The 126,175-nt window shown below is 38.5% G+C and overlaps 2 protein-coding genes across 2 annotated transcripts; one reads left to right on the top strand and one right to left on the bottom strand.

The window, feature by feature from the left end:
* The first annotated feature begins 35,400 nt into the window (after positions 1 to 35,400).
* RNF17 (ring finger protein 17) lies at positions 35,401 to 83,136 on the top strand. The gene is made up of 37 exons (XM_034072974.1): positions 35,401 to 35,450; positions 36,075 to 36,166; positions 36,873 to 36,931; positions 37,638 to 37,693; positions 39,521 to 39,611; positions 41,840 to 41,920; positions 43,284 to 43,384; positions 44,160 to 44,331; positions 45,680 to 45,756; positions 46,593 to 46,667; positions 47,778 to 48,052; positions 49,207 to 49,284; positions 51,793 to 51,951; positions 52,547 to 52,736; positions 53,296 to 53,461; positions 54,779 to 54,969; positions 55,944 to 56,086; positions 56,556 to 56,705; positions 57,401 to 57,516; positions 59,581 to 59,701; positions 60,359 to 60,476; positions 63,427 to 63,648; positions 64,589 to 64,739; positions 65,743 to 65,861; positions 66,639 to 66,729; positions 67,432 to 67,547; positions 68,178 to 68,485; positions 69,681 to 69,844; positions 70,636 to 70,755; positions 71,855 to 71,935; positions 72,675 to 72,800; positions 77,289 to 77,396; positions 79,372 to 79,528; positions 80,594 to 80,729; positions 81,498 to 81,687; positions 82,065 to 82,166; positions 82,496 to 83,136. The coding sequence occupies exons 1-36, from the start codon at positions 35,401 to 35,403 to the stop codon at positions 82,161 to 82,163; spliced, it is 4,749 nt and encodes a 1,582-aa protein (XP_033928865.1). The 3' UTR covers positions 82,164 to 82,166; positions 82,496 to 83,136.
* Positions 83,137 to 84,491: 1,355 nt separating this feature from the next.
* CPAP (centrosome assembly and centriole elongation protein) lies at positions 84,492 to 100,770 on the bottom strand. The gene is made up of 17 exons (XM_031049616.2): positions 100,739 to 100,770; positions 99,153 to 99,654; positions 97,974 to 98,097; positions 96,909 to 97,205; positions 95,617 to 95,764; positions 93,973 to 94,078; positions 92,038 to 93,658; positions 90,426 to 90,558; positions 89,457 to 89,622; positions 88,181 to 88,420; positions 87,467 to 87,566; positions 86,809 to 86,906; positions 86,055 to 86,153; positions 85,803 to 85,943; positions 85,606 to 85,690; positions 85,355 to 85,475; positions 84,492 to 84,774 (listed from the first exon to the last, which is right to left on the bottom strand). The coding sequence occupies exons 2-17, from the start codon at positions 99,570 to 99,572 to the stop codon at positions 84,582 to 84,584; spliced, it is 4,092 nt and encodes a 1,363-aa protein (XP_030905476.2). The 5' UTR covers positions 99,573 to 99,654; positions 100,739 to 100,770; the 3' UTR covers positions 84,492 to 84,581.
* Between the last annotated feature and the right edge of the window lie 25,405 nt (positions 100,771 to 126,175).

Below are 126,175 nucleotides of genomic sequence, written 5' to 3' on the forward strand. Positions count from 1 at the left end.
CACAACCTTTCTGGGCAATGTGTTCCAGCCCCTCACCACCCTCATAGTAAAGAATTTTTTTCCTAATATCTAATCTAAGTCTACCCTCTTACTGCTTAAAGCCGTTACCCCTTGTCCTGTCTCTACATGCCCTTGTCAAAAGTCCCTCTCCAGATTTCTTGTAGGCCTCTAGGCACTGGAAACTGCTCCACGGTTTCCCCTCAGCCTTCTCTTCTCCAGGCTGAACAAGCCCAACTCTCTCAGTCTCCATAGCAGAGGTGCTGCAGCCCCCTGAGCATCTTTGTGGAACTCCTCCAGGATCACTCCAACAGCTCCATGTCTCTCCTCTGTTAGGGGCCTCAGAGCTGAACTCAGAACTGCAGGTAGAGTCTTACCAGAGCTGAGTAGAGTCAGAGAATTACCTCCCTCGACCTGCCGGTCACACTCCTTTTGATTCAGTCCAGGGCATGGTTGGTTTCTGGGCTGCGAGCACACACTGAAGTGAGCTCATGCTGAGCTTCTCGTCAGCCAGCACCCCAAGTCCTTCTCCTCAGGGCTGCTCTCAATCTATTCTCTGCCCAGCCTGTAGTTGTGCCTGGGACTGCCCCAGCCCAGGTGCAGGACTTTGCACTTGGCCTTCTTGAACTTCATGAGACTGCCATCAGCACACCTCTCCAGAGTGTCAAGATGCCTCTGGACGGCATACCTTCCCTCCAGTGTGTTGACTGCACTGCACAGCTTGGAGCTGTCATTACTAGTGAAGAAAAGAATAACACTCTGTTATCACACTAATTTTCAATGGTTTTAAAACACACGCTTTCTTCAAACCAGAGACTATACCCTATACAGTAAACTTAATGATTTCGAAACAGCCCACAGAAACCTTATGAGCAATTTAATTTTTCAATAAGTTTTACAGATATGACTTTAATTGTAAATTAATGAGCTTTAAGTAAGCGCAGCATGGATATAATCAACCCTCTTCAGAGTTCCTTGGTCGCTGTATGGAGAAGATTTAATCTCAGCACCCATAGCTAAGCAATATAAACTCTTCTATTGAGTGGCAAGATGTACATAGTGGTTCACAGTGGTTTATAATTACAGAGATTAGCATCTCATAGTCATGGATACCACAGTTTCTCTTAAAAGGAAGATCCTCTTACCCATAAAAGGGACCAGAAAAAATGAGTGAAGCCTGCAGTTGTTGAGCACTCATTGGGAAACACCATACCACTAGAAGAGTCAATCACTCCAGCAACAGCAAGTTTTTTCAAGAAGACCCATCTATTGGCTTTCACTCCACAGTGCTCTCTTTAAGGTCCCAGAAAATCATGGCAGAACACAACTGTCCTTATTTCTTTTGTAGATGATGAAGTCAGTTACCTGGACCCACTTAGCATTACATTTTAATCTGTGATTCCTTGGGGTTTATGGTACAAATTTCTTCTGATTATCTGAATTTGGAGGTTCCTGTACTTTCTGGAAAGGTACTCTTAAAATTTAAACAAACTCTCAAATGAGTCAAGAGTGAGTTATTCCTGTTATACCTGGTCATGAATCACTCTACAGTCCCACTTTGGGTTTTAGAACAACTCTTCCATTCAGTTGCTAAACAAAGGAGGTGAAGCAGATGGTAGACTACAAATCAGATGGTAGAAATACAAAAATAGCAAGATGCAGAAATGTTTTCATTGGGATCATGGAGGAAGCTTATGTCTCCCAGTCCAAGAACTAAGTCAGAATGCTCTAGTCTACTACTGCCAAAACTCCTCAGTTGGATGAGTGGGACTGCAGATTCTCTTGGCACCCTGTGTTTAGGTGAATGCTCAGATTCGCCCAGTCCAAGAGCCCAGCATCTTCCTAAAACCTATTTCAGGCCAGATATTAGGCCACTCATACTATCATTTCTACTTAAGTTTAAAGCCTAGTAGAAAGAGTTGCAACTCTGTAAGGTTGCAGATGTGCAACTTTCTCAAGTATGTGAGAGCCTGAAAAGGAGGTAAGTCTTGCCCCAGCTTCTAAACAAGACCCTCAAACTAGGCCAAGTTTTTCATGTAGAAGTGAAAGCAGTAAAGCATCCATCTTGTTCCAAAGCTAGAGAATGTCCATCAGAAAGCTCCATAAAGCTCATGGAAAGTCACTTGCCAATTTCAGTGAGATTTGGATCAGACTTTTATTGCATTACTTACAGCTCTGGAATCCACAGGTATAAAGAAGCCCTGCACACAAATCCTTAAAAAGGAAATAGGAAGGGAACACCCTGTGATTTCTCATTCCAATTACACATTTTGAAGCTAACACAAATAGTCAAAATAAATATGTGCTTTCACAGCTGCTCATAATAGTTTAAACATATAAAGCATGAATTATGAGTTATTTTTTTACTTCAGAACTGCATCATAACTTTTACCCCCATATGCATTTGCTCAGTGCCTGCTAAAATAATTTGCCAAGAATAGGAGTGCATTGCCATCTGCTAACAGCCAAATAAGACCAGAGCAAGATTTACCTACTTTAAAAAAGAAAAAATACTTGTCCTCATATTGCCATTAATTTCTCCCCATCCTCTGTCTTGATATGACCTGTTTTTAGGTTCTGAATGAATCCTGAGGTCATTAATAACAGGAAGAGTAATAACTTAGGCAAGAATCGCTGAAGTCAGAGAGGAAGAACATGAAGTGGACAATGAAGTCTGACTCCTTATAACTACATCATTGTGTTTACATTGTCTTATTTACAGTTTCAGTACATTTTATAACCTGCGAATTATAAATAATGTGGGTCTCAGTGTTCCTCCTTTTTCCTTTCAGAAGTGATTCTGTAACCTAACAGTTCTCATTCCCACAAACCATTTCTTCATATCATGTGAGCATTTAGGATGACTCTTCTTATCAGTTGTTGCCCACTTCAGAGAACCTTTGAGTATTCTATTTATACATATATATGAGCCCAGAGAAGGATGATAACGGGACTGAAGCACCTCACATATGAAGACAGGCTAAAAAAGTTGGGGCTGTTTAGCCTGGAGCAGGCAAGGCTGCATGGAGACCTCATAGCAGCGTTCCAGTATCTGAAGGAGGGCTATAGGGATGCTGGGAAGGGACTCTTCATTAGGGACTGTAGTGATAGGACAAGGGGTAATGGGTTAAAACTTCAACCGTGGAAGTTTAGATTGGATATAAGGAAGGAATTCTTTATTGTTAGCATGGTGAGACACTGGAATGTGTTGCCCAGGGAAACTGTGAATGCTCCATCCCTGGCAGTGTTCAAGGCCAGGTTGGAGAGAGCTTTGAGCAAAATGATCTAGGGTGAGGCGTCCCTGCCCACAGCAGGGGGGTTGGAACTAGATGATCTTAAGGTCCTTTCCAACCCTAACCATTCTATAGTTCTATAGTTCTACATTATATAGCTGACTCTGAGAAAGGAAAGCTGTAGCCTTTCCATCTTTGTCAAAGTTGATAAGACAGTGGCTCTGCAGTTACTTCTCCAGCATTTTTAACAAGGTTACAGCGTGGAGCTACACTAGCAATGGAACCTTTCTTTTTCATAGTGGGAACCTACTCACCCCTCGTGAGCAGCATCCCAACTGTTCTGAGTACTTCTGATTTAATAGTCCTTTTAGTGAGAAAATATGAGGTATGTCCTTTCCAACCCTAACTATTCTATAATTCTCCAACAAGCTGTGCAGCCCAAGATCACAGAATCACAGAATCCCAAAGATCAACTAGTCCAACCCCCCTGCAAAAGCAGGGTAACCTAGAGTACCTCACACAGGAACTTGTCCAGGTGGGCCTTGAATATCTCCAACGTAGGAGACCCCACAACCTCCCTGGGCAACCTGTTCCAGTGCTCTGTCACTCTCACAGTAAAGAATTTCTTCCTGATGTTAACGTGGAACCTCCTATGCTCCAGTTTACACCCATTGCCCCTTGTCCTATCACTGGATATCACTGAAAAAAGCCTAGCTCCATCATCCTCACACCCACCCTTTACATATTTGTAAACACTGATGAGGTCACCCCTCAGTCTCCTCTTCTCCAAGCTAAAGAGACCCAGCTCCCTCAGCCTCTCCTCATAAGGGAGATGTTCCACTCCCTTAATCATCTTTGTGGCTCTGTGCTGGACTCTTTCAAGCAATTCCCTGTCCTTCTTGGACTGAGGGGCCCAGAACTGGACGCAATACTCCAGATGGGGCCTCACAATCAGATTCCTTCAGGGAATAAGATATCTCTGTACTTGTCAGCTAAGTAAAGGAAACAGGAAAGGTCTGCATTGTGTTTTGGTGAAGAAGAGACAGATAAAGTGGGAACAAAGCCAGACTCCTAGGTATACAGCTGAGATAACGTATCTCCAAAACCCCCAAAGCAGCAAAGATGCATCTCCTTGGGGCTGAAATTAAATACGTCAACTTCTGCCTCTTGCAAAGGCATGAAGAATTTTATCAAAGGCAAATATATCTTATAAGCAGATACCACATTAGTACAATTATGTATGACAATTACTGTTCCTACAAATTGATAATATATTACATTTTAATAAAGCCATATGACAGGTATCCTCTACTTATCTCTCACATCCACTTTTTTTCCATAGAGAGGAGGCAGAAAATTTTCCCAATATAGTTTAAAAAATTGGAGGGGGAAGAGGATTTCTTTTAATTTCCTTCACTGTAGCTCAAATATCAGAGCTCACTGTCACTCATCTGAGACAATCTGGGAACCAGTCCACTCAAAACCAATCTGCTTTTTCTCTTTGCAAAAGATGTACAATTTGGATTGGCTTGTCTCACTAACTGTAAATTTTGCAAGTGATAAATTTAGAGTCTGGGAAGTTTCATAAATTTTATTTCTAATGTATATTTCTAGAAATTTATTTCTAGTGTATATAATATTCATATATTTTCTTCATTTAAATTATTTCATCTGTGATCCAGAATAAATGGAATACTGCCAGAGGTCTGAAAAGTGAGGGATAGGGAACAAAGAGTTTTCCCACATCTTTCCATTTTGGTCTTTTAAATTTAACATACTCTTTTCAACTGCTGGGCTTGCAGCAAAAGCTTATAAGCAATGAACAGGTGCCTCAGCCTTTCATACCAGATCAGCCAGTTCAGTATCATGTCGTTAATGGCCCATACAAAAGGAAAGCCTGAAATGCTAGTACTGCCTGAAGAATAGGAAGACACTTTGCTACGTACTTTACATGATGCATCAGGATATGTTCATGCTGTTTTCAGTAACATTATTATGTCCAGTATTCCTCTTAGCTGAAAGAAAGAATTACAAGCACAGAATTTCAAATGCTCCTAATAATTTTGTACCCCATATTTTGGAAGTCATCTGGATGACCTTAGTGAAGAACAAGATTCTCAAAAGCTAAAGAACAGGGGATGTGTACAATTGTGTGTCTAAAACAGTAGAAGTGATTGGAGTCTGGTTGGTACAGGGATTAATTTGAATCATAGTTTCTTTGCCAGAGGGTGTGTAGTCCAAGTAGGCATTTGGGTACAAAGTCTTAGAGACACAAGCCTTGTACTGTCATTTTGAACAGGTGTCAGACTTTTGTTAAGCTCTGAATGGGGATCTGAACGGGCATTAGACTGCAATTTCATGTATCATTATTTCTTTATTAATAGAGACTGAGATCAATCCACATCCTGAGGTTGCTAGACCAACAGATCTGGGATTCTTGGATGCAGACGTCACAGAAACATATTGGTAAATTCAAGGTTTCTAACTCTTTCTTTAAAAAGATCATTGACTAACTCAGCTGATTTTAGTGTTGTTCTTAGCTTGACCTCTTGTAAATGAGAAAAGAATTAAATCCAGACAGTTCCACAAACAGCAGTTCTTGTGATGATAGCTGCAATGTTTCATCAGAATTCAGGTAAGTAGAGAGAAACAGTCAAATAACTGGAACTGAAACATGGTAAGGAATAAAAGCATCATAAATTTTCAAATGTCGTAAGAGCAAAAAATATGTTAGAGACCCAGTGGAGACAATAAAAGGTGAAGTTACAACAGAAAGTCTCAGAAAAAAAGAAGCCATAGCAGAAGAACCAAATCTATTTTCTAACTGCATTTTCTGGGACAGGCAGGGAGTGGGAGGATAGGCTGGTACCCATCAGAACACTTTTTGCGGTAAGCACATGGAAGATCTGTCTCAACTCGAAGTGTCAGCAGAAGTAGTTGTGGAGCAAAAAAAACCAAAGTAGCAGTAACAACTGAATGGGAAAAGATGGTAGGAAATCATGATTTCTAAAGGTACTCTCAATGATAAAATAGCCAAACCACTAAATCCCCTAAAACTGCCTCATGACCAGAAAAACAGCAAGTTTTTACAAAGGCTTTCAAAAGAGGTTTGAGAAGCTACAAGCAAATAATCTCAACCTCTACCCTGGGGAAACTGGTAGCAACTCTTCTAAGGCATATAATTGACAGATACAAAATGGGGAAGATCAACACAGACTACACAGATGTCAAGCATCACAAAACTACTGGAATGATTTGATTATACTTCTAATAAACATGTGGACAAAGAAGATGCATTTGATATAATCTAATTCCATTTCCAAAGCACATCTGGCAGGGCTTACTGTGGGACACTCTTAAAGAAGCAAACTAAAGTGGAAAAGAGGAAAGGTCCTCATATGGCTACATGGCTAGAAAACAAAGAGTAAAAATATTTACTCAGTTTTCATGTTGTGGGAGGTCATTATGAATCTCTGCTTAGGGCCACACTCTTCACCATATCTATAAAGAGATAGATAATATGCATAAGTTGTCAATTTTTGCTAACAATACCAAGCTGTGTAAGGTATTAGAGTTGCCAGCTGACTGCAGGAATGCAGAAGAGTCTTATCACTAATTGAAAGAGAAAATGACAGATTAAGTTTGGTAGAGGCAAGTCTAAAATAATACAAAGGAGGAAAATCATAATTGCATGCTTATAATTGACAATTGCCACTCAGGAATGAGGCCTTGGGGTAATTCCATGAAATAACTTTATAACATTGTATGAAATGCATTATTTTGAAAGTACTGGAAGACAGAAAAGTATCACAAGTCACTGCAGAGGCAACTACATTTTCAAATACATCTTCAATAAATGGGAAATTGTTACTCCTCCATACCAAAATGGTAGGAAATAGCATCAGTAAATGCTGCTCATTTCTTACATTTTTATCTAAGTAGCTGCTGTTGACCACTCTTAGGGTTAGCAGGGCTTCATGAGCCTACTATGATCAAAAGAATATGATTTTATTCTTTCATATCTTACAGTTTCTATGTCAAAGAAAATTTGTTCTTCCTACTATTGTAACATAGTACTTCAAATCCAGTAAGCAGGGTAACAGGAACATTTCCAGTCCTATCTCACCACTTCCAGACTGGTAAGATAGTGATTTTAGTCTTATCACAAATCCTTTCAACCTAACAGAGCTTTTTGTGTATATACAAGATAGAACAAGTGTAATAGTAAAATTTAGAAAAGAAGATGCATGATACTATTTAGTTTTATGCCAAATCACATTTGCTCCTGAAAGTACAGTTTCTCACTGTTTTGGGGTTTTTTTCTTACTGTCTAATTCCTAAGAGACATTTTTATGGTTAATATAGCTGATGTCATTTCCCAGAGGTTGTGTCACTGCACTTTCCAATCCCTCTGCGTGGTAAAAAATTTTGTAAGAATTATGTACACCCATTCTGAAACTGCAATCTTAAATTAAGCAAAGTTCCCTTTTGAATAAATGGGAATGGCCCTTCTTCAAATAAAGACAGATGCCTGTACATGCAAGTGGAGGAAGAACTCTAAATGCTTTAGAAAAAAATGAAGTAAGAGCAAGTGTTCTTCAGCACACTATGTACCAGAGTTGCAATCAGACCATTGTATCCATTCAGTCTCCTGGGAAATAGTATATTATATTATGCCACAAATAATCAGATGGTTTCATTCTGAACAGTGTGATTTCTCCTAAATACAGTTAGAATGTTTAATAATGAACTGCATGATTTTCTTTTGTTTCTCTCTAATGCAAAACAGTACCTTAATTTGACACTTTGGGATGACACAAGTAAATCTTCACCAAAAGATGCAAGAATATGAGATGACTAAATACATTTCCTCTTTACCACAAAACAAGCGCACAAAATTCTGATTCATATAGATTCATTGGACAGGGTGCTAACACAAGATGCTCCAAATACTGTAGGCTCGATGTTTCAGAGAACCATAAGGACAGAGAGGACCACAAGAGTACCACAGAGGTACTGCAGAGGTAAGAGCTTTCAGATTATTTCAGGTGAAGCAATTGACTTTCTCTAGGGAATAGGGAGTCTGCCTGCAGGATTAATGAGTATTCCAGCTTGTATTTCCTTAACACTTCAGGAAGACTTCATGCAAGATGTACCAAAGAACCAGCAGGTGCTACATACTTATTAGAAGGTTTCTGTTGAGAAATGCTATTTCCTGAAAGTTGCACTGGAGAGGAAACTGGTTTATGTTCTTACAGTCATGCTAGGGAGAAGTGAAATATGTTTAATGACAGAAGGAAAGTGTGGGTACCAGTAGTAAGTATATAAAAAATTTAAATGGCCAGCTGGCTTCCTTGATTTCATTATCTTCTCTTTTAGACACATCTGTCAAGTCCCATTGCAAATGCTGCTCATGGAGGGAAGGCTGCCACCCTCCATATCAGACCCTTCAGGATCCTCACACAGACTTCATTAAACACAAATATGACCAAAAAGCTGCTTGCCAAAATACAAACAAAGGAGAGTCTACCCTGGCACCTCAGCCAAATGGCAGAAAAATGAAGGCTAGCACCCTATAAACCCAAAACTTCAACATGAAACAGCATTCCCATACCCTGAGACTGGGCTGGTTCCCAGCTGCTACCATTGCCCAGGCACTACCTGCAAGATGCAAGTCCCAAAGCCTTCTTGGGACCCCAGCTGGCTTTGGAGGTACAAAGTCTTTGGTTTGGAGGGACTTTTTTTATTCAATTATAAATCTGATTAGGTGCCCCCCAAAAACTTAATAGTTCTATTTCCCTCAAGAACAACATGGCAGGAGTAATGTGACTTCCCATCTCTTTAAGGTGTTGATCTGAAGAACACCCAGGACAGGTTTTTTCTCTACCTTCAACACAGGAACCCAAGTGTAATGTAAACGGACCCCTGATTTAGCACTGTTACCAGCAATGAAATGAGGTGGACTGACTCTGGCAGTCCTGATTCCTGCACTGTCCATCCCCAATAATGACTCATGGTAGTCCAGGGCACACCATTCTGGATTCCTACTGAGTACTCACACACCACAACAGGAGGTGACAGGTCACACACTATGACCTCAAAACAAGCTAGGTGGGTAAACGTGGGGCTATGCACTATCCTTCAGCAGCATGTGGAAATGTAATTCAGGTAGCAGAAGAGGTGATACGGATGCAGCAATGGGCAGGCATAAGAACTGGGCTCAGAGGGAGACAGTTCCTCTGGCTCTTCCTGGTATGCTATTGGCATACCTGTACATGTACATGGGGTGAGGCTGATGCTGGTGCCTCTTTGCAATGCCGTAGCTGGCTGGGACAACTTTTGGTATCTGATGAGCAAGGGACAAAAGACTACACACTCACTAGTTGCAACTATATACAACGGAAGCTGAAAGAGCAAGCTACTACATCTAAATACACATAGTTTTTAGGCTATCTGAACACTCTGGGGCCATTCTGGGTTCCAACCTCACTAGTCACTAGGCAGATCTGGGCCATACGGCAACTCCATCTCAGATATCCCACTATGGTATCAGAACAAGGGGATGTGCCATACATACATACTGGATGAATACACACATATACACAAAATGAAGGGCAAGTCTGGGTGTTTTGGATCTGGTGTTCAAAGTAAACAGCTCACAATGTTTCTAAGTACACTCCCAGCTCAAGGCACTGGGATGGATGCTCAGGGAATAGAACAATAGGAGCACATAACTGATGTGGTTAGTGGAAAACAGACCTGTTATCATTTTACTCATTTTCCTTTCAACAGTTTGATTTTTTAAAAAATACAGATCTTGAGCAATCTTACTTCTCTATTACAGGTAATTGAAACATGAAGCTGAAGTAATAGGTGTTACTTGGAGAAACTCAGAGCAGATTCCTCACCATCTGAAATCCCTTGTGCAGTTCTTTGTTCTTTACTTTGGACCTTTTGCCTCATTACAGATTGCATTTCAGTCTTTAGAGGGTTGACGGGTAATACATATTTTAAATAAGCGTCCATGCAACATTTATTTCATTAAAACATACTTCATATGCCACAGTGGCAATATATTGACAGTATCTAAATGAATTTAAAAAATAATAATTACATCTTTCCACATTGTAAACAAATAGATCACTATCAACACCCCCAGCCTCAGTTAATTACTCAACCCCCTCTTGAACTTAAATTCAGTCTAAAACTAATCTCTTCCAAGAAACATATGAGTGACTGTAAAGTCTTGTACTATTAAAGAGTCAACAAAATAAGTCTGCAGTGAAATAAGAAATGACTGTGAGACCAGAGAACTCCCTACCAAGGATCTGTGATCCACATTTCAAAAACAGCATCAAATATCTTTTAATGAAAGCAGTGTGGCTGAGTTCATCCTTCTTACATGTTTATATAGTTGGAATAAATGGCCTCTTCGATACTTTACAGATTAATATTTACTTTCTTAGGCTATTTCTACAATACTAGTGGGATTTACAGTGCCTCTTGTGTGGTCTCATTTTCATCTCTTTGAGGGAAAATTGTGTATGATGATCACAGAATGTGTTTCATTCATTTACTGCCTTATATTTTGGATCCTTCTCAAACATTGCATGGCCTAATGCTCCCCTCCAGGTTAACTCAGCCAGGGACGGGTCCTGTTGTACACAGCATATACAGTACTAATATACCATTAATGCTTCTAAGTCCTGCCTAAATGCATGCTGTCTCCCACATTCCTATAGGAGCACATTTTACCTTTTTCCGGGTAGGCACACCAGCACTGTTCCAAGCAGCAGAGTGGCTTCTCTGCTACATGAAGAGTCAATATTCTGCTTCTTGTTGGGAGGATCCAGTACAAATTAGCAGATCATTGGCAGAACACTTCAATGAAAATTAATTAATTCATGTCCTGCTTGAAGTGGACTTTGTTGCCAGTGATTTCTAAAACTGGACACCACCCTAGAAAGCACTCTGTAAGGCATAACCCTTCATCATCACAGAAAACTGCATAGCCCTAATAAGTATATCCTATCTGTATTAGACTTCAGCACTGTGGCCTCTCAGACAACACACCAGATAGAAAGGGTCTATCATCATCTTGAAAAGCATATTAATCTTTACTTGGATATTGATGAGGTTGTACAGGTTTGATGTATATAATTCCAGTCCATGCCTCCAAGATAAATGTGTGTGAAGCAGTTCAGTCATTAAGAAGAGATGATTAAAGATACACATTCTATCTGCCTCACACCCATCATACCAACCCCATTCCTTACGCTTTATTAATGAGTTCACCATTGGAAAGTCCATTATCAATGTTCTTATTATGCAAAGGTCACAGACTGCATTAGCATTTGCAATACAGCATTTTTTTCTAGAGATTGTACAAATCTGTCACTTGCCAGACAAGCTACCATATAAAGAACCCATCATCTTTCTCACATTCACTCCTGCCTAGGCTCAGAGCAGAATCTATCACAAGTCAACAGTTTCATGAGCATCAAGTCAGTATTATCCATATTGCTCACATCTCTTCTGTGACTCCAGCTTTCTACAAAACATCTGCCTACGGAGATCTGAAAAGCAGCACAGTTGAAAGTATCTAACTGCCAGCATGTCTCAACAAGTTTCTGTATGTTTGTTTTCAGGATGTGATTTTGTGCCTGCCACTAAGTTCTCAAATAAATGTCAGCACTGTTCCCAAAGAAGCAGAAACCTTACTCAGAAGACAAATGGGGAAGGAAAACACACCAGCCTTTTTTTTTCTTTTTTCTTGTTTTTTATAGTTATCAGTCTTTACAGAACTCTCTGGTCAAAGGATGATGACATTCAGATGTTGATAATGAACATGACATTTTCACAGTTACATTATCTTCTTTAAATGTCAGAATGGAGTACTCCAGTCACAATACATCAGTGCACTCAGAGGGGATGCAGTGTTACATTCCCTCACATCAGTTTTACACCAGTTTGACTACACTTCTACTAACAGAATTGTAAAATAATTTAAAAAAAAAGTAAAAAGAGGAATACAGCAGAGAGATGGAGAGAATAATGTTTTCTGAATTTCTGTGGGGAACATTTCCCTAAGTAAGGTATCTTGGACATTGTAACAGCTGTAAAGATGATTACATTTTAGGAAGTCAACTCAGCCATTCCCTAATACTTCAGACAGTACAATCACAGTGGCTTCTCTCAGGTGTAAACTAAAACTGATACTTTCCCTGGTGTTTGATACCTCTGTAAATGACCCTGAAAATTTGAACTAGACTTGCAGAAGGACACTTACAAACTGGTAAGCAGAAAATCAAAATAGCAAACCAAAAAGAAAGAATCAACCCCCAAATATTGATATATACACTTCAGCACAATCAGTCCAGAAACTTTAGCCTTTTTGCTACAAATACTTGGTTGAGAGCATTTGACAGATACGGGCACACGAACAGTTAGAAGAGCTATACTGCTTAGACCATCTGCCATATTACTTTTTAGTACACAAGCAAAACCTCTCAGTGAAGCTAACACAATCCCCGGCTGCATAACTCTGTCTTTAGCACATTATTAGATTCAGAACCTGTAGTTCTTAAATTTTACATCTCTGCTTGATTTCTCCCATACTCTCATAACAATGTTCATGCCCTTATAATGGTGTTTTTCCTTTAAGTACCTTTTCAAAGGTATTAAAAAGTTTATACCTTACAGTGCATTAACAAGCACTATGCTGCAGAAGTAGTGACATGGTAATCATTTGGTGCATAGCAAATTTTTTGTCTTGTCCTCATGTCACACAGACAAAGGTTCAGAAAGCTGTTCAAATGAGAGTGGCACATCCAGATACAGCTTTGTTATTGAAGAATTAAAAGCATGGTCTATGCAGTTTCTCTAACAGAAGGTAAACACAGAGTTTGACCAGTTTCTATGTACACAGCAGAGAAATTCCTGAAAGCAGATGGATCTTTAAGCTAGCAGAGGAAAGACATGAAATTCAATATGTAGATATGGAAACTGAAGACTGGCCTAAAAAAGGTGGAAATAGTTCGCAAGGAATTTAACCATCTTCTTACAAATGTGATGAAGTTTCTTTAATTTACAGTCTTTGAAGCAAAACTAGATGCAGTTCTGAAGGATATTAATACTCATGACAACAGCTAGCACAAAAAACAGTGAAGAATGGTAAGAGTTATTTTTTCATAAATAGCTTCTTTAATTCAGCATATGTTTAAATCATGGCTACTATAACTAGAAACAAAATTTGCAAGACAAAAATTATTGCAAAACATTAAAAAAACACAGTATTATGGTTAAATATGTTGACTAGAACATGGTTGGGACAGTCTGACTTCCAGTTGACTGCTCTCCCAAACCCCGTGGCTTCTCATCATTTAAAGAAAATCACACATTTCAAGTGTATGTCCCCTACACAGCTTCTCAAACCTGTTTTCTCTGTTGATGCTGTTTCCAACAAAATGTAAATAGTCACATCTACAAAGAAGAAGCAAGAAGAAAATGTCAATTTTCAGATGAGGCAATGGATAAAATAAGAAGAGGAAAAAATACAACTAAGTTAATCCTGGTCTGATACAAAACCTCAACTATACAGTGGCTGGACACAGCTCAGCAGGATGCACAAACGTTAAAGTTCAGGCCCACTTAGATCTCACCACCAGAAAAATAAGAACTGTAGGCAGTAACTTTTTGCTTCTTTATTTCTCCTTGCTTCCATCATTTCTCTTGTACAATGAGCATGATCAGTTCACATTAGTTCTGCTTGGAACAAATGGCAGTTCTGACAGATGATGCCATTATATTAGCATGATATCAAGATGTAAGCATTACCTGTTCTTTACCTTGTATAATATCAGAATCTTTGACTTTAAATTTATTTTTAAAATTAGGTTACTGATATCTGCAATTCAATATAGAGTGATGAATAAAGAAACAAAAATACAAAGAACGGATAGAGTGCAATATTTGTAAAAATACTTTCATAAATAATTTTATAACAGCCATTTAGATCTTAATGGTATTATTTTGAAGCATTTGGATCACTGACAGGTATGCATCCTCATAGAGTTCTAGCATCCTTTTCAAAAACCCCTTCTTCATTACTTGTTGGCAAAAAGAAGAGACAGGAACATACAATGCCTTCCAAGCACAGATTTCTAAACATTTTAAAAATGGATGATCTGGGGAATTACAGACCAGTCAGTCTCACCTCTGTGCCTGGCAAAATCTGGGAGCAGATTCTCCTGGAAGGCATGCTGGGGCACATGAAAAACAACACAAGGTGCTTGGTGACAGCCAGCATGGCTTCACTAGGGGAAGATCCTGCCTGACCAATTTGGTGGCCTTCTATGACAGGGCTACAGAAGTGATGGATAGGGGTGGAGCAGTTGACATCATCTACCTGGACTTGTGCAAAGCATTTGACACTATCCCACACAACATCCTTGTCTCTAAATTGGAGAGACATCAATTTGCAAGGTGGACCACTCGGTGGATAAAGAACTGGCTGGATGGTCGCACTCAAAGAGTTGTGGTCAATGGTTCAATGTCCGGCTGGAGCCTAGTAACGAGTGGTGTCCCTCAGGGATCGGTGTTGGGATTGGTCTTGTTTAATATCTTTGTTGCTGACATGGGCAGTGGGATTGAGTGTGCCCTCAGCAAGTCTGACGATGACACCAAGCTGTGTGGTTACATTGATATGCTGGAGGGAAGGAATGCCGTCCAGAGGGACCTTGACACGCTTGTGAGGTGGGCTGATGCCAACCTTATGAAGTTTACCCATGCCAAGTGCAAGGTCCTACACCTGGGTTGGAGCAATCCCAGGCACAGCTACAGGCTGGGCAGAGAAGAGACTCAGAGCAGCCCTGCAGAGAAGGACTTGGGGGTGTTGGTCAATGAGAAAATGAACATGAGCCAGCAGTGTGCACTCACAGCCCAGAAAGCCAACTGTATCCTGGGCTGCATCAAAAGAAGCATGACCAGCAGGGTGAAGGAGGTGATCCTTCCCCTCTACTCTGCTCTCATGAGACCTCACTTGGAGTATTGTGTGCAGTTCTGGTGTCTTCAACAAAAGAAGGACATGGAACTGTTAGAACAAGTCCAGAGGAGGGCCACGAGGATGATCAGGGGACTGGAGCACCTCCCATATGAAGACAGGCTGAGAAAGTTGGGGCTGTTCAGCCTGGAGAAGAGAAGGCTGCGTGGAGACCTCGTAGCCGCCTTCCAGTATCTGAAGGCAGCCTGCAGGGATGATGGTGAGGGACTATTCATTAGGGATTGTAGTGATAGGACAAGGGGTAATGGGTTGAAACTTAAACAGCAGAGGTTTAGATTGGATATAAGGAAGAAATTCTTTACTGTTATGGTGGTGAGGTACTGGAATGGGTTGCCCAGCAAAGTTGTGAATGCTCCATCCCTGGCAGTGTTCAAGGCCAGGTTGGAGAGAGCTTTGAGCAAAATGATCTAGGGTGAGGCGTCCCTGCCTACAGCAGGGGGGTTGGAACTAGATGATCTTAAGGTCCTTTCCAACCCTAATTATTCTATGATTCTATGAAGAAAATAGCTCTGCATAAAGATTATTTTTTCCTCATGTCTTTTCTATATTCCACACTGTTTATATCTCTCATAATTTTTAAGGCATCTTCTCCAGCACCCTGCACTGTTTCTCATACCAAATGGCAAAACTGCAGATCCAGTCTAGTGTTTGATCACTGCACGGCTAACAGTGAGCTCTTACTAACGTGGCCACCTATCATTGCTTAGCTTTGCACAGTTGCATATGCACTCAGGAACACTCATTTACACTGTCATCATCGTGACTATTAACTCTCAACCAGCTCATTATCAAATTTATCATTTAGATGCAAGATTTTGTTCTAAATTCTTAAGTGTATGGGGAATGCTTTCAAAATGTAACTTGATATTAAGGTCCTTTCCAACCCTAACTATTCTATGATTCTATGTTACATATTAAGATTGCAAGAGTAGTGAGAACACAGACAGCAGCCCACTGAGAAGGCTGCTATAAGATCTCTAAGTAAACACACGATTTCAGGGCTCTTCACAAATCTCCTGGGGCCAGCTATTGTTAAAGTGCTGGAGGCAAATCCCCTGCTGGCTTACAGAGAGGCAATTTTATTTCAACAGAAGAACAGAATCTCTTCCCAGTGGATTGTCTTCACCACAGCCTTTATCTGACAATATTTTGTTTATCTGTGCATTTGTGCATATTTTTCTAAAGGACAGTTATTAGCTCCTAAGTGACTCTGGTAGACACAAAGTTTCAAAAGCTTTTTCACCTTCACACGGTAAAAAGTATGCTACTCAATTCGGAGTTAATTTCTTTATGCTTCCACAGTTATTACTTAATGTTGCCTGCCTGACATTACATGGATTTATACTGAATCTTCTGTTTATTTACTTTTCTTCCCTGTCTCTCAGCCCTGTGTTCATTTTTTACCATGAATAAAACAGTTTCACATGAGCTATGTAAGATGACAAAAGATAGACATCATAGAGAATAAAATATAAGAAATCACTTAGAAGAACAAGAAAAATTCATTCAAAACTTTCTGGCAATAACAGCGGTCTTGTCCTTCTCAGTCCGTCCTTGCATGCTTGATGTTGACACAGGAAAGATAATTTTTTTCTTTTTTATAAAATGAAAAAAACATGTAAATTATTAGAATAGTTTATATTCGATTTTGCTAGCTGCTGTATTTTATATATACATATATATATATGAGAGAATGTATTTATAAAAACCCATCTCCCTGTGCATTGGTTCCTTTTCCTGCAATGAGTTAAGTGCTGCAAGCCCTCTGCCACAGTATCACAGCAATATAACAGTTAAACTAACTCCCAGAGGAATGGCTGTCAAAGGGGCAATTGGTCAGAAGCTTCTGACTTTTGTTTCTTCACAAAGATATAGTGGAATGCCTTCTTTTCATAGCTTTTGGTGAGTTTGGTTGGTTGGGGTTTTCAATAAATCTATTAAAGACAAAAACAGTGAATTAAGTCTCAGTGCCGGTCCTTCGTAAAATATTCTACCTCCCAGTTAGCTTAAAAAGTCTTCCCTTCACAAGGGTCTTTTCCAGGCCTTGTTCACAGTAGTACTCTTAGGGTATGCAGTACACCATCTTGAACTACAAGCGCCTACTGCGTATCTCCTATGCAAGCCCTATCAGCTCTGACAGCAGGTGCTAGCATGTTGTTGGACCTGTGCGTGCACTCCCCTGCTCTCTAGCACAGCAGGCCATCCTTCATGCTCAGTCCAAGCAGCCGATCTCCCACATGGAAGGCTGTGATGGTAGAGATGCTGAGAGATGCTTTCTGACCTTTTCTATATAGACACAGCAGGATAGTTACTCCAGCCCTCCCATGTCCCGCATGCTGGAAATATCCATCTGCTTGAATTATATCACACATGGGAAAGCTGTGCTGCCTGCACACTCTTCATCTTTCTAATTTACAGCTCAGCAGACCCACAAAGAGGCAGGGGGAGCACAAAGGGGTGGGGAGGTAATGCTCTGATGTTGGGTTGCCATTTCTGTGTCTGGTTCTGGTGGTTGTGCATGTACCTCACTCCCTTCCCAGTGCAATGCAGAGAAAGACTTGCACAGGAAATATTCCTAATCCCAGTTCCTCTAATTCTGTAGTTTATGATAGTTAAACCTTTTTCCCCAAAGCTGCCTCTATGGACATTTTATTTTCATGAGTGGCCTGTATTAACGTTGAAGTGCAGTCTTTGAAACGTATGCTCCATCTTATTCTAGAGTAACCTTCTCACACAGACAGGCAGACAGGCCCTTCAGCCTTTATTTCTATTGGCCTCAAGGCAAGTAGAACCAGAAGATTCACATTTCGTATTCTTTGAGGAAATCTTTAAGAATAGTCCTCTAAGATTGTAAATCAATATATGAATTAGATGGTGGTGTTGAAGTATAAACATATTCCATTAGTCTTTGCACTGTATTATTTTAAATTCATATGGCTTTACAGAAAGGCTTTCAAATGTGTGAGATGGCACAATCTAAATGCTTACATAGCCACAGATACAAGTATATAAAAATTTCTAGATACCTACATATCACCTTTTTTTACACGTTAGCCTCTGTCATGGTTACAGGGACCCTTACAAGCATGAAACAACTTCGTCCAACATTATCTGCCTCAGTACACAGTCATAAATCCTCCTCTGCTGGACTACCTGCTTTAAACTGGGTAAAAGTCAACTAGAATCTATATTATAAGACAGTTATATTGGTGGTTCAGATAGGGTAGGCACTGGAGTGCAAACAGCTCTGTTAGAAGCTGAAAGTTGCACCACGGAGGAGCATGTTACAAAAACAGGACAGAAACCTTTCAAAGACATGAAAGCGAAAGCAAGAGCAGAGAGAGAAAAGTGAACAAAATACAGCAGCCTAGAGAGGACCAGATTTCCTAGCAAATTCTTAGTGATTTTGTAAACAAGAGGCACTAAATAAATCATAAGTACCTAAGTGTTTAAATTCCACAGAAAGTCATGTTCTCCCTTCAATCCCCATGCAACCTACCTAACGATGTTAATGTCTAAGAGTGCTCTGGGATATTCATTCACCTGATTTTATAGTTCAGGCCACATGAATTATGTTATGCCTAATCAAACTGTGACATTCATTATCACAACACACCAGAGAAATTCTATGCATAAATAGCTTTAAAGTAATTAAACAGATTTATGAGAAGATCTATCAATACGTATTGAACATGATTAATATTTAACCTATTGACTCCAGAAGCTAGGACAAATCAGAAGGAGCAATCTGTACCTCTACTGTTTTTGTATGCATTGACTATTCATCACTACCTGAATCTCAGGTTCACTAAGGTTGGAAGAGACCTCTGAAGACCATCTGTTCCAACACCTCTACACAAAGCAGGATCACTTAGAACAGGATGTCCACAGCTAGGTTTTTAATATCTTCAAGGAGGCCTCTACAGCCTCTCTGGGCAAACTTTTCTAATGTTTGATCACCTTTACACTAGGAAAACTTTTTCTTATTTTCAAACAGAACTCACCATTTTTCCATTTGTGCAGATTGTCTCTTGTCCTGTCACTGGGTACCCCTGAGAAGCCTTTGGCTTCACCTTCTTTGCTCCCTCCCATCAGGTATCTATAAGGACTGATAAGGACTGCTGAGTCCTCTCCAGGATACAGAGTCCCAGCTCTATAAGCCTCTCCTCATATGGAACATGCTTCAAGCCCTTAATCATCTCCATGGCCTTTTGTGGACTTGTTCCAGTATGTCTCACTCTCCTTGCCTCCCCACCCTGTGTTTCCAATTCACTGCAGCAATCCTTCCATGTTTCTGTGAACACAGTAAGACTGTAATCCTGCAGCTACATACAGATGTGCAACTCCTCCTGTTTGGTCCCCATGCAGGATGCTCCAGCATACAGGAACTCCAGGTAGCTGTTTAGTCATGCTGATTTAGTGGCTTAGTGCAATCTTTGGTCTGATCCTGTAAAGCTGCTGTCTTGCCCAACCTCCCCCTAGTTTTATTGCTGAGCATGACACCACATGGTATGGAACATTCCTTGGGACAGTTGGAATCAGCTGTCCCAGCTGTGACCCCTCTCAAGGTCAAGGAGGCACTCCACCAGCCCACTGCTGGTGAAGTGGGGTGAGTAGAAGAATAGGCCTTGACTCTGTAAGCACTGCTCAGCAGTAACTAAAACATCCCTGTGTTATCAACACTGTTTTCAGGACAAATTCAAAACACAGACCCTTAATAGATACTGTGAAGAAATTTAACTCTATCCCAGCCAAAACTAGTACTTTTTCAAGGTCAATATTGTAGGTAGTTACCATAAAATCACAGGAAATAGGTAGAGAAGGAACAGTGTAAGGTCATGGCCCAACACCTTACTCTAAGCCAGCGTAAAATACCGTTCCTGAGAGATTTTATTATCTCACTAAGTGTTTATCTCTTCTTAATATTTGAGTGCTTTTCTGTAATATTTAACCTAATCAGTCTTTGATTCCTTTGTTCAGCTAAAGCCCCCAGAAAGAACTTCTGTGCTTTCTCCAGTGAACATGAAGGGCCAGTGTATTGGCCTCTTCCTTTCTAATATCTTTCATATATTCCAAGGCAACCTACTGTTATTCACATTCCCTTAATTTTATTTTCATCAGCTGTGCTTTCATCTGTCCTGGCAAGTCTGGCTGCTGGTCCTGGGACTCAATCCAGCCAGTCCACCTTTTTCTTGATGTGCTTCCTCAAAACTGGCATAGATAAAACAGTGAAGCCTGCCAAACAGAAAATGTACACAAGTATCTTTCAGATGTCACTTGCCTTGTTTACAATAACATGCCATTATGGACTCCCATTTACTTTGTGACTACATAATTCCAAAATCCTTTCATAGAACATACACAGATCCAGTTTACATTTTAGTAGAGGACATCCACAAAGCAACATCTGATGGAAGAAACTGGCACTAATGGTCTTGGGACACAAACTTCTCTTCCAACAACATCTGAAAAACGCTGACATTCAGAGAACTGATAGGTTAGAATTCACAGAGAAGATATGGCAAAGGCAGGACAGAATTACAGAATCACAGAATCCCAAGGGTTGGAAGGGATCTCGAAAGATCATCTAGTCCAATCCCCCTGCAAGAGCAGGGAAACCTAGAGTACATCACACAGGAACTTGTCCAGGCGGGCCTTGAATATCTACAATGTATGTGCTATTTGTACACAGTAAAGCATTTGTCTTTTTCATAAACCTAGAGCATCATTAAGCAACCAATTCTAAAGGCTCTTGCTTTTCTTTGAAATTAATTTAACTGTATTACCTTGCATGAATATAGTGTATATAACACCTATTATCTTCTGTGGTATTGCTGAAGATAAAGTCTGCAAGAGGCACCCCTGTAAATAAAACCTGTATGTCCTCGCGTGTTTGTCACAAATTAGTGCAAACAACTTCTCATTACACATAACCTGCTTTTTGCATGACTTCTTACTGATGAGGCAGTTCCTCTGTTTCTTCAAAGACAGAATGTGTTCAATCATTCTATTTCCTCTGACACAAATACAGACTACTTCAGGCTAAGAGCAATGTGAATCGCAAACCCTGTATCACTCACTCAGTATTATGCAGGGACCACATAGCTTCCCAAACGGAAGAAGCCAAAAGGGCTCCTTTGATACAAAAGTGGGTTCACACTAAAAGAAAATGCATGGAAGTGGCACTTCTTACTTCAAGGGCTTCAAGCACAGTAGCTGACAAGAATCAAGAATGTACAACATATCTTGACTTTTGTTTAAAAAGGTTTTCAAGTTGTTTTTTTTATTAAGGGGATTCGGTTTATGAGACCAGAGAGCAGGATAAATATTTAAAAGTATAGATACATATAAAGCTCCATAGGAGCTGTCAAAAGCTGCTGTTCCCACATGCATACGGGCATAGAAATTGTTTTATGAAAGTATGAATGTTGCTGTCTTCTACCAGCCTTCTGGAAAAACTTCTGAAAACCATTTTTAACACAGTAGATTAATTACATTAAATTAGGTCACCTTGTCTTTTAGTGATCATTTTCATTTCCTCCTTTGATGCAGCTTGTAATTCAAACTTTCCTTCTGAGCAGAAGCTCAGATGAGTATTAGCATTCTTTTCAGAGCAAGGATGAAAGAAATAAATAAGGGGAATATTGGCTACACTTTAATTCTGAAGGGAATTACAAATATTACAAAGCCACTATACTGTTAAGGCTGGAACTGAGTAGTTCTGCTACTCCTAATGATTAGGTAGGTGACCAAGGTTAAGATGCTCACAAATTCAGGTGCTTTTGGAGGGAAGACCTTCTATGAAATTAGGTCCTCCATTCCCTCTAGTTTACTCTTTCCAGTAAGAGCTATTACAGACTGCCAAAGTCGTACTATTCATTATCAGCCACCTGCAGATTTCTCTGTTGTGAACAAAAGAAAGAACAAAAAAAAAACCAGGAAAACCTAATTTTAAAGCGTTACAGTTGATACTTTTTCCTAGTAAGAGGACAGCAATATCCATCAGTCTCTAAATCCCCTTGTTTACTGAATCACTAGACTTTATGTAATGTTGTTTTCCTCCCTGAAATGCATCTGCCAGTGATATGAAATGATCATATTGTAATATCCTAAATGTTTTCATCGTGTGTAATTATTTATTTTCATGCCATTCTGAAATCCTAGGCAGATTGCCGACTTGAGGATCATGTTTTCCCCCACAAACACTTCACAGACAGGAGACAAAAGCCTAAGAAGGATCAGAAATAGAAATGTTTACATAACCTGCCACTTGAATCATCAGAAAGCAAATGCTATATCTTATTAGAAAAACACAAACAAGTTTTTCTTATCAATGGCTTTTTACTTGTTTGCTATAAACCTTTATTAATGAATTACAGAAATAATTACAAACAGAAATTACAATAAAACAGAGGAAAAAAAGAAAGAAAAATAAGTAAAAGCCAAGCTGACTGAACAAATCTTTGCAAAACCTGGCAAAAGGCTAATTTCAGGTAAGGTTATTAATTTAATTGAATGCCTATAGAACTGCAGTTATATCAATTAAATTTATGGCAATTTGCAAATAAATTCACAACGTAGGCCCTAGTTTTTAAACTGGATGGAGAAAAACCAGTAAGTAATAGCATCATCATCCTTTCTATTTTCTTCTTTTTTTTACACAAGATATTATGTGACTCTTTAAAAAAAAAAAAAAAGTTAGTAAATTCTCATACCAGAACAACAATTCAGAAGTTTGCCATCAGAGTGGATAAAAGTACATTACTTCAGGTGAAACCTTTTCTTTTTTCCCTAGGGACTGAGATGTCAGGCACACTTGGAACTTCTGCACACTTCTTCAGTTTGTAAGTCTTGTAGGAAGCAACTGCATTTTGGTCTTCTCTCAGTCATGCTTGAAAGCATTAATAAATCCCAAACCCAGTAAATGTGCATGTACAGAATGCAGAAGCACTTGTATAGGTTGAAGAGAAAACCTTTCCATACACCTTATTAGATAGCAGAATCATTTGGGTGGAATTAATCTCAGCGAAAGGTTGTACTGTAGCTGTCCTGAGCTCAGCTACTCCAAGGTCCCTCTATGTTCAGTAGAGAAAAATAAGCAATTGTAAGTGTGATTCATTTGGTTTGCTTTAAACATCTCCTTGAGAATGTAAAGACTGGTATTCTAAAAGTGCCTGTTCCTCTTCACTAATTACAAGAGGGTGGTTAGATGAATCATGTCCAGGTTGCAATGATCTAGGAATCCACATGCTTATAAACTGACCCTTGAGGTGACATAGCAAATGCCTATTATGGCTGCATACACAATCACAGCTCTTTATCACAAATTGCTGAGACCTGGTATTCTCCATTTCTCTGTGTCCCATGTCATATATGTCAGCTTATTCACACATAATGGTTAGGCAAGTCAGGTTATTCACAAGTAGGGCTAAACAAGGGCTGAAACTGCACTTACAGAGTGTGTACAGGGAACCAGTCCCATCTGTAAAATATTATTCTGCACAGTCATTTCTGTTCAGAATTCTTCTGGCCCTGGTTTTCTTTAGAGGGTGCCAGGTAGGTGACAGAAGGGAGAAGAATAAGTTAGTCAGGCATAACGTGTTTTAAAAGCTTTTCTTGTGATGTCTTTGGGACTCTTGAAGGAAGAATCCAGTGAAGCCATAAAGCTGCTGTGCTATCTCCATTTCTACCCAGCCTCACTGAGATAACTGTTATAAGATAGTGCAACAGAGCTTAACAGTATTCTGTATAAGCTTGGTACTCCTTTTAAAGCTGACCTTTTAATACTAGAGGAAATCTCGAAAACACAATACTTTTGTAAGCCTCAAGAATTACTAGAACTTAAAGGCTCTTGCCAGTCCTAAGAACTTCTACATCAGCAGAAAACAAAAACCAAGGTAAATAAAACCTTGCAAAGACTGAGGTAAAATTTTCAGCAGTTTATTTTGTGCAGGGATGAATACACTTTCATCAAGCTTTCTTTCCTTAAGTCCTTCATTTCCACCTACACTTTCACAAACACCATAGCTTTTCTACATTCTCAAGTCCACATTCAGAAGCTGCTGAAGCAACCTGTAGTATTTAATGACATTCCTCAACTGCAATCTCTATACAGAATCCCATTAGAGATGGATGCTTTTTGAAAGCATTAAAAGCACTTGGGAAAAATAAACAAAACCACTACCAAACAAAAACACACACACCCCGCATACACTTTAAAACTAATTTTTAGGCTCTTTCCTGGACTCATTAGTAACTCCAAGTTGATTTGGGTTTCTAAACGTGTGACCAGGACTCCTGGACTTACAGCCTGCTCGGAAAGACTGAAAACTGGCCACGGATGAACTGATTGACTTTGCCTGGAATGTGACTGAACTCCCCTTTGTAAACACATGGAAATAAACTCTGAGAAATTTCTAGCATTTTTGATTCTACCCTAGTATTTTCCAATATTCTAATTATGAAGTCTGCTTGAAAAATTTGGATTTGTTTTCCTCCTTGTTCCAGCCACTGCTCTATCGCTCCAATCTGGCTGTCTATATTGCTCAGTTCAGAAGAAGAGGTTTCACATTTTCCATTTAAAACTCCATTGATTCCTGGAATATATGCGATTTAAAAGGAAGAGCTTCCACACATTATTTCAGCTTGACAAGTGTTACAGAAGAAACAGGGAAAGCAACATGGAGAGAAAATCCAGCAAAGTCTTTCCTTCCCTGCAGACAAACACACACAGGAAAATTGAGTTATTTTGTCCCTTAATATATGTCATCAATTTTCATTACATATTCTCTGAAATGCTACAAACTTGAGACACATTGTTAAATATTCACAAACAAGCTCTTGATTGAATTAAATAAGGTGCCAGAATGCAGATCATAGGAAATGCAAGCCTGTGCTTTAACTGCTCTTCATGATTGCCCATTGCATTCCATCAGCAAGCTGTCAGCCTTTATTGAAAGGAATGTATCTTCATGTGAAAGAATGTTTTTCCTATTCCCAACTCAAACAGTGCCATCTTAGGGACTGTAGTGACAGGACAAGGGGTAACAGGTTAAAACTTAAACAGGGGAGGTTTAGACTGGACATAAGGAAGAGATTCTTTACTGTAAGGGTTTTTGAGGTACTGGAATGGGTTGTCCAGGGAAGTTGTGAATGCTCCATCACTGGCAGTGTTCAAGGTCAGGCTGGATGAAGCCTTGTGTGGCATGCTTTAGTGTGAGGTGTCCCTGACCATGGCAGGGGGATTGGAATTAAATGATCTTCAGGTCCTTTCCAACCCTAACTATTCTATGATTCTATGATCTTTGTTGAAGGTAATGTACAAGCCAAATGTAGACTGGGATGTTTACCCAGCCAGGAACACACTAAAACTCAAAATATATTTTGGGGATGCTATCAAATAGACGATGTGTAAATACTTTGTCATTGGTATTATAAATGGATTTAAACCACGCATTAAACAGCTAATGACACACCTGAAATAAGCATATGCATGCAAAATTTGTCTTGTACATATACTGGATCATCTTGTGCCACAGTTTAATTTAGTTCTCAAAAAAGAGAGGCACTATATCACAATATTACTCTACAGTATTAATTTTGTATTAGATCTTTATTAGATTCTTGGGGTCAGAATCTATTAGCATGGAAATAAAAGCAGAAATACACTGGTCCACACCCAGAGACGATTTGAGAAAAGTGGCTTATCTCTTACTGTGGCCATAAGTGGATGTTTTGGGCAAACATATAAATAGGCCAGTGTGGAATGGTACTTCCCTTAGTAGACTCCCTTGCTGTGACCACTGAGAGACTAACAGAGCTGCAACAGACGATCTGTGCATCACCCTTTTTAGCAGTTCTTCTGGTCTAATTTATGGACCATAAAACAGACTAATCATATTTTAAAGTTTTACATTACAAATTACATATTTTGTATTCCTGTAGGAAGTAATTTTTATTGTTAAATTATGGATTGTATTCAAAAGTACTTCTCGCTTTATTTAAGTCTGTCATTTTATAATTTCATTAGGTGCCTTCTGGTTCTTACGTTACTTACAAGCAACTTAGTCTATCCACATTCTTATAGAAAACTGTATCTCTACTCTGTTCTTCAGCAACGTGCTAAGATTATTAGTCCATCTAAGCCTTTTCCTCTGGAAATCTCTGCATATTTTTAATTATTCACAGTGCTTTTATCTCTGGCTTCAAATGCAAACAACAAGAGTGTACAGTCCTGTATCTGAGCTTGAGTAAATTTTCCTTATATGCTATTATCAGTTTCAGTTTTAGGCTCAGCATTATATGGATGTGCTTAAAAATAGCCTTTTCACCAACAGAAGTTATTAACCACGTATTTCAATTATTATTCTAGGAAAAAGTCAGAAAGATGGGTAAGAGCATGAAAGATGAAGCAGCCAGCTATATCAACCAAGGTAAACAAAAAGACTTTCTGCCCATGATATTTTCTTGTATTTTGAAAGGAAGCAAAACTCAAACTACAGATCTTTTTTGGGATTCAACAAAAGTTCTGGGTATATTAATTCCCATATGCTGTATACACAGAAACAACACTTTACACTTTCTCAAATAACAGATGTGCACCCAAAAAAATGAACAATACAAAGATCACTACTGGGAACAGTAGGTGCAAGAGGCATTCAACCACAGCTTTCTCTGAGAACACAAATACTGTGTTTCATGAATTTTTAGTACTAAACCTTGTGTGGAGTGTGAAAGATTTCAAATTAAAATACTTTCAGTCCTGAGAATGTGCCCCACTGGTTTTGCAGTCTCTTTAAATTCAGATTCTCCATTTGTCATTGATTCCATTCCCTTTTCTTTACGCATGAATAACAAAAAAAAAAAAACCAAGACATAGAGTGCCTTCTAGGAAAATAAGTATATTTCCTAAAATAGGCAGAATTACTTTGATAGTAAATACAATGCCAGGAATTGGAATGGGTGTGCCATAGGGTGGTAATCCTGTTCTTTTTAACCATCACTTTTATTGGTAAAGCAACAGAATTCAGAACCAATGGTATGTGATATTTCTCATGGGTATAATAGCTCTCCAACTCCTCTTTCCACAGTTTTGGACAAAACACCACAAAACAACCAAAACAGACAAGGCAAATTGATTACCTACTAACTAAAAAGCTCAAGGTCATACAAAGATTTAGTGAAGGATTATGGCTCTAAACTGTCATCAATTTCAATATCCCAGCTCATAACCATCAGTACATTGGATTCAGTTAGTTCAGACAGCAATACATGAAGACAACTGCAAGCCTCAGTGTGCACTGTAAAGTTTACAAGGGAGTCTGGTTGCCCAGGTTACCACATGTTCACTCTCTTGCAAAAAAGCTCCATAAAACATAGCTGGAGTTGTCCTTTCTATGCATAAGCAGAAATATTTCAGTCAAAACTACATGCAGCTTTTGCAGCACACTGTATTATGCTATCTTCTACAAAGTTATATTCCACAGACTATAATCTCATCTAGTTTCTGAAGGCAGTGGCACAGAGAGCCATTCTGTTTTTTCTCATGGAGAGGCTGTAGGAATTCTGGACTATACAACTACGCACGTATGCAGCTGAAATATTTCTTCCAGAAATCACTGCTTAGCAGTTGTCAGTGTTGGGTTCACATGTTAACCAAATATGGCTATTCCTTAGGCTCCAATAAAATGTCCTGAAGGCTCCATGTACTGCTTGTATTTTTGAAGCTGTGGCTTAGTTTCACCTAACTAATAAAGGATGAGCTTAAACTTACATTATATGACAGGATAAAAACAAACAAAAAGCCCACTCACCAGCATGCTCCTCTCAGCTATATGTTTAGACCCTAAAAACCTAGCCTTTTTTTCACTCTATTGTACTAACTAAACAATAATTCAAGCTCTAAAACTTTGGACTAGAGAGAATGTTTCATGAAATATTTCAGGTGTATTTTTTTGCTGTGAAGCCAAGTTTCTTAAAGATTTTTGAGAAAGAGAAAGCTTTGTTTGCCAAGAGACAGATTTTCATGTTCAGTGAGCCCAACAGTAGCTGATTTGCAACATGCATTTTGGAAAGATTCTAATATCTTTACATCTCCATACACAGATATATATTTGAAGGTTCCCCCAAACCTACTTCAGTGCGAACACAGGGCCTTCAGCCAGACCCCGCAAGATATTGCAATCTCTCTCTTTAGTAATTATTTATGCATTAGGGCCTTGCTACAGACATACTGAGTTTCAACGGTTGAAAACTGAATTCTGAAGATTAACAAGTCTTTGTTTCCATATATCCCTATTTATACTATGTGGTCGAGGTGCACTGTAGATTATCAATTATAAATTAAAATTGGGAAAACATGCTTAGCCTCGCTACTGGCTGGACCTAGGAAGATGAAACTGCAACAGCCTTACCTCTGTCAGGCACCCAAATTCAGCAGCTGAGCACAACTGGCAAAGCTAACTCATAATCCAACCTCTGGCTGTTGTTTCCGTACATGGTAAAAAAAGATGGGACTTAAACAAAAAGTATTCTGTCATGATCACAGTAAACAGCTTTTAAGAGAAATTTTAAAGGGTGAAAGCTTGATTCAAGCATTAAAGATGTCTTACAAAAATCACATCTTAAAAGCTTTTATATCTCTGAATTTTCAGGTAATATTTTTACATTAATATACCTGAAGACAGACTCAGAAAATTTCTTACACTGTGCTTCAGAAAGAAAAAAAATCTGTACAGAAAAGAAAGCAGTGTGAGTTCAGCATCGATATCACAAAAGTACCTACAACCAAACTATCCACCATTACATTTACAGATAGTTTACTGGTGTTAGCCAAAAGGGTGGATGAGAAAAAATTATCTGCCATAGTTTGCAATTAATTTCATTCATAGAAAATTAAAAAAATAATAGTTATTGAATAAAAGACCCAATAACCACTACTATGAGGACATGCCCATGTAAGAACAACCACTGACTGCATTATTAAATGCAAGGATCCAAGGCTCTCTGTATGAATTAGGGAACTAAATGGTTACCCAACAGGAATCTATAGAACCAGCTCACCATATAGCTCAAGAAAAAGTAATGGTAATGTAAAAGAAAGGTGAACACACACCTGGGACCAGAAAAATACACAACCTTCCTTTTCAGCAACAGCACAGCTTTAAATCAACCTTAACTGGTCATAAAAAGTCATTTTGCCTCCGTCTTCACTGGCAAATGCTCTGACCACACCACCCAAGTCTTGGAAGGCAGACGCAGGGACTGTGAGAATGAAGATCTTAGGCGCAGTGTAGAAGAGGATCTGGTTCAAGACCATATTAAGTCCATGGGACCTGATGAAATCCATCCGCGGGTCCTGAAGGAGCTGGCAAATGAAGTTGCAAAGCCACTGGCCATCATATTTGAAAAATATTGGCAGACAGGTGAAGTTCCTGATGACTGGAAAAAGGGAAATATAACCCCCATTTTCTAGAAGGGGAAAATGGATGACCCAGGGAATTACAGACAAGTCAGTCTCACCTCTGTGCCTGGCAAAATCTTGGAGCAGATTCTCCTGGAAAGCATGCTAGGGCACATGAAAAACAACAAGGTGCTTGGTGACAGCCAGCATGGCTCCACTAAGGAGAAATCCTGCCTGACCAATTTGGTGGCCTTCTATGATGGGGCTACAAAAGTGATGGATAGGGGTGGAGCAGTTGACATCATCTACCTGGACTTGTGCAAAGCGTTCGACACTGTCCCACATGACACCTTTGTCTCTAAATTGGAGAGACATCAATTTGCAAGGTGGACCACGTGGTGGATAAAGAACTGGCTGGATGGTTGCATGCAAAGAGTTATGGTCAATGGCTCAATGTCCAGCTGGAGACCAGTAAAGAGTGGTGTCCCTCAGGGATCGGTGTTGGGACCAGTCTTGTTCAACATCTTTGTCAGCAACATGGACAGTGGGATTGAGTGTGCCCTCAGCAAGTTTGCCAATGACACCAAGCTGTGTTTTTTGGCTGGTACACTGGAGGGAAGGAATGCCATTCAGATGGACCTTGACATGCTTGTGAGGTGAGCTGATGCCAAGCTTATGAAGTTTACCCATGCCAACTGCAAGGTCCTACAGCTGAGTCAGAGCAATTCCAGGCACACCTACAGGGTGGACAGAGGAGAGATTCAGAGTAGCCCTGCAGGGAAGGATGATCGGGGGACTGGAGCACCTCCCATATAAAGACAGGCTGAGAAAGTTGGGGCTGTTCAGCCTGGAGAAGAGAAGGCTGCGTGGAGACCTCATAGCAGCCTTCCAGTATCTGAAGGGGGCCTACAGGGATGCTGGGGAGGGACTATTCATTAGGGACTGTAGTGACAGGACAAGGGGTAATGGATTAAAATTTAAACAGGGGAAGTTTACATGGGATATAAGGAAGAAATTCTTTACTGTTAGGGTGGTGAGGCACTGGAATGGCTTGCCCAGGGAGGTGGTGAATGCTCCATCACTGGCAGTGTTGAAGACCAGGTTGGATGAAGCCTTGGGTGATATGGTTTAGTGTGAGGTGTCCCTGCCCATGGCAGGGGGGTTGGAACTAGATGATCTTGAGGTCCTTTCCAACCCTACCTATTCTATGATTCTATGATTTTAGGCACAGTGATAAAAGCAAGGTGTTAACTGAAGATGAGTAAACAGTAACTTTTCCTTGAATGGCTATTGTCAGATACTACAGTTGCAAACATTAACTGTTCCCAATAATAAACTTCACTGAAGAAAACAGCAACTGTAGCGTTAAAGCACAAATTATGCACAATGGGAACTATCATGTTACTCAATCACTAACATGTACATCCTGGTTAATAAAAAACCTGACAATCTTGAAAAATTTAATCCATTTCATAGTATAAGCAATCTAAAACAGGAATACTTCAGAATGATGATTCTAAATATTATGAGCCAAAATCTGTGGGTGAGGAATTGCGATGAAGTGCAACATTTCCCTCAGGTATCAATGTCTCAGACCACCACGACATTCTGAAATTACTTTTCTAACATGTAAACTTTAAAAACCAGATAATTCAATTTGTAATACTATGTAATTAGTGTTTCATTCATTGACTCATACATCCAATACACCTGCATATCCTCCATCTACAAACTTTCCTGAATAATTGCATTTTATTCTGTCTGCAGCAGTGTGCCTCCAAACACACATGTAGTTCCTCACATCTATTTTTCTACTTATCATGAAATCACATAGCCATAATAAAGGAAAAAAAAAATACAATAGCAATTACATATCAAACAACCAAGGTACATACACATTTGCAGAATCTAGCACCTAAATGAAAACAAACAGGCAAACAAACAAAGAAATGCTGGCCATTTTTAGTGCATTTAGTCATTACATTTTTGAAAGCAGAAATTCGTGCTAAGAAAGGGTAAAGATACAAACAATGTGACAGAAGGATGCATTTGAAGAAGTAACAACTTGCTGGAAACATGACCAAAACAATATATATGTTTTCAAGCTGCATATGATTACGATTTTTAAATCCAACTACACTGTTCACACCAAAGAAAACCGCCTGTTCAGTATCATCTTTCTAATACAGCGACTTCCCACCACAGACAAAACTAGTGTGCTGCTGAGATCCCGCCTGGGTAAGAAGATGACGAGGGAGCGCACCCAGGATTAACCCACGCTGCCATCTTGTGGCTACCCGCACTAGAAACACTTTCACATCGCCTGCATTTTAAATACTACAGTAATGCCCTCTGAACTCTAAAGGTATAGACAGAAGGTGTTTCTTCTCTCTTGAAAATTACTGTTATATTTTCAGAAGTAATACCCAAGTTTCCAGTTTTATCTTCAGATTTTCGGAGTGGTATGAGCTCAAAAATGAAGGGGTGCAGTATAGGTTCATTGTTTCACATAGAAACTGACAGAGCTATAAACAAACTGCAGGATATGTTGCATAAGTATGCATAAGTATGCATAAGTTGCATGCCTTTCTAAAGGCATGTGCAGAATGTGCAGCTATTATTTTTATCAATTTTTGACAAATTCAGAAGCAGAAAATTATAACACTTGTAAATTGTGGACTTATTAAATGGAACTGAAGTTGAAATATAAGGATAAGCTGTCTTAAAACAAACAAACAAAAAAAGCTAATCAGGCCTAATTAGGCTCCTCATCAAAGAGCTAGTTAGGCTACTTTTTAGACAATCCTGTACACTACTGGTTTAAAACTGCATTCAGACTTTTAACAAAGTCAATAATCTCTATCATTTCCCTTTCTCTGCTACATCCACAAAAAGTCTGCCATCACCCACTTCACATTTGACCCCTCAGCTGTTATCCACTATACTCTTAAGTTATATTCATGAGTTAATTTTTAAGTGGGAATTAACACAGTGTCCTGGGTTCAGCAGTAGCAGTCATTTTTCTCCTTCTTAGTAGCTGGTGCAGTGCTGTGGTTTTGACTTTAGGCCTAGGAACAGCACTGATAACACCGATGTTTTTAGTTGTTGCTATGTCATGCTTACTCTGACCAAGGACTTTGTGAGTCTCATGCTCTGACAGGGAGGAGGAGAAGCTGGAAGGAAGCAGAAACAGGACACCTGACCCAAACCAGCCAAAGAGGTGTTCCATACCACAGCATGTCATGCCCAGGATGTAGAACTCAGGGCAGTTTCCCAGGAGGGCTAGATCACTGCTGGGGTCAGGCTGGGTATCGGTTGGTGGGTGGTGCGTGGTTGTATTCTCTTCCCTTGTTATCTCCCTTATCATTATTATTACTGGTGGTAGCAACAGTGTTTTGTGTTATACCTTACTTACTGGACTGCTCTTATCTCAACCCATGGGAGTTACATTCTCTCGATTCTCCTCCCCATCAGGGGGGAGTGAGACAGAGACTGCGTGGTTCTGATTTACGGGTGGGCTTAAACCATGACACACAGAATACAGAAGATAAAGACAGAATTCTAGGTATACAAGCTTTTTCTTGCCTTTGAAATAGAGCAAGCAATTTTAAAAGCTAAATACAAGCTGAGAAAACTGAGATTTTAACTTCATTGCAAAAACTGGAGAATCTGAGAGAAAAGACAACTGATATTTACAGAACCAAAGAGGGTTTAGCTCTTACGGGACAGAGAGACAGACTTTTTGCCTGTGAAGCATGGGCTAGCTGAAGATGGGGCCATAATATAATCACATGCCATAGAACCAATATCTAACTATAAATTTTCATGTCAAGGAGAAATAAGAATTTCAGGTCCCAGCCCTCTCTTTTGATAGTATTTTGTAGGACTTATTTGTAGTTTATTTCTGAAAAACACATTACTGGTAACAGGAAGTTATACTGTACATGTTTCCTGCAAACTTTCTGTAGACAAACCATGCCAAAGAGAACCAGAAGGGGTCCAAACCACAGCTGTAAAACTTGACAACTCATCTCCGCAAGGATTTTATACAAAGTAGAGTCTTATCAGGTCCTGGTTAATAGTGAGGGCTTCTGAGGGAAAGTATTTACAAGGCATTTGAGGATATCTTCTGGGAAGTTATCCCCTTCACAAGTCATGCTCATTCAAGTGTAGATAAAAGAAAACCAATGCAAGCTTGCCTGATTTGGGTGTTCTACTAAAAAGCGAGTAACCTAGCTCCACAGAATCAGCTAACTTTTGAGTTCTACTGCTCCTTTCTTTCACACTTTCTTTCTCATCACTCCTGAAATCCTTCTTCTGACCTTTTAGCAGACAGGACTGTAGGCTTCTCCTTTGGCACTTTCCTCAACAGATACTGCTTCCCTTGGTCACACCCCTGACATACCCCCTATTATTAAGAAAAACTGGAGTAGTTTGTGTGACCTTCCAACCTCTGCCTTGTTACCCAAGTCAAAACCCCAGCCTCAAACACACTTAGTATGTGTAAAAGTAAAATGAAGGATGGAACCTAGTTTTACTGGGTGAACAGTGCGAAAATATGAACCACCTAGGTTTTGTTAGCGAAATTGCCTCTTGGAAAGTTGGCCTCCTTCATGATTTGTCAAGTGTCTAGGAGTTGGAGGGGAAAGCCAGTCTACACTCAATTTTAAAACATAACTGTATTTTACCAGAGCAGATTTAAGTAAATCTGGAAAATATCGTGCTACATTTATGACAGCCAAAGCAAAAGTGGTAAAACACTGCAAAAACATCTCTTGTTCTGAAAGTAATGAGAGTGCACGTAGACTAGAAGTAACCCCAGAGCATGGACTTAATTGCTTCTATGCCAAGAAAGCCTGATCTCCAGAGTGGGGCCCTGGCCGCGCGGCAGAGTGGTGTGAGCGGATGGGCCCGCGCAGCTCCTCACCGGCCCCACAGCCCCACCACGACTCAAAACGCCAAAATGGAGACAAACACAACGTGCGAGCGCCACAGCACCCACCAACCTCACTCTGTCGCCCCTCTGTGATTGGCTGCGATGAGAAGCAGGCTGGGCGAGGCGCTCGGTGATTGGTGGGTGGGGTGGGTATTTTGGCTGCCTGAGGGGTTTTAGAAGCTCTTGGTGGTGGGTTGTGTCTTTACTGCGCGTCTCCAGTGGTCACGGTATGTCTCTGGTCCCGCCGGTGCAGCGGCCATTTCGTGGCACCTGTACAGGCAGTGCTGCACCGGGCACTGGCTGGGAGGAAAGAAGACTCCTCCTACAGAGTAATTAAAGAAAAAACTCACCGTAGAGCAGGTTGTTAGGAAAGGGGGGGGGGGGGGGCGTCAGTGTACATGGTGGATCACAAACAGAGTGTAAGCCTGCTGTACTGAGATACTGCAGAAATAAAGAAATAATCATGCTGAGGTACAATCAGGAAGGAGGCCTGAGGACCAGTAGTGTTGTCTCCTCCTGTGTCTGGCAGTGGTAAGGTTTAGGGGTAGTGAAGTGAAGCAGCCGGGTAGTGCAGAACAGGCCAATGTTTCGTTGTGTTAGATCGTATTTTCATGGAAAAAAAACACCTTTATGTGTTTTATTTATTTGTTGGGTTTTTTTTTTTAATTCGAGTGTTTAGTGTTGATTCAGGTTTTGAAATGTGTATCTCTTAGAAAACTTGTCACTTTTTTTAAAGCCACATACCATTGTGAGTAAAAGGAAAGAATTCTTGATGGCTTATAGTAATGAAGAACTTCCTAGAAGAAAAATGGAAGCTGTAAGGTATGTGAAGATGGGATTACTGTAGTGGCTTTAATATTTTGAAGCTCTGACAGTATAATTATCAAGAAATACTATTGAAGAAATGTAGAAAATAATGGTTATATTCTGCAGTGTTACAGTTGAATCCATTTTTTTGTATTATGTGTGGGTGTAAAATGTGATTTGTGGAAAGTTCTAGCACTTGGAGTAGGTTCAGAGAAGAGCCATTTTAAATGCATCTTTCAAATACTGAGTTACTAGGCTACCACTATAGCGTACTGATTTGTATGTATATAAGTAAGTAAATCACTGTTGATTTACTTAATATACTTTTAGTTTATGGGAGAATGAATGTCATTAAAACTGTTTAACAGTTTATTAATGCTGGTTCTAGTTACCTTAAATGGTGCATGTCTAAAAGCTCTAGTACCACCTTCATGGATGATGAATTCGGCATCATAGGAGTAAGCCACTTTTCCAGATAAGAGGGTAACACTTTTTTTATATGCATTTAATTAACTGCACCTTCTTCAGAATGTCACTTGGTAAAAAGTAAGCAGATGTAGTTCTAAGAGAGTTGAAAGTCAGAATTTATGTTTGGTTGATATCCCTAAGGATCCTAAACTTTTACTTCCATTTCTGAAGGCAACGTCTTAAGATACTAGAAGAGGATTTAAAAGAACCAAACTGGAAAAGCAGGGATTTCTGTCATGTGTCAAAAGCTATGAGTGTGAAAGGTAAAGCTTTTTGATCTTCTTTCTAACAACTTTGTGGTGTGCAGTGTTAACTATTAATTCATATTTTATATGGTCTATTTAAGACAACAGATGGGCTGCCAGATTTGATTAATGCATTGCTTATTTACTACATTTCCTTAGTAAGAACTGGCAATACCTTTTTGTTTTGCTGTTATCGACAAAGCTACTGAAAAGTTTGGTTTTAAAAGAAGCCTCATTTTTCTGGGATTTTCTGTTTGAGTAGCTTTTTTTCTGAGAGTTGCAAAATCTTGGTCAGTATATAAAACTTACGGATGCTTTACAAAACACTTCTTTTTTCCCCTCTACTATAGATACAGATTTTGAATGTATGTTTTCTTTTGCCATTTTGCCTCCCCTTTCATGCATTTATCATGTCCTGAATGTAGAAGCAATGTAATATAGCTAATCATGCAGATAGTACAGTAAATATTAAATGCAAGTAAGTGGGGGTTTGTTGTTTTTTTTTTTTTTAAATTTTAAGATAACTACCGTATCTGTTTATCTGGAATTATATTTCTAGCTTTAAAAATCTGTCATTACAAAAGTTGATGTACAAATTCCTGTTGACTTGATGGATACTGTCTTGCAGAGTACTCTGGTTGTCATTCCAGTTTGTCTTATTGGTTAAGGTGCCTTGCAGTTAGCAGTGTTGATAGTCAGGTGTTTCTTATGCTTGTTTTTACAGCCTTGCATGATTATGTGAAGGATGAAGACACCATTTTTTTTGGCCTTTCTTCTGCAGAAGTAAGTTGATTTAAAGTTTTCTGTTTGGTAGTCAGTGTGGTAATCTGAAATGGTGGTGTTACAGGACCTTTTACGTTTTTATTGAAAGTGATTAAAGCAAGATCAGGTCCTATGTGAGTTAAGAGCCTGCACTTCATAACCACCTGCTCCCCAGCAAGTCTTTGCTAGCACTAATCATTACGCAGTGTACTATATAGAGCGCGTCTGATGCTTGAGGTATGGTTTTAGGAAGGTTTATTTTTATAGTCCTCATTAATGCCTCGTGTTGCCAGTTTCATTCCACCTTCATTTGCACAAAATGTGCAATAAAGTAACTGGTGCATATGCAAGTTAGAGAAAACCCTCTTTCTCTGTTAGCTCCCAAATAAAAGGACTTAAAAGATTTAAAACAACAAAAAAGCTAGCTTCACTTTGCACAATATTTTTTATCTTATATTTCAAAAAGGAAATCAGCATTCCTTTTACCAGAAACACTTTACCACAAAGATACACTGTTGTCTACAGAGCTTCAGCATGGGAGCTGTTTTTTAAACCTCATTCAGTTCCACAGTACGTACTTTGAAGCTTAGTCTCACTGAAATGGGGCAGGGGGAGAGGTGAAAACAGGCTTATAGAAGTTTTGGGGTTTTGTTTGTTTTTGTTGTTAACTTGGACTTGGATTTAACCCTGCATTTGAACTTGCTTTACTCTTTTCCTCTGAATTTAGAACAAAAGTGATTTTAAACTTGGGCTGTGCAGTGGCAACGCACAAAGGCTAGCAAGGTAAACCTTTATTAACTCAGGTGGGGTTTATGTATTTAGATGCCACAGTGGGGGAAGACTTGACCAAGCAAGCATTTCCAGCTGGTTTTCTTGCTCTGATCTCTTTTTAGTAATACATTCTTTAAACTTCTTGAATGTCTTCTCAGTATGGATGTCTGGTACTGTGGGAACAGCTTGCTTGACGCTTGTGCAAATAACATTTCATTGAAAGGCAGCAAGAGGCAAATTGGTTTGGCTTGTAAATGTTTGGAACTGTAAGTTTTAAGCACTGTGGTAACTCACTGATAAAGGTTCAGAGGGAGAGCTACTGAAATGCCAGGCTGCACCAGGAAGGAATGTATCATTGCAATGCCTCCTTCTCTCCACCCCCCTGCTGCTTCCACTGCACTTTCTGCTTAGATAACCAGTTCAGAGCTATAAAGATGAAATGCTAGCAATGTTCTGGAGTGTATTATAATCTTAAGCTACAGTCACTTGCTTATTTCTCTAGCCTGTGTGAACCTGAAGTCTTAAAGCGGGTGTCTCTCTCCACTGCCATAGCTGTAGAGATTTATGTTGACACAAATGAGAATAGGCCCAGATAATTTTTAGATATGTTACATGAGGGAGGTAGAAGAAATTTGTCTTCTGGGATCGGTACATGTAATGTGCATCACGAACCTTGTCCAGAATGAAGGGGCCTACAGAATCATAGAATAGTTAGGGTTGGAAAGGACCTTAAGATCATCAAGTTCCAATCCCTCTGCCATGGGCAGGGACACCTCACACTAAACCATGCCACCCAAGGCTCAGTCCAACCTGGCCTTGAACACCACCAGGGATGAGCATTCACAGCTTCCCTGGGCAACCCTTTCCAGTGCCTCACCACCCTTACAGTAAAGAATCTCTTCTTTATATCCCATCTAAACTTTCCCTGTTTAAGTTTTAACCCATTATCCCTTGTCCTGTCACTACAGTCCCTAATGAAGAGTCCATCCCCAGCATCCTTATAGTGTGCCTGTAAGGGTGGTGGGGTACTGGAATGGGTTTTCCAAGTAAGTTGTGAATGCGCTATCCCTGGCCAGGTTGGAGAGAGCCTTGGGTGGCATGGTTTAGTGTGAGGTGTCCCTGCCCATGGCAGGGAGGTTGAGCTAGATGATCTTAAGATCCTTTCCAACCCTAACTATTCCATGATTTCCTGTATGGCTGCTAGGCTCTGCAGCAGTGTTCTCCAGATCCTCTCATAGTCCCATCAGAAACAGCAAATGAAGCACAGGAAGAACACAATAGTGCTTCCTTCGTGTTATAAGGCTGGTTTACACAGGCTTTTTAAAGTGAGAGTCTTGATGCATGTTCACGTGCATGTGTACTTTGCAGAAGAGCAGATGTGGATGGCCATATAGCAGCATTTAAGAGACTTTGAACTGGTTCAAAGGTGGCTTCAGTGTAATTTACTATGTAGTCTAAGCATTTTAACAGCCTAAAAAAATATTTGGGCAACAAATGGGAAGTTAATCTTGGAACGTTAATAGTCACGCATTTTATTCTCACTAAAGGTAAAATGATGACCACCTGCTCAGGTTTTGATCAGCCTTGCTAAAATTGTTAAATGAAAAATGTTCCTAAATACAAATTTTAGGATGATGCTAGTAGAAAGGAAACCTTTTGAAAATGAGGTATCTCACAGTATGTCACAGTGTGAAGTTGTACTGTTTCAGGAGTAGGCATATGTGTGTATGTATTTAATGACAGATTTTAAAATACTCAGATTGTGTCTGAAGCATATGTGGGAAGATTGATATTTTAGCTAAAATACGTAGATTTTTTCCTTGAAGTTTTGTTTTGCAGGCCCTTGAGTCACAGTATGGTCACAGCACATACACTTCCTTCAAATGGTGGGCTGAGGGATAAACCAGCTGTAACTCCATCAGCAGACATGGTGTGTTAATATGAAATTTCCTTATCTTCTCACTTGTTATTTTTGTATATACATAGTTAATAATGTGCTTTCGAAAACAAAAGCCTGCATCCTTAATAGTTATGTGCTATCATTCTCATCTTCTCATAGAATTGATGTGCACCTATAGTGTAAATGAAATAACTTGGCAAAGTGAGTGCAGGTCACACCCAACCAGATCATAGCTGACAAGGGCTAGTATATTCAGCTGACTATGCAACTATGTATTTTGAATTTTTCTTTAAAAATACCAGAAGTTTCATAATATTTGGTTTTAGGGATTTTTGATTTCTTTTAAATTTGAGGTAGCTGCAAGGCTCATGCAACACATCCTTAAAGTCATTCAGGGCAGCAGGGTTGTTGGACAAATGAATCTCTCTTGAAGCATTCTGTTCAAGGTTCTAACTTGATCTTTCTGAATAAGGTTTGTGCAAGTTTTAGGCCAAATGAACTAGTGTTGTGGTTTTAAAATGACAGAACAAACTGAAATTAATATGTCCTACTCCAGTCCTGTTTGCTTCTATGGACATTGTCCTGCACAGGTACCTTGAAAAAATTGTAGCTTGCAGGTGTCTTGTCTTGGCTCCTTAAGTAATTTTACTGTAGTGCCCATCAGAGTTTGAAAGTGTTTTTTTTTAACATTTTTTTGAAAAGTCTGTTTGAATAAAGCTCTATCATGTTATCTTAAATTCAATATATTACTATTGACAAAGTATTAAAGGAAATATCATGAGGTTATCTTTGCAGCATCTTAAGTCTGAGGTTGTAAATAATATTTTGATGGTAGTCACCTCTTCTTTTGACAGAATACTTTTCTTTTTGAAAAAGTTATTGAGAAAGAGCTCATATGGAAATCCACATTTATTGAGATCCTAGTCTAGTTGCTACTGGCGTTTTGGTTGGTTAGTTGGTTGTGGGTCGTTTTTTTTTTCCCCAGGCTACTTGGAGAGTGGTTGATGTTTTTTGTATCTTTGGTAGTATCATTTCTTCCATTACTGAGTATATCCATGTCTTTCAAGTTTTAGAATTATTTTTATTTCTGCATCATTGATCATGGTGGGAACCACAGAGAGGTAGCAGTGTAATTCCATGATGTTTTTACTTGTTATATCTCCTTGCATCTGCTCAAAATAGAGTGGGAATAGTTGTCACAGGGAAGGTTTCTAATATGGTTAACATCCAGATCAGTGTAGGAAGAGGGTTTTCTTCCTCTACTAGGAGGGAGATATAATTGGTCTGATATATGCAGATGCATTAATGGGGAAAGCTGTTTTAATGATGAAAGTGATAAGATATCTTTACTAAACTCCATAATGATGTATGTGACCAACAGGGCTCTCTCAAACTGTGGGCAGCACATTCTTTCATCTTTACCAGTATCTGGTCAGATGCAGAGCTGTTTTAGGTTTTTGAACTCTAAGCCTGGATTTCTCTCTAGTGTGCATTCGCTCTCTAACAATAGTGAGGAGCCCTTTACAAATTAGAGATGTCTGTATTTTAGTTATCTTGCCTTTTGGCATGGTGATCTGGTTGCCTGATAGTGACAGACTTACACAGCACCATTCCTGACTGGTGCATTCCCAGCTCATGATACCGTTTTGCTTTTAGCAAAATAACTAGCACTCTTTAGCACTAGCTTTAGTAGTGCCAGTGACAAAGACATTTCTGTATGTGCGTTTGCTTTTGTGCCAGTTCATGTGCAAGCATTTTATTGGTTTTTTTTTTGCATCAGCATAAGAGTGGAAGTTTATTATGTTGGGATTTTTGTTGGTTTTCCCCAAATGATATTCCTAAATATTTTCTTTTTTTTCTAGGCTGCAGTTTTCCCATTCTTGAATCTTGCATGTTTTCTTTGCTTTCTATTAGTAACTTTATTTTACTTTCCTTCATGTACCATCTTTTTTTTTTCCTTCATGTGCTGTTTGGGTTTTTTCATGTATATGCACATGTGCAAATAAATTGCATGTATTTAACAAACAAAAATTTAGAACCATGTTTCAGAAATACTACAACTTAAATGTGTTCAGTGTAAGTCAGGTGAGCTCAGTATTTTCAGCCTGTTTGCAGGTATAGAGCTGCTCGGAGCTTTACACAGATAATCAACCACATCAAATGCCTTTGTCAAAATGGCAAATGTGTCTAACCCATCTCTAGCCCATGTCTTCTAGTCATACAGGCAAACTCATATTCATTGGCAAATCTTTCCCCAGGACAGCAAAATTACGGAAGATATTGATGAAGCTTTGGGCATAGCTATTTGTAATCTCAACCACTTGCATGATGCAAATGAGGTAGGTGAAATAAGTCTTTCATAATTAAATTCTGTCCTTGACTGAAGCTTTTTGTTGTGAGTAGTAATGCATTAATATGCTATTTAAACATGCTTTTGCTGCCTTCATTTTGATCTCTCTTTTGTTCTTTTGACTGTTTGTGCTATTTCTGTGAATGTACAGCTTTAAACTCCAGGCTGTAGTAGTCTGTAAAAGAAGTACATGAGCCTCTCCATAATCTAAAGTCAATAGTTTATTCCACGTATTTAGCATAATCATATATATGTCAGTCAGTAAGTACTAAGCTCTTGTTTCATTGAGTCAGGGTAAAATTCAGCACTTGTTTTTGCTGTAGCAGCTGTGCTAATGTTTTAGTTTTCTCGTGCCTCTTCCTGGAGTTAAAGTGGAAAAGAAATTATATGGACCACAGAAGAAATAATTTTGACACAATATGCAAAATGTGTAAATCAAGTAATGTATTTTTATGCACAGTATAAAATATAGGAAGAATCCTAAAGTGCTGGATGATGCTGTTATAAGGTTTTACTCAGTAACCTATAATACACCAATGATAATTATTTTATTTAAACTTAACTCTTATTAAATGCACTGTGGAAAAGCTTGCAGTTCTGTCTTTGCCATTTCTTTACGAGTATCCTAAGATACTGAGACACAGAAGTGTTTAATGATCCAAACACTTAAAGCAAACTCAGACTAGTAAGTGTGGCATGATGTGTACTTAAAGCCTGTTTTCCATTCCATTTCTTGTTCTGTTGCAGTGGCCAATCTGCCAGTTAAAATTATGTTGAATACCTAATTCATACACTAACAGCATCTCATAAAAACCTATCACTTCAGTGGCTCTAATAAAATAACTCATGCATGCATGCAACTGGGGTCTTCCAACAGCAGCAAAGACAGAGAATTGCCAAAGCAGTTCTGCATTACTGAGATTTATTTTTTTTTCATAGTCTCTTCATTAAATGTAACTATAGTAACAAAACTGATGCTTACCGGGGAAAAAAACTTATTTTTATGCTCACAATGAGTTTCAAAAAACCCAGTAGAACTCTTAGTATGCTCTATTTGGTGCTGTATTAGAATGTCAGGTAGTGAAAGTGAGGCAGGGGGCTCTATGGTTTCTCACCTTATAGATCTAAGGACTTCAGCTGACATGAGGCTCCAGACTGTGCAAACAGATGAGGAAAGGGATTAATGAGCTATAGTTGATTTAAGTGACACTCCTAAGTGTCTTACGTGGTTTGGTGTCACTCTTTTCTGCTGAGACTATTGATCACTGTCTTACTCTTTATTGATTTTCTTCTGAATTTAAAAAAAAGAACAAAATAATAAATGCATGTTTATTCAATGCTGAACAAAACAGATGCTGAAATATTTGGAACTGAAATTGAAGCAGGATGGAGGCAAAGTTGCAGAAACTGCAGATAGAAAATTTGATGAACTTACTGCTTCTCTGCTCTCAAGGTAGTGTAGTAATCTAGTTTGTAGGATGAAGTGGTCAGTTACTTTTATCAAGAAGTTGATTCTAGTTCAGATAAAATAATTCTAAGTAAAATGATATTCTTCACAGGGATATGTCATAACACCTGTCTAGTTTTTGCGTGGTATTTTTGCCCTTCCATAATGGAATCTCAAAGCTGGTTTGCATGGCTAGAAAAAAACTAGCTTATGTAGCCTCTGCTCTTTAAAAAATAACTTTGTCTTGATGATGTTAGTTTTCCAAAATGGCTCAGTTTTGGGCAGTTTTGATCTGGTGGGGGATCAGCAAGAATAACTTTTTTTTTTTTAATTTTGGGGAATTTCAAAGCTGATATAAGCCTAGTGACCCTTCATTTCAAAAATGAAGATTTAAGGGGTAGAGGGATGTCAAAGCTTATGATTACAGGAAAGCCTCTTGAGAGTTGTGTTTCTTATCTTAATAAGCTAAATTTTAAAAGTCAGCTGTTTTCAATTGGGTGTGTATGAAAGTATCAGAGGCTTGGATGGAAGAGTGCTTAAATGTTGAATAAAACCAGAAATGTTTCTCCAATTGGCTTTTCACTGTGAATTCTTCACTTTTGTGGCTCTTCTGAGTATCAAGTTTTCAATACTTTCCACTTTTCATGGTTTGAGAAAAATTATCTTTCTGTGTGAGATGTATCCACTTCGTATTGTGGTATAACTGGCAATTGTGTGTTCAGGTGAAGTTTGTACAGCTGACGGTGTATTAAATTCTGGAAAAATCATGTTTTTAATACAGGAAAAAGAAATTACGTGCAGAATTAGTGAAGAGCATCAACAACTACAGTGCTGGTATTGCAAAAGCTAAGGAAGTCATTGAAGAGAAGAAAAAGTGCTTGATTGGTGTTGTTAGGATTGCAGAGGAGTTGAAAGTTACACCTTCTGTAAGAACCTGTTGTGATCTTGCTCAGGTAGTTACATTCTTACACTGTGAAAAAAGTTTAATCAATATATTCGAGTTTGGATTGAACAGTTCTGTGATGCGTCTTACAACTTCACTGACTTCAGTACTGTAGCAGTAGTGTGTTCTTACCTCACCTGTACACACACATATACACACGCAGAGTCTTAGTCACAAATTAGGGCCTGGTGACATGTGAAACAAAAGAGATGGTCCCTGCCTTGAAGAGTTTGCAGTCTGAAACAGCAAATGGAGTGGGAGGACAGGAAAACTGTGGCACGATACTGATCAGTGAAAGGGCACTGTTCTCATCACTTTAGGAGTGAACTCCTCCAGAGTTAATAGCCAGACTCTCCTGATCCTCTTGATCCAAGCCTTCTGCTCTTCACCCCCATAATACCTGCTGCCCATAGAAATCCACAGTACTTCACATGCTGTATCAGACCAAAGGTCCATCCTGTGAAGTCTCCTGTCTCTGATGAGAGAGAAAAAGGTGCTTAGAGGAAGAAGTATTCAGTGAGTACAGGAAGCTGAAGGTTAAGAATTTTATAACTGGTAGGATACATCAGGTTCGTTACACTAAATAAACATTGCCTCATTTCTGTACAAGCTTTTGCACTACCAAACAGTTGCAGTTGCCAGCAGGAGGACAGCTGCACTATTACTTCCTTGAATGCTTGTGGCAGTGTGCCTCTGTGTACATGTTCACATTACATGTATGTATTCCTATGCAGTGGCAATGAGTTGCACATTTTAATTTTTAAAATGAGGTGTATATGAATTAGCTTCATTTTTTTTCTAAATGTGCTACCCAGTTACTTCATTTGCAGCCTTTGTAGTCTTTGTGTTGGAAAAGATAATGAGAAACTGGTCTCATAATTTTTTGTAGTGTGATTTTTAGGCTGTTCTGTTCCCTGCATCTGGTTGTCACATTGCAAATGAAGAAACATAGTGTTTCTCATCTGACCCAGAGAAGAAGTTTAATCCCTCCTCTTTTCTGCCATTTTTCCTTTGTCTTGCCCAGTTTGACTTCTGGGAGCTGGCTCCCACCGCTGGCCTCTTACTTAAGAGGACACTACTGCCTTCTTACTTAAAATCACCTACTCAGCAGCTTTTCATACAAAAAGAAAATCTGACTTCTACTTACATGCTGACATTACAAAATCGCTAGCCGTTAGGTCTTAGCAATGTAAGAAGACGTAATTGAGACCTGGCTACTGGCTGTTAGTGAGGAAACTCTTGGTGTTTTTTCTGTAAAATTAAAGATGTTATACTCTGGCTTTATGTTTTTGATAATGGGTGCCTATATAATGTGCTTTTTGTATAATAGAAGTTAAGACTGTACTTCTTAATTTCAGGTTATTTATAATTTAAAGTTGCCAGTCAAGGATGAGCTCTCAATAGTGAATAGCTTGAAGGAAAAAATATCTCCAAGGTAAATAATTGGAATAGGAGGTAAACTGGGAGGTAAATGGATGTACTAGTTATTTCAGTTACAGAAACTGTTAGTGTAACAGTTAAACTGCAGAAATCAAACTGCTTCACTTTTACTGAAAAACCACTAGTTCAGATGAGCATGAACTTATCACTGACAATATGGAGTAGTCCTCATCCGAGGCATTGGGGAAAAAAGCACATGTGGGTTTCTGCTATGTAAACATATATATGCATTTATAAAATTCTTGACATATTTCTGCCACTTGTAAACTTCCACTCCTTTCCCTTACAAGGAGAAATAAACTGGGGCAACAATGGCTTGATTTTAAAAAAAAAAATCTTTTTCACCTTCAGGAAAGACTTAAATGCTTCTTTTGGGACTACTTACACTTCAGTTTTCACAAATCGCTTGTTATAACTGGACAGCAAAGCTAAGAATTTGATACTTAAAGTTCTGATAGCCTAAGAAGTCTGTTAGCCTCAAACATACTTTCATCAATGAAATAGCTGTTCATTAGTGTAACAGTAAGTGGAACAAAAAGGACATACATTTTGGACTTCAGTTAAATGTTTATTGAGCTTAACTGAGTGTAGGTGTGAAAACTCAGTAAGTGAATGTTGGAGTACTCTGCATTTGAGAGAAAGCAAGAGTATTGCAAATATGTGAAGATGAATGAGTGACTATTAATAGGAGTGAAAAAGTGAAAATGGAGTAGGTAATTTATCTGTTATTTTACCTCTCCATTAGTAGTATGCTGAAAAATACCATACATCAAAAACTGTCAGAGTGATTTGGGTATTCATTTCATCTTCTGCAATGTTTCTTCTTTCAAGATTCTTCCTGAACACTGATGAGATTACATCTTTGTTAAAAAATTTGGGCAGGATTGAATGGGGAACAGCAGTGCAGTAAGTATGTTTTTAATAATATATATACAGTATTTTTTCTGTTCTTGTGATTGTTTATTGGAGATTAAAACAAAAAATATCTGTATATGCATACGGGTTTCTAAGAATGTAATGAAACAAGGCAAAACTTCAGTTGCTTTTCTTTTTCAGCATTCCACTTAAACTCATTATTTCAGTTCTGACAAGTTTTGCTTGTGTTTCACCAAACCGCATTTCACTGTATCACTTAAATTATCAAAATCTTGTTATACTGTATGCTTTTCAGCTTTGGCTGGCGTTGAAAGATACAGTCATAGAATTGTTTAGTTTGGAAAAGAACTTTAAGATTATTTAGTGCAAATAAACATAACACTGCCAAGTCCACCACTAAACCATGTCCCTGAGCACCCTCTCTGCATGTTCATACTATATGTACTAGAGATGTGTATCATTTCAGCATATAAAAATTACTTCATGTCAGTGTAATTAGCTGTCTAAAATAAACAAAATACTGAGATTTACAGTCTTTCCACTGTACAGTCTAAATACTGATTTTGTCAAATGCAAAAAAATTTACTTAAGCTGTTGTTTAAAAATTACAATAATTAGTCCCTTTATTTATTTTTTCCTGGAGTCTTCAAACTAAAGAAACTAGAACTTGAGAAATTAGACTGGAATTGCAGTTAGGGCTGTTGTAGTTAGCACTGGTTATGTTAAAAAAGGCTTATTTGCATACTGTAATATTTGAAAATCCTGTAGATTACAGTGAAGAGTAACTGTACAAAAGCACATGACATCCATTTTGGTTTTAATGTGAACTGTCTGTCACATTGACATTTCTTGCAGATAGTCTGTATTTGTGCCTGTGTTCTCTGATCATTTAAGCAGGGGTATTTATCTGTGCCCAAGAATATGTGTCATTTTTGTGCTAGTCCTTAAGTTTCAGAATCATATTACTGGTTTTGCTGTCTTGGTATTCAAATATTTAACAGTTATTTTCAGCTAGCACGAGGTGTTTTCTTAACATAGTGATGTGGTCTTAATAAAACTTCTGCTTTGACTTACATGCTTTTGGGAAAACAAAGTGGATTTTACTGATTAATCTCCAAATAAATGTTTTCCCCAAAACAGTGAAGGTAATGGGCAACACACTTGTATCCTTGATGACAAAGAAGAAATACAAGACTGTGATAGTCAGGCCTCTGTACAGAATATTTTTCCAGCATGGAACAGGAAAAGTAAAATAAAGGCTCTTGCAAATAAACTCATTGTTCACGAAGAAGTGGGAAGTACTCAAGAAGAAGAAATACTTCCTATGATACACAAGCAGAGTATTCCTGCTCTACCCAAGACTCCATCCAGCCCTGATGTCATAATAGAAGAAATATTTGAAGATGACCTGGAAAGTAAGTTTTTAATACTGGGTGCATTCAATGTTCCCTTGAGCCTGATGTTATTTATGTGGTTTTTATGATGTGTGTTTGTTGTTATACTTGGCTTGTATGAATTCTTTAATGGTGCCTGTGTTTCACTTTATCATCCTTTGAGTTAGTAGAATTTCTTTTTTTGTCCTCTTTCAGCTTAGCTTAGTGAAAATTCACGAGTTCACTAAAAGAGGGGGTCATAAATTCCCGTGTTTGCCTGGATGATTCTCTTTGATTCTTAATTATTACAGTCCATCTCAGAGTTTCTGACATTGGCTGGAGAATGCTCTTCTGGCAGTTCTTTGGCTTCCTGAATCTTCTCCCAGGGCGTTGTTCTACTTGAACTGTCAATAACTTAGCTTCTTCAGTTTGTCAGATATTGCCTGGACTGTATGAGTAAGAATGTAACTAACAGGTCCAGGAAGTGATTCTTCCCTCTGTTAGGCTATTGTGAGTAATGGACTACTGTGCCCAGTTTTGGACCCTGCAGTACTGAAAATCACTGTTATATTGGAGCGAGTCTAGCAAAGCCCACTAAGCTGGTGCCCAGGAGGTGCTCAGGGATAGGGCTGAAGGCATTGGGAACAAATTGAAATATGGAAATGCCAATGAGATAATGGTATGGGGAGGAATAGATAGATATGTCTCACAGTATAATTAAGATGCTTAATTTCAGAGCATTCTCTGTTCATAACATACCTAGAAAATGTGTATCATTAGTAATGCTTGAGGAGAATGAGAGTAGGGGTGGTGAGAGTAATTGTGGTAACATACAGGTGTGATCAGAGTGAAGTAAGTTTCAGAGGCTGGGCACAACTGTCTAAACCAGTGTATTTCAGAATCCTAGTGGACTTCACAAACCTCTTACTAGAACAAAATTCCTTCCAACTGCAGTATTGTATGAGTTTTGCGTGTCTTGAATCTAGAACTTCTAATGGTTGTTCTGTCATCTGGGAATTAGCATGGGGGCTGGCCACATGCACATTGTCACTGTGTGTATCCATTCAGTCACATCCAATAGGAGAATTTTTGATGTTGGAGAATCCTTACAATACATGCAATGTCTCTTTACTGTATTTGCTGCATTACTACCTATGTATAAGTGCATTGTGCCTTTCTTCTAAAATAATAAACAGCATTTCCCACAGAATGTCATGCTGATGAACAGAGGAAGGAACTCTTTGAGAAAGAAACGTCTTTTCAACACAAAGCTGGTTAGTGGCTTTCCTGTCTGGTAAATGGTTTAGTAGAAGGGACTCATCATCTAAGTAGTGAGAGCAGATACTGGAATTTGTTGAAGAGTTGGGCACATACATTAGCATTCTAGTTGCGATGAAGAATGTACTAGGAAGCAGATTTGATCATCCCTAGTTAGCATGTATTTGCTCACATGTAAGAGCAGAGTTTGAGTACATGATTCCATTACAGTTAAAATAGTCTGGGAGGTGCTTGCAGTACAAATATTATTCTTAGCACAAGCAGTTTTCCTCTGCAAAAGCACTCCCTGGTCTGCTTTCCTTGCTCATGTAAAGAAATACTGTTGTAAGGTTTACTATGAAACCACTTAGTTGGAAGATGCAGTACAGGAAGTACCAAGCAACTCTGAGGAACTCAACCCTGGCAGTGCTTCTCAATACCTGGCAGATATTTGACATAATGATAGCAGTGCCAGCAGTGAGCAGTGGGACCCATTTCTTAGGTTGGTAGCTCATATACTGAGTTTTGAACAGTTGTCTTGTTCTCCCTCCATCTGTGTTTGGTTTTCTGAATTATGAGTGAACCAGTGAAACTGAGGAAATAAGTTACTTCATTCAGAAATTCTGCAGGCAGAGTTCATGTGGTGCTCTGAGCTTTGCTGATTGTTGAGTGTAAATAGTAATGAAAGTGGAAGAATAGAGGTTGCAGTACTGGGGAAGAAGAAACTGACCTAAAAAGTTGACATAGAAGAACAGCTGGGAAAAGATGTGCCTTAATCTAGGACATAAAATAGTTGTAGTGAAGAAAAAAGATAAACTGCTTTTTATTATTTGCTTGTTGGTTTGGGGTTTTTTAACCTCAGAATCATGTAAATATGCTTTTCCTGTGACAGTTTCTGGTCCAATAACTTGAGAATTCACTGGCTTCTATTAGTGGGGCTTGCTTGACAGTGTTAGGGAAGTTGAGCCGTTTAACACCATAACAAGTTCTTTGGAAATAAGGTGTTAGTTGAGAAATTCTCCCAGTGCCCATACTGAAGTTAATGTGGTATGTGCTCACCCTGTATTAGACATCAAAGAACTAACATGGATGAACACATCACAGCTATCACGGTTGTGTGATGTTTGAGCCTTACCAGACATTTAAATTAGGCCATTTCTCATGTGTATTTTAAGAGATTAAATGATCACAGAGTTACCTGATTGGTTTTATCAGTAATATGCTAAAATACATTTTGTGTGCAATACTGAATTTTTTTGGATTATGGGAAGCATAATTTAAAGTTTGATATAATGAGTTTTTCATTCTGTTCTGGTAGTATGGCTACTTATCAGACACAGTAAATATTTGATAAAATTTTCAAATCCTTTTCAGGCAGCTGTGGTTTGTTGGGGTGGTTTTTGTTCGCATTTAATTTAAGGAACATGCTCAAACAGCTTGAAAGCATTCAGTGATCCAGAGCTTGCCTTGTTCCTGACACTTTCTTTGGCTGGAAGTATCAGCTTCTGCTTGATACAGTGAAGTGCCTGTCAATACATGCTTTTCCGGGTCTACTTACGCTAGCTGAGTCATCACATCATTGGAGATGGTGACCAGGAGTGATACAGAAGAGCTAGTGTACCTGTAGGTGAAAGCTTTCAAGTCATTCAGACATTTTACTGAGATACCATATTTTCCATTAGAAATGCTGAAGGGTAATCTTAGATGTGTTCTGGACACTGCATTTCGTGAACTTCCAAACACAATCATGAGAACATGGTCAGAATGTTTCAGATGCCAGGTTCTTTGTACCATCTTCTGCCCACAGTTAGCTGTAGCCGAAGAGATGGGCACAGAGATGGCAGATCTCTAGAACGCTGCAAATCTCTCTGATGTGTCCTGATCAGTCATGAAGATGGCATTGGATTTAGATGATGCTATGCACTCTGCAGGAGGTTTTGTGATGTAGAATACTCTTGTAGGAATTGAGTTGCTGGGCTTCTAAAACCATCTGACCTGTTCAGCAGCTTGGGTGAGTAGAATGGGAAACCTGCATTTTAGATCCAAAGTTAAGGGAGGTAACTGCAGTACAAAGGATTTGGATGCTTAGTAAGAAGTACTGAGTTTTTATACACGGTTGTCTCTTGGCTAGCTTTAGGTGTTCATGAGTTACACTGAATAGCTATACAAAAGTGTCTGGCATACCTGTTCTTAAATGTGTCTTAATCTCTTGAATTTGCTTTCTAGAAGCTTCTTATTTCTCTGTTGAATAGAGGGAATGTGAAATCTGAATTTTCTACTTAAATTCAGGCTACCACAGAGTGGGTTTTTTTGCAGTGTAGCATTAAGGGGGAGGTAGTTTAAAAAAGCAGATTTAGCCAGAAAACAAACATGGCATCTAGTTTGAAACAAGTGTGAGCAAACTGTCAGATTAAAAGCTATTTGAACTGATGTTATCATGATTAATGCAACATAAACCTAATCTCATGCCTAATATATGTTGGAGTCACCTGAGTGTTTAATTACCTGTTTTCTGTCTTACCCAGGTTTGACAGAACTAGTGTTTGTAACCCATGTTATAAATCCATGCCACTTCTATGTTCAGAGATACTCACAGAAGAGAGAAGCAGGGGTTTTGGAGAAGAAATTGAAAAACTACTGTGATAAGACTTCATCTGTCTTGCCTTCAGATGTTTTGGAGCTAGGTAAATTACTAATTTCTAAAGGGCTACATTAGAATCATAAAATGGTTTGGATTGGAAGGGCTCCTAAACATTATCTAGATCAAACCCCCTTGTCATAGGGGGATTCTTTCCTTCTGTAAATTAGCTTTCTCTCATGCAAGCAACATTCCCTTGAAGTTCACTAACTGGATAGAAGCTATTCTCAAAGTAAAAATCAAAGACAGTAATATGTTGCTAAATCATTAAAATTCTCTTCTAGCCTACATGTTGACTGTTAACTTGCTTTTAGAAGGTGTTTAGAAACCTGATAGGAAGTATGTGATAGCTCTGAACTTCAGTGGGTTTTCACCATTACTAAGAGGTACAATAAGAGGCAAACACCTCCTAGCTTTACAGATATTGTGTGAACGAATGTGGGGAGAAAACTCCTGGTGTGGCTATCAAGATAACGTTTCTAACGTGTTTTGTGTGTTTATTTTAGCAGTAGCCCATTTACTCCACCTGTGGAAGAGGGGCAATAATGGAACATTATGCAGAACTGTAATTAATAGTTCCAGTATGGCGTATCTTCAAATACTGAATTTTGTCTTTTTTTTTTTTATTTATGTCTCTATAGGTGCTAGAGCTTTTATTAAGAGTAAGGAAACTGGAATGTGGTACCGTGGAACCATCACTGCTCTAATTCCCCTAAAAAGTGAAAACGAGAGGGAGCCTTGTGGTCCAATAAGAAGCAAAGTTTGTGATATTGCACTGCTGGAAGTATTCCTGCTTGATTTTGGGAGCTCTATAGTTCTAATTTTCTCAGGGTATGTTTACAGAGAAAGTTTCTTATCTGCAGTTGTCCTTGACTGTTGTTAATCAGGAGAATCATTCCTAAGGAGTCCTCCATCAGCTTCACACAAGCAGATAATCAGATATCCAAATGATACTAACACTTTGTACGTATGTATTTCCCACAGGAATTTGGCAACATATGTAAGTACACAGCTGTACAAGCCTTCACAGGTTAAAATATTTAACTTAGACTTGCACTGAAAAAGAGAACCCAAGTCTTCAATGTTAAAAAAGGGCATTTTGTTGAGACTCTCTAATTTTGTTTCAATGACATGACATCATGCCAGTTACTGTAATAATGACCTCTGTTTTAAGTCTGGGGTTTGGTTTGGTGTGGTTTTCTGTTTTTTGGGTTTTTGTTTTTTGGGTTTTTGTTTTTTGGGTTTTTGTTTTTTGGGTTTTTGTTTTTTGGGGTTTTGTTTTTTGGGGTTTTGTTTTTTGGGGTTTTGTTTTTTGGGTTTTTGGTTTTTGGGTTTTTGGTTTTTTTTTTTACTTTCAAGCTAGCACTGCTTCTACTCCCTTTGCCAATAGATATGACCCTGCTGAAAGGCCTAGACCTGCTACACTCCAAACTATTGAAACAGATGACATCAGTTTGTTTATAAGAAAGCCTGATCAGAATTTTGAGGCAGAACTTGCAGCTGTTCCTCCATTAGCAGTGCGGTGTTCATTGAAGGATGTTGTTCCCAAAAATGCAGTAAGTAAAAGCTGTTTGTACTATTTCAGGATATTTTTTCTTTCTCCTAAGATTTGTACTGCAGAACTTAAATACATAATGTACATTGATCTTGTTCCAGCATAAACAGAAGGAGATTCAAGAGTACAGGTATATTTTATCTAAAAGAAGTTAAATAATCTCTTGTAAAAAAGATGGATTGCGTACTTTTATTGGAAAGGAAGTGAGCTTATAGCAGTCTGTCTTTAAAAGCCTTTGGGTTTACAAATACATCAGGCTTAAATCTCACTGCTCTTACTCTAGACATGTTCTGTTGTCAAATTTAAAAACATATTAAAGAACTGGTATTTCATGGCTGTCTGATAACTTTATGTAAATAGCAACTTTTAAAAACCATCCATACAGAAGAAGTGGCTTCAGAATTTTTAAGGGAATCTTCAGGGGTTGTCCTTTGTAACTTTTTTTTTTTTTGGCCACTATTGAGAAGTTACTTGTTTTGTTTCAGTATAGCAACAAATAAAGTACTGTCAGCCTTTATTCCCTTAGAAAAGTGACATATTTTGCAGCATTATTTTCTTCAGTATTCATTTATCTATTAGGCTCTCTTTATTTTTGCCACATTCACATTGGAATTATGTCCAAAGCAGCTGTCCATTTCTGACTGTGTAACTGCTGGTTGGTTTTGTGGGTTTTCTTCACCAGTCTGATGTTGTCTGAAATAGATTTAAATAGGAAGGATCAGAAACAGCTTTTACAGGTGCAGGTAAAAATCCTTCCTTCTATGTGCTGTTACACCTAAAAAGCACAGATTTGCAGTATCAAGTGAGAAGTGCATTAACTTGATCCAAAAGAAATAAATTCAGACAGGCTTTCTCAAGGTAGATTGAATGTCAAGGAGGATATTGTGGAGAGGTGGAATATGTTAATTGACCAAACCATGTTATACATTTGTAGAAAGACACAAAAAGATAAGAATAGATTTTGAAACAAATTGGGAGAGCAGAAACGTAAGTATGACATTAAACAGCCTACGACAATTGTTTTATCTATCAGAACAATCAGAGGGGATGAAATTTCGAAACTTTAAAAGAAATGTGGTGAAAACTGCAACGTTCTGACTCAGTTCTGTACAGTTAAAAAACCTTACAAATCTGTTATGCAAGAAGAGCATTTAGCGTTGTCCAGGCTACAGACTTAGACAGTCTTAACTGTGTTCAGTATTTCATCTGCTCACATTTCTGTGCTCTCTTTCTTGTTTACTTTTATTTTGCTTTGTATTTTTTTTTCTTCTAACATTTTCTGACATCTTCAATAACTTTTTATTTCTTCCTAACACAGAGTGAAGGTTGGGGAGAGAAAGCAAACACAACATTTTTAGGAATGGTAAATAACAAAACAGTTTTAATGACCATATTTAAAGAAGAGGATGGTGTTCTCATTGTGGATTTGAAAAAACCTCCATTTAATAACATATGCAGTAACATGCCATTGTCTCTCAAGGATGCATTAGTTTTTTCAGATTTGGCAAGGTATGAGTTTTTCTTCAGTTTATACTTTTATGCCATAAATTATAACAGCATATTACTTGTGAAGTTTACCAGACAAGTTGGTTTTGAGTGTCTGATATATTAATGTATTAATCTTCAGCAATACTTGTTGATGTCCTTTTTTCACCTGCACTAGTAAGCACTGTGGTATAATCTTGTGCACTAGTCAGGGTTTTATTTAGATAATGAACCTTCTTTTAGAAAATTATAACATTTAAATTTCCGTACAAGTTTGAATAATAGGGGGTGGGGTGTGGTAAAAGGAGAAGCCCTTACTGACTACTATGGACAGAAAAATATAAAGAAATCAGCCTTGTAGATGTTTGATTTGGGTGGATGGCAGTAACAGGTTAGTCACCACATCAGAACTGGACATGTGATGTAATGCATGTAGCACAACAAATAGGAGAAACAGCTGTAGGGCATAAGGACAAGAGCAGAGCTGCTTTGGAGGGGACAGTGGAAGAGGCAGGGATGGAGAACATGAGTGTTTTGCTGTTTGGGTACAGAGGTACAGCATGCAAATCTGTAGGAAATTATAGTTTGTTTTGCTGCACACAAAGAAAGGTCTTAGTTTATATTTGAGGATAACTAGTTATGGTGGTGAGAGCAGTGAGAGATGATTTTTTTGCTGCATCTCTGTTCCTCAGGTAATTACTTTTTCTCATAAGTGAGGTAAAGGAAATCTAAAACAAGTGTTTGCTAGTGGATTCTAGCATTTTACTTATAGCATTATTCGTAAGTTTTGTGTGAGGGAAGAAACATTACAAAGAATTGGCTGAACGAGCTACAAGAAGGAAAGTTGAAGCTATTCGTACAAATATGAATCAAGCTATTTTTATAAGACCATTTTGTGGGGTTTTTTTTATGAGCAACTTGACATTTGAATGTAAAAAAATTCTTTCTCAGCTAATTTTTACATAATTTATTCAGAATTAATTTTTTTTTTACCTTAGGTATAGATCTCAGCTTCCCAGTCAGTTAGAAAATAATTCCATCTTGAAGTACGGTCCACCAAAGCTTCCACAAGAAAACGAAGGCATCTGTGTCATAGTTTGTCACATTAATAGTCCCAGTGATTTCTATCTCCAGTTGGTAAGTTTAGAAACAAGGTTTATTTACATAAAATTCTGAACGAATATTTTAATGTTGAGTTATTTGTACTCCACATTAAATAAGATACAATTTGCATTAACTTCTGTTACTTGTTCCCAGTTTTTGGATTTGTAGAATTAATAGATCAAATTAATTCCTAGGATCCTAATTAATCCTAGATTATTTGCATGAATTCTTAATATTCCAGAAGTTAACATTTGTGTTACGTTGCATAGTTAATCCCTGCATGGGTATGTAGTGTTGTACTGTTCACAGTGGTGATTGAATGGGGCAATATTCAATGTTTTTTAGGCTTTTTAATTCACATAATTCATAACCATTGTTTAATATGGGTAAAGACTAGAAAGTACACTACTAGAAAAAGTATCCCTTAAAAGAGCAGATACCCTTAACCAGAAAAACTAAAACACATCTGGTGTCTGTGTATGTTTTGATTTTCTTATTTTAGATAGAGAGTCCAGACTTTTTAGATCTTTCAAAGAAAATTCAAGAGGTATATAAAAGTGACTATGGGAAAAACATGCAAATTGCTCACCCAGTTGAAGGACAAGCCTGTGTTGCAAAACAGGAAGATGGGAATTGGTACAGAGCACAGATTATTGGTGAAGTACTGATTCTTTCACTCTAATGCTAAGTTGCAAAATCAGATGTGGTACTAGATCAGAGTCACACACTGGATATGAATAGTGGCAAACAGCTGTTGGTTTTACTAGGTATTCATAGACTACCAGGTAAATGCATAAAGTCAGTAGTAGTAATTCATGTTATATTCTTTTGCTATTAATGGAGTGTTTTATACGTTTTTTTTCTTCAAATGAGAAGCAGTATACTTGATTTTCTATGTATTATTGAAATTCTTTATATAATTAATGTTTGATCTAATTTAAAGTATAGGTTTATCTATTATAGCCAATCTCTATTGTAATTAATGCAGGTTAATAATTCTCCATAGTAATTTCAAACAGGAAGGGGAATGTACTTGTGCTGACCTCTCTGTTGCCTGTATGGGCAGTGTAGCATGCCTGTATCCTTCCATGTCTATTTGGCCTGTATTTAGTGTGCCAGTGTCTCATACAGTCATTAGAAGGGGGCATCAAAGTGCCAGCTGTCATTCAGGAACCCAAAAGAGCTGGCTTTTAAAGGATATAGTTTTTTAATTGGTTTATAGAACATCTGAAAATTTATATTTTAGGATTATATGGTGTAAATGTGGATTTTTGCTCTGAAATTCTGGTGCTTTAATCTGCATCAGGTACTCCATTTTTTGGTTTAATAACTTGGGTTGTTTTCCTTGAAGGGCTGCCAAGTCATCAAGAAGTTACAGTGAAGTATGTTGACTACGGCAATGTTGCTAACTTAACTCGTAAAGACATATGTAGAGTAAAAAAGGAGTTCTTGAGCTTTCCAGAAAAGGTAAATTAGTGCTTGCCCAAATTAAATACTTGGAATTAATAGAATCCCAATGCATGAAAGGGGAAGGAGAGGATTATTAACATTCTGAAGTAAATAAAAGGTTAAGCAAGTTCCTTTTCATATGGGTTTGTGATATGACTGATCTAACATGGTTTGGGTGCATATTATGTAATTCAGTTTTAAATGAAATCTAATGTTAGCTTGTGGTGGGGAGGTATATATATACATCGTGTGTGTGTGCTTAATTCAGATACTTTTTTTTTACTCCAAAAGCCAAAGTAATTTTTACATTCTTTCACTTTCAAATGATAATCTAATGATGGTCTTAAAAAAAAAAAACAAGCACAAAATGTTTTTGATTGGTTTATGGCACTTATAATTTGGTATTTTCCTAACTTAGGTATGGTAGGGGTTTCCCTCTTTTGACAAGGAATAAAAATTGGTGGGGAAGGCAATTGCAAAGTATGCTGTCAAGTAAAAATAGCACTTTAGTAGGAAGCAATTGTGTTTTTCTTCAGCTGTTTGTTGGTTCTGGTTACCAATTATACTAAACTTTAAAACTTCCTCTATTTTAGAGAGGGGATTTAACCACTTGTAGGCAGCAAAAGTAGTGATGGTTATATCTGAGGTTGGCCAGTATCTACTGAAAATAGAATTTAATTTTTTTTATATTTTGAGCAATAACTAGAGAAAGTTTCAGCCAAAATAATTGAGCTTTTTTTGACAACAAGGAAGAGGGAAACATTCTGAAAATGGCATATTTTCTTGCTTTTGCAGGGTCTTAATGCTTCAGATAAGAGCAGCTAATGGATTGAATAAGGGTGTTGTTTTTTTTTGCCGTGTTAATCACATTATTCCAAATGATTGCTTGTTATTAACCAAGTATAAGTCCTCAGAAAAATCTGCTAAGAGTTTGTCAGCTCTTGAGCACGTGCTACTAGGCCTCTTCGCTTCGAACATAAAGGAGAAGGGGCTAAAGAACATTGCCTTAAATCTAAGTTAAGAGGTTTGAATTAGGCAGTCACAAGAGAAACTGGACTTTCTTCAGCCCATTAACACAGTTTGTAGGCATTCTAACAGGCTTGGATGGTGCAGAAATCTTGGCGAAGCCTGGCATAAACAATGCTTAATATGTAGTGTTGGTTTTGTCCTCCACAGCTCTTCCTTTTAATGTTTATTTAACCTGTCAGTCTTATTTTCATATTTGACTGCCTCTGACCTAAAAATATCTGCACAAAACAGTCGTATTTCTATTGTGTTTATTTTCTTTTTTTTCTTCATCTGTGTTACTCTCCTTCAGCGCAATAAACAAGAAGGAAGAAACAATGACATTCACAGTTAATTTAAAATGAAGTCATAATGTAGCTAGCATAGTTTGCAATAAAAAATCATAGAATCATAGAATAGTTAGGATTGGAAAGGACCTCAAGATCATCTAGTTCCAACCCCCCTGCCATGAGCAGGGACACCTCACACTAAACCATATCACCCAAGGCTTCATCCAACCTGGTCTTGAACACTGCCAGGGATGGAGCAAAAATGCTAAACAAAAATTCTAATCAAACTACTTCATCTCATCTGGCTTCCTCTGTGTCTCTTTTGCCTTTTTATGTCTCGTAATTAACGCCTCGCAAAAATCTGACAGGAATTTTCTGATATAGGAACTATGGTGTCTCTGTGTTTAGTGGTTCAGACTTCTACAATGGTTTAATGATGTTGATATTAGATGCTCCAGTCAAGATTATTGCATCATGAGCAAAGCAGGATGAAGGCTTTCTTTATCACTCTCTGTAGTAATCTTCGCTGATCTCTTCACCAGTTCTATGCCTAAACATAAAGGGAGGCAGGGAGAAGTAAGGCCTTTCTATTTCAGCAAGAATGTATCTGAATTTGAGGTTTGTGCTCAGGTGATGGGGGTTGACATCTGAAATCGAGCACTGGTAATGCAGAACCTTGTCATGCTGTGTTGTTGTCCTGCATGAGTGCAAAGCAAGGCTGTGATTTGACTGTAGTGAGATGGCCTTGATATGTGATGGTAGATACACAATTTGAGTTATTCTTTAGGCAATCAGGTGCAGGCTGGCTTACATTGAGCCTTATAAAGGGGCAGATGAGTGGAGCAGAGAAGCCAAGGAAAGATTTGAAGAAGTGATTGAAGATAAACTTACAGTGTGTTCAGTTGTTGGTAAGTTACCAAGTGTGTATTAATTTATTATTAAAATGGCTCAAATGTGGAAACATGTACTTTTAAATAGTATTTACTTGAAATGCTTATGTTCATACTTGCAACAAGTAGCCTGGAGTGAGAATATCTAAACATGAACTAATTGGAAGAGACATGACAGATAAAACTGACAAAAGCTCTGTTTATGTCGTCTCTTACTGTCCACATCAGCATTAAGTGATAAAAGTATCCTGGTTATCAAGATGGGCTTGCTTCCAAAAGCACTAGCTATCCTTGGCTCTTCTTAAATATTGGTACCTGGGAGCGTCATCCCTGCTGCTCTAAAACATGACAGGGGAGGGATTTCAGATGACACATATATGCCTTAACAGGATTTTTCTCAGTACAATACCATTTATTGTTAAAATGCAGCTAGTTATTTTTCAGTGCCTGTGGAGTGGTGGTTTGAAAACCATATTATTGGTGTACTTTAAGTTAATCTTACAGATATGGAGCAAGCTAAGCCACTACATATTCTTGATGCTAAGAAACAATTCTTTTACAAATCAAATGTAATCTTAAAAATTCTATCTTTTAGTACCACTTGCCATGCCTTCAAAACCATAAATCTTCTGTTTATTGTCATTGATCAGCACTAATTATATTATTCATTCACAGAAATTCTAGATAACAACGTCTTATCTGTTGAACTTTTTTACTCCTCTGCCGTTCATGGAAGAAGATTTAGTATTAACTGCCAGCTAGTTAAAGAAGGCCTAGCATCCAACATACTTGGGTAAATACGCTGTGCATAACTGAAAGTATTTGGAAATACTGAATTTGTGTAACAAAATTTCTCACTTTACTATGTCACCCTAGTGGCTGGAATTCAGCACATTTCTGATAAATTCATTACAAATCACATTCATCAACTGACATGTTACAGAGCATAACTCTGCAGTTTGGCATAATTGAATTCTAAAACTAAATCTTGCCGAACATAATGTATTGAAATTGTAATTGATTCAAAAACTGGAGATTAAATGTTTGTATCATATTTGCAGTGTACTTAAGTGCCAGATCTTCCTGAACTGCTTATTAGTAAGGTTCCCATTCCCTTGTAGTAAGACAAGAAATAGCGTTTCTGTGTGTTTAACTTGCACCTGAGATAAATAATCTCTTTGGAAGGTCTGCTACTAGAAAACAAATACTCTCTATAACCAGCTATGACAGCAACAGACAGAATTGTTGGGAAGCCTGCTGGGGAAGATGAGACTGAGAAGCAGATAGTACTGCCGCATTTAATTTGTTGGCTTTTTAAAAAGATAACTCATGGGTTGTACTCATGAAAATCAGTAATTTTGCTTTCATTCATTATTTTTGAATACTAAGCAAAATAAAAAAAAAAAAATAAATAGAAATGGTTCATTCCAGAAGGGAATCCCTGAATTTGCTTTTTTCAAGGGGAAGCAAATAAGTGCATTTTCATTTCTTAGCCGGAAATACTACTAAATCCTAGTAACAGTTTTCTTATACTGGTTTTAATTTTAACTAAGATTTTGTAAAGCTAAGCAGCTTTATTTAAACTGAAATGCTGAATTGTTTTGTTACTGTCACTAGGGTATTCTGTTGTGTTGCAACTATACTTAGATATCTGCTTGTGGTCTGCAAAACAAGTGCAAACTTAAGTAACAAAGTAAACTTGTACAAGACAATACAAGCAGGAGTGCACAATGCTTCATTGAAGCTGACTTGCTGACAAGCAAATGTCAGTAACCTTACTCTTGCATTGGGATGGGAAGTAGTCCATACAGAATTCCAGGAAGAAACATTGGAGTCTGAAGTTGTTTCTAAATTAATTAGTTTTTTCTGATGTATCTCAATGATAATGCTATACTGGACTTACTAGAGGGGTAGTAGTAAGACATGTAATGTATTTCATTTGAAAGAGCTCTCTCTGGCTGATCACCTCTGTCCTTTTCATAGTTCAGACTAGTTGTTGGTAAGATGAACGCTTTTACAAGCTATGGTGTTAATTTCTTTCCTGGTTCTGTGAGTTAGCACCATCACTTCCTAAATACCTGCATCAGGAATATTCACATAATTTTGTAGCAGTATGTAGTGGATGATTCAACACTTCGGCACTTTGGAATTTTCTGTTTGGCAGAGCAGTTTGTTTCCTTTGTGGAAGGAAAAGACAGGTGGTAGATCTCTGAAAATTGGGAAGAGTTTCTTCCAGAGGCCCAGAAATGGCCAGCAGTTAAACTGAGGCTTGCTGTTTCCTTTAGTCATTGATTTTTACAAGAAACCAGTTCTGCATAAACAAGTGCTTTTGCAAGCTGCAGTCTCTTGCATCTCTAGTTGTCACAATTAGAATCATAGAATAGTTAGGGTTGGAAAGGACCTTAAGATCATCTAGTTCCAACCCCTCTGCCATGGGCAGGGACACCACACTAAACCATATCACCCAAGGCTTCGTCCAACTTGGCCTTGAATACTGCCAGGCATATGGAGCATTCACAACCTCCCTGGGCAACCCATTCCAGTACCTCACCACCCTAACAGTAAAGAATTTCTTCCTTATATCCGATCTAAACCTCCCCTGTTTAAGTTTTAACCCGTTAGCCCTTCTCCTGTCACTACACAGAGACTTGTACTAAGCTGGGCTGTGGCTCAGAGTACATACCAGCCAACTCTTGATTGCTGCTGGGATTTATTCTGTCCAGTTCACACAATTTAACATGTTTTCATCAAGATAATACCACAACTATGCTTCATTCAGTACTCTGCTTAGCTGTTAGACCAGTTGCATTGCATTTGTTTTCTCAGGGCATGCTAGAGAAGTAAATCATAAAATGGTTTGGGTTGGAAAGGACCTTAAGATCATCTAGTTCCAACCTCCTGCTAGGGGCAGGGACATCTTCTAGTAGACCAGGTACATCATGGGTCTTCCAGCCTGGCCTTGAACACTTCAGGGTTGGAGCATTTGCAAATGTGCAGTGCCTCACCACCTTCACAGTAAAGAACTTCTTCCTTATATGTAACCTGAACTTCTCCTGTTTAAGTTTAAACCCATTACCCCTTGTCCAGTTACTACAGTCCCTAATGAAGTCTCTCCTCAGCATCCTTATAGGTCCCCTTCAGGTACTGGAAGGCTGCTATGAGGTCTCCATGCAGCCTTGCCTTCTCCATGCTGAACAGCCCCACCTTTCTCAGCCTGTCTTCATGTGGGAGGTGCTCCAGCCCCCTGATCATCCTCATGTCCCTCCTCTGGACTTGTTCCAACAGTTCTATGTTTCACTAAATTTAATATTCTTTATTTCTGAAAGGAATATTTACATATAACAGAAGTTGAATGTTGCAGCTTTTACTCAAAGGCAACACTGCTTTTCAGAAACATAATATTAGTAATTCTTTTAAGCCAGGCACAAGTATTAATGTTTAGCAGGCTTGCTTTTCTGCTGACAGGCCATATTGCATAGTGCGTTCATCTGATAGTAGAATCTGCAAGGATACCTTCTGAAGAAGAATAAAAAAGTTACTATCATGAGTGTTTCAGAAATAGCATTTGGAACTGATTTTGTCTTTTGCTGGGGAGGGGGTCTGCTTTTCTGAGTTACTCCTCATTCAGCCCTCGTAGTGTTGAATGATTCCTGTCATGTTGAAGTGGGATTATTGAGCTCTTTTTTCACTTTGTTTAAAATGTGTTCAAAGTTTCCATTCTAAGTATTTTATGTTTTTTACAGGGATGTTGAAAGTACTGCTGTAGGGCCTAATAAAATATGGAATGTTCCTATAGAAGAAATTCCTAAAACCTTAGAAGCTTTAAATCTTACAGACATGGAATCCATGGATGAAGCACATCTCAGATTACTTTGTAATAAACAGCTACAAGTGAGAATTAGTCATGTTGTGTCTCCTAGTAAAATCTTTGTACAATGGCTGTCATCAGAACGTATACTGAAAAGGTACTAAAATACAAGGAACTTTTCTCAAGGCATTCGAATTACAAACTGGTGAAGTATAGCTAGAACAAACTCTGATTAGGGTTGCTTTTGGTACTGGGTACTCTTAAATGCTGTTGACTTTATATGGCTTCATTGAGCAAAGTATAGGAACAAAAGACAGATGGGCACTATGTTGTGGTTTATTACATATTTGTGATTTCAAGTTAAGTGCATGATCTGACTCCTATTTCAAATCAGCTTAAATGTAGTAAGTATTGGGGCCTGATAAATGCAGTAATTAAGTCTCTCTGCTTTCTTTTCTCCTCCCCATTCCTTCATTAGAAATCTTGTTAAATAATACTGGTATCCTAAGTCACAGAATTCCAGTCAAGTATTGCTTTCCACACAATGCTTATATGCTGCTAGAAGTTTGAAGGTAATTTCTAGACATATTGTATCAGCCTTCCTTTGGTAAATATTTAGGTAACATTTAGATAATGGTGTTTGAAGATAGTGAAATGGCAATGTCATTGCTTAGTGCAAATTGCTTACTTCCTGCCTCTTCTCGTTTCTTTCATCTCTTTACTTTCTTGCTTGTAGCTACTTAAGTCCCATAGAAAGTGTCATGACACTCATTTAGAGTCATGATACTTTTCAAGCTGTTGAGAAAATAGTGCATCTTTCAAATAGTGCTGTATAGAACAGTAAGGATCACTTAGATTAAATCTGTTGTTTAAGAAAACATGATAGCTTTACAGAATTTTCATCAGATTGCATGTGTTTTGAACCTCCATTTCATGTGTTTTCTAACATGGCATGAAGAAAAACTACAATAAAATACTAAACAGTTAATAACTTCACTGTATGCTGGTTCAACAGTGGTTGCCTAAAACCATTTATTCACTAGATAAAATTATACCGCTAGAAAAGTTTTTTGTTTTTTTTTTTTTTTGAATGTTAGTTTACAGGAGAAAATGGCTGCCATCTACAAAGAATTCCAGCCCCAAGCTGTGAAGTGGGAAAGTGGAATGCACTGTGCTGTTTACCTACATGATTTGCAACAGTGGCAAAGAGGTCAAATAAGCAGGATTGTTTCTGAAACAAGTGCAGAGGTAAACCTTGTATCATAACAGGGTTCAAACTTGTATTTCTAAAGTTTGTAACTATTCATTGATTAATGTCAAATCTTCTTACTTCTGTGTTAATATTTTCTCAGAGCCTTTTGCTTTTACCAAGAATTTAAGTTATGTTGTATGTTGCTGCAAATAAGGTACTGTCTCACGCTTTAGCAGAGAACCTGGGAGCTGAGGAAGGCTCATGAGGTTGGCTTTGTGTATGTTTACAGTACATGTTGAAGCATGGTACAGATTCCCATGCTATAACCTAACAGTTTAGCTTAGATTCCAGAAGCTGTATAAACCTGAGGGTTCTCACATTAATTCAAACTTAATGATACTTGCTAGAAGATGGAGCCAGTTGAACTGAGTGCACCACTACAGAAACACATGTAGTCAGGCTGTTGCTTGGGCCCCAAACAGATGGTGATGCACTGTGCACTTAGGTTTAACACTTTCCACAGTAACTTTTCACACAGTGCTGCTTTAAGCATGCATTTTGTTGCACACATTTAGAAAGGAGCATCAGAAGAGGCATTTCAGGAGTAGATCGCAACTACTTGCCTCAAATGTAGGAGGCAGAAATGGGACTTTTTATACTGCAGCTTTGCATCATCTGTTTTTTGGGGCTAAGAGCCCTCAAAAAGATATTGAACTGTGTCGGACCATAAAGCAGTTGGTGGAGAGGAGCTATTTCAGTGTTCCTAGGTCTACAGATATAAACTGTGCATAAGTGAAGCACAGGAAAATAAATTTTCTTATTCAAGTAAGAGCCTCTGTAAAGTTGTTGTTCGAGCATATTTGTGTGTTGTGTCCTCTCAGTACCCTGTGGTGGTTATTTGTGTTGTGTGATGAAGGACTTCAGTGTAAAGGGCATTAGTTGAATGCTGGTAATATTTGAATTTCGTTTACCTCTTCAGGCATGCTTCAATTTACCATTGTTGCAGATAGCTCTAAGAGGGGTTTTTTTCTGTTTCATTGTGTTTCTTTTCTGAAACAGGTAATGCTTTATGATTCTGGAGCTGAAAAAACAGTCGATATCCACTGTCTAAGAAAACTTGAGGAAAGTATGAAGATAATTAGGACATTAGCAATTGAATGTTCCTTGGCAGATATAAGGTAGCTTTTCTCTTATATTGAGTAGCAGTATTAGAAACAAATAATGACATAACTTAGTATTTTCCTGTGTTAGCACTGATCTTCTGAGGTTATCTAAGTAGTTTGCTTTTTGAATAAAGAAGAACTAAGATGGTGGCTGTGATTAATTTTATAAAAGGTTGGGGTATTTTTTTCTAAGGGTTATGCTACATACCAGTAAAGAAGAAGTCATGCTACAAATAGAAAGAATATTCATAGGATTGATTATAAAATCCTGGGCCAGTGGTAAAGATTTTTCTTGTTTCACTGAATGCTTTTTTCCTTGGCTCAGAATTTGAGATTAATCAGATCTCATGAAAAAATACAGGACTTTCTTAGACTGTAGAAAAGTGAACTGGGATATTCTCCCATGCATTAGTTTTTGTGCGTTCTGTACTGTGAAGGAAAACTAACCATGTTTGTAATACCCATCCCCTGACTGACTATAAAAAGCCTAATTTGTAGATGGAGTATAGATTTTCCTTCATTCTGTTAATGAAGGTATACTTCTGGAACTCACAATCCTCATTTTGAAGTTTTGGGGTTGTGTTTTTTCAGTACTACCTGTCAAATAGATCCAGAAATGAGTAACCATTTCTTTTTACTGTTGACTGTAACAGACATTGTCATCTTTTCCATGACGTTTCAGGTTAAAAACACAAAAAATGCAGATCTCAGTTAAGGGAAGGCTTTGTGTTTAAGCTCAGGAGATGCCAATTTCTCATGTACTAACAGAGATTATAATTTGTTCTCTGTTAGACCAACAGATGGAAGTGCGCAGTGGACAGCAACAGCCTGTGAATGTCTGTCCTATTACCTAACTGGGGCAGAAGTAAAAATGGTTATACAGGTTTGTATTTATAGAATTTCTGTCAGGATGTCTTTTTTTTTTTTTTTTTTTCTTTCCCCCTAAATATTTCACTGTTCAAAAAATTCTGAGTGGAACTAGCATAGGTTGCTGTTTGCTTTGCAGGAGGAGATGTTTTTTCTGCTTTTGTTGTTTACTGAAGCATTAGAGCAGTTTGGCTACACAGAGTGGAAAGGAAAGTCTTACATGCATTTAGTTACTGAAGAATAATATATCTTTATGATCACTGCATGCTGAGAGCTTCTGTGGACAGAACAGAAAGATGCTGTGTTCTTGACGAGAGTGATTTCAGCAGCTACTATATTAGTTTTTAAGCCTCAGAAATGGAAAGAACGAATACAGTGGTATACAAACGTCATTGGTTATCTGATTTCTTGTAATGGTTAAAAAAAAATTATTATTATGCAGGTTTGATTTATTTGGTGTCTGATGGTAGCTCATTCTAAAAAAACAGCTGAGGGAAAAAGCAGGGGTTTATTCTTTTTTTTTTTTAATGTCATCTTTAGAATGGTTGGTAAAATGATGGGAACTGTGACATGGATTAAATAAATTTTGTGTCTTCTGATGTGAGCATCAGTTGTTCAGTGACACCCGATTTGCAGTTAGTACCAATAAAATAAAAAGTATACCTGTGGTTTAGAGGAAATGCATACTGTAGTACATTGTCCTGCTCATTTTTTTCAGGAAAGTAGTGGGGCTTGTGCATTGCCTGTGAAAATTCTTTGCAAGGATGAAACAGGAGAATGGGTTGATATTTCAGAACACCTTATTAAAAAGGGTTTGGCTTCTAGAAGCAGAAGGTTTGGATGCTTTCCTTTATGTTCTTTCACATCACATCCACATCATGATAAGCTAATAAGTAAAACAAAAATTAGGATTGTCCTCTACAGAATGTTTAGCAACTGAATTCCATGTTTAGTGAACTTACTTGAGTATAACACTATTAATTGTATCTATTACATGTTTCAGTTTTCCAGGTTGGTAGATGAGATGTTTGATAGTATTTTATGAAGCATTTGCAATCTTTGTGTGTTTTTTAGAATCATAGAATCATAGAATAGTTAAGGTTGGAAAGGACCTCAAGATCATCTAGTTCCAACCCCCTGCCATGGGCAGGGACACCTCACACTAAACCATGGCACCCCAGGCTTTGTCCAGCCTGGCCTTGAACTCCACCAAGGATGGAGCATTCACAACTTCCTTGGGCAACCCATTCTAGTGCCTCACCACCCTCACAGTAAAAAAACTTCCTCCTTATACCCAATCTAAACTTCCCCTGTTTACGTTTTAACCCATTACCCCTTGTCCTGTGACTACAGTCCCTAATGAAGAGTCCCTCCCCAGCATCCACTTTGTATTATTTCATTATTTTTCACTTTTCAAGTTCTGTGTCAGTTAATTTGTTGATATTATTTGTTTGAATCTGCTAGAACTGATAAAGCTGATGTGGCTTGCTCAGTCTCCAAGGAACATCTTAAAGTATGTTTAAAGCAAGAGGGCACAGGACTGGATAGTTGCAGTTCCAGAACAGTATGTGCAAGAAGCAGCCCTGCTCCAGAGGAAAGCATCACTGTTTTGGAACATGAACAAATACCGTGCAAAACATACAACTCACTGCTTCATTCAGGAATTGATGAAGTATACAAATCCCCTGTTATACCTGAGGCAAAAATTTTTCAAGCTATAGTAAGCTCCGTTGGATATGATGGAACTATTTATATAATACCCAAAACATCTGGTAAGATTGCATAGAAGAAAATACAGTCATGTCTGACCTTTGGTACCTCAGAGTATGTCAGATATGTGTTCTAGTCCAAGTATTCTGTATCAGAACGCAGTTCTGAAAGATTCCTGTTGTGTGGTTTGCTGTTGGGAGGTGATAAGGCGTTTGGCATGGAGGTAAGGGTACATGGCTGTGCACCCTTTGGTCTGCAGCCGTGGGGAGAGGTCCATCAGATAACCCAGATCCCCAGGAGAGAGTGATCTGTCCTTAAAGCCAACAAAACCAGCTCTTCTCTCTTTCCACTCTACCACAAAATCAAAAAAGCTAAGCTCTTGGGTGGGCGGGTTATTTGGCTTTCTTCTCTAGGCAGGATTGGGTAAAGGAGCAAGTGGTTTTGGTTTGATTTTGATTTCTTTTTATATAATGTTGACATTGTGATACATTGTAATGAGTAATGAAGATGCAGGTGTAAAGATTCTTGAAAATTAACCTGGTTCTCAAATATTATTGGGTTGTTTGTTTTGTTTTTTTTTTTTTTCCTTCAGTGTGAGCTAAGTACCCAATTTCCTTGGGCTCTTTATTTGTGCTGTGATAAATTCTGTATCTCAATATTTTCTGTTTGTACTGGTTGAAAAAGGTACATTTTCATCTGACATGAGATTTTTTATTTTTTTTTTTTTTTACTCCACAAGTCCATTTAACTATTAGTTCATATCATAAAACTTTGGCATTCAAAATACGGTAGCCCCATCTGCCCATTTGTATTGTTCTTGCAGTTGTTTCTGTAGACTGACTACAGCAGAAGAGGGTCTTCTGAACATGTTTGGTTTGTGTTCTTCTATGATGTCCTGACACTGTCTCTGGGAATCTTTTGTCTAGTTCATGGAGAGGCTTTTGTGTTAGTGCTGCCAAGGTGTCAGCTGAAAAATTTATAGAGCCCTCTTCTCTCTGAAATTGTAGTCCAGAATTACTAATGGTTTCATACTTGGAAGTGCAGTTTATTACTTGTTTTAAATAGAAACTTGCTTGCATATGCTAGACAATGAACATACATATTCTGTCAGTATTAGAAAATGTTTTAAGCAGCAAATACATATTATGTTCATACACATCTTCACCTGAATCCGCTGGGTTCAGTGATTGAAACTGTGTGCACTAAGAAGTTGCAGAATTTTTTTTTTTTTTTTTTTTTTTTCCCCCCACTGCCCAGAAATTGAACTAAGTCAGCTGATGACTGAAATACAAAATAAGTTCAGATGTCTTGGACTTCTGGAACCCTACTGCTGGAAAAAGGGAGAAGCTTGTGTTGTAAGAGGATCAGATACCATATGGTATCGAGGTAAAATTGTAGAACCCTGTGGCAGTACACTCCAGGTAAGTTCAACTATATGGGGGAAGGGAGGGATTGTATATGCATGAACATGGTGAACATGTGCACATACATCTTAGGAAAAGAGGGCAAATAAGACTAAAATAAATTAATGATCACACCTTCTTTCATTCAGCTGACTTGCTTGTCCAGATGCTCATTCTGCTCATCAAGTGTGATGAGTGTCATGGTTTTTGTATTTAGTTTAAAAATGAATTCTGTCTACTTATTTCAGTTATAACAATGTTTCCGGTAGTTTTTGTGGTGATGATAAAAGTTCTTAAGTTAAAAACTACCCTTGATCACCTGGAAGTAATCCCTTTTAGTATTTTTCTTTTGTTGTTAGCGTATGTGGAAGGCTTCGAAAACACGTTTAACTTCCCCACACCAAAAAGTAGTGGCTTTCTGGTTTTAATTCTTTTTGCTGCACAAATATAGAGCTACATTTTCTAACTAGGAGTTAAATTTAGCTAAACTCTTGAGTCTGCTCATGCTTTTGGAATGCAGGTTCACACATCTGATACTATCCTAGTTTACACGTATTTTAGTTCTTTCAGTTTTAAACTGTTGCAAGTTATTACATGAAAGTTCAGGTATCTTGACAGAGAAGTTTAGAGACTGAATTTACCTGCCATACTAGTGTTTTAATCCTTCATTTCTGTTTTGTCACATCACCTGCTTACCAGCAGACCATTATTTATTCCTCTAGAGAAGTGAATGCTGTAAATAACTGCTTTCTCCTATAAAGCTTGACTTAAAGAGGAATTATTTCAGGAAAGTTTTTCTTTTCATATAGGTACAGTATGTAGACCATGGCTGTATAGAGAGGATTCCTCAGTGCCATCTGTATCCAACTACATTATATACTGATATTCCTCCATTTTGCATACCATGTCAGCTCTACAAGACAATACCAGTGAGTAAGGGTAAACTCAGAGGGCTTAGTAGGTAGTTACTAAAATCAATACACTATTTAGTCACATAAAGGTTGAGACTAGTAACTAGTATTTTTTCTTGCCAATGAGGATTAATAGAATAGCTGGTGAGGATCATGTCAGCCAGGGAGCCAGTTATCAAGAGCTTCCAGGTTGCTTTATGAAGTGACTGTTCCAGCTGTCACTGGAATTAAGTCTTCGTGAGACAGGACATTGCAGTAGTTGGCAGGATGATACTCTGAAGTGGCATTTCATTTTACAATAGCAGTCACAAGAAGTCCTGGATTTAATGCAAAATGGCCAGAAAATTGTGAATCTACAAGTCCTGCAAAAGTGTTTCTGTCATTTGGAACTTAGTTGTGTGGGAAACTGTTAGTCTAAATAATATATGTGAATTATTTTAGGGGGGCTTGTTAGTAATTGGTATGTAAATAATATCTTCACATAGCATCACATCTTACTCAGACTTGAATGGTGCATTTAGTAAATGCTGTAGGTGACCCTGCTTGAGCAGGGAGGTTGGACTGTGTGACCCCTTGTGGTCCCTTCTCCAGCCTCAACCAGTTTGCAATTCCATGAAATTACTAGCTTCCTTTTAAACGTACTTTAAAGAAAACCTTTTTATTGCTGGAAGTGATTCAACTGATAGGTTAAGAAAGGTGGGCTTATAAGCCTGCAGGTCAGGGGACAGACCTATATTGCAGGGAATAAAAGAAATATTTAAAGTATCCTGTGTTTTCTGTTTATCTTCAGGGGTTATTCTATATTTTTGGGGGTTATTCTTTAGGTAATCGTGCACACATAAGTTATTATGATAGAGTAAAGGTTACACTTGGCAAGCCGCAACTCGTAAGCCACTTCAAGACCTGAAAATTGCTGGTCAGCTGTGTCACACAGTTAGTTTTAGTGTACCAGATAGTACATAATGTTTAAACTGTTGTAGACAAAACTAATGATGTGTATTTTCAAGTAAGTTTTTCAATGATGGTCATGTATTTTTCTCTTTCTGTGTTAAAAATGGTAAGAGTATTACTTGACAGCATCTTAATGTGTGGGGCCTTCTTGCTTTTCACCACATAGATGGGAAATTTTTGGCAGCAGGATGCAGTAGATTGCCTTCAAGGACTACTTACAAATGAAGAGGTTGAAATACATGTTCAGGTAGCTTAATTTATTCATAGATGGGGAACAAAGCTTTTTGTTCTCTCTAGGTTTTGGGGTTTTTTTTTTCCTTCTTTTTTATCTTACATTAGGAGTAATAGGTGAAGTAGTATAGCAGTAAATATATTTCTTAGACAAAACAAAACCCCAAAACTAAAGTTATTTCTCCAGTTGTTACAGTTTTCAGGCCTTAAATGTGTCCTTTAGCCCTGCCCATGACAGGGGGGTTGGAACTAAATGATCTTAAGGTCCCTTCCAACCCTAACTATTCTATGATTCTATAATATCTTTTGATCCTTGTTTGTATTTGTATCATTCTTACAAGCAACCTACCAACCAATAACATAAATTCTTCTAAATTCGATTTTAAGTTATTGACATTTGGCTTAATTAAGTATGGACATGTTTAAATAAATATATTAACACTACAGAGAAACACATAGTCTGTATTGTCTGAAACCCCATGATTTCATATAGCTTAATTTCTAATGATAAGCTGTAAAAGGGAAGGTTTTACTACTGAGCGAGCCTGCATTGGATAGTGTTTCACTGTTGGGATTGAGTTGTCAGTGCTGCCATTCCAGTAATAGATATATTCCCATTTGTGTCATGTTAATAGCCATCCTTACTGGGTTTGTATCTTCTATGAATGGGTATGGTACATATAGGAAGGATAAGATTGAATTTCCTGGTCACTATTTCTAAAACCTCAGTCACGCTATTCCTATTATGTAAGTAGGAATTACAAGATAACCCATGGGGCAAATTGTCCATCAGCCTGTATTTTGGAGGAGTGTCACTTTCTTCCTTCATGGCATACCAGAAGTTCTGTGTTACTGAAGATTGTCAGGACATGAAAGAGCTGGTGAGATTCATCTGTGTGGTTTTATGTGTTAGTGTGTCTTTTGCTGTTGCTATTCTGACATTAAAAAGATTATTCAGTTGTTTGTGGTGACCTTTGATTATTCATTGTTTCTTTTTATAATTCTGTAGAGATTTGTGATGTAAACAGCAGTAAGGCTGAATATGCAACTCTGTAGCATAAGTGTAGCATAAGCAATACGATGTGTTGACAAGATTGTATGGAATAGCATAGAGTGTGTTTGTACTCCCTACTGAAAAGAGATTTTCGCATTTTTGTTTAAATTCGCATTACATCTTGTGTTAAGAATATGGTAATATTTTTATCACTTGAAGGGATTAGTTAATCATAGAAATATATACAAGGATGGAGATACTCAAAAGCAATAAAGAATAAAAATTGAATCAAGTATTCCAGCATAAACTTAGTATTACCTAAGGGAGTTACCAAAGTTTTTCGTTCCAAGTGTTTGGGACATCCATTTGGTGTTCTTTAGAGGAGGATTGAAATTTTTGTCAAACTTCAATGTCCTAACACACATACAAAAAAAAAAAGTACAGAGAAACTACTCTACTTTTTTTTTTTTTTCCCTTGAAATCTGAGGGTCAGGTTTGTTTAAATTACTAAGGGCTTGTTGTGTTTTTCCCTTAATTCTGTTTAAGCCTGCCAGTATATTTTTCTTTCCAACGTGAGTTTCTGCTTCAGAAAATCATTTTACAGTATGCTGTCAGTGCTGATGTAAGTCTTGGCACATAATCAGTGGGCTTGAGATGCAGTTAGAAAAACCTGTCTGTGTATCAGAACTTAAGAACTGTGGAAAACCTAAATTGTAAATGTCTCTTGCTGCATTTTCATAAAGTCACCACATGACGCAGAACTTTCACCAAACTAAATGTGGATCTTAAACTGAGGTTGTACCCTTAAAATAAAAATGAAATATGGAAAACAAAAATAAAACCATGTAAAAAAGTTGTAAGCAAGAAACTTTTATAAAGCCTGGAATGCTTTCTACAAGGACTAATAGCATTAAGCAGATCCATTCCAGGAATAAGTGGTTCAGAACAATTTGTAGGAAAATTAAGATCGAAGTTGTTCAGTTGTGGACCGTAAAAGGAGCAAGGCATCTGGAGCTCAAGCTGGTTCCAGGAACAGGACCTTAGGAGTAGCAGAAGGGGGAAGCAAGCAGCTGTCAGAACATTCAAGCATAATCAGCTCTGAGTTTAGCTGTAGATGTTAAGCAGCCATCTTCAGAAGCCAACTGATACACTGTATTGACTAAAGGATACTATTATTATGTATAGTATAGCCATTATGTATTTTATTATTTTATGGCTTTGTAACTTCATTTAATTCAGGTAAGTAATCTGATAAGGATTTATGTGAGTGTTGTATCTCTATTCGTAGTGGTAATAAGCTGCTTAAGCACAGCCTACTACATCTGTGTCTTGCTGCAGATTGTAGTATTCTCTTTGAGATGCACTTGTGTTAAGCTGCACAGGTGAGTTTAGGAGCTGGTCTTTGTTACCATGTGACAACAATCCTAGCTTAGACATTAGCCAGAAAATTCCCTAGTAGGCAGTAGGACACTGGGCAGTACACCAGAACCCCAAGTGTGGTGAGCTTGCAGCAGTGAATCTCATTCTGGGTGTCTGTGTACATATGTGTGTATGTACACACACAGCATACATATTTGCATACTTATTTATATATACAAGACCATTATACTGTGGGGTTTTATTGGGTATTTTTATTTGGCTTTTTGGGAAATGGGGTTCAGTTGGTTGTTTTTGTTTCTGACACTGTGAGTCATATCTCAGTATCTATGTACTGCCTTGTCCTCATAGAATCAGGCATGGAGGGAACTGTGACATTGCGTTATTTAACACACGTTTTTAGTCTCTTCATTCTGAATTACAGCTACACTAACAGTTTTTAGATATATTTTTTCTACAGCAGTTGACTACGCACAATTTCCAACCATTTAAACCAAAATCAGTTGAAAAATCCCTTCTGCAAACAATTTTTTAAATTATTATTTATGTAACTGCATTGCATGTCAGGCCCATTACAATAAGGCACTTGAAGTCTGCAGATTTTAAATTAATAATCTGCAAAAACAGACAATGCTGCAAAGACTTCATGCAAAGCTATTTTTGATGTTACTAACTTGTCATCTGAATATTTTTAGCATCACCAGGAGCTGTTCAGCAGCAGTTTTAGAAATCACTGTCTTTTCAGGCAGAGAGGCAGATCTTCAGGCAGAAACAACAGTGTACAAAGGGCTAATTCCACTTCTTGATTCTGCGTGGTCTTTCATGGTAGATGAGAGCAGATGCTGCATCTTGTGTTGCCCTACTGCATACAGCATTACAAATTCTAGCAGAGACTGATGTGTGGTTTGGCACTTCAGCTTGGAGGAAGGCTTACTCCTCCTGTTCCCATTCCTCGCTTTTAAATAGGCTGTTAATTTCCTCTAAAACCAAGAATCTGTATGACTGAAAGACATACCAGATATCCTAAGCTGATGTTTCCCTGTTAGGAATTTATCAGGATTTATCTGGATAAAGGACAGGGTTGTTGGATGACTGTAGACATGCATTGAAGGCCAGCCATGTGGGTCATAAGTCCCACCATCCCTGACACCAAGAAGACCTGTTCTGTCATTGATATTTGCAGCAAGACTAGTGGAAAAGCATTCTACAAACACCTAGATAGAAAGCCCTTTCTGCTTTCCTTTTGTCAATATGAGAGTAAAGTCTAAGATACCTTGTCTGTTTCAGGGGAATCAGAATCTGAGACTCGCCAGGCTATCAGTTTGGTCTTCATCATCCTGAAGATGTCTTTAATGCCTCACACTACAGGGTGGTCTCATGTAGCTGTTCGTAAACAAAGCTTTGCATGTGGTAGAGAAGGAAGTACAACATAACACACTGCACTGCAGCTAATCATTTACTTAGTTTGGTTTAAGTTCTTCCTGCTGAGAAGCACTCTTGTGTTGCCTTATTAAGTATATGTCATTATGTGATGTGTAAATTGTACATTAAGAATACATCATTTCTGCTGTGGCTTTACAAATGTAAGGAATGTTAGCCATTTTTAGGTTTTTAAACAACAGATGCAAAGGCAGAAAGGATGAATGATAACTGCATGAAATAGGTAACTCCTAGAGATGGCTTGGTAGAACATCTTTTTAGTATCAGTATTTACAACTGGATTGTCTGTGCCTAAGTGTGGTAGATCTAGCAGTAGTCAATCTGACAATAAGGAAAGCCTGTAACAACAAAAATGCAAATGCAGCCTCCATTTAAAAGACACGCACGAGAGCTAGCTAAGATACCCAGCTCAGCTATGCGTAGTGGTCAGCTGGGAATGAGCTGGAATATAAGTCCAGTTTAAACCCAGTCGTAGAGAGGTCGTCTGTCACAGTATTCGATTGTCTTGCAGGAATCTGGTATTTAGTGCATATGTATCTATAATGTAGTTAGGCATCATTTCTTTACTACTCTTTATCAAGAAATTCTTTTTTCTTAATCTCATGAGTACACATTTTCAGTGGAAACACTGTTTTCCTTCTTAAGTCTGAGGAATGTAATGATATTTTTGTACTGTATTCTGTATCAGATCATGCAGGGGGAAGAAGGGGTCAGAATTTACAGTTTCATTTTGCTGTTACATATATCTGGTTGCTTCCACTTCTCTTGTTCTGAGCATATGAAAATTGTTCACCAAGTACATGTGTAAAAATAGAAAGTATTCTAGAGAAATGGTACCATTTGTTACCTGCACTATTGAAGTACAAGCCAGAATAAGAGCTGTATTCCTGACTGACGATCCAGCCAACCTACATGCTTTGCATCCTTATAAAGGCACAATGCACTAAGGTTTATTTTGTCATGAAGCAAATGAGTTAATAGCATACAAAATTCAAACTATAAAAATACGCGTTTCTAGAGGAAGACACACTGGACCATGCTGTGGTACCGAAACAGTGTGTATCTGTACAAAATCTATTACCTTTTTGAAGGAATTGTAGTATTGGTGGCTAAGGAGTTAATTATCCTTTGCCTTTCTCTTAAGGGATAACTTGTTCTGATAAACTGCAGTAAACATTGGGCATGGCATAAAGATTAATCTGTGCCACTTAGCTGTGATTATTTTAGTTTTTCTCTCAATAGTGTTCTCTTTAAAGGGAATTCCATATTTAATGCATGCTTGAATTAACAGCAGTCAGAGTAGCAAGTCAGTACACTAGGGTCATTTCAAAGATACATCCTTTCTATATTTACAAGTGGTAACTAGTTCTGTTTTCTTTTTGCAAGGCTTTTTTAAAAACATAATCAGTATTGTAAGGAAGTGTTGGTTAATATTTCTTGCGTCAAGGGCACACTGTTTACATTATTAGGTAACTCCTTTAAACTAATAAGCATACCAAAGCTAGTTTCTATTTTGTTATTAAATATGATGCTTGAATAAAGTGTTATCTTGGTCTAGGAGCTACTTGAAGATGTTGCTGTTACACCTTCATACAAGTTACCATCGCTACCTCTTCCAGGAGATACCTTCCCTGTCAGAGTTACCCACGTGGTGAACCCTAAGGAGGTACATTTTGTAAGGTCTTACATATGTTGCAGTTACATCATGCAGGTAAAAGGAAATCATGGCTAACAATTTTAGGTGATATCAAAAAGTATTAGTAAGGTTGCAAAATGCTGCTGAGTTACTGATGCAGATTGTTGTGCAGAGCAACTATCTGAATAAACTCTCACTTGAAATATCCTTTTAGGCAGGGGCAGAAAAATAAATACTGGCCATTTCCCTAAAAAATTGATATTTAGGATTATGCATACTACAGGTTGGTACTTAGCTTGTATAGTAAGCAGACAGGTCATTGGATTTTAATTTGGTGGAACAATAACAATATATCTCTCCAAAAACTAAATTACTGGAACATATAGTAATGTGATCATTTTCTGCCTGCTACAGTTGTATTTTACTGTCTTTGATCAATGATTGGTCGTTGAGTTTTGTGTAAACCCACAAATGGCTTCCTTCTAAGTAGTTTCCCAGGCAAAAGGCAGCATATAGTGTTCATCAACCAGATAAAAGATTCCTGTGTGGACTTTAAATGCTGAATAATGAAATAGGAGAGAAAGAAATGGTGAGAAGCTGATGGTGTTACAAAATCTAACATATTCTTAATGGTTTCTTGTGTGCGGTGTATGTGTGTGTGTGTGTGTGTGTTAATTGTTTTGGTAAATCTGTAAACGAAGTAAAAAGTTTTATAGTACCAAAGTACTATAAAACTACAACTACCTGAAAGGACATTGTAGTGAGATGGATGTCAGTCTCTTCTCCTAAGTTACAAGCTATAGGACAATAAGAAATAGCGTTAAGTTGTGCTGAGAAGGTTTAGATTGGATATTAGGAAGAATTTCTTCACCAAAAGGCTTGTGAAGCATTGGAACAGGCTGCCCAGGGAAGTGGTGGAGTCACCATCCCTGGAGGTACTTAAAAGACTTGTAGATGTGGTGCTTAAGGGACATGGTTTAGCAGTGGACTTGTCAGTGCTGGGTTAACAGTTGGACTCCATGATCTTAAAGGTCTTTTCCAACCTAAATGATTCTGTGATTCTATAATTTACAGCTGTTTTGACTAAATAAAAGATGGAAGTGTTCGGGTATCTTAGAAAAAGGCTTTTTCTAAATTATGTATTCTGCTTCCTCTTCTACAGGAGAAACATTATAATGAATATTTGTCTGGTTCCTTTTGTGCAAATGATTCAAAGTCTTACTTTTGATCATGGTATATAATTGTGAACACTGAACGCTGCTTTGGACTCCTGTAAATTTAAGTAGCAGTTGCATGATGGAGTTTATATTGTTTATATTGTGTACAAATTAGAAAATGACAGTTTTCTTCCTGGCCAATGAATTATAATGCTGAGCTTAGAAAAAATAATAACCTACTCTTTAATTTGTTTGGTCTACCAGTGGAATATTGTCATGTTCTGAAATGGCTCTGTTTAGAAGTAAAAAAGGCATTTCAGTTAGAAGCTGTTGTATAGATTTTAATTTGCCTATGCATGTTGTTTGAACGTTCCTTTCCTAACCTACAGCATTATACTGATGACCCAGTTATAAATTAGGTGAACAGAATGTCTTTGCATATAAAACAAAATGTCATTGCAAAAGTTCTTTCTTCATTAACTTTAATCTTTGGTTTGATATTAAAGTGAGACTACTTACCAAGTAGCAAGAGGGAGGAACTCTAATGAGACTCAGCTGTGAAGTCTTATATGGGCATGTTCTCCATTATGTGTGTGCCTTTCATTCTTACTTTCTAATATTAAAATGTGACATTAATAATTCGTGACTCTCTTCTGCTCTTGGAAAAAAATATCTGTAACTATGAAATTATTCATAAATTGAGGGAAGAAGAAAGAGGACCCAAGGATGTGCTGATCCTTATAAAGATGGGGACCAGTAATCTTCTAATAATCATTGACTACAGATGGAATTTGAAGGTTTTGAGTCATCTGAAAAACCTTTAATATGAGAGCCTTTTCTTTGGGTAGGTATATATTTGCTTTGATCTTTCAAAGAACCTTATGAAGCAGCCTGCCTCAGTGGGAGATGCCAACTGTGACTCGGAGTTGGAGAGCCTTGATGAAGCCCTGAGGTGGTGCAATAAAAGTGTGAAGTCTTTTCCTCTTCTAACACACTTCCAAACAGGTACGCTAGTGTATTTATTTTCACTGTTGTTTAATTTGGTTGTGCAAAAAGCTTGAAATTCTTTTGTAAGAATAATAATAACTCTGTATTTCTATGAATCTTTAAAACATCTGGAGAGTAAGGCGTAACCCTACATTATAGTAATAAGATAGACTATCCTCATGGGCTGTTTTTTGGTCTTTGTTTGGTGGGTTTTTTTTTTTTTTTTTTTTTACTTTTCATGAAACTGAGACTTCTGTATCATTCTACTCCACTGGAAAATGGTGGAAATTGCTCACATTTCTGATGGTGTTAAAGTGGATTAACTGAGTTCAGATTGTGTATGGCAGTAATAAAGCCTTTCCCTTAAGGTGGCTGCAGTTGAAGCTGTAACTGAAAATCTTGCTATTAAATATTCAAAAGACACAAGTTATGTACAGAAAATCATGCTACCAAGAGCTAGAAATTAGGTAACCCTAAAGAGCATCTCTTTACTTGAATTCTTTTCCATTCAGGGAAAATACAGGCTTTCATTCTCTTGTCCACAGTTATTGTGCCTGAAATAATGTGCAGTATGTGGGTCTAAAACTCTCAGAAGAAACCACTTATTACTAGAACCTGGTGTTCTACCAACTAGTAAAATTCCAGTTGAAGTTTCAGGCAGCATCTGCCTTGTTTCTTCCAAACTTGTCTCTTCTTTTAGAGATCAGTCTGCTTACTAACTGAAAAATACAAATCACAGAATCCTAGAATCACAGAATCCTAGAATGAGTTGAAGTTGAAAAGTATAAATGTTAAACAGTTTGGATGACTATTTTTACCAAGCAAGTTTTCTGTTAATTCTCATAATTTCCCTGTGAGGTAGTACCACTTGAGTTAAACTCCATCCTAATGATTGTGGAGTCCAGGGAGAATTGGAGGATACCTAGAACAAAATACTAGCAGGAATTAGAGAAGCAAAACCTTACTCTTGGTCACAAAGTAAAATGGAGTTTCAAGCTCAGTCAGTTTGTTTTGCACTGTGAGTATATTTTAATGGTGCTTTCTCATTGCTTTATTGTTGTTGGGTTTTTTTTCTTTTTACAGAAATGCCTTGTCTTGTAGAATACCAGGATGGTTTATGGTATAGGGGAAAGCTCCTCTCTCTTATGAAATCTGACCCTGTTAAGATCCTGGTTCAGTTTGTTGACTATGGTAGTTTTTCAGTTGTCCCAAGCAGCAGGTAAATGCATAAGGAAAAATTGCATGTAAAATCTATGTATGTATGTGTGTATACACTTATATTAAAAAATATGGTTTATGTTTATTACTTTGTATTTTTATATAACTATAGATATTATCATTTAGCATTATATTTCAGTTGGAGAGAAAGTTGGTTGGCTATTTAAATAATTTCTGTCTTCAGGGTATGGGGTTGTGCACCTGCCGTTCTTTCTCAGGTTGTTCTGAGAAGCCAATTATAATACCAGATTTATCCATCATTTGCAGGTTACATAACCTGTAAGGTAGGCTCAGGTTTATTATCTGCTTTTGCACCCAGGAAGCTTACACAAAACAGGGAGTGAGCCTTCCACTTGTACAAACAAATCCTCTGATCCTGTGCAACTGCAGTCTGCTCAGAAGACAGCTGGGCAATAAGATAAGAGAGTGTGTGAGTGGGGCACAACTGGCCCTGCTTGTGTGGAAAATGAAAGTTCAAATCCCTGTTGTAATGGGGAGCCAGGGTGCCTGGTGAGCTGTGGGTGTGGGGTCTGTGTGATACTGACCTGCTTCTTGATAGTTGCTGTGCTGAGCACCTTCAGAGGGCCTAGCCCTACCTGGTGAATTGTTCATTCTGACACTGGCATGTTATTGTAGAGCAGTGACTCTCATCCCAGATTCCACATCATAAACCCACTACATGAACCATTAAGCTACCCCTTTGTCTGTTCTGGTGGTTTAGCTTCACAGATGGATTGTTGCAAGCAAACACATTCCATTTTTGTTTTAGATTGCGTCAGATACCTTGTCACCTGCTGAAGTATCCTGTTCAGGCAGTGCGAGTGCTGTTGGCTGGATTTAAGCCTGCCTTATATGACAGAAATGTGGAAAGAATTCCTTATTCCCCAGAATGGAGTGTGGACGCTTTGTGGGCTATGATGGGATGCATTGAAGGAAAACAGCTCTCTGCTTCCATAGTTGTGAGAACACTTTCTTTTTTCTCCTCCTAATTCTTGCTTAGCCTAAAATTCTCACTAGAACTCAATTTCTGAATACTTGTTTTACTGTGAAACCTCATGATTTGAAATTGTGAAGCATTTACCATGAAGGAATGCTGACTAAGAGAGAAAATCCTGTGGTGCTCTTAATCCTGCAGTCACGAGGTTTCTGAGCATTCCCGTTGGTTTGAAACCAATTTCCTTTACTTAAAACCAGAAATATTCTTTGTATGTTCACAGTTCCAGTTAGACAGGGAGTATAGCCAATGCAGTACAAACAGTACAGTAACTTGTATTGTTGATAAGCTAGAGATTCAAATATGTTAACTGTCAGTACTTTGTGAACTTCTGTTTTTCAGGCTCTTGCACCAGAGGTCACCATTTCTTTGTATGAAGATAACAAAAGTCTAGTTCATATGAAACTGATAGAAATGGGACTTGCAGATTTGGATGAGTGACATGTAAGTACAGTGAATTTGAACTGTGTTACCGATACCATTGCGAAAGTGTGAGTTAAGACATCTGAACTGTCAGTAATGTTGACAACTACAATTTGTTTAAAAAACCCTGCCTGTGTTTCCATTCTTTTAACAAAATAAAAAGCTGTTTAAAAAAATGTACCCCTTACTGAAGCCCATAGTGTAGCTTTAAGAACTACCAGATACTGAAACAAAAAGCCCTAAGGCAATAAACCAGAGCTTTTGCTGCCAGTAACTGAGCAAGGTAAGTTGATGTGTGGCAGTGTACTCTGCCCTAACAATCCAAATTAATTGCTTCTCTTCTTTTTCAGCATTTGATCTCAATGTCCAGTGCCAGTGGTTCCCAGATAGATCCATGGTACCACCACATGGGTGTCCATACATCTAGACAAACATGGAATGTTTTTAATGAAAAGCCTTACAGTATGTGTTGTCTACAGCAAATACTGGAGACCTAGATTTTCAAATTCCTTAGCCAACTCTTAAGTAGCCTTTTTCCTTCCCATACAATAAGCATTCTTCTAATTGATGCAGATAATGTTCCCAGCAGTTCTGAATCTTGAAATAGTGAAGCTGTTCCCAACTCAATTACTTCTTTCAACCTTAGAGCCTTAAGTGTTGTTCAGTGTTACCCTTTTCTTAAGAGTAGATGCCATTGATGTATAGTTGTAAAGAAATAGATTAAAAGTTTTGCTGGGCACACTTGTTCCAGTGTCTTGTTAGATGTCTTTGAGGGAAGATGATAGTTCTATTACTGTGATGTAACTTGTTTGTTTCAGGCATATTTGGTGACAGACTTCTCCAGTATGACTTCAAGATAGTGAACAGTTTAGGGTGGGGGAGTGTTACAGTCTTTGTTCTGGAACATGTTTGCATTGGGGCTTTGTTTTCTGTCATGATGAGATCAGTGTTTCGGGTATCCTTGCACCTCCTTCCTATGCCTGAAAGGGCAGCGTGCATTTGAAAGTCTTGGAATAAACAGGAGCTTGCTCAGCATGCATCTGAAAGCTTGTTTTCCTTTACTGCTGTAGTATACAAAGAAACCTTGCATCTCTGTTGTACTAGTGTAATATATCCTTTACATTTAAAGCTTAGTACCTTTCAGTCTCCTGATGGAGAATTCTGTCTGGATCATCAAAGAAGACACATGCACAGTGAAGACTCCACAACCTCTCAGAACAAGCAGTTTGAATGCTCAGTCCCCTACACAGTAAAAATGTGTTTCCTGATGTTCAGAGGGAACCTCCTGTGTTTCAGTTTGAGCCCATACACACAAACATTTATGTATATTTAAGCTGAGAATGTTGGGACTGTTCAACCTGGAAAAGGCTGCATGGAGACCTCATAGCAGCCTTCCAGTATCTGAATGGGGGCCTATAGGGATGCTGGGCAGGGACTCTCAATTAGGGACTGTAGAGATAGGAACAGGGGTAGCGAGTAAAAGCCTAAACAGGGGAAGTTTAGATTGGATACAAGGAAGAAATTCTTTACTGTGAGGGTGATGAGGCACTGGAAGAGGTTGCCCAGGGAAGTTGTGAATGCTCCATCCCTGGCGTTGTTCAAGGTCAGGTTGGACAGAGCCTTGGTGACATGGTTTAGTGTAAGGTGTCCCTGTCCAGGGCAGGGAGGTTGGAACTAAATGATCTTAAGATCCTTTCCAACCCTAACTTTTCTATGATTCTGTATGTCTTCCCTCACAATCACACACGTTTTACCCTTTGCCTCTTGTACTATCCTTTGGCACCACAAAGAGTCTGGCCCTCTTCTTGACACCCTCCCTCGTGGTAGTTCTACACATTAATTAAATGCCCCTTTCACAGCTTTAGTACGTACTCTAGTATGAAGCAGATGTGCTGTACAGGGTTGCAATACCCTATAGAACTGTCACGTGCTCATTTTCAAAATGTGGGGTTTATTTGCATTTATGAAAAAAAAAAACACCTTTTTTAATGAACCATCAAGAATACTGCCATTTATTTACTTTTTTGAGTCAAGCAATAAGTAAACTGATACCCAGACTCTTAAATTTGGCCACCCTCTGTATTTTTACATGGCAAGGGTTCCAACACTGCAGCTTTTCACCTTGAATTGAGAAATTTTCTCTTAGATGTCTAAAATAATTTACAGCAGTTTTGTGATTTGTTTTTCCTCTGACAGCCAATTTAAAAGAAAAGAAACACCCTTTAAACCACACATGACAAAATACCCATTAAACTGCTTCTTAAAGTAGAGATGGGAAAAACATTGCAAGAAGCTCTGATATAGTAACATCAAAAAATAAATTTATTTCAGGAAAACTATGAACAATATATACATACAACAAGCAGGAAAGGGTTTTGCTTCCTGGTTACAGAAGTGTACGTTATTTTTGCTACTGTGCTAATATTTCAACGTTACCTACAACTTGGTGTCCATGATAATATTACCATCCTTGTCCTTTACTCTTACTCTCCCAGAGACATACTTTGTTTCCTGCTGTCCGTTCACGTATACAGTCTTGACAGTACCATCCGGATACTCCCGTCTCTTGAACTGTGCTGTGTGTAGTTCTCTCTGGCCATTATTGAACTCTATAGTTTTGCTTCCATCTCTGCATTAAATAAATATATACGGGTTTGGGGTTTTTTTTTAGTAACATTGTACTACACAGAAGCTTCAATTTATCTTAGGACATATACGCAAACCTAAATGAAGGAAGAACTTAACAAATGAGTATTTCTGAAAAGCCTGTTAAGTACCATGGCAGCTTGTTGGTACTCAAAAAACCTGTTTCTGCAAAACTGAGTGCAGTAGAACTGCACTTTCTCTGCACTAAATCTTACTGCTGCAACAGTCCAGGAAAGTGCTCAAAACATTAGGTTTTAAACCTGTTATCAGCTATCAGAGCTGCTTGCTCCATGAGCTAGGTTCTTGCATGTTCTCTAGAATTAGAATTATGCACAAATTGGGAAAATCTCTCAAGTTAGGGAATGAGATAATACACACGCATTGTCTTTGTTCCTCCTCCAAGCTACCAAAGAAAACCCAAGATTTCTAGTAGTAAATATATGTTCACAGTACTATATGTTCAAATGTGAACTTATAGATGTGTTCAAATACTGCCTGTGGCAGTGAGCCCTGTGGCTCCATCCCCATCTACCAGCTGGGGGTACCTGAAAAGTGAAGCTTACCGCTGAACACGAACAATGGTACCATCTGGGAAGATACTTTCTTCTTGCCCATCCATGAATAAGTTTTTAATAGTTTGATCAGGGAAGGTAATTTCTTTCTTGCCATCAGGATAATGCTTCTCTGAAATTATTTTGAGACACAAATACAGGTGTGGATAAGTGTGTGTATGTACACACACACACACAGAGCTAATTAGATAAATAGATAGGCAGCAATTTTGAGAGTGGGTTGGGCTGCACAATTTCTTTACCTATTTGTCCATTTGAAAACTGCAAGACCTCTAAGCCGTCGGAGTACGTAGTATGTGTAGTCTTAGCATTAGCATAATAATAAATCTGCAGAAAACAGTTTGGATTTAATGTAACTAGTGAGAAATCTCGTACATGTGTGCACATTTGCATTTAAATCAATATTTCTAGAAAAATGCAGAAGATTAAGGGTACATACCACTGTTTGATCAGGCATAACCTGCTTCACATCCCCATTGAAGAAGGTTATAGTCATGGTCTTCCCATCAGAACCCACTTTTTTCCATGTCCCATTGGGGAAATAGATGAGGTGGCAGCCATTTTTCAAAACCTTTTCAACCTAATGAATACATTACAGAAAGGTCAGTATTGAGCCATCGCAGGCACATTGTCATACACCTTTCACAACAGATGGCTTCCTGGATTTCAAATAACTGAGCTCTCATTTTACCTTTCCATCAGGATAAGCAGTTTCTTTCTCTATCTTTTCACCGTCTGCATATGCAGGTCCAAATGGTAGTGACACATGAGCTTCATTAGGAGAAATGTCCTAAAATGACAACAATCTAAGCATAAACTCCAAATCTTTGTCTTTATACAACTTTTTTGTCCTAAGGTGACAGGTATTTCGGGAAACAAGGATGATCAGGAAGGCATAAACACAATCTGGGTTAGTTGAAGTGGTAAGATAGACAGACTCTGCAATAATTGGTTGGCTGTAGTCTGGACTAAAGTGGAATTCAGTAGGGTGTTGTAGCATGGTGCTCATCTGCCTGAAGCCATCCATGCCAAGGTATGAAACAACTGATGAAGTTTCATAAAGCCTGAATGGTACCTGCAGCAACTAATGTAAGAATTAATTCAACTATTGACAAGACTCTTGCATGGTTGCCCTGCATGGCACATACAAACATCCATCTTTTCTCTCAAAAGGTAAAACATTTTGCAAAACTCAAGGGAGTGCAAGATTTCTGTTTCCTCAATGAAAGACTCTCAAACTCCAAGACATAGGTAGAACACACACAGGTAAAAAAGCATTGACTACAGCACAACCATTTTCTGGTACGACAATAAAATTGCAGTTGAACATAAGGTGAGTCAACAGCTTCACCAGTCACACTCCAGATAGTCATTTAAGTACAAGTAACTATTAACTTAAGCTTTTTCCTCCCCCTTAAAAAATCAACTCAAGATACAGGACTTACTACCATCGAAGTCCTTGAAGAATCTTCTGGTGCTGTCATTGTCTCAGAATTACTTCTGTCACTAGCAGCTGGTCCTGATGCAGGTGTAGAAAGCTTTCCTGCCCAGATACACATAACACAATTAATTTGTATAGTGAAATTATGGTACAGTTTAAGTTTTATTATATAAGATGAAACTGTATAGGACACCTACATTTCATAAGTGCAGCAGAAACAGGAATTCAAGCTCAGCATAAGCCAGCACTATGCACTTGCAGCCCAGAAACCAGCCCTATGCTTGGCTGCATTAAAAGGAGCATCACCAGCAGGTCAAGGGAGGGTAATCTGTCCCTCTGCTCCACCCTCATGAGACCATACCTGCAGTTCAGCTCCAGGGCATTCAACACATGATGAATGCCATTTGGGATTACAGAACACAGCTTCTGGTATGCTCCAGACCACCAAACATGACCAGAAGCATTCTTCCTCTGAGAATGGTCTCATCACCATTTTCTCCAGAGCCCTGCCCTGCAAGGTAATTACCCAGATGCTCAAGTGTATTACAAGTATTCTCTTGCCTGCTTCTGAGGGGATGATGCATTCTTTTTAATACAAGCAAAAATCCACATTAGTTTTATTTTAAAGACTTGTAAATTCTCTGATAGGCAAACATTAATACCTTTTGTCTGAGAATAACTTTTGCCATTTATCTTGGTGCACTTCTGAACTGGAAGAAGTGGAGATACAGTTTGACTTTTTGGGCCTCTGTTTGGAAGACACTAAAAGGAAGGAGATTATTTGTAGCTAATGTCAGATTTCTTCATAACTGTTCATACAGCAACAAAATTTATACACCATGCAACACAAAATTTACTGGAAGCCTTCCTCACAAACTATACATTTGTGAGACTTGGTCAGCAGAGGGCTTGTGTGATGTAGCCCAAGCTCTACTATGGAACTCTTGTCTGCTGCCTCACTGCAGACAACTGCAGCAAGTTGATTTGGTGCACAAAATCCAGAATAAGTGTTATAGCTTAAAAATAAAATCTAAATGCTTTAGACAGTGGGTGAACTGCTGGGCTTGCATGGCTGGTCCTTAAGCTGCAGACGTTCACAGGTTAGATTCCCATCTATGATTTTTCTCTTATGACTGCATTGTTTTGAATTTCTAAGAGGAGTTCCTCACCAGAATGGACACTGCACATTGTGAACATTAGCATTTGGAGAGAATGTGACAGTAACAAAATTCTGAATCTGTCACCACTAGTGGAGTTCCAAGATTAGTTTATTAAAAGTAAACATCAAAGTTGTAGCTACTGGATTCCAAGTTTATGATCCAAACCTCAAGATTATCCACACAGATGAATTTAAAACACCAAGATGAATAACTTACAGATTCTGCCCTTTTTAAATTTATCCCAGGATTTTGTACTTTCTTCTTGTTTCCAGCAGCTTCTACTTTCTTCCAGGCTTCTAAACGAAACCTCTCCATAATTTTTACTTCCTCTTTTAGCTCCATATTCTCATTTACTAAAGCTTCTATTTGATCTTTCAGACGTCGATGGGTGGTTGACCATTTTGCTTCTTTTCGTTTAAAATCTTCCTGTAATTCTGCAATCTTCTGTTTTAAAGCCTTAGAAAAATGCATGTTTATAAATTTTCATTTTTTTAATATATGACACACAAACACACACAAAAAAAATAAGGTCAGCTTAATGCGGTAAAGGGTGAAAAGTAGAAAAAGTTTTCTTCCCTGAAAGAAATGTTATTTAGACTATCAACTTTACAAGCTAAACTTCAGTCACAGGAAGCATCTTTATTGCCCTCCTGACATTCTTAGCACTTCATAGATTGGCCAGTACAAACACACTTGAGACAGAAACATTAAATCTTTAAGGCTACCCCTGAGAGGACTCTTCAAAAATCTTGACATAGGAAAGCAGGGAGGACACAATCACATAACACACATGTGAATCTGCCTGGCCAGTTTAACAAATATTACTTCAATTTGTTGAAATAAGGAAAATTTGCAGGGAAGAAGGAGGGAGATCCATGCGTGATAATCAATATGACTTGTCTGTATATGTCATACCACATATCCTGACAATGAAGGAACAAAAAGATTCTGTTTCTTACATCTCTGATACTAGAAGGAATAACAAAATGTAACTTTTTAAATCGTAGATTACTATATTTACTGTACAACACTTATAGACAGAATAAAACTCAAGTGCAGTTCTAGTTTGCATTTTGATCCACCACTATGAATAATAACTTACAACTTAATATTAACTACAGTAATTTTATATCAAAGTTGAAGATAATTCTACCAGAGTAATGGGCAGTTTTCAGAAGGGAAATGTGACAAAAAGGTTTGCTCATGAGGGAGTTTTGCCTTAAAGCCATCAAACAAAACTGCTAAGACTGTAGTTCCCTTCTTCAATTAGAACCACTGAATCACAGAATCATTTAGGTTGGAAAAGACCTTTAAGGTGATTAAGTGCAGCTGTTAGCCCAGCCCTGCCAAGTCCACCACCAAATATGTCCACTAACAGTTCCCTTCTTCAAATCACTTGCAACCTTTCAATTAAGTTACAATTAGCTCTTGACTACCTTTAAATGAATTTAAATGTTCCTGCATGAACTAGAAGAATAATATATTTTTATACCTGGATTTCATCACGTTCTTTTTTATCTGGAATTGCTCTTGCTTCTGTCGTATATTTTTCAAAAACTTTACGTTCCTTTTGCAGTTTTTTCATTTCCTTTTTTTTATACTCTTCTATTTCAGCCAGTTCTTGGGCTTTCTGCTGTTGGAAGTCTGCAATTTCTTTCCTGTAATTATGAGACAAAGTATTTGTTTTAGCCCAAAACTACTTCACATCTGGATTTCAGGGAAGAAAATGAAGACTCTGAATTTTGTGGTCATTGATTCCAATACAGCATGTTACGCCAAGGAAGATTGAAGCTATAAATGGTATTATTTATTTAAGGAGCCAGAATTGCCACTCAGTGTTTGAAGTCCAACAATTCCTATTTTGATATCTTCTAGTCATAAAAAGTTATCCTAACTCAGCAAAGCTTTGGCTAAAATCTTCCAGCATTTTTCAGAGCAGTAGAATACCATTCCCCTAAAAGTACCTTGGAAAAAGAATCTGCCAACAGCAGGAAGGCACAAATCAGCCAAAAACATGTTTTTTCCAAACAAAACAGAAGTGACTTTGGTAGGAATATGTGTGCCACATTTAAGTCACCAGAAATAATTATTCTCTCTGTATGTTATTTGTATGTCCCCCAGTTCAAATGAAAATATATGATCTAAAGAAAAAGCATCAATCATGTTAGTATGAAGATTTGTTTTACAAGACCAGTTTAGGTCTATGTTATCACTCAGAACAAAAGTATACAAATTGTTCCAAATATAGCCTTTAAGGATATTATATTAAACTAGAAAGGGTTCTTACTATTATCATTTGTGTGCTAGTAATAATTACAGTTTAATGCATACATAGAGCAGCAATCAGTTTCTTGACCTGTGTCTCCACTATAACTGATACACACCTGTGCTATTGGTAACTGGACATTAGGATAGTCTGGAACATACTATGTTAGCCTGAATTGTTCCCATTAACAATTACCTGATATTTGCCAAGGCATGCTCTCTTTCTTCACGGAGTTTAGATAGACTTGTGTTTTCAGCTCTGAATCTCTCTATTTCATTTTCCAGTTCAATGAGCTTTTCTCTCAGTACCTGGGATGGAACAGTGTTTCCTGTCAAAGAACAGCCAGGTACAAGTTATCAAAGCAGCATCCATATCAAAGCCATCCATAATTACTGAAGTAAACTACTAATATACACCAGTTAAAAAATAAAATTAAAAAATAAATAAATTTAAAAATCAAGTGGTACAACTTTAGATGTAGTGGTAGTATTGTGAAACATCTCTACTGCTCAGCTAACACCAAAGTGACATTTAAAAGCACTTGATGCTATTTACTCAAGTACCTCAAATACTGACTACATCTATCATTTTTGTAGAACTAAATATATATTAGCAAATGGAATGTGAAGGGCTTCACATCAATCCAAAGAAATTCAAGGAAGGTATAAGGGCCAAGCATCAAACAGGAAAGTTCATGGTTGTAAATATTTCCAAGTTTTATTCACAACAAAATCTGCTCACACCCATCATCACTGTGTGATCTACTGCAGAAGCCAACAACAGGATTTGTGGGCTTTTTTGCCATGCCAGTTTCCCGTTCATTCACTACCTAACACTCTCAGGGTTTTAGTAGTCCACTTTTGAGTATGCAACAGAAAAGCCTAGACACTGATGCTGTAGTCTAGGTAGGCAGTTACCTCATTTACCCTTAAATGCTCTGAGGCTCAATAGAAAAACCCTACATCTCTTCCTGCAAACAACATCTAACAGGCATCCTTGAACAACCCTACAAGATCAGTTCTCCACAAAACAGTAAGCAGAAGTAGCAGCTTTGTTATGAACTTCTCAAAAACCTAACCAAAATCCTAAATATTTGCTGGAGCAGAGTATGAAACCAAGATCTCACCACCTTACAGAGAAGAGATTTAAATGGTAGGCTATGCCATCATGCTTTTATCAAATAACTATGATTTTAATGATCTCACTTAAATGCAACAGCTTCAACAGGAGCCTTTAGAAGCAGTCCTTCTCCAGAATATAACCACAATTGAAATCAACTTGAGTAAGACACAAAAATTACATTTCCCACATTCCACATGAATCCTTTAGATATTATACTGATGTCAGAAAACACAGAGCTGCTACATCCTTATCAGGTAAATAAGCCAACCTAACAGTGCACAGCATTACCCTACTGTAGTGTAAACATGCACAATAGTGGAAAGGGAGGTACCACTTAATTTTTGGCATGCATTTGATACTTCCCTTGATTTGGGAACAGTGATCAAGCAGCTCCAGATCAAGTTAGTTCAATGAGCCGCTCTGACAGAAAACTAGCCCCCAGCGGGAAAAAAATACCTTAAAAAAACCAGGTTGCACTGCTCATCCTCATTCTGCAAGCTGCATATTTGTTAGATCTGACATCAGACACTCAACCAGGAGAGGAGACGAAAAGTGAGAACAGAACCATTCCTTGCAGTACAAGTCTGTACCCTTTGCTGTAATGTCAGGTTTCAGCTAAGGTGTTAGAAGAAAAGACTAGTAATAGGTTGTCTTCAACATTTCCTACCACTTACTGTTCTCTCACCTCCTGATTCCTGTTCCACATTTGATTTGATTTCATGTTCTGAATGACATCCTGCCTTCTGTTTTGGTTTCAGTGAAGGAAACAGTTTCTTCATGAGGTTTGACACAGGAGGTCCATTTGAATCACTGTCCACTGCAGACTCTTTGGACATTTCATCTCCTCTCTTTGAGGCAACTTTTCTCTTTATTGCTTTCTCTGGGACAACTGTATCATTCTTACTGGAAAAGTCCATCTGTAAAGGTGTTTTAGTATATTTTTCATGTAAAACACTGTTAACATAATTTTCATCAAGATCACTCCATGTTCTTTCATCATCAAACTCAAACTCACTCCTACTTATACAAGACATGCTTCTCTGATGGTCTGAAGCTTTTCTAATCTGCTTTGACAGTGCAGTGCAATCTTTGTCTGATATGCCAAGGTCAGCATCTCCATTTTTGCTTTCTCTGCTAAGGTTTGTAACAGAACCCCCATAATCAAAAAATTCTGGATCACTTTCTCTATGGCTCATAAAGGATGTCTGAGCGTCTTCATTTTCATCCTTTAACGTGGACTCTAATTCACTCTCAGAATCTACAGTAGTATTATCACTGCCCTCACCCTTATCTTCATTTACAATCCACTGATTACTTTTTAAATCAGGAGCTGCAGTCATGGAAGAAGCTGAAAATACCACACCATCCATTTTATTCAACGGATCCTTCATCCTAAGAGCTGTTCCTGAATGTGAGGCTGTATGCATAACTGCTCTATCATTCATATTTCCCTGTGTCATACCGTCTGCCTTTTTATTTATCTTATTTACAAGTTCAACAGCCAGTGCCTTGACTTGCTGCTGTTTTGCCTTGATAGGGGTAGAAGACATTCTGCGGTCTTTTAAAGTTTGCTGATCTTGATCCAAGATCCTCTGCACAAATGAGGAATTACTTGAGAAAGATATTTCATCTGCAACTTGTTCTAGAAACAAAAATTCATCTAATTCTAGATTCTCTTTTTCTTTTTCCTTTTCCCAGTTTTCCAGCTTATTCTGAAATGAAACTTCAAAAGACAGTTCTGAATCTTTTACAGGATTACCTACATGACATTTAGAATTAGAAAAGGCACTCAACAGCTCATAAGACAACTGAGGCTTTTCTGTGCCAGGTAATCTGTTTCCGATCTGGCTGATGTTAGACTTAGTAAATTCTACTATGTTCTCTTTATTTTCTATTTTGTTGTTAATTTCTGATGGGAAAAAATCTTTCATCTGTACATCATGATTTTTCCCTGGTTGCATTCTTGTTTCTAATGGCAAGGTATTTTTTCTGTTGCGATTCCTGAGTACCAGGGTCTTTGGAATAGGACAATGTTTGGCTTTATTGGGGCGATTATACTTTTTACATGGTGCAACAGGGTTCCCAGGAACCAGTTCTTTGCCAGGAGGCAGAGTTTTCTTCTGTATTTGTGATCTGTCCACTTTAATGACATTTCTGTCATCTGAACACTTCTGGTGGAGCTTTAGGACATTTTCTCCAGGTTTTGTAATTTTAGATTTGGTATTAGTGAATCTTGTTAATCCTTCTCCTCTTTTCAGGAAGGGTCGTTTGATCACTGGTTTGTGAATGGCTGATCCATTTGTCTCCTGAAGAAAAAGGAAAAGTAAAAATGAGAAAAAGTAAAACGCCAAATGTTAAAAAGACCCTTATACAGTTTGAAGATTTCTTCAAATGAACCCCATATATGAATAGGAATTTACATAGTACATTTCCACTGGATTTCTAAAGACATCTTAAACAAGTGAAATATTTGGGGCTTGTTCTATTTTAATGATGTGAATACTGCATTTGGTGTCAGCTTTTGATGCTAGAATCTTCCTTGTACATTTTTAAAGCAGCTGCAGCATCTTGGCACAATATATAAAGCACTATAAAGATTAAAAAAATAACAATAACTAACCTGCAACTTCTGTGTTTGCTCCAGACGCCGCTCTTCTAGTTGTATCTGTTCTTCCAGGTATTCTTCAAATGTCTGTTTCTTCTCCTGAATCACAGCTTTAATAGGTCTAGTGTAATTAAAGAAAATACATAGAGAAAAAGCAAGTCTTACATTTCTATGCAAAATAACTGTGTTTAAAGCCACTGCTGTTTGAAGACCTAAGGTGTAATTACATAAAACATGACAAATTATGAGATACTGTGACACTTAATGACCAATCTGAGAAATGCATTGTAACACTAGCTGTTCATCTTTTGAGAAATGTCTTATTAAATCCTTGATATCATTAATATACATATCTAAAAGATACTGTAGGCAGGGTTTGCTCTTTCTTCTTTCTTTGCTTTTCTCAACGACTCTTCTGCTCGCATCACCAAACTTTCACTCATATTTTAGTCATACTGCCAATTTCAACAGTATCATTTACCCAGTTCAGTGATACTACTGAGTTTGTGTTCCTTACCTCCCCCTTTGATAGTCCTCCACCTCCACAGCAGTACTGGGTCTGTCTGGGATTGAGTGAGCTTTCTTCACAGCAATCCATATGGTGCTGTGGTTGGGATTTGTGACTACAGCAGTGTTGATACACACGAATGTCTTAAGTATTACTGAACACTGCTTGCATGGCATCAAAGCTTGCTTTGTTTTTGTGTGCTGCTCCCTGTCCCCAAGAAGTAGGCTGGGGGTGGCCAAACACTTAGAGGGGACACAGCCAGAACAGGTGACCCAGATTGACCAAAGAGCCATTCTATGCAATATAACATCATGTTCAGCAATAATAACTGAGGCATGGCCTTCTAAAAGTAGCTGTTGCTCAGAGACCAAATGAGCATCACTCTGCTTGTGGGAGGTGGAAGGTGACTGCCCATGGATCACTTGGGGTCCTTCCCTCCCCCTCCTTCCTTATTAAACTGTTTTCATCTCAACCCACAAGTTTTCTCAAGTTGGCTTCTCAGGTACCCTCTCTGATTCTGCTCTGGGGGACAGACTGAGTGGGCAGCTCAGTGAGTGCTTAGTTTCTGACTGGGCCCAACCCACCATAGCTTAGAACAAGTACTTCTTGTTTTAGTAATGACCTGTCAGACACAGCAGAGGTTTAAAACAATACCAGCCACTACTGTTACTCTATCAGCTCCATAAACAAAGCTTCTATTATACATGAGAAGGCTTCTGCCACAAGCATTATTACTACTTCTAGCCATATGTAGATGTCTAAACAAATGTAAGTCCTGGTAACAAACTAAATAGTTACAGCCTTATACTCCTCCTTCACGTTACTACTTTCACCAGTAGATAGGAGGTTGTAACAAATCAAATTGGGAACAGTAATTATAACTGCTTATGTACTAAACTGTGTTTCTAAACTACCATTACCTTAAGCTGCACACACCTCTTCAGCCAACAGACAACAGTGTATCTTTCACAGCATAATCAATTTCAAGCTATAGCCTCTCTTATTACAGGTCTCCACAATACCTAGCAGAATGCAATTCTTGGTTGAGAAAACTACACAGATTGAGAATATTAGACCCTTTCAATCAGGACTCAGAATTCAACCAAACTCAAGTTATTTGATACAAGCTGCATAACAATTATCTGATTTACCTTTCCTCTGTGTTAGTCCACAAATGTTTTCCTCTGCTTGAATTTTCAGAGAGATCTGCACTTTCCACATGTAAAGGATCAATGTGATCTTCTTCACTCTCCATTAATATTTCCATCTTTTTTTGCTCTGGGCACTGCATGTTTTTTCCTATGAAATTAATAGAATTTTTTTTTCTTGCCACCAACAAATCAGTTTTCAGCTCATACTTTAAGCAACATTGAGGTCAGATTAAAACCAGGAGGGAGGTTTATGGTAATTTAGTCTGTCTGAACTCCTACATGAAATAGTCCTAAGATTTGCCCAAATTAATTCTTACTTGAATTTGAGCTTTTTCTTTTTTTTTTTGCAAAAAACTACCAATTATGCACTAAAACTTTTCCACAGACCTTAAACAACCCATTCCGATTGTTCATCTTCTTTGCTACTGTTAATTTATGGCTTAAAAATAAAATAAATGAACAAATTTGGATTTCTGCTATACGGAAGCGATCTCTTACCAAGCTTCTGTTTCCCATGTATATACATATAAAATATGTTCAATTAATCTTTCACATACTCTTAAACCAAGCCCTCTGATTAAAAGTTTTAAAGCTGGTATGAAGTATAATGAAATGCAATGCCGTACCTTTTCCCCTATAATCTCTACAGGTTAATAAGGTTTAACCTTATTAAGCTGCTACATTCAAATCAAAACCACTCTTCCAGTCATAGCAGCAGACTAGTCATTTGGTACCAATGGTAAAATTGAGAAGAGCAGGAAAGAAAGAACTCCTTTGCACTGCTCCTGACATACAAAAAATGTTTAGTCCTATGGTGGGACTCCATAAATTCATCTTTATTCCTAATTCCAGTTCAGTCACTAATCCACACAATAGAGCTGTCTAAAGACATTCTGCATCCTTGGATAAATTGTTATTTTCCATTTTCCTCAAGAAAATGTGTGTACAGTTCAGCCTAAACAATTCAGCTATCTGGTATCTGTCACTATTTGCTATTTTCAGTCTTCTATCATATGTAAGCTTTAGTAGTAATGGTTTTAAGTTTTTCCTAAAACAGACAAGCACTTCATACAACAGAAAAACTTGATTTTTGCCTCATGTTGCTTTTAATAAAACCCACATGGACATCAGAAAGAGCAGTCCGAGATCTGGAAGCTGTCAGTAAACCAAACCACAAATCAAGTAAACCAACACTTGTAAAAAATCTTCACAATAAGTAATAGAAAACTTCCGTAACTACAATGGGAAAAATAACCCACCACACACCAAGTTATCTTCTATAAATGACTAACCAGTAATGTGTTTGTCTTCCTCATTTGTCAAACAATTCTGCATTTTCATAGACACACCCAGACATCGTTTCTCATAGGCAGGCACTCTTGAAGGGCTGTTCTTCAAAGACGAGGTGTATTCTTTGCTATTTAACTTTAGTAAAACATCACTGTCTTGTGTATGTGGAGAACCAATTGGAGCATAAGCTCTGTCTTCAGAGATGCTCTGATACCCATATGATGGCAGCTGGTGTAAAGTAGCTGAGCCCATTGAATGCCCAGGTCTCAGCTTAGGACTTTCAGCCATTAGAGGACAGCCTTGAAATTAAATAGAAAAAAGAAAGTCTATGTCATTGTATGTGTATCACACAACCACTCTTCCACAGGAGAAATGACACTGAAAGGCAAGACTGACCACCCAGCTCCATCCTTAAGTTAATGATCATGAATAAGCAATTAGGCAATCTGGGTTTTTGTTCTCCTAAACGAAGCCCTAAATTCATTTTCTCAGGCAGAGTGAGAGAAAAATAACCATTTAGGACAAGTGGGATTTATACTGCCAACAGGAGAAAATACCCCCGCTCAACTCTCAAAGCTTTTCTCAGCCCAGCACTGTCCCCTTCTGTTACACACAGCAAATGAGACTGGAAAACCGATACAGGTTACAACTGTTTGTTTTTAAATACAGATCCTTCAGTGCATCACCAGAAGAAATTTGTGCTGTGAGAGCCCATGCAAGGAGAGAACACTTAATTTGGCTACACTGACAGCTTAAAACAATGAAAAATATTGTGAGAAACAGTTAATCAGAAACAAAAGCAGCTGTTTGTTCTACACTGTAATTTATATTTGAAATATGTTCTTCGCATGATCAAGTTACAATTACAGCTGGCCTTTTATAAAAACAGAACAATCTTCCTTCTACACTTAACTTTCAGGCAATGGAGCAATGCAGCATTCATCTTTTGATAACTCAAGTAGTCTTAAGGTGAAAAACACAAATATGCTTTCAGGTTTTAACTGGAAAATGAGATTAAATTCTTCAGTTTACTCAAAGTACGTCATATGGTTTCTTTCTTAACTTACCAAGAATTGCTGTCTGACCAGATACCATGCTAAGTAACTTCTGCTGCTCTTCCATTAGCCTTTGAAGTTGCTCCATCTGTTGTTTCTTCAGCTGCTCCTGTTTCTGTTGTTGCAGTTCCTTCAGCTTTTCAAGCAAAAATATAAATGTATTGAGCTTAAGTTTACTTAGAATGCACCACAGGATTAGTGTCATGGAGGCAACAGGTCTTGTTTTAAACATGTTCTATTACATAAGTGTAACATGAATGAAATTAAGAATTTTCCTATCTATGAATACACTTGCTATTTCCAGTTTGTCCAGTTAACAGTTCCACCAGTCTTTAATTGACCGATCTGCAAACAACAGGAATCAGAACACTCATTTCTGCTGCATAGGAAAAGTATTCAAATTTTGCTCTTTTAAAACTAACTTCTACTAAGCTGTGGTTTTATTCAAATGTGAAACACTTCATAATAATTAAAACTTTAGAGAAAGTGCAATGGGATTCCCCCCCCCCCCCAAGATCTCAGTTGTAGTGAACAGTACCGACACAAAAGACCAAGAGAGGAGGAAAAAGATCATCGGAGAACATTAAGACTCATGAAGCTGCCTGAAAAAACAAACAAAAAAACCCCCAACCAATCAAAAAAATCTAAAATACTGATTAAATTCAGTACTCCAGCCTTCATTTCCTTGTGTAGCAAAGTCCCTGGCCCTGTCTCAAGGCCTATGCAGGGCCAGGGCATTCTGTACCCTACCAACCACAATGGTGGTGGGTCTCTGTGTGCTTCTGTATCTCCAACACATACATATGTGCTACTTCCAGTTCCTCCAAAGGAGAGACAGAAGCCCTACTATAAATCCTTCCACAGACCAACAATTGGACCACACTTGTGATAAAACTGTGTGCATCTTTCCAAGTAAAAAGATTTTAAGAACAAGCACATTGCCACTGAATGCAATTTCATTTTAAACAGGAACCTGTGCCAACTGAAAACAACAGAAAGTAGACTCTCAATAACTGCATATCAGTGAGGAGGACACCAACTTTTATGCATGCACAACTGTAACTTAGGACTTGGTCTTTAAGCTGTATTCTGTATGTTACAGAGGGTTTGCTCACTTCCAGGTATGACAAATCATATGCAGGAACGAAACAAATGTTAATGATATACATCAAGAAATTTTAAGCCTTTTACCTGTTCAAGCTTTTGTAAGAGTGGATCACTGTGATCAGATTTATTCTGACCATCCATTTCACCATGGACAAAGTCTGGTTTAAAAGTTTCTGCATTACATGCTGCTGCTGGAGAAGATGTTTCAGTGGTATACTGCTGACGTGCACAAGAGCTGACAGAGTCTTCACACAAGGAGTCATCACTTACAGAACAGCTCTCTGATGCATGCAACCTTTCAGCAGGGAAAGCTGTGATATTTTCAGGTCCAGATAAGTTTTCTTTGTTGATTTTCAAACCAGTAAAGCTAGGATCTAATAAGACTCCCGCACGGGAACTATCAGACATCCAGTGCGCAATGAAGTTTTGTTCACTACTCAGATCTTCAATAGTTGGCATCTTGTAAACTGTATCCCAAGTTACTTGCTCCTGTAGCATTAACATAACAATATGTTATGTAGGGTTAGTAGAATATAACCTTCAAAGTCCCAGGTATTTGGTATGGATGGTTACCTCCTTTTAGCACCTAAAAATTAAAGAGATAAACAGAATAATAAATCTACAAGTAACAGATTATCAACAAAATAAACTTCCTCTCTTATAACCAACCTAGTTTATTTATAAAAATAAGTCACAATCTACTTTTTTGTTGGTAACAAAAACGATTTGAACAAGTAACAAACACTTTCTATACAGAAAATCAACATAATCCAACTTTTAGACTTATTATTTGAGTGCAGTTAATGTTATCTCAAATACTACAGAGTATAATAGCCTTTTCAGTAGTACAGAGAGGGATTCAGAATTTTTTTTAAATGCTTGCAACAAAAAAGAGAGGTGATTTAAGGAGCTGAGAGTCTTGCTGCACAGGACCCTCGTGTTAATACTAAGTTTCAAATATGTCCATCTAAATACAAACATTTTACGGCACGTATTTCAATGCAGCATTCATCATTTCCGTGTCATTTTCTCATGGGAACTCTACAACCATGCTGCCTGTTAGCTTCTTCCCGCTGTAAAAACGCTTGTTTGAAACAGTGACTATGACTAAACAGCAAAATATCCTTAGGAAAATGCTTTTCTACTACCTTCTGTTTATGAGACGCCACTGGAAGTTTCCGAGCGAGGAACAGATTCCTGCTCAGGCGAACGAGCCCCCAGGGCGATTTTTCCTGTCACCTTTAGCAGACCCTTTCGCGGCAGCTGACAGTTAAAAGCTCCCCTGAAGTTTATCGGCAGCAGCTCCTTACCGCCTCCCAAGACAGCTTGGCAGGGCTGGAGCCGGCACGGCAAGACGAGACGAAGGTAAGGCACGGCCGTGCTCCTCAGCCTAGCTGAGAGGCCAGGCCCGGCGCTCTCCTTCCGCCACGGACATAAGCGCGAACACTGCCCCAGTCCGCGGCACCGCAACCCCCTCGCAGACGATGCCTCGCAAACGATGTCCAGGGGACGCCGCCAGCGCCCTCCGCTCCCCCAGCCCCACAGAACCCGCACCGCGACAGCTCCCACCCGCGGCCCCTCACAGGCGCCGGGGCGGAGACAACAACACCGCTCCTCAAACTGCAACCTCACTCCGAGCTGTCTACCACTCTCCTTCTTCTATTACAAACCTGCCGCCATTGCACGGTCTCCCGGCGCCATAGGCTGGGCACCGCCCCGGCGCTGAGCATGCTGGGATTTGTAGTCCCGAGCCACCACCTTCCCGCCCAGCCGGCAGGCGGTACATCGGCGCTCGGACTACAGCTCCCGGGAGCCTCCGCGGCGAAACAGCCGTTGATGGGCGTCAACAGCACAGCTCCGCGTTCGGAGTCACCGCCGACCCGGTGCTGCCGGGCTGTGTGGGGCGGGAAGAGCGGCGGGGATCTTTCAGGCTGCTGGGCCTGGGCGTCGCTCCTGGGCACGGACCGCAGGTGGAGACGGCTCCCGCGTCCTCCCTGCTGGTGGCTTCTTGGGAGCTGGAGGTTCTTGTCAGGCAGCGCCTCCAGGAGACGGCAAACGGCAGTGGTGTTCAGCGGGTGTCCAGGAGTCGTGTCTTGTGAGCCGTCCGCAAGACCCTTTTAATTGTTAAATAGCCGTAGTCAGGGAGGAAAGGGAAGATAAATGGGCGAAAAGCACCTCCTGGCTTTCTGACATTTTGTGCTTTAGGCATGCTCTATCTTACTGAGCAAATTAGTGTTTTCCTCTGAACTCCAGTAAGTGGCAGAGCACCACACAACAACTTGGATGTAGCCAGTGACCTGTTCCTGCAGTCGTTGTGGGCAGGTACAAAACCGAGCTCTAGGCTGTGTAAACCCAGGACAGACCTCTCATTGCCTGCTGCTTGTTTCAGTTCCCAGCTTTACTGTGTATTGTTCCATAGGGATCTTTCTGCTGAACTTGACATCATCTTCCCAGCACTTTGGTTTTGCCTGTTGTGAATATATTGTCTACACAATCGTCTTCACACTGGATTCTGCATTAGCAGTGATAAGCTACTGAGCTAGAAAATAGAAGGATTTGTAGTGGTGCTTTTTTTAAAGCATCCTTTGGCATCTTCAGTAGGAAAATCACAGAATCATAGAACGGACCTTAAAGTTCATCTATTCAAACCCCTTTTGTGTGACCATCCAGATAATTCCTTTTCCACCAAGTGGTCCACCCCTCAAATCCACGTCTCTGCAGTTTAGAGACAAGGATGCCATGCGGAACTCTGTCTAAGGTTTTGTACAAGTCTAGATACATTATGTCAGTTATTCTTCCATTATCCACCAACACCGTAACCCCATTGCAGAAGGCCACCAAATATGTCAGGCACGATTTGCCTGTAGTGAAGCCATGCTGGCTGTCACCAATCACCCGTTATCGTCCGTGTGCCTTAGCATAGTTTCCAGGAGGATCTGCTGCATGATCTTGGCAGGCACCGAGGTGAGACTGACTGGTCTGTAATTCCCTGGATCTTCCTTTTTTCTCTTTTTAAAAATGTGGGGTGTGTTTCCCCTTTTCCAGTCAGTGAAGACTTCAATGGACTGCCACGACTTCTCAAATATGATGGATAGCGCTTGGCCACTTCATCCACTAGTTCCCTCAGCACCCAATGCAGTAGAGGTGTTTTTTCAGTTTACCTGCATTCTGAAGGCCTTACAGGACTGCAGGTTACTCATGGTCTACTGGGATGATGAAATCTTATTGTTGCAGTCTTCTCTGTGCCAAAAACTATAATCCATTGCTAACAATGGTGTTGAATTTGTGGCTTAGTCATGAAATGTAAGCTCATGTGCTTGTGTGAAAACCTTTTAAGGCTACTGGGGCCTTACTGATCACCAACAACATAAATTAAAATTGTTAAACTTAAACCAGTGGTAATTGTCAGCAGTTGCACTTTGCATAACTTCCTTATTTGGTGCTGCAACAACACAGTATTCCAGTTATAAAAGTGTTTTTCAGCAGTTAATTCTCAACACACAGACTAAATACAATAATTTTTTGTGCTGATTTTGAATGTTGGAAATGTTTCCATTAAAAAAAAATAAAGCCAAGCACTGCTAAAATTCCTTGAGAAGTTTGTTTCTCGAGGGAAATAGAAGACAGTGGTAGCTGCTCAGTGGTAGCATTCATCAATGATGAATGAAAATAAAATCTTCACTCAAGAGAGAGACAAGCTGCTGGGGACAGACTTTGAACAAGTTTTAACTCAATTTCTTGCTCTCTGACAAATATTTGAAAGTTCAGTTGTGTAGCAGCAACAATTTCCTTCTTCCAAGTGCATCAAGGGTTAATGCCCCTTATGCTGCAGGAGACTACACTTTGTTTGGTTTATTTATTTAGCAGGGTCTCTGTCCCTTCAGGCATTTTACAAGGAGCTATTAGTGTGTCCTAGCTCTCCCTGCCCACAACAGCAGGCTTCTCTCTCCAGTTATACCTCATGCTGTTGGAGAAGCAGGAAGATCCTCCAGGGAGGGCAGATGCCTGAGCAGGTGAGTGTAAACCATTTGGCTCCCTCAGAACCACCTTAAGATGATCGGGGTCTTCTGAAACTTCTTGTGCTGGGAACAGAGAAGGGGGGGGTTGTCTTTGTAGACAGACTTGGAGGAAATGAATACTTCAAGCTTACACATTCCTTCTGTGCTTACTGGCTGACCTATTTACAGATCAGTCCTCACAATATTTTTTTTCTCAGTTCTTAGCAGCTCGATTTTCATAAGCAAATGTAGCATAAAATACTTTTGTGGAATTCTGCATCAGATGCAGCTACGAATTTCAGTTGCTTCTGGTGTTTTCCAGATAAGATGTATAACCAGGCTGATGCTTGCATTTGGTTGTATGTAATGATATCAGAATAAACTCCGCAACTCGTTAAAGTTGTAAAGTAGGTATGCTGTTTAGTCAGCTGAAGGTGCATGGGGGATTGCTCCTCCAAAGGCATGCATGCTTCAGTGCCGTTTTCCCTCTACATTTATCCTCTAAAATCATACATATGTATTTAGTTGCACAATACGCCTATACATATTCATGTTCTTTCGCCACTTCATATTATGAGTTCAAAGGTTCTCCACACATGTGCAGTGCCTCCTGGTGGTCCTGGGCAGGGGTCTTCAGATGAAGTAAATGAGTCTTCCTCAGGCCTGAACTTTTTACCCCTGGTCCTCACTCATGCTCTCTAGGAGCTTGGATGGGTCTGGTCTATGTCCAACTAATTTTGCTGAAACTTAAACTCCTAATAAGAGTTTGTGTCCTGGTACTGCCTGGTAAGGCATGGTAGGTATTTGCTGAGCAATATATCTGTTAAGCAAGCTGTGTAACTTAAGCAATATCCCCTTGTACAACCCCCCTGTACATTTTATCTAATCCTCTTGTACACAACCGTCCACATCGATTTTAATTTTAATTTCAGTATTTCATTGCCTTCTAATGAACTTTTTGTTTTGGCTGTGCAAATGGAGTTCATTATTTTCCAATGAGACAACTTCTGGTGATACTTCAGCAGTATCCAGAGTCTGCTTTAGAGAATATACTGGGGAACTAATGCCCATAGAGCTCTAGTGAAGACAAAAGCAGTGCCCAATTCTATACTATGGTTATTAAAGGAAGTTTTTGGCAGTGGCACATTTGCCCTTTTATATGCCTCAAATTAATCTATCTATCTTGCTTGTGACAAGCTTCAAAATAAAGTTGATTGAAGCATCACAAAGCAAATTTTCCCACAGAGCCAAGTTATAACACGGCTGCATTGTGAAAGATTTTAATTACCTTAGATAACGTAGTACCTCATGAAAATCTCTTAATAATGGAGAGTTGGGAGGGGTTCTGCGAGCAGTGAATAGTTTTATGCCAAAAGCACTGCTAATCCATAAAAGAAAAAAAAATAAAAAAGAGACACAAAATAGATGTATATAAGGAGATCATGTGCCCTTTGATCTGCCATCTGCCCAACCTAAATGTACATATTACCATTAGAGTTTCCAGTTCTTTCAGGTATATAGTGCAGTAGATGATTTGGGCCCTTCACATAGAGTACTTTTCTGAAATAAAATTATATAGATGTGTATAAAATTTTGTTTCATAGTGTTGATTTTCCATGTTGTTGGCATATTTGGGGTTTTTTTGTCCTAGGAAACTAGTTAAGAAACTGTTCTAATAAATGTTTCCTCATTTGCTCATACATGATGCAGGAAAATGTGACATGGTAAGTAAAAGCAAGTAGTTCAAACAGCATCAGCTTTCTTTTTTTGCAATCTTTAATGTAGGTGTTGTCTATTTATAGAAGTAGGAGGACAGAAGCTTAATTATAATTTGCAGTATGTGGGAGCTCTCATTAAGTTGGGGAAAGGTAATTTTTACTCTGAATAGCGTCCCCAAGAGAGAGGCCACTTAATATCAGACATTTTTAGCTATCATAAGAGCTGTTTTTCTTTCACATTATTTTTACTTTCAAACAAGCGATTTCTTATTTGTTCTGCCTCATCCTGTGAGTCCAGGTTGAATTTGGAGAGTCCAAGTATTCTAAAGTGTCAGTTTTGCCCAGTTATCTCACAAATAAAATTATTTGGCCTTAAGTCATTGTGGAAAATTTACGTCATGAAGTAGGTTTTCCAGAAATACAAATAGAGTAAACCCAGTCTTTACCAGTGACACTGATACTAGCCCTCTGGATGAGATAAAGACATGGTGCACTGGGATTGAAAGAATCGTTAAAAAGAATTTATGACCTGAACATTTTGTTTTACAAGCATATGTTCTCTTTATGCTAGTTACTGTAGTATTAGCAGCGTGTCTGTATTAGCAGTTTGGCTTGGAGCAGCAATGCAATTTTAAGCCAAATCTTTCAGTTGTCAAGAGTTGCCTTATGCTGATTAATTCCTCAGAGCGGTTTTGAGGTATGCCCTCGGAATGCCTTTCAGAGAGAACTGCATGAGCACTGTGCTTCAAAAAAGCTTCCTGGGGGCAGTGGTTTGGGCTTTTGTCTGTTCTCACCCTATCATAAGGCTCTCTAACTCACACTTAACACTCATTTACCACTGAAGGGCTCTGAAACCCTAAAAAACCTGTGGCATGCTGAGGATCTCATAGGCTGTATAAAGAGCTTAGTGCTCTATAGTGTTCTCATTTACACTAGAACTGTCATTCTCACCAGTTTTTAAGATAATTTTGCACCCACAGGAATCTAGGAAAACAAATATACATTGATGGATACATTTCAATCACTTTAACTAGACACTGCTTTTATATTTTATTGTTATAAATTCCTCTTCTGTCTAAATAAAACTTTCCCAGCCTCTCATATCTTAGCACGGTTTGTCACAAGTGGCACACAGCTGACATTCATTCAGGTTGCTTTACAGACAATTCAGGTTGACAGTGCTGAGAAGAGAAGCAGTCCCCCTACTTCCATCTCTTCCCTACCTCTCCAGAACTTCTACAGTATCCACTGCTACACTACTCCTTTTTGTAAATCTTTGTCATATACCAGAGGGTGTGTTAAGGGTTAGGGTTGTCCTCAGGCTGAAGCCAACACACAGCACTGCACCAGCTACTGGGGAGAAAATTATCCCAGCCAGAACCAGGACAAGTAATTAATTTTGTGCTTAATCACAAGTTCCAGATTTATTTCAAAGATCTCAGTAGGAAAATATCAAGTGGTGCAAGTGTTGTAGAATGATAATCTTGCCTCATGTAGAGAAATAAGAATTGTACAGATTATGGCTCTGTTCAATATTTAAACAGAAATATTCAATTTACATTTAAATGCATCTAGCTCTGTAGTACTGAAATGTCACATAAAAAATTAACAGCAATATACTCCCTCCTCAAAAGAACCAGGGAGAAATTTTCCCTGGATGAAACTGTCATGCTGTTTTTCTTTCACTGTCAGAGGCGAAACTCTGAATAAGGAAATGCATTACTGCATTGGATTTTGGTTATGCTATTGTTAAAGTAAGCATTTGATTAGAGAGTGAGGAAGAGATGGTTGTAGAGTGATAAAGTTGTGATAGTGCAGCTTTTTATTTAAATACAGCTTTTTATTTTGAACATATGTTGAACAAACAGGATGGATAAATCAAAGAGCCTGTTTCCATTATATGCACATTATATTAGTGTAACCAGCAGGCTGTATCTCTACTGGTACATTACATGCCTAGGAATGCTTGCAGGACCTGTGGCCAACTAGCATGGGTTGGCCTGTGCCTGTATGAGTGAACTCTCTTGGTCCTCAAGACTGAGTGCTCATATCCAGTCTGCCTAATGGTCATGGTGATGCTCTGTCTTCCAGACTGTGCCTGGAAACGGGGAGGATGTGAGTTGGCAGAAGTGTGAAGCATGCAGAGGAGCATGCTAATGCCTTAATAATGTAAGTATTCACATGCCAGTGAGAGGGAATTATCTAACTTAACAGTGAAGACATAATACCTGTTACTTCTGCCACCTGAAAGTGACATTTATTTTCTCGTTCCCCTATCTAGCAATATGGCAAGCTCATAAACAAGCTCATAAATATTGTCATTCTGTGTGTATGAATTTATTGCAGATTTTTTGGTTTTGGTTGGGTTTTTTTTTCTTACAGTCAGATCTGTTTGTGGAAATTTATTTTACATTTTTCTATCTCAGAGTACACCTACAATCCAGCTTCATAATGCATGCAAAGCCTAGGCAGGCATTAGTATGGCTCAAGCTTTATGATTTTCCTGATGGAGTTCTACTTATCATCACAATTTTTTCTTTTCTTGGTTCATACAGGTTTTTGCAATCCAGTCCAGTTCATTGAGTGCTGAGCATCTCTTTATGCCATAAAAATTCTTGGGAGAGCTGAAAATCAAGATTGAGACTGCTCTTAGTTGATCAGGAAGCAGGAAATTCAACAAGGGCAAGTGTAGAGTCTTGCATCTGGGGAAGAACAACCCCATGTACCAGTACAGGTTGGGGGTTGACCTGCTGGAAAGTAGTGAAGTGGAAAGGGACATGGGGGTCCTGGTGGACAGGAGGATGACCATGAGCCAGCAATGTGCCCTTGTGGCCAAGAATGCAAATGGCATCCTAGGGTGCATTAGAAAGGGTGTGGTTAGTAGGGCAAGAGAGGTTCTCCTCCCCCTCTACTCTGCCTTGGTGAGGCCACATCTGGAATATTGCATCCAGTTCTGGATCCCTCAGTTCAAGAAGGACAGGGAATTGCTTGAAAGAGTCCAGCGCAGAGCCACAAAGATGATGAAGGGAGTGGAACACCTCCCTTATGAGGAGAGGCTGAGGGAGCTGGTTCTCTTTAGCTTGGAGGAGACTGAGGGGTGACCTCATCAGTGTTTACAAATATGTAAAGGGTGGGTGTCAGGATGATGGAGCTAGGCTTTTTTCAGTGATATCTAGTGGCAGGACAAGGGGCAATGGGTGTAAACTGGAGCATAGGAGGTTCCACGTTAACATCAGGAAGAACTTCTTTACTGTGAGAGTGACAGAGCACTGGAACAGGTTGCCCAGGGGGGTTGTGGAGTCTCCTACATTGGAGATATTCAAGGCCCGCCTGGACAAGTTCCTGTGTGATGTACTCTAGGTTACCCTGCTCTTGCAGGGGGGCTGGACTAGATGATCTTTCGAGGTCCCTTCCAACCCTTGGAATTCTGTGATTCTGTATTGTTACAACTGTTTCTAATTATTGAGTTAAAGGAACAACACTCTTGAATCTATTAACAAGATGCAGCTTTCACTTTCAGAGACTGCTGTTCAGTCATAGGGTAGGTATTTAGTTACTCTGTGGGAATGTATTAGAAGTTACACTTGGTCTAAATACCCTGATGCTGAAGAACATGATGACACATAGATATCCTGAAGTGAAAGTCAGAAATAAGGGAGGAATTAGCTTCAGACACACATGTAGCTGATGAAGCTAATAAAAAAATCATATGTTACCAGCCAATGAAGATACATTTACTGCATTTCTTCCACTGTTTTTCTAAAGAATAAAGACTGAAATCTAGCCTTCATCATCAGGTTCACAGTAGACATTCTGTTAGTACAATAGCTTATTCAGGAAGGATTTAATTTCTCAAAACTTTTTTGTTGTTATTTTGCTACTGAAAAATAGAATTTTATTCTTCTTTTAGTTCTAACTTAAGTATGATGTTGCAGCCTATTATGTTACAGTATTTACTGGGCATATGTGATTTGAATTACTCTGATTCCATTCCAGATTTTACAGTGAAAATTATCAAGATACTTCTTTTTTGCCCCAAGTTGTAAAATACAGTGTTCTTGGAAAAGTAAGCTTTCTGTTACTGTGAGAGAATGTAGGAGGATAAGTAGGTGAACAAAAGGTTTACAGTTTTATGCACATCAACAGCAACTCTTCTAAATTATCATGTACAGCAATGCAACGAGGAGTATTGAAAAGTACATTAATGCTTTCTGTGTTTCAGTGCAACAAAAATAGAACTTTTGTATTATTGTTGTAGTATTCTCACCAAAGTATTGCAGTAGAATAATATTTGCTTCTGACAAGATATATGTATGTCTTCATGGCTGTTATATGGTAGATCTAATTAACATTTTAAACTTCAGTAAAAATCTATCAAAACCCAAAAGTGATGAAAATGTACAGCAGTCAGTACTGTGAAGTCCTGAGAGGAGCTCCAGTTGGTTGCTATGATACAAATAAGGAATAATACTGCTTCTTTTCTCAGCCAGTCATAGTGTGTGGCTCTAAATGGGGTGAAAAGTAATTTTTTTCCATTTATGTTCTCACTGTACTTTATCTACTTCTCTCTTCCACCAGGGTTAGCTTCTATTACAGGGCACAGCTGGCACATAGATTATATCCAGCAATGTTGAAGGGCCCACATATGTCCTCTCGTGATCTCAGAAGCCGTGTAGTGATGCCATATAAACAAGTAATATAAATGTCCAAACTTGTGTAAGAATTGTTTAATGGTGTCAAGTTTAATGGTAGCTCCTGGAGTTGTAGAACAGTGAGAAAAAAGCTCAAGTAAATGCTTTGACAATGTTCCTCAGAAGAGGGGAACATCTATTTTCACAGCTCTTTGATGCATGAATTGCACTGATTTTCATGGCCTCTCTATTCTCTTGTAGCTTTGCTGCTCCAAATTTTTGTTTTCACAGGAGTGAAATCTTTCCCACTAGAGCTTTCTGGACTATCAATCTGGTGTCATCTGTTAGAGATGGTCGTTGTTGAACCACACGTTCTTTTAAAGGAGGTGATGGAGTCTGCAGACTATTATGTCCATGTACCTAATAGTACCATGCACTGATAACAATATCAAGCAGATCAATTTCTGTCTTCTCCAAGACTTCATGTCTCAGTTTTCAAAACAGGTCTTGGCCACCTGTCCTGTCTTGCTCTCCTCTTGAAAGAATTCATCATAGCAAACCTTCCCTTAAGTTCAATGGGACTGAAGAAATTATATTAAGCATGAACAAACACTGTGCACTGCATTGTTTATGGGAATAGGAAAGTTTAATTATCTATGTAAGAACATCACTGCCATGACTTGCATTTTTGTCTGTTCACTGAATTGTGTTTATTTTACTGCTGTTACTTCTAGAAGAAGACAGTCATCCAAGAGTTTTATGTCAGAAAGTGGCTGATAATGGCTTTAAGCTGAAAAAGGGTTGATTTAGATTAGACATTAGGAGAAAATTCTTCACTATGAGGGTGGTGACGGACTGGTACAAGTTGCCTAGAGAAGCTGTGGCTGCCCCATCCCTGGCAGTGTTCAAGGTCAGGTTGGATGGGGCTTGGAGCAACTTGGTCTAGTGGAAGGTATCCCTTTCTATAGCAGGGGGTTGGAACTAGATGAGCTTTAAGATCCCTTCCAATGCAAACCATTCTATTATTCTAAGTTAGTGATTTTGTGGAACTGATCTAGGCAGAAGCTATTGGCCACCTGGATAGTTTACTGCTTGAATCAGTAAACTACATAAGCTTAAATGAGGTTAATGAATACCTAAATGCTGTTAGAAGTAATTTTCTTCCTAGCAAACATGTACATTTTGTTTTAGATTGGGGTTGGTAATTACACTTTTTATATTCCTGCTCTTCAACAAACCCATGCTTCAGATGTTTTTATCTCAAATTTTACTTTAGAATCATGACACTAAAAACATGCTGTACACCTTGGGGTAGATGACTGTCTTTTCCGTTTTACAGCAAATAACACAATTCTTATGGGAGGATCCCTTCCATGAGATAAATCAAGATAGCCATAGAAAGCAGTGCATAATAGCAGATTACTGTCTAATGCCAGTATATTTCAACTGTATTCAGTCAGCCATTCTCTTGCAATGAAAAATAGTTTTAATTATAATCCCTGTCTGCATTATCAGACTGATGTAATTAACACACAGCTGCTCATAAAGGCCTTTGGAGATTACAGCTGTTATTAAGAGTAACTGCCTATCCCTGTGTTATGTCTATGGTTCATTTAATCCCACTTTCCCACATACCTCAATTCTTTCACTTTGCTCCCTAGACATTTAAGAGGATAATGTTTATTCATGTAATTAAGTTCATATAATTTAACAAAGAGCCAACAAAGTGACTGGTTAAGGTAAAAGTTTTTCTATCTCTGTTATCACTGAAGGCAAAATTACCTGAAGACTATGCTGGTTTTGAACTAGAAGAGCTTTACCAGTAGGTTGCCAATTCTGGAATGACTTTGCCCTAACCTTATAACATGAAACTCACTTTTGGTTCTCTTCATGTGATGTATGGTAGAAGAATACTCCTTTCACTTTCTGATGTGGAAATCATATATATTTGTGTAGGTTCTATTTATGTAGTATTATGTGTACTACTATGTGAGACAGTAGCAAGTACATTGCATAAATCAGCAAAGACATCAGGAAATGCTATTTGTGGTAAATGCTTTATATGAGGTGCAATAGTTTGAATATTAAGATCCTTAACATATTTCAGGTAGGTGAAATTTAATAAATATTTGATGAATAATTTTCAATTATTGGTAACTTTTGCAAAAGCTGAACCACAGAAGAACCTAAAAGACTCTGTATCTCAATGCATTGATCTATAAGAACATGATAAAACTGTTTTCACTAACTCCTCACACTAATAATTAATTTTCAGATGAACAGCATTTGCATTGAAAGGAAAAAAACAACCCCACACCTCTGTGTACTCTCTGTACTCTGTATTTCTGAAACATAACAATTAAGAAATGCATTGCTGTTCAGTTAGATTAACACTCCATTTTTTTCCCAAAGCCATCTGTGAGACAGAGGCCAGTCTTGAATCAATATTGAACTGCAGTAAGACATTGCCTTGCAGCCTCTAATGTCAGCATTTTACTAGCTGTTGCCTGTCATTCTTGTAAAGTAAAAAGCATTTTGCCTTTTTCCTCCTGTCTCAGGAAGAGAAAATTATACAGAGTATTCTGTAAAAATTTCCAATTGAGAAGGAATATAAAGACAGAAGCAAATTTATATCCTGTCTGTCTGGATGAACTGTCTAGAATTACTTTCAGTTCATCTGTAGGTTGCACCTTACAAACAGGACTTCTAGTCTGCTATATATATTTTAGGGTGAACTAGTGCAGTTAGATATTTAGTTAGAAATTTATCCTCTACTTTCTGCTATCTCATCAATGCATTGAAGCTGATAATATGAACTGACAAGATGTTAAGGAACATTTTCTTTCAACCTGATTCGTATTCCTTTTTGTTTTACTGCTTAAGGTACTTTGCAAGTAGCCCAGCATAAGGGCAGAGTAATATCCAACTTTCAAATACTGTTTTCATGTCCTAGCTGCAAGAAAATATTCTGTGGATATGGCACTTACAAGAGCTAAAGTTTTATTTCAGTGTGTAATTAAACGATTCATTTTCCGTATTTATTGCTTTGTGCAATTTTGCAATAGCTTTCAGCTTAATAATCTCTTGTTTTAAAGGTGGGTAAAGCAGAAGGTATTTTCTCTAGGTAAAGAATGCACTGGATGAAGGAGCTGGAGAGGTGGCACTGCAAGAGATGATGATGAAATTCTATCAAGTTATACATCACAAAACTGAAATAGACAATAAAGTATCCAAAAAGCTGTTATATAGAAAACAGAACCTGTGTCAGGTAACTTTTCCAGATTGCTAGTAAGCCTTGACTTGTACTGTGCTACACCAGTTTTGAACATGCTCACTGGTTATATTGACAGGATACTTTGCACAGCTAGTGACAGGCTGTCAGCTTAAAACAGTAATTTATTGGAATCTTATGGTCAGAGTAATACTCATGGGGAATTGTTTCCAACAGGAAGACCAGTTGCTGTCCAGATGGTGCCAGGAGTTTCCATTGCAATCATTGTTGTGATGGCATCTTCAGCTGGATCAAATGAGAATCATGGGACTGTTATCATCCAGCTGACCCTAGCAACTACTCCAGCATGTACATCAGCATTTTCTATCAATTATCTTAAACTGTGCACAAAATATATCTAAGCTATTTTAACTGTGTACAAAGACTGTTCTGTGTACCATTTTCTTCCTGTATATACATAGACAGTTTCTAGACACTATTTAAATCTACTGATTTAGGTACAGCTTGGTCTGTTCCTACATTTGCAGCACAAACTGCCTGGGGGAGTTGTCTGGACTGACTAGATTGTTGGTGCAAGAAGTTAGCCAGTACCTCTGATCAGGTAACATCTTTCACTTGGTCTAAGCACAGCTGTCCTGCCTAGGGGAATCTCCAAGGATCTATCCCATAACTCCCCCTTAGCTCTCGTGTTATTCCTTCATTTTTAAGCAGTCCAAGAGTTGAGTCAATTGGGAGTTCAGTTATTCTGCTGCAAGTCAGTCCATTTTCTCATATTTGCAGAAAGTAGCTGGGAAGTTCTCAGCCTGATGGGAGGATTGCTGATGAGGTGTGCTGAGAGTGCACACATGGATGCTGCCATTGCACCCACCCAGCAGCAAGGGCTGAATGCTGCGTAAAGGGAAGGTGGATGGGGCTGGAAGTGAAAGTGAGCAAGGCCAGGATAGTTACACCACTGAAGCAGATCTAGTTCCATGGTACCCACGTAGGAAAAGCAGAGCAGGTGACAGTGACTGATGGTGATGGTAGCCAGGGTCAGTCCAGCCTGACTCCTCATTATGGCTTCTCCAGCAGGTCCAAGGTCAAACTGGGAACTTTAATTTACAGGGTCTGGGTCAGAACCAGGAGGTGGGAAGCTGGATGCAGGTCATATTGGCAGCGTAGCTCAGCCAAGAGAGCAAGGGCAAGACCTAAGCTCGAAGGTGTCTCTTGGGCAAAGGAGAATCTGGCAGGAGTCCGCTCAGTTTTCTCACAGCTCTCTTTCAAGGCTCCACAGCTGCACTGTCAAAACTGGTCCTGAGCCCAAGCAGCCAGGCCCTCTGGAAAGGCAAGAGGCAGTCAGAGCTCTGACAGCTACATCATTCTTGTAACTGTACAGCAAACTCAAATTTCCTCTTCCTATTGCCATTATAATGTAAATTCCATAGATTCCAACAGACATACCTCTTTCTTTTGGCAAGCGATATCCAGAGGTCAGTTTTCTGTAAATTATAAAATATAAAGGGGGAGAGGTAAAGGGAAGAAAGGGATGGAGGCTCCTTATTGTTGTAAAAGAACAGACGTTAATAGTGCCTTTAACTTTGGAAATCTTTTGATAATGAAACCTTTTGACATTTCTGGTATCAAAAAATGACTATGTCTCATAAAGCTTTCCCATGGCTTAGTGAATGGTAGCATTACAGTCAATGGTAGCATTACAGTCTTTTCAAAGTTAGTTGTCCTCCTTTCTCCTGAACTGAGAAAATTACATGGCTACCCTGGGCTGGGTAGTGGCCTCAGAGACAAAATGACAAAAATTTTGCTCATAAGCAAAATCAAAATGGTAATTGAGCACAAATATTGGTTTGTGGAACTGTTAGGAGCAGGCTCCATTCAAAGCTTGATTTAGAGTTGTGTAGAAGCAGTTTAATGCTATTTTTCATGTATCTTGTTCTACTGAATTGTTTTCATGGGGTTCTCCAGCTGTTTGCTCTTGTTCCAAACTGTATATAACAAGTAGAAATGTTCTTTTGAGTACCCCATTTCACTATCCTGCTACTTTATGTTGTCTGGTTTTCATGTTTCCTTAACGGAAATGTATCTACTATTCATAAATTTCAGTTTGCATTTTCTAGATAATCAGAAATATTCTTACTATACATGAAACATATATGCCATGCCCAAACCTATCATCTTTGGCCTAATACTGCACTCTGAAGTGCAAGATTCAAGTTGTTGACTCAATAAGTTATGAATTTCTCAATTCTGAACAACAAGTGTTAAAATTGAAAAATTACAAACGAGTGTTTAATAGTTTTGCAATTATTCCAGTAAAACTCAAGGTTTCATCTACAAAATACCTCTAAGGAAGAATGAATTACCAGGTTGTGTTACTGTGCGGTGTTGATGACACTAATTGGATTGCAGAGCTGGCATATTTGCCATAACCTATATTAAAACAGAATGGAGGTAAATAAATGCAATTATAATATTGTCAGTTTTGGTGGAGTTCTTATGCTAGTTACCTACTGATTACTAAGTGGTTATACCCAAATATATATTGCTCAGGAATGGAAAGAGGACTGTGCTTGGAACATGTAAACTTCTTGTCTTTAGTAGTTGACTTTCACACAACACTTTGTCTAAATTTTTAAGTAATTTAAAATTAATAGAACAATAATTTATGTGACTCAGCTCCACCTTATAGTTCTTTGTGACAGCAACAACTGAGTAGAGTTTTGGGGAATTTGCTGTTACCTGAACCCACAGGACTGCTCTTTGTAGACAGCAGTTATCTGTTAGGGCTTTTATAGTAATTCATAACCAAACCAATTATAAGGATGGAATTTTCTCACAAAACTTTGACTCTGCTGTTATATAATAGACAAGCATAATGGCATTATATGAATTGGTGCCTATTTATTCAGTCTCTGCATTTGCAATCTTAGTTTTTAATCTAAAAACAATTAAAAACCCAAAACAAAACAAAATAAACCTTCAACTGCAGTAGAAGCATGCTGAAGGATCAGGATTCAAGTAAGGTTCCTAAAAAAACAACCAACCCAACCAAACAAAACCCTTTCATATAAAAAGTTCATATAGCAGTTTGTGTAAAGTGTTCAAAGTTACAAAAGAGGCTTGGTCCTGTTTTCCAATATTCTTTTTTAGCATTAGGAACTAAAAACTTGACTGAAGCTCATTGGATCTTGAAAGCGTGAAGGTTTGATTTGTAAACTGGGCTTTACATTTTTATTTTCAGGTAATACTTGCTCTCAGTACCTAAATCTAAAATTGCGATCTTTAAGTGCTCTTCTCAGTTCCTTTATAAATCCAGAAGTTCCTCACTGTGTGACAGTTTGGAATCCTGGAATCCTAAAATTATCTTCAAGGTATTTCATAAGATAGCACCATCTTTACACTGTTAAGCAAGTTGGTCCTTAGTCCAGAGCCTGTCATCTGAGTAAGTATATTGGAGGGGAGGGGGAGTTGCCCTTTATGTTAGGGATAGGCTGGAGAGTATGGAACTCTGTCTGGGGACAGACCAAGAGGAACGCCTGATCAAGAGGAACCTGTGGATGAAGAACTCTACAGACAAATAGGAAAAGCCTCACACTCACAGGCCCTTGTTCTCATGGGGGACTTCAACCACCCTGACATATGTTGAGGTGACGGTACGGCCCGGCACAAGCAATCCAGGAGGTTTCTCAATTGTGTGGAAGACAACTTCCTTCTGCAAGCAATAAAGGAGCCGATGAGGAGAGGTGCCCTGCTTGACCTCGTGCTCACCAACAGGGAAGGGCTCGTTGGAAATGTGACTCTCCAGGGAAGTCTTGGATGCAGTGATCACGAGATGGTCGAATTCGAGGTCCTCAAGACAGTGAGAAGAGCGTGCAGCAAGCTCACTGCCCTGGACTTCAAGAGAGCAGACTTTGGCCTCTTCAAGAACCTGCTTAGCAAGGCTCCATGGGATATAGCCCTAGAGGGCAGGGGGGCCCACGACTCTTGGTTAACATTCAAGGATCACCTGCTACAAGCTCAGGAGTGTTGCATCCCGACTAGATGAAAGTGCAGCAGGAGGGCCAGGAGACCTCCTTGGATGGGTAAGGAGCTGCTGAGAAAAATTCACAAGAAAAAAGAGGCTTATAAAAGGTGGAAACAAGGACAGGTGGCCTGGGATGAATACAGGGATGTTGTCACGGTAGTTAGGGACCAAGTTAGGAAAGCTAAGGCCCAACTGGAGCTAAACTTGGCAAGGGATGTTAAAGATAATAGGAAGGGATTTTATAGGTATGTAGCGGCTAAAAAACAGACTAAGGACAATGTAGGCCCCCTCCGGAAGCTTTTGGGAGAACTGGCTACACAGGACTTGGAGAAGGCTGAGGTTCTGAATGGCTTCTTTGCCTCAGTCTTCACTGGCAAAGGCTCTGACCGCAGCACCCAAGTCTTGGAAGGCAGATGCAGGGACTGTGAAAACCTAGACCTTGGGTCCACTGTACGAGAGGATCTGGTTCGAGACCATCTTAAGAACCTGAATGTACACAAGTCCATGGGACCTGATGAAATCCATCTGCGGGTCCTGAAGGAGCTGGCAAATGAAGTTGCAAAGCCACTGGCCATCATATTTGAAAAATCATGGCAGTCAGGTGAAGTTCCTGATGACTGGAAAAAGGGAAATATAACCCCCGTTTTCAAGAAGGGGAAAATGGATGACCCAGGGAACTACAGACCAGTCAGTCTCACCTCTGTGCCTGGCAAAATCTGGGAGCAGATTCTCTTGGAAGGCATGCTAGGGTACATGAAAAACAACAAGGTGCTTGGTGACAGCCAGCATGGCTTCACTAGGGGAAAATCCTGCCTGACCAATTTGGTGGCCTTCTATGACAGGGCTACAAAAGTGGTGGACAGGGGTGGAGCAGTTGACGTCATCTAGCTGGACCTGTGCAAAGCATTCGACACTGTCCTACATGACATCCTTGTCTCTAAATTGGAGTGTCATCAATTTGATAGGTGAACCACTCGGTGGATAAAGAACTGGCTGGATGGTCGCACTCAAAGAGTTGTGGTCAACGGTTCAATGTCCGGCTGGAGACCAGTAACAAGTGGTGTCCCTCAGGGATCGGTGTTGGGACCAGTCTTGTTTAATATCTTTGTGGCTGACATGGGCAATGGAATTGAGTGTGCCCTCAGCAAGTTTGCCAATGACACCAAACTGTGTGGTTCTGTTGATACGCTGGAGGGAAGGAATGCCATTGAGAGGGACCTTGACACACTTGTGAGGTGGGCTGATGCCAACCTCATGCCAAGTGCAAGGTCCTACACCTGGGTGGGAGCAATCCCAGGCACAGCTACAGGTTGGGCAAAAAGGAAATTCATGGTAGTCCTGCGGAGAAGGACTTGGGGGTGTTGGTCAATGAGAAAATGAACATGAGAAAGCAGTGTGCACTCACAACCCAGAAAGCCAACCATATCCTGGGCTGCATCAAAAGGAGCATGACCAGCAGGTAGAAGGAGGTGATCCTGCCCCTCTACTCTGCTCTCATGAGACTTCACTTGGAGTATTGTGTGCAGTTCTGGTGTCCTCAACATAAAAAGGACATGGAACTGTTAGAACAAGTCCAGAGGAGGCCACGAGGATGATCAGGGGACTGGAGCACCTCCCATATGAAGACAGGCTGAGAAAGTTGGGGCTGTTCAGCCTGGAGAAGAGAAGGCTGCATGGAGACGTCGTAGCAGCCTTCCAGTATCTGAAGGGGGCCTATAGGGATGCTAGTGAGGGACTATTCATTAGGGACTGTAGTGACAGGACAAGAGGTTATGGGTTAAAACTTAGGTGAGGTTTAGACTGGATATAAGGAAGAAATTCTTTACTGTTAGGGTGGTGAGGCACTGGAATGTGTTGCCCAGGGAGGTAGTGAATGCTCCATCCCTGGCAGTGTTCAAGACCAGGTTGGATGAAGCCCTGGGTGATATGGTTTAGTGTGAGGTGTCCCTGCCCATGGCAGGGGGGTTGGAACTAGATGATCTTCAGGTCCTTTCCGATCCTAACTATTCTACGATTCTATGATTCTATGATTCTATTCTATATTCCAAGCGTGTATGCACAGCAGACTGCTTAGGCAGAGGGAAGATGGTAAGCTCACTGTTCTCCACTCAGACCTTTACACAATAGCTAAGCAGAGCATTCAGCTGGCAAGGATAAAAGTAAGAAGAGGTATAGGGGGCATTTGAATATTTTGTTTTGTGTAATTGCGGTATGGCTCTTGGCAGTTTGTGATGTGGCACCTTGAATCCTGCTTAGATTTGTATGAATGAGATTATTCATTAAATAATGCACCTTCAGGTTACAACAGTGTGCACGGAGTCTGTAAAACAGCAGACATTTCTCTTCAGGCTTTGAGGTACAGATCCTTCAGTACTGGGCACTTGAAAAGGCACCAAGTTTTGGATTTATTATACCACTGGTAGATAACAGAATAAATGTAATCTGTATATCAATTCAGACATTAATCACTAGCCAGTGATGTGTAAAATCACTTTTTTCTGTCTTGCAGCCTGTAAAATGCATATGAAACTTCTATGACTCTAAGTTACTATTTGTAAAGAATTCTTGCAAGTAATTAATACTTGAAAGAAAGATGTAGATATTATATTTTATTATAACTGACTCATATAAACAGCTGCTCTGTGATAAATTGGTATTTGGAAGCAATATTCTATTCTGATGGAATAAGAAATCACTACCATGGAAGGTCCATTGTTTTGTAAATGAATCCATATGATAAAAATCCCTGTCCTTACAGGCTAGGCAGGCACACTAACAGAATCAGTTGCTGTCTAGATACCCACCAGGTTTTTATTTATTTTGCTATTAGTTATTTTGAGGAATGATTGTGCTTTATGAAGAAGAAGAAATACAAGGAAAGTGGAGAATACAAGGTAAGAGGACAAAAAGATAGAGGTGATAGTGGTACAAAGAGATTAGGGGAATGAAAATAAAAGCTGTCAGATTCTATTATTTTTCAAAAACAATGTGTCATTTAGGTTCACCTCTTCATCAATTTGTATTTGTTTTAGGTATTATCTACAGCTTTGTTTTTGTTGTAAAATACCTTTCTTTGTTTCTACCAGGATGATTAATTTGTTGAGTAAAAAATCCTTCAGACTAAAATTAGATACGCTGTTAAGTTTTGCCATGCTGAAGTAAATAAATCCATTCTATTTGAGCTTGCCATTGGGATGGAACTGACGCAAGATAAAAAGGAACCAAAGTCACAATGTCATTTACAGCATGAGAGTAAGAAATGTTTTCTGTTTGTGTATCGACTTGCTTCCAGAATTTCATAAATACCTATCAGAACCCTTTTTAGAGTACTTGTATGAAAATAACATGATAAAAAATAATTTGTTGATGTTACCAAATTAGTGATTGCCATGTGGCATCTGTGTAGCATCTGTTTAACAGACTTCCTATAGGCATAATTACCAACAGCAGTTGCAACTGTCACAGTGTGTTTCAAGAGAAGAAAAGGAAGCACTTTTGCATAAATCATCAGATGATCTTTAAATAATTTAAATGTAAGGTTCTAAACAAAGACCTTGTAAGACCTTAAAGAACTATCATGATCCTTTAGGCTGACAGCTCACAGCTCAGCAATACAACACAAGTATTCATAACAGAAACAAGAGTGTTACTTTTGTGTTCTGAATTGCATAAACAAACATGGGCCATTGATACAAGATTATTTTTAATCCTCCTTCAATCATCAAAGTTTAAATAATATGAATGCATATTTAAAAAAATGTCTTTTAAGTCTTTCATAAGCTCCTTGTTAGGCCTATGCATTAATAAATGCAAATCCATAGAATCCTGTGAAAACTGGTTTTTAGAACAGATCGCAAAATCCTGTCTCTCTGAAAGGCAAGAATAAGAGACTTCATAGCACAGGCAGAGTATGCTATTTATTCTTGTTTTCCATAATTCAGCCCTGAAAAAACAACCCGTTTGTTAAAGTGTTTCAGACAAAATATTGTTTACAGTTAATCAAACACACACACAAAAGGGCAATTCAATCTCTAAATGAAGGAAAGTCCTGAAACTAAGTGGAAACAGTTTTTATTCTTAAAAACGTATAGTCAAACAAATGCCAAAAGCTCTTTGGTCACTGGAAGTCTTGGCTGCACTTTTAAGTCTGTTTTCTGCTTATGTGCAATCAAGTCACAAATGTAGAGAAACATTTTGCAGTATCGTATGCATCCTGCTTCCTTTAAAAGGCTTCTTGGTGATCTGTTTGCCAGAATTATATACCAGTGAGAAATATCTAGGATGAATAAAGGTTTATGGAAATGTAATTTGTGTTGTGGTTTTGGCTTTGGTTAGACCACCTAAGTTAGTTCTCACAAGTAAAGTAGTAGTCAATACAGAAGAACTTGCTCTTCTAATCTGGAAATTAGCTAATAAAAGTTAGCCAAGCATGGTAAAAAAAGGCCCATCTTGTTTTTTAGTACATATGCTAAATATACATAAGGAGGTAATTTCTGTGTTTAAATGCTGGCAGAGAGCCAGAGATGGTCCTTGTGATCCTAGTCCCTGTGAGATTGTATAGCGGTATTGTACATTTGACTGTTCGACAGTTACGCTTTCTGCTTCAGGGCTGTATTATACCAAGTTCTGAAGTTCTCTCCTGTGGCCTCAGCAGAGAAACATGCACAGGCTCATCTGGCTTTTAGCTGCTATGATGCTCAGATGATGAAACTATATGATTAAATGAAGGAGTATTCAATGCAATCCTGACTTAGTAATATAATAAGAGAAATGAGCTCCAGGGTGATAAACAGTGTCAGGAATGACAAAGAAATATTTCATAACTGATACAGTTAAAAAAGTTTTCTTTGTAGGATACAATAAAAAAGGTTTTGTGTTAAATGAGTAAGCCCACATAGTAGAGAAAGTGTTGCAGTAGGGCTAGTATCTGGCACATTATTTCCCAGGGGAATGGATGAAAGCATAGATTTCTCCTCCTGCTATTCTGGCTGTTGTTTGAGTGACATATACAGAACTACCGAGAGCAGGCCATGGAGATGTCCAGAACTGTTGCCATATCTCAGGGTTCACATGCAGGAGATAGTGCCAAGTGTAGCAGGCCATATTCCCTAGCCTGCTTGGCAGTCTACCAGGTAGGCTAACAACAACATTCCAGGTCAATTGTAGACATCTGATGGTATATCAAAGGTTTTTGAATTTTCATATTTGAATCACCTAAATTGATGATGTAGATTTCACTTTTTCCATTTGTGTGAATTTTTAAAAAAATATTTAAAGGTAATTCTCCTGTGTATATTTTGCTCTTGCCAAATACATTTTCAGTGTCCTGAATCTTTGTCCTATATATCAAAATCAAAGTAGATTAGAACCCAAGCAAACACAAACTGCAGAAATCCCAACAAAGCATTACCAAGTTGAAGTCTGCAACTCAAGAACATCTTTGTCAAATCACTAATGTGAGTACTATTGACAGTAGTGACTGTATGGTGAAGTAATTAAATAGCACTAGAATAACTGTTGTTTTAAAGTTATATGGATTTCTTTGCAGAAAGTATCTTTTCTGTTGTCAAGAAATCATTTAAATAGTAATATTGTTTACCCTTTCTTCTTCATTAAGGCCCAAATAGAAAAACTATTGCAGCTGATCACTATTCTTCTTGTACTACAACTCATATGCTGCACAAAGGAACTCAAAGCAGTAGTTTTTAGAGCACTGATGAAACTGGATGATTCATCTAATTCAAGGTGTGCTTTTAAATAAAACCTTATAATTTTATGTAGTAACATAAACCTTCTCAACATACATAAGATTAATTTCATTATCAATAGTCAATTACGGGATATGGCTTTAGAAAATGGAAGGTATTTATCATATTGGCGGCACAGGGTTTCTTTCAAGAGGATGGATAGAAGAAAGAATACTTTGGAAAATACGATACAAAAAATAAAGAAACACAGAAAGTAGTAAAAGGTATTTTGTACTTCTTAAGATTGAATAATTCAGGTTGGATATGATCTCTCCCTTAAAGCACAGACAACTCAGATGTTGGATAACTTGGTCAGGATCTTGCCCAGCTGAGTTTCAAGTATCTTTAAGAATGGAGATTCATCCATGTCAGCTTTTTTAAGGGCAGTCTTTTCCAGTGGTTAAAATAAATTATTTTGGAATTTAGGAAAAAAAAAGTATTGGACTTTTCTTCATGTAACTTGTGCCTGTTGACCTGCACCCATTTTTAGGATTAAATTTATGGCTTGGTGTTCTTCATAAGCATAAACTAAAATACTCTGGACAGACAGAGAATATTCTGATTCTTCACAGCACAACTTCAACCCTTTCCTGTGGGGAATGCTGGTGCTGGCTCCTTCTGAATCCCACCCCTTTCACTTCTGTAAGTCCCATTGCTCTATTATTTTTTTTAATATAGGGTCCCTGTGTCTAGAAATTTTCTTTCTTTGGGGGTGAACAATATCAGCTGGCAAATTTCTTTGTATAGAGGAAAAAAAAGGTCTTCGAAGACGCATGATGAAATAGGCCCCCAGCGAATCTGGATTGCCCTGGCCACCAAAAGATTCCTTGTGCCAAAATAGGAAGCTTTACATGCTTCATACTTTATGGAGCATGTATGAACAGGATAAAGAAAGAGTCAGGGAGAAATCTTCCTCCCTCTTTCGAAACTCCATGACAGAGGGGAAAATCTGTCTGTAGAATTTTGGCAGCTCTAGTCAGAATAGAAATAAAATTGTATTGACTGCTGGATGAAAGCAATTCTAACAGATATGAATGTACAGAGGAGTTAAGTTTGCCTTTATGAAACGCATAGTACTTCACTGTGGTGAATAAAATAATACAAATAAATGCAAGCAATGATAATGAATCCATGTACTTCCCACGTGGAAGATTCTAAAAAGATAGGGCAGCTCAGATGATGATGTCTTCTGCATCAGATGGTATTTAATACTGGCTGGATCATTACACTACAGCAAATTTTCTCTTTAAAAAAGTTATTCTAGAATAAATTATTTTCTTCTTGCTCCTTTGGTGGATTTACAAGATTTTATTATAATAAAACTTAATTTCTATACACAGTGATTTTATTGGGCTTTTGAGTTATCAAGAAAGCAATAGAGTGGATAAGAAGAGAAGTGGTTTCAATCTATTTGCTATTGACTTGAACTTCAGAAAGACTTGGATTCTGCTGACAAAAGATATCGGATAACGGGTTTATCTAACATCCATTTTCTTTCTCCTTAAACTATTTAATCACTTAATTCCTTAGGATTATATCAGAGTTAGCTTTTCTTGCAGCCTTACAAAAATGTTTAAATTGAGGATATTTGATCTTACACTATTACTGAATAATAATTCTCATAGTCACAGACTTAAAGATAGGGAAATAAAGGATCTTATAGTTAGCAAGTCTTGATTTTACATATATGCAAGTATTTTACTTGTTATTCTGTTTAAAAATACCTTATTATTTCTTTTTTGTAGATTATTCTCTGATTCATTGCACATTATGAAGTACTTTAATAATAACTTTGGTTTAATTTCGCCTAAAATCATACATGCTTCTTTAATGACATGGTAAATAAAACATAACCAGATAAATATGGCAGGAAATATTCTGACAGATAAAAGAACGTGATTAAAAAACCTAATAAATATCATATCAGTGACAAATAACGTAACAGTGTTTTCAGTTGGATGGTTTTCTAACTTGTACAGTGTGCCTTGAAATGCAAACAGCAGAATATTTTTCTTCTGCATTGTTTTTTTATTGATCATAGGTAAATTTGTGAATACATGAGTTACTTTTGTGAGGAGGAATGCCTTTTTTTTTTCCTGGTATAACTTTGTATTCTGATTTTTTTCTGACAAAAAAACCCCTAACTGATTGGTTTTATTTTATACCAGACCAAACACTGAAACCTAACAACAAAAACAGACTAAAACTTATTTATTTTAATTTAATGGGTTTTTCACCAGTGCTTGAATGAAAACATTACCTTTTCTAAATTAAGGAGCTGCACAGAATCACACTGTCGTACCTTGTGATCTGAGGAAATGTAGTTAGAGTCATGGCATAGTTGCTCTTGGCATAGTTGCTTTCTCACTAAGGCAAGATCAAATGTGTAAAGAACATACTGTACACTTGTTTGTCCAGCCACTGAAAATATTCAGAAGCAGGAGATTCCACAGGCACCACAGATAATGTGTTACACTGCCCTAGCAAATGGAGAACGCTCCCCAGCAGTAACAGAGTTGTAAGAGGTTACTAAGGAAAACTGTGGAATCTCTTTCATAGATGTTGTCATGAGAATTTAAGCAAACATCTGCCAAGGATGGAGCAGATACACATGATCTTATAAAAGAGGTTGCTAAGATGGATATCCAGAAGTCCTTCTGCTCTGAATCCTTGTTTTCGTGTGTGTAAAGATAGTGGGTCTTTTTAGTAACAATGCAAAGGAAAGATTTGTACTATATATTTGAGAAAAGCTAGAACATGGGTTTCCTAAGAGTTAGGAAAATTCCTTAATATAGACAACAATAAAACAGCTTCTAAATCTGCTGTTACATCTTTGTATATTCAATTGCTGCCTTGTGGACTCCCTGGTGCTGGACACTTCTCAGATTCAGCTGGACAGGGTGCTGGGACATCCAGTTCAGGTCACACGTTGCCAAGAAAGGTTGGACCAGGTGATCCTTGAGGTCCTTTCCAACCTGGTATTCTATGATTCTATGATTACTAGACTTACCTTTAAAAGTAATCACTGGCAAAAATATTAATTGAAACTTCTTTTTTTTCCCTGCACTGCAGTGAATTATTCAGAGTTTGGCATTTTCACTGTTGCAACGATACACCCCATACAGGTATGCACAGACCGCATGTATTTATGCTATAGCCCAAGTTTCATTTGAGTGGCATGTGTTCTTTAAGAAACTGTTTCTAAGATACGCTATGTTAACAATGGATCTAGCAAAGGCAGTTGAAAAGCAGATGGGGTGTGGTTTATTTGCTTTTTCTTACAAGACTGTCTTCCCTTCCCCTGAATGATACATTAACAAAAACCACAACTGCACTTGCCCATAGGCAATTCTTTTAACATGCAAAACGCTGAAATTGAAAAGGCTTCTTTTCCCCAATGAGAAGCCCTGCTCGCCAACATGAGCTCATCCAAAAATTTCCCCAAGCCCTCAATCAAGCTGAAGACAAGTACCTTTTTGCCTGGGAATCAAGCAAGTTGCCTTTGTATTTGGACAGGCTGGGGAACCCCATCTCCAGGCTGAAAGGTCACACCGCGGACGTGCCCTAGCGCCTCCGGTCACGGTAACCACCTCCTGTCTCCGGAAAGGCTACTGTGACAGGCACGGCACCTCGCGGGGTCTAGCGGGGCTTGCGAGGCAGGAGCCCCCGGGCCAGCCTGCAGACACGTCACCGGCCTCCAGCGATCACCCGCCGCCCGCCCCTTGCCGACCGGACCGGGGCTCCAGCCCTGACCCACGACGGC

This window comes from Melopsittacus undulatus, chromosome 2, assembly GCF_012275295.1.
Source record: "Melopsittacus undulatus isolate bMelUnd1 chromosome 2, bMelUnd1.mat.Z, whole genome shotgun sequence".
NCBI classification, from domain to species: Eukaryota; Metazoa; Chordata; class Aves; order Psittaciformes; family Psittaculidae; genus Melopsittacus; species Melopsittacus undulatus.

Coding starts and splice junctions, on each gene's coding strand:
- CPAP (XM_031049616.2), bottom strand. CDS start 99,572: ATGTTAATGCTACAGGAGCAAGTAACTTGGGATACAGTTTACAAGATG. Junction 97,206..97,973: donor TGGTCAGACAGCAATTCTTG/GTAAGTTAAGAA, acceptor TTTAATTTCAAG/GCTGTCCTCTAATGGCTGAA. Junction 93,659..93,972: donor AGCAAACACAGAAGTTGCAG/GTTAGTTATTGT, acceptor CTTTTTCTTCAG/GAGACAAATGGATCAGCCAT.
- RNF17 (XM_034072974.1), top strand. CDS start 35,401: ATGGCTTATAGTAATGAAGAACTTCCTAGAAGAAAAATGGAAGCTGTA. Junction 36,167..36,872: donor AAAAGCTATGAGTGTGAAAG/GTAAAGCTTTTT, acceptor TTGTTTTTACAG/CCTTGCATGATTATGTGAAG. Junction 81,688..82,064: donor AGCTCTCTGCTTCCATAGTT/GTGAGAACACTT, acceptor TCTGTTTTTCAG/GCTCTTGCACCAGAGGTCAC.